The sequence below is a fragment of the Mizuhopecten yessoensis genome, unplaced genomic scaffold, assembly GCF_002113885.1.
Source record: "Mizuhopecten yessoensis strain PY_sf001 unplaced genomic scaffold, ASM211388v2 scaffold11173, whole genome shotgun sequence".
NCBI classification, from domain to species: domain Eukaryota; kingdom Metazoa; phylum Mollusca; class Bivalvia; order Pectinida; family Pectinidae; genus Mizuhopecten; species Mizuhopecten yessoensis.
In genome coordinates, this window is record NW_018408916.1 from 1,049,743 (window position 1) to 1,193,921 (window position 144,179).

Consider the following 144,179-nt stretch of genomic DNA (forward strand, 5'->3'; position numbering starts at 1 on the left):
ATTTCAGTTTAAAATGCGCATAATATCTGAGTTTTCCTGTTCCGTAGAGGTTATACCACCATGACAAAATGTTGAAGATACTGGTATCATGTTGTTGGTCTGAAATGTAGATAAAGAATAAATTAGAATAATGTTCGTGTATATACATATACATATTTTATATAAGGAGACCAAGGTCACATATTGGTTAATAAAACAAATGACAAGGTTCATAAAGCATAAAAACCAAGAAGGTTCATTAAGGTACAAGTATGAGGCTTCATTCAGGCTTAAAAACCAAGAAGGTTCATTAAGGTACAAGTATGAGGCTTCATTCAGGCTTAACAACCTAGGTTCATTCAGGCATTAAAATAGGGAATAAAAAATTGTCCTAAAGTGTAACTTAATGAGATTTTTAGCCAAGAAAACACTGGAAATTAAAAGCGCTTAAATCTGTGTCACCTCCAGATCCAAGTCCCTAACAACCCTGAAACTAAGTAAGAAGTATCCTTACCAATAGTTCAGTAATGGAAACTCTGATGTTGTTTCAATTTGATTTTGTTTTTTTCACAGTAGAGAATATCAAAAGAAATGACATTATACTTATTGTGTTACAGGAACATTCCAGAACATTGAACATGTGTTTGTAGTGGGTATTGCTGGCGGGGTGCCTCACTACACAGACTACTACAAACACGTGCGCCTGGGCGACATCGTTGTCTCCGCGTGTGACAGTGGGGACTCCCTCTACTATTACTGTGAAAAAGTTTTGCGCAACAAAGAAGGTGATATTCAGTTCAAGTTCAAGACTTTCACCCCGAAAGAGAAGGACCTGCAAAATGTGCTGGAGAAGCTCAAGGACCGATCACGGAGGAAACCGGAGAAAGCACCCTGGGAAAAATATATCACAGAGGGACTTGAAACACTCAAGAACCAGGAGGCTGATTTCAACCGCCCGCCTCCAGAGAGTGACCGACTCTACATGGGCATTGGTGACGATAATGTTATCGAGGTACAACATCCCGAGTCTCCAGACTCTGTAATGAATCTCCACCAGGGTTCACCCAACATCCACTTCAGCCCCATCGGCTCTGGCCGCTTCTACAAGTCGGAGCAGTTGAGGATGGACTTTGCTCAACGTCACGGTGTGATGTGTTTTGACACCGAGTTCGATCAGGTGTTGGAGTCCATTGTTGGGAATAGGAAGGACAGTTTCCTGTTCATCAGAGGTATAGCCGACTACGGGGATGGCACCAGGAACAAGGAGTGGGGACCTTATGCCTCCCTAGTTGCTGCTTCCATGATGAAGGCCATTATCAAAATGATCTCTAACCCATGCCTCAGTGAGGATGAGGACTGAGGTACACTCTAACCCATGCCTCAGTGAGGATGAGGACTGAGGTACCAGGAAGAATGTTCGCCACCGGGAAAAATACAATCTAAACCAAAATATTCTAAAAAACCGTCTCAAGACTGAAAACATCTGAAAGATGACATTGTGATGAAGTGGAAATTAACTTTTAAAAACAATAACACTTATTATCCCATTGGTGATAAATTAAGTGCCCTTTCTCCGTACTGAGGGAAAACATTGAATGAAACACTCGATTTCAACTATTATTGCGTTTTTAAGCACGTTGGAAAATATTTCAATATGTTACCATAATGAAAACGAGGGGCATACAGTGATATTTCTAATGATTCTACATGTACATTGGCAGTAGGCCGAGTTCTCTTTTATCATCACTGCATGGAAATAGAGAAGGTGTGTACTGTATGAATCTGTGCAGCATAATTCTATCTCTCATTTTGGCAATCATTTTGCACCAATGACAAAATCCTACATTAGTTACGGTCTACTCATGTCCCGCAAAAAGTGAGAATGTGTTTTGAGAAACCAACGTTAATAACTTCAGTGTAAGTAATAGTTTCATAAACCAAAACAATTACACTGAAAGGAGTAGGAAAAAAGGAAATCTGAATATTTGTTATGAAAAACATTTATTAAAAAATAATTAGATTCAGTATTATTCAAATTTTAATAATTTTGAAATGTATGATGAATCTAATATATTCAATGGTGGTATCTAATGAAAACGGGAATATGGAAGTGAAAGGACATGAAAGACTTGATCACATGTTTAAGCGGCCAACCAGATATTTTTTTAAATCATGTCCTATTCATCTAAGCAGCTGTACTAAATGTTACGTTGTGTGCGAATCTGTTAGGTTGTTGAAGCACTTCATGGACACAATTGTCACTACATCCAGTTAAAAGGGAATCGCAGTGAAATTAAGATTTAAAGAACTCTGCTAGTGTGTTATTCCTATTGACGTATATATATATAATTAAGATATTGTTTACCTGTTTGTAGTAAATATTTTATCTGTACAAAAAGTGCTATCGAAATGATTTGAGATTATCTGAAATTTGCTCTCGGCTCAACATTTTTTTTTCCACAAAATTATGAAAGTGTTGTACAACTTATTTACGTTAAAGATTGATAAGCCTAATTGTACCTAATTGATTATGTCCAAGACACATGATATAAAACAATTTTGCACCCGATTAAGAGCTAAGATGATACATTACAATTGTAAACTTGTTTGTATGAGCCTCAATATTATCTGTCGCGGGAGATGAGAGGTGAGTGTCAATGAGGACGCTGGGCTCATGACTGAAGGGTTGCGGGTTTGAGTCACGGCACTGTGTTGTATCTTTGAGCAAGATACTTTACTCCGCTTGTTCTGGTCTACTCAGCTGTAAATGAGTACATGGTTGGGCAGTGCTAGAATTGTTGAATGCTATCTGTTGGCGCCGCAAATGGCAGCACCGGCTGTATGCTCCCAATTGAAAGGGAGTTGAGAAAGATATTGGCTGGTTTCAAAGGCCTTATAACCATGGATAATAATTTGTGAACCGCTTTGAGACGAGCTACAAACTGGGTTGTAATAAAGCGGTTTATGAGAACCTCCAATTATTATTATAACAGATCTGCAATGATACACTGAAGGGTGACTTTTATGTATGTGGAAGTTTTAATGTGATTCACTACAATCAAATTTAAAAATATTTCCGTGTTGACGCCACATCTTGATGGTTATGCAGAATAAGATATATATATATATTGTGGACTGTTGAAGCTGAGAACTGTTTGTTTGCTAAATCGTTAAAAATCATAGTTATTTTACAAGGTTTGTGTTATCTATTTGTTTCCATATCGATCGGTTGTTAATTGTTTCCTTTTTTGTTGTGAAAGCAACACACAGAAAGGTGATCTGTAATATTGTTGTGCGTTTCATATTTTGAGCTTTGCCAGAAGATCCAGATATACATAAATGGCGAACATGTATTTGTAGATAACGAGCTTGTACATTAAAATGTCCAGCTTTGTAAGGTTTAATTTACATTGGGTGAAATAAAATAAAAAAAAGTAAAGTTTAATTTAGATTAAAACATACTTGCTGTTGTAATAACGGTAATGACGTTTGTAGATAGCTATATAGTTTAAACAAACAAGTTGGAACTATATAACTACATCAGTTTTTCACTGTACATGTCTATCTTCCAAATTAAAGTACTGATTTGGCTATGATTTTTGTAACAGCCATACTAGGTACGGGTGATTCATGACTTGTCTCAGCTTTTTTTTATCTAGTTCACAGAGAAACAAGGAGTTGTTATAGTTTCTGTCAATATATGTAAAGGTTTACAAAGCAAGTTTTGCAGATTATCAATTTATGATGAGTTAAACCAGGTGACATTTTGTATTGGAGGTGGTTGTAAATGTAGGTTGTTTTTATTAGTGAAATTATGAATATTTGAAAGTAAGAGGTTGTAGGTTATTTTAAACACCATTGTATATTTGTTTTTTGTTTATAATTTTCATTTCTCCTATATACCGGTAATTGTAAATATATTGTAATGAAATTGTAGACTGATGTAAAAAAAAAAAATACGATTCATGTTTACAGCACTGGTGCATTTACACTAATGTACTTCGTACAGGTTGTCAGTACATTTATCTACAGTTAGTGATTAGTTTCAGAAACACAGCTTATTTATTATCTAAATATTTAATGTAATATCTTGCCATCAGGCTCCAGACGTGTAATGCTTCTTGGCAGAGCTGCAGAAGTCAAATTCAAACATAAATGGACTGTACATGCTTGAAAAGGTTCTTTCATATCCAGCTGAACCATACATTCTTATTTAAAGTTGTACTGTCTGTGACCTGTAGGATCAGAAAGAGGGGCTTCAAGCTTGACCTATTTGCAAATATTATTAGTAAGCTTTGAAAATGTTATATACATGAATAATATAAGCTTCATTTCATAACATTCTTCAAGAAAAATAGGGAAAGACTGATTATAAATATATCTGAATAAATTGAGAAAGAATTATATTACTGTTAAAATAATAAACAGATGTAATAATAGAAAATCATTATGATCATCATGGTTTTGTAGATGGATACTTTTTTTTTTTGTCATCTAATTTATCCGTCTTCTAGATCAAAATATGTGCCTGGTGTATTGTTTCCTCAGGGTTTCCGGTTAAAAAATGAAAGTTTACAGATCTGTAATCAGAAAATATATTAATTGGAAGAGTTTTTCTCTGCAGCTGAGATTTAAACTAGTCAAATTAATACCACTGATGAATATTTAAATTTGAACGTTGTTGCCAGACTTTTGCATCATATTATTTATTTTCAAACTGTTCTTGATGAAAGTTTGAAATGTCCAAATTCTTCTTTAAACCAATGAATTTGAACACGATTTGCATCCATGCCTGTGCAATATTTCACCTCATTGCCATTATATAATCATTTGGTTTTGCATTTGATATAGATAAATATAAGGTTATTTAAGTATTTATAGTTTATCATTTCTACGTATATTCCTTAAATCTAAGTTCAGCATCAGAAATTGGAACCATTACTTGATTTAATATAATAATTGAAATACACAAAATTTAATTTCTTGATGTAATGAAGTCTGCTGTAACTGTGTTCTTAAAATGTCATGAAATAAACGAGGAATGTAAAAAGAATATAATTTCTAGTGTACATAATGTATAGGGCTGAATTAGTTTAAATAATACTTTGTGTAATTGGTAATAAGGCATTATTTCATGAAGTTAGAATAATCATGAAATGAAAAATAGTCTAGTATTATACATTAAAAATTGTAGTGTTTTGAATCATTGAGGTGATTTTAGTCAATTGGATATCAGCTTTGTCACAATTATAATTGTTCTAAAATGTTGGTCTAAAGACTTCAACACAGTTCTACTTTATGCCACGGCTCAGTAGTTTGAAATACTTGTATATGAATGGGAAACTTATTGATTTGCAATTTCAAATTTTTACATACTTTTTGAAATTTATATCGATAATGCACGATCGATGTGTTGGTGTCAGAATTTCCACTCATGTGTCAGAATATTAAAATGAAATTTGAAGACAAGAAATTGAAAACACTTTTACAATTTCAGACGGTGAAATAATATTACATGTAGTATTTTTTGAAAGAGTTGGCTAGCAATGGCGCATCAAGTTAAAGGTGTTTTTCAACAAATGGGCATAGTAAAATGTATGTTATGTAGCTTCTTTGTAGTCGTAGTTTCAAGGCTTGTGGAAATTCAAGTTTCGTATTCCACCGTAGTATGGAGAAATAGAAACTAGTGGTAGCTAGAAGATGACTTATGTACTGTATTATAGCATTCTTTCCTAGCGTTTTCCCCAGCAGTATTGGGACTTGGCCTCACAACTACACACCTGCAATTATAACAATATAAAAATACAGTCCGTCAGTGACACCTATTACACCTAATCTTTTTCAATTTCCATGGAAATTTGATATTTATAATCTATTTTAGCTGTATAATCGGCCTTGCTTCGAGTTGCACAAGTTTTCATGTCGTGTAAAAATCTGCTGAGTTCTATCCTTTGACTTTCACTGAATCTACTTTTCATGGAAATTTGGGTTATTCAATGGAAAAAGAGAAATTTTATAAAATGTAAGTAATTTATATTTACATGAAATTACTAAGGAACAATCATTGATAAATTGTCAATAGACATTCGGCAGAAGTGTAGGTATTGCAAAGACTGACAGTTTTTGCGTTATTCTTTTAGCGTGAGGTTTTTGTATGGCCTTTGTGATATCCAGCTGATCCTTGACTCTGTAAAGATTTAATGTCGTACTCCTAGCATTCCACTTGTTATAGCCTGTGTTATTTTCTCTATTATTGTCAGGCTGTACTTTTCTTGCTCAATTGTCCACCTGAAAGACCTAGCACCACACTACTTTGTGCAAATTCTTTTTTTTCTTTCCAATTTCCACACCAACACACCCAGTCTCAAAATCTGTTCAAAAGCATTTGCTTATTTAGTCATGCAAGGTCATGGATACAATTTATATCATAAACTGCTGATATTGTACTGTGCAGTCAAGATGGTTGAATTCAAAATGTAGTTTTGGGCAATTTTGCAAATTTGGAACTGTTAAATTATTTCATGTGAAATATCCTAGTATACAAGTACAGTTAATTTGTATCATTAATTCCTCTCAGTACTTCTATGTATTAATACCGATGATTATTAATACACAACGAATGCTTAATTTTATGCAGTTTTTATAATAAAAAAATAAAAAAATGGACTGTTGTTTGTTTATCCCCTATGAATATATATTTCCTTTTCCTGTCCGTTTGATGTAACTGCCGTTGTAGACGGTAGTATACCGTTTAACATGTGTACGTTTTGTGGTGGATTAGCCCTGTTATCTAATTGTTGGAATGAAGATTGTAACGATGTATTAATTAAACATAATCGTTGTGCATTGACCTCATTAATCAAAACTGATATATTTCTATTTTTAGAGAGACACTATGTGAATTGAGATAACATTTATACAATGTTTGTGTGAAGTTGGGTAACTAAGATGTGTGTTGGCTATATAATATATATACACAAGATATATTCTTAGTAATATTTAATAGATCATGTTAAACTTTTTTTAATATGTTGGGTTTTCCTTGTAATTTCAGATAAAGCTGTCGTTACGTATTTGTTCTGTTAGGACTCCACTATAACCAGTCTGCTGACGAGACTTTTTGCTGTTTTGTTAACACTTTAACTTAATTTGTATTGTTATGTCCTTATAGATTGTCTTTTGTAGTCACAAGCGAGTAGTTAGAAACACCACACAAGCATATTACTGGACAAAAATTGGTGCAGTTACCATATTAAGAAAAATCCACGCTGAACCACATCTGATTTACAACTTTTTATAGTGAGTCCCGCACCATTTTTAATATGCAAGTCCGAGGCTCCTCCAAGCCTGAATGTGATATTTAACCGTATTATACTATTTAAAAATCTTGCACCTGAATGAATTAATGGCATAAAACGACACCAATGTCTGTAAGATTTGAAAACAAATGATCTCTCTATAGTCCAACAAGAAATTTCAAATTGGCTAATATCTCATACTATTCTCTCGTGTGGTTCATGTCAAACTTCAGCTGTGCCATTTCCTTTCATTCAATTTACCAAAAATTTAAATTGTTTAAGATTGATACATTACTTTGGAAGAGTAGTTTATGGTATGTACACATCCAGATGTACAATAAGAGTATCCCATCATGTTTATTCAGCTTTTTACATGGAGACTTTGACACAAATTTCAAATCATTATTTTTTTGCCATAAAGGAATACCTGTAATTTGTTCGGGTTGATTTCTATGTAAAGAAAGTCAAAACATGAAATTACTTGATGGAAGTGATATATTCCAAAGTCCTATGCCATTTTTGAGAATATCTCCACTGTGTTGTTACTTTTCCAAGTGGACAAGTACATCAATATCAACTTGTAACAATGCTTATATGTACAATCCTTATGGATAAATCAAGAACTCCATTGTGTGACTTTATTATCTTATAGGGGAGTGATTGATACCATTGATCAATGGCCAAACACTGTACAACTTGTTGCTGTTGTACTATCCTAGACATCTGGTTTTGTGTATTACTGTTGCAAGGACTCTATTGCTGAACAAAAAGTATTAAGCTGTTAATTTTTTTATTTGTGGAGGATGTTATCGATTGTTTGAATCTAATTCTACTCAAGCTTTTAATGCAATAAACTGTAGCTTATTTTAATTGTTCTTTGTTTTCTGTGATCTGCTTTTCTTCCAAACAGTTCTGTTTAACTCATTCACCCTTGAAGACACTTTTGAACTCTTCCCATTCGAAGGTTGGAATAGTTCATTATGAAACATCAGGGGTGAATGAGTTAAGCCCACCATCATCAGAAGTTCTCCATGGATCTTTTCTCAAAGTTCAAATGAAGACCCCATTGGTCTGTAGAAAGACATACTTCATCTTGAGTGTGATTGAGAAAACAAGATGGCTGCCAGAGAGTCATCTTGAATTTTGACAGTCAAGTTTGTTATTGTTATTTCCAACAGGTAAGGAAGATCACTTTATATGAAGGCAAGCAGGAAATCATGTGACAACATGACTCCCATGAGGTATTTCCTGATTCAACCATCATGAATTTATTTTGGGCAGTGTTTTGTACAGTTTGGAGGGACATGATTTTACTTCAAAAGTTTAAAATCAGTTGATGTAAATATATACCTTTCCCTTTACCGTGGCCTTTTCTGGGCAGTGATGTAGTAATCATCTTGAAGCATCTGTGAGACTTGGTCATTCATACCATGTACGATAGCTTATGTGCGACACTTGATTAAGCTATATTCACATCTTTTCATTTGGTATGTTCATTTATGGGAGCATATCTGCAACTGCTAGTTGCAATGCATGATACGTTTGCCTGACTACTTACTCGGAAAAAAACATAAATTAAAGAATTCCCCGGCACTTTTTAATCATTGGTAATTTACTATGATCATGTGATTTATTAAAAAAAGTATCTGTTATTCTGAACACAAAAAAATAATTAATAGATATGATTGTTTCGATTTTGCAAGGGAAACCATGCGTGACATCAGCTGCATGTTCCTCAGTTGCTGTTATAGGTATTGAACCGCCTCGCTGATAACAATGGGGGATTTTTAATTGTAGGGGAAAGACCAATCTTAATTGCATAATTTTATGTATTTTTTAGCTCACCTGGCCCATAAGGCCAAGTGAGCTTTTGCCGTGGTTCGGAGTCAGGTGTCAATATTTTACTTTAAACAACTTCGTGATAACCAAAAGGCCTAGGGTGATGATATTTGGCCAGAAGCAAAGCTGAAATGAAGGGCTACCAAGTTTGTTCAAATAAATTACCTTCACCTATTTTCAAGGTCACAGGGGTCAAATATGTTTAAAACTTTAAACAACTTCTTCTGAATAACCAAAATTAACAGGGTGGTGGTATTTGACAAGTAGCATGCTTGGATGAAGGGCTACCAAGATTGTTCAAATGAATGACCTTCACTTATATTCAAGGTCACAGGGGTCAAATATGTATAAAACCTCTTCTGAATAACCAAGAAGCTTTGGATAATGATATTTGGCCAATAGCATGCTGTGATGAAGGGCTACTAAGTCTGTTCAAATGAATTACCTTTACTTATATTCAAGGTTACAGGGGTCAAATATGTTTAAATCCTTTTAACAACTTCTGAATAACCAAGAAGCCTAGGATAATGATATTTGGCTAGTAATATGCTGGGATAAAGGGCTACCAAGTTTGTTCAAACGAATAACATTGACGTATATTCAAGGTCACAGGGGTCAAATATGTTTAAAACCTTTAAACAACTTCTCTAATAACCAAGAGGCCTATGGTAATGATATTTGGCCAGTGACATGATGGTATGAAGGGCTACCAAGTTTGTTCAAATAAATGACCTTTACTTATATTCAAGGTCACATGTGTCAAATATGTTTAAACAACTTCTTCTGAATAACCACGAGGCCTGGGATAATGCTATTTGGCCAGTAACATGCTGGGATGAAGGGCTACCAATTTTGTTCAAATGAATATTCTTTACTCATATTCAAGGTCACTGTGGTCAAATATCTTTTGTACTTAACAAATTCCTATGAATAATCAAGAGGCCTAGGATAATGATATTTGTCCAGTTACATGCTGGGATGAAGGGCTACCAACTTTGTTCAAATGAATTACCTTCACCAATATGCAAGGTCACAGTGGTTAATATATGTTTAAATCTTTAAATGATGTGTTCTGTATAACCAAGGGTAATGATATTTTGCCAGAAGCATGCTGGGTTGGAAGGCAATAAACTCGATCTGTTCAACTAAATGTCCTTGTTCGACATTCAAGGTCACAGGCGTCATATGTTTAAATCTTTTAATATGTTCTTATGAATCAAACACTGATATTCTGCCTGTAGCTGTATTTAAGTCCGCCTTTAAGATTACAAGTGTGAGATTAATACCAGGTGAGCGATTCGGGCCCAATGGGCCTCTTGTTTTATATAACGGAACGAACATATTACCAATAAACTGCATAGATGTTGAAACCTACTGTAAAAACAGTCACATATAACGCAGACAAACGCATGGTGCGCCATCGCCTACCACTAGGTCTGTCTAACACATGTGGCAGCTATACCGGTAAGTCTGTAACAGCTATGCAGTTCATTGCCTAATTGTTAGTATCGGTAGTTTGATAGTTATCTTAAGTTTTGACGCCAAACTGTCTTGGCTTATGTCAATGACGACTGACAAAAGGGTATGACCTAAAAGGCGTTTATGAACAGAGAAAGCATTGTCAATAATAATGGAAAACTACGTATAGATGTTTGTAAATAATTTGTGGAATTCTTTAATCAAGAATATGGTAGATGATGTCGCGAAACAGTGAACAAAGAAACGACAAGATAATTGAAATTTGAGATGTATTTTACAAACAGTAACAACCGTATCGCGGTAGATTTGGATTTACTCTTCTTCTAGATTCAATCGATCACATTCGCAAGATTCCGTGACCTCCTCCTGAAACAACAAACACAGAATAACGTTAAGACATGATAAAATATTTGGAGAAGTTGTGATACTTGAAGAAAGGTTCATAATATTATCTAAACATTTAAAATAATGTTGGAAGCATTTTCATCAGATTAAAAAATTATTAAATCCGGCCAGCATTCATCAAGATTAAACAGGATTCAAAAAAATAAACAAAAAAAAATAAAAAAAACTTACAACACTAACAACGTCATAGTCTGCAGTAGCTTGATAATGGTGGAATGAAATTCCCTTGCATTATTATAAAAAGTTGGCTTCATTGCAGTTATTCATGTGATGAACCCTGGCTAAGTTAAAGAACGATATAAAGACCCTCCTCTTCACGTCTGCATTTTAGACTGTTTGTACAGGCGTCATGTACTCGCCATCCTACATAAATTGTCTTGTCAGCTTATGTATATTGCTGATTTGTATGCCTTTTTAGGAGTACGCATTGTACTGATTTGTTTTGGACTGGATTTTAAATTGTGCTCTACTATGACAAACGTTTATAGTCAACATACGTCTTGATAGTTTACCAACATTTTAAATCGTCTGAGTTCGTGAGATCTTTTCAATATTTCATAGTTATGGTTGAAACAAATATATTTCTGTCAAGCTTTGCAAGAGACACACAATGACAAAATATTTCATAATGTCATCAAAACAAAGGCCACATCGGAACTTTATAGGAAACAACAACAGATTCCGAAAGAAGAACTATATATTTACCGTTACTGGATGTGGATCGTTCTCTCCGCAATCAAGTACGAATGTCGTCTTCTTGGTGTTGATCTTATTACAGCAGAAGTTAGAGAAGGGCCCACAACCACCGGAACACTTGGACTTATTTATTCTAAGATTGGTACAGCCAGGATGTCTCAAAACCTTAAAATCTGGCATCAGAGTACAATTCAACGGAGTACCTGTAATACAACGGTAAATAGTTAGTTACCAACTCAGTGGTGTACCGCCTTTAAAGTATCAAAATCAATAAATCGTGGAGAATCATGTATTACATTCTTGAAATCAATTATGAAGTCTGATTCTTAATAGAGGTGCCGTATAGAGGTGCCGTGTTAGAGACTGTGGTTTTCTGGCATTTACAATGTGCCATGTCACCGTTTAGGAAAGGGTTGGTGAAAAGGGTGTTATGATCGGGGCGGATGTTCTCAGAGATGTTTCAATTCAGGGCTCCTAATTTGGGATGCATGGCATAAGGAATATGGGTATGGATATTCTACTCGAGGTTGCTGAATGTGAGTCAGGACCAAGGCATTGCAGACATAATGATTGACTCTTTTTTCTCCCTAATCCAACTAAAATTACGGTCCAAATATAGGCGACTATAAAACAGTCAAATTTCTAGACAACGAGCACACAAACTAAGTTCATATTTGGGAAGAGCAGAAAAAAGATACGGTATACCTTAGGTATATGTCTAATTTGAAGCTCCACACAAGACCTTCAGGGCGTATTTGTACAACAATGCTTATGTTGTTGGGTAGGTGTGATTTGCCGACGGCATAATATCCTGTCAGTCAAACGACCCTCAATTGTAACGTCACAATAATACAAACGACGTCATCTGCTTGGGACGTCATCACATGTACAGTAAAAGTCACCGAGTGCAACCATGTGGACACCTGTATCTCACATGGGTGAGTTCCACAAGGGTGTTCAACACGGTTATTCCAAATGGGACAAGTGTATCTTTTAGATGCAGAGGTGGGAGAAATAAATACCATTTGTCAATCTTAACGCCAAATGGTCTATTCGTAGTGATATCGGGGCCTGAGTAGGTGGATATGAGGGGAAGGGGTGCAGTTTCTCGTGTAGGTTTACCACCCTCACACTTCGTGTTGATTATATGGTGTCGGGGCAGTTAAAAACTTACTTCCACAACGCCCTTCGTTGAGAATGGTGATTGGTTCTCCACTTTCACAAGCCTCCTTTTGAGCATCACATGGGTTACGGAAGCTGTGATGTTTCCCGCCAAGACTGGCACACACTGGTTCGTAACCTTCATACATACAGTCTGGACATTCACAGGTGGCGGCGCCAAACGCATCGATGAGGCATACTTCTGTACTGTTACACGCTTCAGTAAAGCAGGGGGCTACATACAAAAGAACGACGTACATTACCATTAATAACTATACAGTTAACACACAAAAAGTTGAAAATGTTTACCGACAGGAGGGTGCGCGTGGTACAGAATGATTAAATATATATTTAGCATTATACTGGTTTTGGTTAAGTTTTATTAAGGTCACTTCCAAACGTACAGTTGTGATAAATTGGTCCCCAAACAAATTTATTCGGAGCATATTGTATTCATTAGTTTTGTATGATATTTTGTCCAGGGAAAATGCCATTAATTGATTCTACATGTCATGGATATTGCATCTGTATGGCATATTTGTCCGATGAACATTGTATTCATTAGGTCTTTGTGTTATGAATATTTTATCTGTATTGGGTATTTTGACCGATGAAAATTGTACTCATTGATTCTTCATGCTACGGAACGATTATCTGTAGGGTATTTAGGACGTTAAATTATCAATATATATGTATGCTGTAGTCATCTAAACTGCCACGTTATTGTGATTGTCAGTTTCTTCCTCTTAGAGTTATGTAAATCAAGCAGGAAATCCAGTGTATGGTATGTAAATACATATTCCGTCTTTGCGTATTGCAGAGTTATCTTCTCTTGGGAGCAGGTATTGATTGTTACGTCACTTGTTTGTGAGAGTAACGTCATCAATTTTTGAGAAAACGACGTAATTTTCTCACACAAACCAATGAGGTAACAATCAATCCCTGCTCCCAAGAGAAGATAACTCTTCAATACGCAAAGACGGAATATGCTACTACGTTGTAAATATCATAATTGTGATTGTTAAATATTTGTTACAATGTAAATTTCTTAGCCGTGAATGACATTTGGTAAGTTGCAAATATCGAAACTTAAAATTAAATTGCAGCTTTACATATCCTTTCTTTGTACATATTTGTGTCAATACATTTTTGTTTCAAGGAAGTCGTTACTTAGATAATATGAACTCATTCTTTTGTCAAAACTGGACTTAAATGAAATTTAGTCAAAACAGTATTTAAAGGCGACAGGTTTTTTTTTTTTTATATAAAATCGGGATGCTTACAGTCTGTGCACGGGTCATTGTAACATTTAGCGGTTACTTCCAGGTCAAAGTTGAAGGAACTGTAAAATTGGCCGTCCAATCTTTCTCTCGTGCGGCTCTTCTCTCCAACACCACACGTGACAGAGCATGGGCTCCAGGGGCTCCACTCCGACAGCGGTATAGAACCTGTGTTTTAATTAATTAATTAATGAAAAATGTCTACAAATCATAAATCAGATAATAAAATTGATATTTGTGTTGCAGATGGATACCAATTGAATTTTGATATACATAAATTCACGTTTTAATCAGCCTCACAAAAAAAAACCAATTTCGTTTGTTCTAATAATGTTAAACAAGACTTTAAAAAAGAGCAAAATACTAGAAATAAAAGATTAAATTGCTTAATATGTGTACAGCTACCATAAATTATCATTTGATGGCGTTTTATTATTTCGGTATTAGGTCGGTACTTGCATTTGCTAGTTCAATATCGATTTTTATTATTTTTGAAAATAATATTGGCGGAAGATTTAAATTTGCAAATGATTCTCCTCGCGCTTAAAACGCGAAATATAATCCCTCGCAAATTAAAGCGATTTACGTGAATCCCACTGAAAGTGAGGCGCAATAAATTAGAAATTTAATTTGTATACGCCAGAGATAAATTGATGTCAATAAGTTACTTATGCTTACCACGCCCCTCCTCACAAGGCGAGGTATCAAAGCTGGGTTCAGAATCGGTGTCACCGTTGCACATAGACTCGATAAAAGCACACATACTAGGATACAGTCGTAACGTGTCTGTACACACGGGTTCTGTGGGGTGTACAAATATATGTGAACACATGTTATTTATCTACAAATTCACAAATACACGGTGAATTCAACATGAAGGAAATATTACGTTTCATTTAAACATTGATTACCAGGCTACAATATCTAAACAGAAGTTTAAATGTGTCTTATTTTTTTCAATTAATCGACAGAATAGGACTGTGCAAACTCTATATCTTATTTTATAAATACATATCATACAACTTATTACAATAAGTAATGTAGTTGAAATGTTTCATAATTACTCTAATTACTTTTTATCTGTTAGATAACTACTTATTGTCATTATTTTACATACATGTATCTACTTGATGTTGCTACACTACATTACTTAGTGTTGCTTTGTTACATACCTACGTGTTGTCACTACGGTACATAACTGTTTATTGTTGTCACGTTACATAGCTAACTATTGCCACTAAGCTACATACATGTAACTACTTGTTGTTGCTACGCTACATTACTTAGTGTTGTTTTGTTACATACCTACGTGTTGTCACTACGGTACATAACTGTTTATTGTTGTCACGTTACAAAGCTAACTATTGCCACTAAGCTACATACATGTAACTACTTGTTGTTGCTACGCTACATTACTTAGTGTTGCTTTGTTACATACCTACGTGTTGCCACTATGGTACATAGCTGTTTATTGTTGTCACGTTAGATAACTAACTATTGCCATTAGTTTACATACATGTATCTACTGATTGTTGCCATCTTACATAACCACTTTTCGTCATATGTCAGATAGCTACTTATTGTTAGTATGTTACACAATAACTTGTCATTGAGTTACTTCGCTACTTATTTCCTACATTACACATAATCAATCACTGTTGTGTTTTTTTTATTTATAATGACTTTATCTTGTTATGGTATAATTATACTGTCGCTGTGATTTATGGTTATTTACCACCGACATGTAAAATACTGACTTACTCTCTGTATTTTCTGGTTTAGTTTTATCACAGGGGTCACATACACATACGGGTTTCTGCGGTGATTCCTCTACGCAGGTTTGCCTTGGTGGACACTCTGTGTTGTTACAAGAAGCTGGAACAAAAAAAGTAAAATGATATTATATAATATAATGGGATACATGTTTTAAATTTTACAAATCAACACTTCATTTATCACTTTCCCAAATTTCCAACCTTAGTCTAGTAAAATTATAAATCCATCTCAAGTCAAAGGTAATAAATTGGAACCAACAATATTAAAGGATGCTATGAACAATTCATCTTTCACCCCTACAAAAATTTCAATATCTCAACTAAAATGATGTAAAATATATTTTTTAACTCAGGTCTAGTGGAATAATAATATCCAACTAAAGTCTACTCTAGTAAATATTGTAATCCAACATACGAATATTTCATTTCAATTCAAATCTGGTTGAATATTATATTTCAGGTCAGGTCTAGCAGGGTATAGTAAGCAATGCATCTGAATAATTACAAAACCATTGTGAACTGGTCGATTAAATATATTTAAGATATTGGCGTGTTACATTCACTGGATTGGAATTTCAAAATAATTGAGGATAATTTATCTATTTCTGTACATTTCCTTACTTATCAGCCTCAAATCGAATTGTTTTCTTCTGGTTAATTCTATTTCAAAATTGCAAAATATCAAACTCTATCAAATCCCAAGGTAATCAAAATTAGAAGCAATAAGAGGACGCCAAAGTGTGAATAAAACTATAATTCAAATCCATGCATTTACAGTAGAATATGAATAAAAGAAAGATGTACATGGATATCATTAAAAAAATACTGGGAGACTTTTTTGAAGAGCGAGCGCTTCACCGTTGACACCCATAACAATAATCAAAGTCAGTTGTAGTGTGGTGTACCTATGGTGTAATCATTGACCTTTATACCAAACAAGGCAAATGAAAAGATGATAGCGATAATAAAACTTAACAACAAATCTCGAAACACTGTCTCGCAAGTTTGACTGTCAGCAGTGGACATCTATCACAGAAAACATGAATGTCAGATAAAGCTCTAGAAAAACTGAATCATCTGTACAAAACAGAGATGTTACCATCCAGAAAGGGAAAATTTACGATCGATATATCAAGATTGTCACGTTTATCATACAGCTTAGTTTAAAGCCGTTCCTATTGATCGTGTTGTCGATCATTTAAGATCAAGGAAATTGGCCATTGCGGTGAGTTTGTAGTGTCCTTGATTTCAATTTCAAAAGGGTATATACGATCACATTATTTCTCATTATCTAACGAAGGTCTATCATCGATACATCTTAAAGTGAAATCGAATGACTTGGCAAAATCTCTGTTACCAGCCCTGATAATCTCAATAATTATTTCGGCATCACGTGAAAACAAAAAACAGCCGTCCAGAAAGGGACACAGTTTGTTCCCATAGGAATGCCTACAGCCTGCTGGAAAATCCTGATAGTGAACTCAACAAACCTTAAGGGGTATACAAATATTTCAACATAATTTTTTAAGAATATTGATATTTCAACACAGGGCTATGAATATGGAGATGCTTGTAACATTCAGACCAGGGTAAAAATACGCAAATATCTTACTCTTGCAATGCCCGAAGTAGTTGACCAGGAGTTCGTGCCACTTGAGGTTCTGTTCACATCTGGCAACGATGATAGCTTTCTCCGAGGGATAGGTAATACCATCTGTTCCGCATACCTGTGATTGAATGCAATGTACACAGACGTCATCGTCATACGTATGTATGCTTCTCTACTAAGAAAATTATCTATTTTCGAAAGGGATTCACAATAAGAAATATACGAAATCTCATTTCATGTACAGTAATGTGATTTTGTCAATAAACAAATGTCAAATATCGTGTTATTTATCTAAATTATTTGATAAAAGAAATAATGATAACATGATGAAACAGTAAACACTAGGCATACCGAAGGATACATGCATTAACAACAATGCAGAAATTCTTATTGGCGGTAAAAGCGATAACTCTTACGCAAGTCATAGCTGATTGTGTTTTGCATCATATATGTAAAGAGGAAGGTCTAGATCAGCATTAAATTTAGCAAAGCATGTATCGAAACGATTTAAATAAATTGGAATTTGTCAGGGTATACATTTTAACGGTTAATTATTTATAACTTACTTCGCCATTCTCCTTACATCGTGACCCTTTACAGTAGCAGCATTTCTTTCCCGGCGAGTTATCTGTAATATCACAAACATCATTAGTATGCTTACAGATCGTTTAATTTCAGCAAATACATTTTTTTGTACTTTATCCCGAGGACTCGCAAAAATGCCTCAATAAATATTCGTGAGATCTTCTTTGCTTTTCTATACAATGAAAATATAACTCTCCCAAATTAAAATTGATTTACTGAATGCGTAGAGTCGAAAAATATATTTAAAAATTGGCATGTGGAATGTGCCTTGCTTCAAACAAATGTTAATATTGTTTTTCGTTTATAGGGTCTAACTTTGTACCGGTCAATCCGGAGTGTTCAATTGATTTTGAAATGAAAAGCATTTGCGATTAGTTTTGTGATAAAGTCACTATCTTTAGGGTGGATGTATCTATACTTTATATAGTATCGCTGTATTCACTGTTTCTGTAGAAACCAAAATCGTGCTTTTGAACATTTTATTTTAGCTTTAGAAAGGTATTTCATATCTCCGAGTTCAGATACACGACTCTGGTGTAACAAGTTGTTAACAGATCAACGAGTAAACCTTAAAGTAAACATTCATAGCAAAACGCATTTTCATGACAGACCAACAGATACTCTGAGTATTCGAGACATTTTATTCGGCAACAACAAGGTTTGACTGTATATTTTTTGTTTTTCTATGTAAAATAAATGAATGCCTACAAAGTGGTATAGTTCTGCATGCCGGGACAATTTCGCCACGTCAGATATTCGTCCTTTGCCTAAAAAAGCAAGTTTCGCCTAGTGTAAATTTCTCCCTTAAATGTAATTACTATGTAAAAGGTAAACTGCAGCGAAATTGTCCCGTATACAGTATTATTAAAACAACAAAATAACTGTCAATTATATATACAGAAAATATAGTCATTAAGCTTGTTTTATTTACCGCTGCATGGTTCGCATAAGAATCCACCAATAGTGTTATAGCATTTTGTTCCTGCTGGGCACTTGTGTACATTTTCATCATTACATTCATTGATATCTAAAGAAAAAGAATAAAAAAGAAAATAATCACTTACGAATGCACCTAAAATGATACTCTAATTTGCATTACATATATATGGACATTTGATGAGGTGAAGATTTCGTTTTTCACAGGAAATAATTTTGCCTTATATCGATAGAAAAAAACAACTTTTACCTTCCACAATTTCTTTATTAAATATGTGACGTCATCTTGCTAGTAATCAATAGCATGTAATAACAAAATACATTTTTTTTTAAACCTGAACACATCCTAAAATCAATATCTATCATTTCAATACTTCAATATGAATCTCAGTTGAAACTCTCACCATTTAATGAAAGTTAACAGGTTCGCTTGATTTATTACAAAACCTATTTAAATTATTTATTAACGATTTTTATAAAAGGATTCAAAGTCATTATCTACAGTTGGAAATAACAACTGTTTCTTTATAAATTCATGAATAACTTTCAAAAATACATATTTGGTATTTAAAGGAAAAAAAGTGATATACAGCATATTTCATTATTTCGAGTGTCAAAATGTATTTTTACGAATTTATAAAACGCCTTATAAATGCATGGAACCTACCGTGACATTTGTCTCCAATCTTCTTGTACCCGTTACGACATGTACAGGTAAATGAGCCAGGTATGTTCTTGCACTCAGCGTACCTGGTACAGTTGTCCGTCCTCGTCTTGCATTCATCAATGTCTTAAAGATCATAATAAGAAATCTATGATTGAACCAATAGTAAACAATAAAACACTATTACTCAAGTGATGAATTATGTGTTAAAAGTAGCTTAGTTTTCCAACCGGTATGTTCAGTATTTTATCATTAAAATGAAATCCAAGATTTAAGACACACTGCATAATTCTGTGAATGTTAGGTAAATAATCTTAGATTTTGTTTCACTGAATCATTAAATATTTATATAAAATACTACATCAAAACCTAACATTTGTATACATATTTGCAATTTAAAGCATACGTTGCAGCAATATGTTTTGTTGGATTTTCTTGGGGTAAGAATATCAATTATGACTACCTGCCGAGTACTTTGATAAAGTTGTGGCATGATGATATTGTATTTATAACAATGATAATTGAAAGGACTTGATAGTGCGTGACAAACTCTACCTTCACAGTTCTTGCAGTCTCCCTGGAAACCCATCTTACATTGACATACATAGCTCTTCCCAACCATCTTACACTCGGCGTCTGGCATATCTTTACATGGCTCCGAACCACAGGGGTCAACTATACACAATGACAAAAATAATGGATTAATATTTCACCTTGTATAGTTTAGTTCAAGATTCAAACAATTTATGCACAATGATTTGAATTCGTGCAATTATATAAATGTTTGTTTGTTTGGGGTTTAACGCCCTCGCGACAGTTAGTCGATATAAGGACGATTGTTTAGGAGGGAAATAACGCCGAAAAGAAAGCGTAGACAAGAGAAAGAGAAGAACATGGATATCCAAAGTGTAGCGGTTTGCAGCAGATCAATTTTGATGTCTTAAATGTCCTTTAATCAGAAAGTAAGGAGAAAAGATAACGGATTTGCAAGGGAGTGGGGCACATCAGTCGAATCGTACGACATGCAGTACTATACAGCAGATCTATTCGTTCCACGAACAGTCATAAAATTAACCGTCCGTGATAAATAAATTATTATGTGTACATGGTTAAATATGCACCAAACATTTGAATTCGTGACCAGATCATTGATAATATATATATATATATATATATATAAATGTGTCTAACAAAATGTCATTTGTTAACTGTATAGTAAGAAAAGCTATGCACGTCATGTGTTTTACGCAATACATCAAATCAAATCATAACTAGTGACTCTGTAACTTACATATGCATACTCCATTCACCATGATATAGCCGGTGTTACAGTGACACCCGTATATTCCTCCTTGCAGTTTACATTCAGATAATTCAGGACACTTCAGCTTGGACTTAGAGAACTTATGTGTGTCTTGACATTCCCACGTCTCTTCACAGTTTGCGGTAACAAATTGTTCTCCAACCTATTAAAAAGACATATCATGATAAACTTTAGCTTTAATATTGCTGAAATGTCAACACATTGATGTTAAATTGTGTTCCAAACTAATAGAAAGTAATTCAACAATATGTGTTTGTGTATAGATACTGATTTTATGTCCACATACCGAGGTCAAATTGTTTCTGCAATCTTGTTTAAGTAAAAAAATGAGATGTTTTATAAATATTGATATAATATCCATACCTTGCGGCCTATACACAATTCTTCCTTTGTTATAGATATGTATATATGTCATAATTTTTGACGTCTTAAGTATGTGTACCCCATTTATTACGTCAGAAATAAATTTAAATCGCCTGAAGAGCCCCAAGATGGGCGAAAGCGCTAGCAGATTATACTAGTCTTCGTGTTTTGTTTTATTTATATTTTACCGTCACATGGACATTTAAAGCTATTTATCTGTATATATGAATATATATACGTCAACTTTATAGGACATTTTTCATTTGCATCCATATTTCATACTTTTATCTTAAGTTTTAAATCAGAAACGGACAGGAGAAATATTCCATTAAATTAATGTAGGACAAGCCGGTATGTTACTTCTGAGGAATGTAACGTCTATTATCATAGACAGAATAGATTGGATGAAGGTTGATATCAATACCGATAAAGTTTTAATGTTTCTGAATACCGTTCTGGGATCGACATAAAAGTTGTATAACCTTGTAACTAGTTTTTTGTTATAATAATATAAATATCTTTACCGTTTTCTTTTCACAGTTTTGCTCTAAAAACTCCAGAGACTTTGTTTTGAATTAACTACACGTCTGTTTGCACGGTACCTAAATTATATAATTTCTTCATGTAGCTAAATTGAATGGTAGAGAAACATGCCTTAGTTTTAATATCAAACTTTTACAAACTAGAAAAAGTGTGACCGAGCTCAAAAGTTAAAGAAATATCTATTACACGGTTTCAGAAGGATTTGTCCTTAAAAGGGTCATGGACATTCCTATATACCCCCAAATTTCGTTTTGCGGGGAATGTTTTAAAGGTTCTGCTAAACTAATCGAACGTTTTTACTTTAAACTGAGGCAGAGTTGCATACTTGTAATGTGTAAAACTAACCTGGTAGTATCGTCCTTTGTATATACAGCCGCAGTCTTCCTTGGGAACGCATTCATTACCGGATGAATCCATGACGAAGCTGTCCCTGCAGAAACAACCTTCTCGACAGGTATCGTTAAAAGCTGGAAGTGGTGCAGTACTTTCTACGTCGAAACAAGTTCCCTCAACTGGTGGATATCCGCAGTATGAATATTCCATATTCAGTCCACATTGCGGTTCTAAAACAATAATCGTAATACATGTATATATATATATATATTTTATTATTATTTTTATGCTTTATGTATATTTTGTTTCGGGACTGGGGCATTTGGATTCATGCATTGAAATTTGGAATTTTATACATTGTATCAAACTGATATTCTTTCTGTTCAAATGTCACTTTAAAGAATAGAAATCTTTTTAACTTATTGACATTTAATGGTACAGACATCAAAATCAAAATCAGTTTTTATGGCAAGAAAATACAAACCTATATTTTCAAAAGGCTTGTAACCAAAGTCGCACTTAATTTTGAGCTATTTTCCTCAAAGGTTAATTTGTGAACACCTTAAGTCGCGATTGAAATGATATCGTTCAATAAGGATAATAATGATTACTGAAATTAATAGTAGGAAAAGTTAGAATTTTCGAAAGGGCCTTTTCACGCATATATACGAAAAGTAATCTCTCGCGAAAAACAGCGATTTACAGTAATTTTATCCATGCATCTGCAAATGTAAAAATCTACTTACCACAGAAGTCGACTGTCCGCCAATCAGTGACGACAACGCCGTAATTGTCTGAACACTCCTTCACCATACCTTTAGCATGGTTACAAACTATCACGTCAAAATTGTCTTTAACCAAACACAAGTCATCCACACAAGATAATATATAACCGTCCAGTGCACTTTTAGGAATTCCTTCCATGCATTCCTATGAATCAAAAACAATGTTTCAAAATCAAAATACTGATATATAAAGAAAATGCGGTCAAAGAGTTAATTTGAAATTTCAAGTGTGTGCTATACCAATTTGTGTTACACGTTGTTCGTTAAGTTTAGATAATTAGAAAATTACTTCAGAGCTGATCGAATCTTTGTTATATGTATTACCATAATGCAACATCAGCACAAATAAGCTGATATCCATAGACAAATACACCGTACAATGTACTTACACATTGTACCAAAAAATGGGCAAGTCAGACATTGAACGAATTTATTATCTATAATAAACTATTGTAAGAAAAACAAGTATAAACATATGAATTCTTTCGGCTTCGGACCCGGAGATTTTATAATTAGTGTAACCAATGGTACAACTAATCGTTAGTCATTAGAATTTTCTGTACGCAAGAAAAGTCACAGAAAGATCTATGGCATGTATCTGCTTTATTTCCGTGTGCAAATAAACTAAACCGAATCTTTCTATATTGGTCGCAATGCAACGTTAACTGCTAAATCACCATGCAATACTGAAAAATGGAACTCCCAGAAGGTTGTGTATTTATAGATATTTCGTTTGATCCGTAGAATACCAACAGTACGCGATACAGATACCCACTATTACCTTGAATTGCTCGTTTAGGAAAAGTTTATTGCAGTATGCGGCAGCCTCCGCTTTCTCCGCGGCTGTACAAGCTTTAGGCGGTTCTGGAGCATTGCAATCAGCTTCACAGTGGGGGAACTTCTCCTTGTACCCGGGCACCACGTACGAGTTACCGAAGATATTAGCGTTGTTTGTCTGCAGATAATAAAATACCATTTTAAATGGGAATCACTATCATAATAACAATACAAGTCTGTTTTTGTTTCAACGGTGGAACCGGTCGGACCACAGTTGTTCGTTTATTAAATAAGGTCGAACCTAGTAATCCGAAGTTGCTTTCAGGCGAGCCTTGGCAAAGCCTTGCAAGGCCCGCATACACATTTGTAGGTCCACCAGGATTTATAACCAAAATTGTCACTTTTAAATATGGACAAACCGGTTGTCCGCATAAACGAACAGACCCCAAGAGTCGGAACATAAGGCATACGTCACATTATTATTGTGATTTAAAACGTTTAAATAGGACACTTTTAATGCATCATTCATACACAATATTTAAATCAATGTAATGAAATCAAGTTAGAGTGGTTCAAACATTTGAGTTTGGTCTTCGTTTAAACACGTTAAAGCCTGAAATACTAGTACAATAATCTGTAAAACATTAAACGTGAAGTGTAAATATCAAAATTTGAATAAAATTAACAAGAGGTCCTAAAAGGGTCTTTTCTCCAATCATCAAAGGATATTTATCAGATCTACAAAACATTATCTTTTACCTTCTTTGCTATTCATTTTCCTTATATGTACTACTACCCTGAACCATAATGGAAATCCTAAACGAGAATCTTGTATGGACTTTTAACCTGGTACTGTAATATTTAATTTGATTGTGTGGGAAATGCTTTTGTATAAGAATGGCATTAGAAATTGCAGTTCTGACATAATTAGAAGTGCTGTTAATGAGGCACAAAATCTCATTATGATCAGTGGTTGTTTTAACAAGGGACCAAGGAGAACGTATATATATAATTTGAGAAAGATCCCTCAAGTACTTTCTGAGAAATAGAGATAGCAAAAACTGCAAAATCCAAGATGGCCACCCTCAGCAATCTTGGATTTCCAATCAGTCTTAAAGTAAAAATACACAACTAGAGACATATGGAACCTACATATTTCATTTGAGAAAGATCCCTCTAATGCTTTCTGAGAAGAAGCACTAAACATATTTTAACTCTCAAAATTCAAGAAGGCTACCTGTAAGCAATTTTTGTTTCCCAAAATATGATGTACATGATAAGAAACCACGAAAAACGTTCATGTGAAATTTGAGTACCATCCCTTTAGTGATTTCTGAGAAATAGAGATAGCAAAATTTATCTCACAAGAAAACAAAACATGCACAACTAGAAACCAAGAGAACTTACATATTACATTTTAGAGAGACCCCCCCACCCCCACCCCCACCCCACCCCCCGTACGTTCTGAGAATAAAAAATAACAAATTTTAACTCTGAAATTTCGAGAGGCTGCTCGTCATTGATTATTTTATCATATTCTGAACCATGATAAGTATAACTAGACACCATTGGAAAACTTCATTGGAATTTTCGAAATATCCTTCCAGTGCTTCCTGAAAAAAAAGCGCTAACAAGAACGGACGGACAGAGTGACGGACGGAATTACGGACCACAGTCCCCGGACGAAGAGCAGTTTGAAAAGCCTGCCTTCTGATGATGCAAATGACAAATACTTATAAAAGTTATCCAAATTGGTTTTGAGTGTGATATACGGTAATAATGTTATATTTCTAGTTTTGCTATGACCTCATGTGTACTTGTCCAATGACAATAGGCTATCTCCAGTCTGTAAAATTAACATTATTCACAGTGTCACAGTACTTACTATACTCCCCGGTGTTGGGCAATACTCTCCAATTTTCCAGTCATCATGCGGGTTCAAGTTGTAGTTACCACAGAGACCACATGTGGTGTCCAGAAAGCTTTGAGGAACCAGTACTTCAACTGCCTGGTATCCGTCCCAGTTCACACGTACACCGACACTGGTATAGACTTGCTACACGTAATTTAACAAAGATGTATACATTACTATTTGAACATAATACTATAAGCATAAGTTCGTTTAAGCCGCACACCGAACGGATGTCACAGTTTTTGACCAATCGAAAGCTTAGCTGTCCTTACTCATATGCATTGTTTGGAAGACACCTCTTCTTAAATTATATATAAAAAAAAACATTCAATTTCTTTAAAGGACCATAGTTAAGCAATTATCGCTGAATTTTTTAATACTTTAAAACAATACTGTTTATATTTTGATAGTAAAATCTAGATAAATATCATTTCAAAACATTCCTTAGATAGTAGGAGAAGGAAATCATAAATTAATTCCATTCTGACAGTTGCATGTTGTTGTCTGTCTCCAATATTTTTATATCAATTTGTGCTTTAATTTGGTGCATATAAATAATGGTATGCAAATCTAGCAGTACACACTTAAAAGAAACGGCAAATATCTACACTATAAAACAGCCTGAACATTTATTTAAACCTGTTCATGGATAAGGTTTTGCAAAGACAAGTTCTAGTGCATGTGATTGGTCGCAATAATTATCGAGCAAATTGAAATTTACTGATAAAAATATATTGTAATATAATAGTACTCGGTAATATGTCTAAGTTTTTTTACGAAGTAGATTTTTTCGTCTTTAACTATGGCACAAGCACAAAGGCCTTAATGATTATACAGGTTAACATTTTTAATGAAAAATTAAAGTCAAGAAAATGGCAAGAGCCAAGGCTCTCATGTTTCTTATCTATAAATAAGAAATGTCAATCGCGTGGCAGTTGTTGGCTAACCTCCAACTATCTGAGTATGAGAAAAATAGCGTTGTAAAATAAAACTGTCTTCCTAGCCGAGGCGAAGAGGCAAATTCCCACATTTGTCAATTCATTTTCATTACAATTTCTACTTACGATCCAGCTACCAAATCTTCGGAAGTCAATATGTTCATCTGGTGTACCTGGGACAGGATACAATTCCCTATTGTACCAAACCTTACTACCCTGCTTGAGCGTCACCGTCTGAAATAGAAATCAATCGTGTATACATGTCCCAACCTATATTGTATATGATCCTATCAAAAGAAAAAGAGTTGTGTGTTATAACCATAACAATTAACGGTTGTCATTTGATTGTTTTTTAAGAAGATCATTTGTGAAACTGACTTGTAACGCAACTAGTAAAAATATCAGTCTCAAAAACATTTTGAAATAAGATTTTGATAAATGAATATGTTAGGTACATTCATTAAATAGCCTAATATAGAATACATTTTACTTTTCACGCTCACACTCACGTGCTATGAAATAAATCAACTGTTTCATGAATTGAAATATCCTGACGATATCAGGAACTCAAACACTTACAGGTCAACAAGGGCCCGACATGTGCCTAGCCTTGTCCACCTTTATCTATTTTTAGTAATATTTTTTACCTTGAGTTTAAAAATAATATTTAAACCTTCACTGCACATCTACACTTTCACAGTGTTACACCATGTCAAATTTCTAAAAGATAAGTCATTGGAATTCCGAGAGAAGGGCTTTACCCCCACCCATGGATCTATTTAGTAACATTGACCTTGAGCTTAGAAACGTTTTGAGTCTCCATTGTACAAATGGATATCACATTATATTACCATGACAAATGTAAAAATAAAAGACGAGACTATTGGATTCCGAGATAAGGAGTTTACACCACACAATCCATTTTTAGTAAAAGTGACCTTAACTTTGACCCTAGAGACTTTCTAAACCCTTATTGGACATATATCATGATAGCAATAGGGCACTCGCATCGCAATAGCGGGGAAACAATTATAATGTAAATGATCATTGTATTACAGTATCTATTTAATACTTGGCCAAACATTACAAAAATTGCAACTGATGGAAAATTGAAGACATTTTAGTTCATATTAGTGTAACACTTTGTATTTATATCCTTATATACAGCACAAATTGACCCATAGAGATTAGATTTTGGTTTAGCGGTGTCGATAATTACCAGAAAAATTATAAAAAATGCATTATACCGTGTTTTGTCCTCCATGATAGAGGATGAGTTCTACTTCTTCAATCCATGTGGCGCCTTTAAGTCCGCGAATGTTCTGATTCCAATGTTTAGATCTGACTTCGAATGTAGGTGGTTGTCCTTTACAGCCATCGGTTGCCATCGTATACTGACAGTCGCCTTGGAAATGGAGCCACTTTCCGTCAAAGGAGAGACAGTGGGGATCTCCGAAACACGAACAGATTCCGATTGCTGTGAAAATACACACACACTAAAGTCATGAATATCAATGTGGGATGCAAAATGTTACAACGAGACATGTGATAGGATTGCAATGTATATATCAAATATACTCCACGTTATCTACATTCAACCCTATGTAGCCATCATATTTTGCCTAAAAGGTTAAGTATCAACCAAATAGCAATTTGAACTTACGGTGTTTTAAAAACTAAGGGATTATTTGAATTTTGTAACAACCACAATAATCTGTTCTTACATATATTTTTTATTCAAATTAGTAAAAGTGTAAATGTGTGCATTTCCGTTATCAGTTCTGTTCCATACTGTTGTAGATTTCATAAAGAAATGCAACAGAAGCACAAGAAAGATTATTTGAAGCATCCTTACTGATCGTCTTGTTGTACTAACCGGTACTTGTATTTGTATGTAATTAAGAATAAACTGAACATATATCGCCTTAACTGTGGTTATCAATATCATTTCAACTTCGAAATGCCTGCTTGCCTCAACATAAACTATATGTAAAAGGATGATTCCTGTCGATATTCACAAGTTGTACAATAAAATTTATACCATAAAAAGTCTTGCCTGAACAAACGGCATAACCACCTAATACGCATGGATGGAAGCTTCCCAGAACTTTCAATAGATAGAACAGGTTACTTACACGTGCAATTAAAACCGTCGCCCCTGAAGCCACGCTTGCACCTGCAGACGTAATTCCCGGGTCTGTTGAAGCAATCGGCATGCGGAGAACAAGCATCAGGGTTGGCACACTCATTGATGTCTGTTTGACAGAAACATATTGTGAATTGTGTGCATCAGAATGGCTATTTGTTATTAAGGGTATTAAGGGTACACCGACACTGTTGTATACTTGCTACACGTAATTCAACAAACATGTATACATTCATATTTGTACATAATACTATCACCATAAGTTCGTTTCAGCCGCACACCGAATGGATGTAACAGTTTTTGACCAATCGAAAGCAAAGTTGTCTTTACTCAAAAACGTTGTTCTGAATGCACTTCTTTGTAATTTATATACAACCCCTCTTTTGTCAGTTTCTTCAATGTATCTTGTTTTATCATCGCTGAATGTACCCCGGTCATGTAAATCATTTGATGTTTCAAACCGCTTTAATATAACTGCTTGTGAAGGCATTGAATGAGAGTACACAATTGTCATTTGGGCACTATTCATATATTCATAAAACATCTGGACAAGATTCTAAGTATATAGATATGGAGTTGCTCAAATATTAAAATATCGTATCGTAAGTGCAATAAAATACTATCAAATACAACAGGATGAACATATTCATATATTTAGTTTAGTAACGCCAAAACATAAATTATTTGTGTTTCATGGATCATACCAGAAAAAAATAGGGTAGGTTGGTAGGCAAATATATATATATTTTTATCCTTTTATTTTTATTTATTTTTTCATTTTATTTTACTTATGGGATTCAATAATATGCTTTGTATTAAAAAAAAATGCATTTTCACACATAACAGTAGCTAGTAAGCTGTCAAAGAACGGGCCAGTGTCTTGAACAGGAAGAAAGCACATTCTAATAAGTGAATGTGAGCTTTGCTTGTATAAGAAATTAATTTTGATTCAAGTAAGTGATTAAATGTTCTAGGGTCGGAAGGCAAGTCTAGTATAGGTCGGGATATCTGAAACACACATATTTCTTTTGACCTTAGCGAATATATCCATACCATTGCAGACTGTTTCGGATCCCGCCGCCATTACGTAACCATCGTGGCATGTACAAGTAAATGACCCAAATGTGTTAGTACAGTCTGCACGGTCAGGCTGACAAACTCCGGTAGCGCATTCATCATCGTCTGAAAGTAAAGTGAGTGTAAAATTTTATATATATATACAATTACTTATAATTAAGTATTGAACTATTTTCTGTTGACATCTTCATTGCTTTATTAAAAGGATATCGCTGATTTTTGATACGAATTCAGTGTTACTATTTTAAGAAATATCAGGTCAATATTAACTTTATGGCATCAGTTCAATTATTATGTCACACCGCTCCCTCCTACTTTCCTATGTACAATTTCCTTACGTTTTATCTTGTTTAATAATAAAACATTATGTAGCATCTTATATAACAATTAAAGATTTTTATTTCATAAAGAAGTGGTTATATGAACTTACGGAAGTGATATTTCGTCTCCGTTAATATAACTTACGCAGGTCCATACATGTTCATTTCAATAAAAGTCCATAATTGATCAATAGTTGCTAAATTAGCAAATGCAACCACAACATATGACAGAAATATATGTATGTACTTGAATCATTCATTTTACAATTAGACATTTGTTTGTCGATCGCCGATTGCAAACAGAGTTCATCTGGTCATGTTATTATTTTGATTGTATATGGCACTCATAGTCCTTAACATAATGTGGAAAAAAAACATGAAAACCTGCGACGTTGTATACCGTACCGTTTAAGATCCACACATAATTTAAAATTAAATTCCTTGGTGGTGTTGACATTTTTGCTAATATCATATGTATATACTTTTATCTAAATTAGAACACTTTGGTATAAGTGACTACAAACAGGATTAAAAGTTTGAACAGTTCAAACCCACAAATCGCTACTTTCGTACATTTGTATACAAAATATAGTTGTCTACGTATTATGCGCAGACGCTTCAATAAATAAATCACAATGACACCGTTTCCACGATAAAAGCTCATGGTTTCTGTAGTTTAAACCACAGTGTTTGTTCCTGTGTAATATATTTATGACAACCTATGGTTTTAACGTCTCACCATAACAATTTCGACCGTTCGCCACAAGTGGGTCTCGTTTGATGCCTTGTAATCCCACCGGGCAGTGGCATTCAAAACCACCATTTGTATTTTCACAGTTAGCAAGGTTGTGACAGTCATGAATGTCCAATTCACATTCATTTGGATCTGTGAAAAATAAGATAAAAATAGCAAAACATCTTGATAAACATATATACACATTACCGAAATGAAAGTGTAGAAATCTCAAAATTAAAAACAATGTCACACAACATATTAGCTGCTGAATTGCTTGCATAATTATTAGCGTAAGTGTAACTGCCTCGTTACTAGTAGGATAACGTGCCAAACATATCATAATGTAGGGAAATGAATTGGAGACTCATACTTTCGCCCATGTTGGTTGTCTGATGGCAATTTGAATGGCTTTCAATTTTGAAGTCAATTTGAAGCACGCATACTTTTTATGTAAAACAATAATGATGTTCGAAACAAAAACCGCATACATGTAACACGGGCATGTGCAAATGATGACGTCGTAATAATGTTATTGAACGCACTGTTTATAAATGCGCCAGCAAAATACACGGGAGAAAACACGAATCTCGATCAATTTGTTCAAACGGATACATTATTTCAGATTTAACGTCAAAGTTGTCTTATCATAAATCTATATCAAAGTATATCAGATAGTGCAACACAGGTTTTAAACAACAATTCCCTGCTCTTAGTTAAGGGTTTACCTCAACAGAGTTATAATATATATAACAATGTTAATTCTTTTTATGGAAGCTGTTAAGAGCTACGTGAAGCATATTTATGACATTATTACGACACAGATGTTTTTTACTTCCTTATTTCTTGTATCATATGATGTTTATTCATGTTAAAAACAATCTATCTATCCACTGGACAGAATACTTACTGTACTCTACTTGTGAACAGTACAGTTTGCCAAGTGTAATTTTTCCCTGTGCACCGGCGATGTCATTTTTAAGGAAGGTCATAGACCTGAGAGGAAGATCGTCCTTTATTGAGAGCACTCCTCCGTCTTTTCTCCATTCACCCTCCGTCGAATCACAGCTACATTTCCTGTAATGAGAAAACAAATGCAACACGTTAACTAAAATATCATACTTCATCTTTATAATTTGATTGGATTATATATTGATCACATGACGTGAAAATTTTAAAACAAAGTCGTGTTGGTTTCAAGCGCTCGAGTTCCTTTTCATAATTCTTTTATTTAAAGCCTGTCTGGAAGAGTCGGCAAAAGCCGCCAAAAAACCTGAGTTTCGAGTGACTGTAGCAGATGACAACAACGGCGCGCCAACCCGGCCATCTTTACTATTGTATCATGGTTTTGGTGCGTAAAAATAAATATATATTACCCTTGTGGTTGGGCAGCACGACTTGTTGTTTCTCTGGAATTATTCATGTTTCACGATAAGTAATCTCACAGAAACTCAAGGAATCTTTACAACAAGCGCAATAACTGTATTAATTTGCAAATAATTTCAAGAGTAACCATCATACAAAATGCCAGTCGCTTATGTTCTCATTTAATGATATTTGATTTCAAATCTACTTTATTTGCAGTTCAAGTCTTGCAAATTTATCAAGCTGTTATAAAATGAATACATTTATATATCAATACCCGTATGTGACTTTTCCATACCTTTGTAATAGTATTGGTTCTGATTGATTGCCTCCGCAGTGGTTGTCTGTCCCGCACGAGCACTCCTGTCGTATATTATCACTGTTTCCAAAGTAACGGAACTCCTTGTTATCTTTTCCATTCCAGTAAAATTTGTTAAGTCCCAGAAACTACACAAAAGAATATATTACATTAACATATGTAAATTAATACACCGACTTTGGATAGATGCATTGCTTCTCTGGCATATAATTTGTTTATAATCAATAAATGAAAGATGCAATTTCATTGCAGGTATCCAGCAAAAAATGCATAACATTTTGTTTTTACCTAAGTGAGAATATGTGAAATTGTGTCAGCTTGGACTTTTCTGACATGAGTTAAATAGAAATTTAAAATATTCAAATCAGACCCAATTACAGAAGAAGCAGGCTGGTACTGATCTGCAGATGGAATACAGAACATTTAAAAGTTTTGAAGTACACTGAATTAGTAGTCCAGTGATTTTAGTATAAAGCCTGGATTTGTTTTCTATGTTTACACTTATGTGATATGATATCAAGACATTTGCTTTAGCTCTTTCAATAGATAGAAACTGTTATTAGTTAACCTAAACAGTCATATTTTTTTTTTGTAATCAATAGATTGAAACTTGAAATCTGAATTAAAGTAATAAATGTTGAATTTTCAGAAGAAACATAAAGATGACCGTACTTGGGTTCCGAAGCAGTCGTATTTGGCTGGTATAAAACAATATTTGGAAAACTCTGTCAAAGCCTCGACTTGAGGGATAGTAACACTGTTGTAAGTGACGTTGATTGTCGTGTCGTTGGTGAGGTCAAGTTCGATTGGTACATCATCTTTGTCATTTCCAATGACGGTCACACCTACAGTGTAATACAAACTTTAAATTTTGTACCAACGTATGGTTATTCAAACCTGGACTTATGTGTTGAGCATTAAGAGTTTTGCTTATGACGTTATGCCATCGTTCTACATTATGTTCGTCACTGTTATACTGGTAATCAAATGCCGACTATGTCATATCAAAATCAAGAACAGAAACATGGACAGATTATATTTCTACAAGGCATTATAATCGATCAATAACAATCTCCCGTGAGGGCAAATGACCATAAAATGGGATCTCTAAGACGTAATTCAGTTCATTAATGATTCCTCTTACAAAATATTTATTAATTTTAATTGCCGAAGGTAAAATTGCTTTGACAAAAATACGCTTATGATGATTAATTCAATAACAAAGAAACATTCAGCTCTATCTTTTGTGTACACCCATGGTACTTTAAATAATTACACTAAAAAAACCTCAGTCTTTTTCAAAATTTATAGGCATATCATAGCATGCAATTTATATTGCATGTTTTGTGAAACACAAACCTCGATGCCGTGTGCATCAAAATAAGCTTTTCCTGTTTTCTTATTTCCTCAAACCCAGCAATCATCAACATATTGATGCATCGAATGAAACGTTTTATACGAGAAATCGAAGTTAGTGAATGAAAAGACATTTGTGGTACGTTTATGGTCAACGATGACAGGGCGTGTATACTTACCATGACCAGGTACAATGTCCATATCACAGTAAACAAAGAACGGCGTGACATTTTCTGAGGGCATGATCATAATATCGCCTGTCTTGAACCCCTTGGAATAAGCATCTTCACAGTCCATCGGTATGTCTGACAAATGTATTCATTCAAATAAATCAATAGTTGAATATTGGTTTAGATCTACACATCAATTTATATAACTTATATCAATTGATAATTACTGTTAACTCTTTTGCATACTTACTTTTTTGCCTTTCTATTACCAAACAAGTGTTTGAAATAACAATACGAACGCTCAAATACATGAGTCTACTGTAAGTAAACATTATTTGCTTTTCTTGTTTTCACTAATTACCAATTTTAAGATTGAAATCTTCTTTTCAATAATATTGTGTGCACGAATGAAACCATGTTTGATACGGGGAATACTACAACTTAAATATAATATGATATCCATTGCAAGTGTAGAGGGCAAATTATTCTTGACTAAATGGCCGTCGTCGTGTGAACCCTAGGTAGCATGCATTAGAACAATACGCAAATTCAGAATTCACATATTATGAAACATGATTTGAATAATAATAAAAATAATAATTCGAAGTCCTTATAAACTACTTTATCGCAACCTAGTTCGTAGGACGTCTCAAAGCATTTCACAAGTTATTATCCGTGGTTATAGGGCCTTTGCAAGCAGCCAACATCTTTGCTGTCATTTCGGCGCTCACAGCTAGCATTCAACGATTCTAGCACTGCCCAACCACGTACTCATTTACAGCTGGGTAGGCTGGAACAAGTGGAGTACAGAATCTTGCTTAAAGATACAGCACAGCGCCGTGCCGTGACTCGAACCCGCAACCCTTCAGTCACGATCCCGGCATCCTGCCACTAAACTACCGTGCCTTAAAGTTGAGCATACGTTAAACAACGTCAGCCATGCACTAATCCGAACAAAAAAAGTTACCACTTTCGTTAACGAGAAACGTATATATTAGATTAAAAATAATATACTTCAGTTTTTATGCTTATATAACCAATAGCACATTTGATCATGAATTTTGTGCATGCTTAGTCTGTTATGAACTTAAAGCGACTGATATTTTCAAACAGTTTTTCAATATTGCTTAAGATGAAAACAAATCAAGGCATAAATTTGCCTAAAAACACCGGTGAATTTTGCTATAATTTCTTTCAAACGACGCCTTTTAACAAAACTAAAATTAGTAGTAGCCAAAAGATTGGTTCAGTAATAATAGATCATCGCCACGTCAACCAATATAATGTTTGGGTTTTTTCGCCTGGCTTTTAAACATCTTGCAAAATCAGGAAAAGTATCCATTTGTCGAGATAGGTTAGGGTGAATTGAGAAAACGTTCTTTTTCTGTCAAGGACCGGATTTATATACATTACGCCTCATCACACAGTCTCATCCATAATGCTATATCTGAGTACCATTAATGTTATCATTTCTTAAAGCTCCCCAGAAAGAAAGAAATGTTTACTTAAGTAATATCCGATTTGATTTAATCAAAATACAATTCTTTTCGTCAGACACATAAAAAATCGTCTTTGATTGATTGAAAAGTGATTTGTTTACACAGTGACTTACCGAACGGCTTGGGTCCACACCTGACACCGCTGATCGTGGCGATACCTTGTTCTTTGTCCGACTGTGGGGGACCGAACCTCGCTTTCTCAATTGGCAACAAGTCGTTGTCGAGTACCCAGCCATAGTCGTATGTTACCATTGGACCTAGTAACAATCACAATATTTGCTTCAGCAAAATATTTGAATTTGTTCTATCTTTAGTTGATTGACACACTAAATATCAAAGTGACTGACAAATATCATGTGGTTACTGAGTTTGCATAAAACTGATGCCGGCGTATCCCTAGCGCCATGCACCTAGTTGATGCTCCAACTTTAGTGTCAAAGTAAAATGACTTATTGTTGTTGTTATCGTGTCTTGGGTAACGCATTCGTCGCCCCATGCTACGTTTCAAAGTTTCTTATATCGATTATCGTCATTTCCTCAATGTCGATGTTATATAAAGCTATAATTAAAATCCCCGCTGTTATTTGCCTTCCTACTGTCAAAGTTACAGGTAGTTGTCACCAATTTCAAAGTTTTAAAACTTTAAAATCTGGAACCAGCTGTTCTTAGGGTGATTGGCTCAATCAGTGATTAGCGCAAAAACAACCATTAACTTGGTATTTTCTTTCCAAGTAGCAGTACAGTAAAATTGTGTACATAGTTACGAGTCTTTCCCTTGTACATTCACAAAATTATAAGAGGTTCGAAAATATTGATAAACAGTGATAACGCTTATCACCTCCTGCACATCTTGGCCCTGGTTGTTGATAGCGTCAACTCTTAGCAGCATTAATTAGTTCAGCATCAAAACATAATTGTCATATATCAAATCGTCATCCTACCTTTAGCGTCACATTGACAGACTTGGTTTTTGGGACACTCCCCTGTGAGCGTACAGGGACACCCGTCCGTGCTGCCAAAGCCAGTCCCCACGCTCTGACTCTGCTCCCCATCATACATGGTTAAACGCATAGCCGGTATATTGCTGCACTGGTACTGGATACCCTGTGGAAAAACAAAATATATTTCACTTGCTTTGGTGTTGTTCAAACAGGGGAGACTACTAACATTCTTTCGTTATCTGTCACAAAACCACCAAAATAAGATTTTTTGTTTAAAATACCAAAATGGCAATAATATTACAATTTGCATTTTGCTGTTAAATAGGACGATGACAGAAAAGGTATTAACAAGATTGCTTATGGTTTAAATTGTAAATAATATGAAGTGATTCATGCAGCAGATTTGGTTTAGAACAAAAGACTTTACAACGAACCTGGTAGCAGAAGTTGGAAATATTGGCAAGAACGTGAATCTGTTCCGGCGATGCATCTGGGTATTCAATGGGAACCGTATATTCAGTCGATGTTCGTTGTCCACTCACACTAATCTGGCCATCAATGGAATTATCCACCTAAAATAGACCACGATACGATTCAGCAAGCACAAAAAAACAACATTGGTTGAACTTACCATATGTACATATGCACGTAACACACACATACAGATGGTAATAGATACACTATGTCAAGCCAAATTAATTACACTGCATCACACAGCTGTCGTCTCGTCTTTCTAGGACTCATCCGCGATGCTAGGGCCAAAAGGTTGAAATACAAATTGTCTTAATTACAATACAAACAAAGGGGCAGTTGCCCCCTTAATTTATGAATTTCAAAATATGGAGGAGTATAAATCTGTTGTTCGATTCTTTTGAATCAATTGATCAATAAAATATGATTTTTTTTTTAAACTTAACTTTGTATACTCATCGAACCTTTTATTAAGAAATGGTCTAGAAGCGTATATGTTTTAGTGTTCAAATTATCACTTTTCATTGACGTTTTAAAGGGGAGTTGGGACCCACCAGATGAACTGTTTCCCTTGGCCTGCGGCCTCGGGAAACAGTTCATCTGGTGGGTCCCAACTCATCGGGGAAAATAGTTTTGACTGTTGACTTATAAGGCATGAAACAACTGTACATTATGATCCGCATTCAAAGCCGAAGTATTAAGTCGAGATTAAGATGAAGCAACTGTAGCATAAGTGATTGCTTTGGTAAAGGTTTGCTCTATGCAATGTACAACATATCCTGCTATAGACAATCGCTGTATTTTAGAGGAAGCAAATCTTACCAGATGATAAAAGAAAACGGAAGAATTGTGTCAAACTGACATGCAGTCATGTTGTCAAGCGTGAAATCATTAGAATATGGGGTCAAACATTACACTATTAATTCCCGTACTTTTTCTATTTTCATCATTGTACTTTAACAGTGTAATAATGAAAAAAATGGGTTTTCTCGTTGAACACCATATATATTTAACTCATGCGGCATAATATGCAAAACGCTCATCGCTATATATAGAATAATACATGGGTTGATACTGGGTGTGATATGGAAAAAGGCGTGTTTTATTCTGTTTGTTACATACTTACTAAAAAAAAAAATACTATCTTATGATTTATTTTTATTTTTGGAATATTGAAAAACGGAAAAAATCCAAAAGGGGTGTGATATGGGTTTGCGGGCTGACACGGCTTTTGGGGTGTGATACGGTGGGTGCTGATACGGGTTTTGGGGTGTGATACGGCGAGAGCTGATATGTGTTAGAGCAATTGTGTCGTATCGCATATACAAAAACCCCGTATTTATTAGTAAGTATGTAATGAATCGTTATTCTGTCATATCCGTGAAATATATTTGGTATTATACGGGAAACCATTGAAGATCCAGCAACAATTTAACTTATCTTCAATTTGTTTTCAAAATAAATTGATTATTAGATATTTTCCTATTTTAAAGAAAATTCGATGAAAGTGGTTCCAAATGTCATGGACCGTCCTGTACTTAATAGTCTGTAATAGTAAAGGTGTTGTCCACTGTATTTCTGCAAACCATGCTGGTGACCGTTTACTAACCTGGGTAATGCCGATTGATTTGTCTGTCGTAAAGTCACAGGTAACAGCAAATAGCGGCACTCCACCTGCACCATCAGGGTCTATAGCATACTCGCTTTCAGGGTTGATTCTCGCGGGAAGGATAGCACCCTTTACTTTAATTTCATGGCAGTCCTTATAAACATCTACATGAAGGATGGTGTTCCATTCACAAGATTAATAAGTTGTACAAAGTAATGTTCTGTTACAATAAATAATTCTATCTTAGGAACAATGCTATTATTGCGATTAAGTAAACGTGATAAAGAGCATTTATAACCAGGGATTCTTTACATATATAACTTTTTCAAAACTTAAAATTCAGCAGTTTTGTTTGTTTATTTATTTATGTATACATGAAAATTAAACTAGGCGATATGAAATAGTATACCTTGTATACCTTATTCATAGATAATTAATTGAGTCATTGGAATCATCAATATATATCCGATTATTATCTAAATTTACAAAACACTTTCGATATACACCCAATGAGGACAATCATGCAATAAAGTGTTAACGATACACACAGTACATAGGATTTAACTCTATCATTAATTAGCTTATATAAAATAAACTTTCGGATTTCAATTGTTACACAAAACTAAAAAACAAATTTGTGGGCTCATATGCTCTCTTTTAAACTGATTCTATTCACAACATTCCGGTGCAGCTGATTATGTTTCGTTTAACAAACGGGTGGTTAAATACTTAGATATAAATGTTTCAAACAAGGCTCAGATTTTGGCTTTGCATGATATATACTTACTGTAGCATTCCATAGGCTTGACATATATAGTGCCCTGTACGCCCTTTGGGAGCTGGACAAACTGTGCGGGCAGGGATCCTTTCACTATTACGAAACCTCCGTAAGTCTCGTCGCCTTTGCACTCACACTTACCAGCCTTACACGAAAGCGTCCCTACAACATGTTACATGAATCCAACAATAACTGAAATGTGTATATTTCTGTAAAGTGAATTTTTGAGGTGTGAAAATCGTCGATGTTTTTACCTATATTAGCGCAAAAAGTTTTGTGCACGAGCGAACACATTGATAAATCTTGAAAAACACACTGCAGTCGGATCGCTCACGTGAACAATTTGTCACTGTCCTTTATAGTTTGAAAAGTCCAAGAAGGGAAAAAAAGCGTTATTTTCAGGGACTAATTGACATTTCAATCTTTGTTAATTATCTAATCGTTAATTAATTTTTCCATTCAAATTAAGATTAGAGCAAATATAAACATACGACGATATGATTCGGGGAAAACAGTTAAAAGGCGTGATTTAATTCTTGGCGATCAAATAACGTATATAAATGAATTGACCCAAAGCGAACAGTTTAAAAGATGAACTGATCTATGATGAACTCCAAAAAGAATGAACAGATGCAATGTCTAATTTGTAAAAGGTGAACAGGCCAAATGTGAACAAGTACATAGTCGAATGGGCATAGGGCGAAATGTCAAATGACGAAGTATTCTGGAGGGGTTTAACAGGTTAAAGCCTGGATGAATCTACAGCGTAATTGTAATAAAGGAAGTATGTGCGTGTGTACGGTACCGTTAGGTCCTTGTTCCCAGTCATCCATATCCCTTCCATCCGCCGGTACCTGGGCATCCCCACACAACAAGTATATAGCCTGCTCACAGTACACGGATTCTTCTACCAGTTCATAAACGTAAGATATATCAAAAACGAAGTAGAGTATGACGACTGTCCCGTTAGTAGGCACTGGGTACTCCGGTTCGCGTGGACGAATCTCCTGTATAAACATGATATAATACACCATAGTATGACATAACATTTTGCATTTTTTCAAATATTTTTGATACATGTACTATTTCGAGTTTTGTTGAAATTATTAGTTTTGGCCTATTGTATCTTCGACACACATATATATTCTTGACAAAAATAATCTTATAACATAACCTATAAGAAGCATAATCCTTATAACTAGCTGATGTGCGTACGAAACATGAAGATGAAAGTTGTATCTTAATCGGACATTGTATTATAAATTTCCAGACAAATTAAAGGTGCAATCTTAACGTAGACGTTAGACAGAGTCTTTATACTTTATACAAAATCTGTTTTACTTTTTAAGAGACTTTAAACAAGTACTACCATATTTTAGATGATAGACTGTTTAAGATTAACCAAAACTCCAGCTCATTTAGTATTTAGCCATTAGACTGCCCTGATGCCAACTGGAATCTAAGCGTATACCAAGTCTAAATTTGGTTCAACAAGTTATGGATATTTCCAGACATGTTCGTCCGTTATCCGTTTACAGTCTGTTTGGAATACTGCATACTCACCGCAGTACCAGTACGTGGTGATGCTTCAAGACGGCAGAAGACAGGGAAAGGAGGATTGCCCACACCAGGCCCGTCCGAGTCCACAAAGATAGTTGCTGATTCAACGATGTCTGCATCACGACGATCCTGACACGACCCAACCAGACCTGAGCGACAATTTTTTTTGTATTTGACCTCTTTTACTCAAGTGCAATATATTGATGTATACATTAATTCATTTAATGCTTAATATTGCTCCGTCTGTTCTTTTAGCTTTACTAGCAACACACACATATATATATATGTTAATATATATGTCGATATCAATTGCTCCTTGTTGCTCCAGATTAATTTAAGCTAAACCAAGTACTGATAAGGACATTGATAATGACCGCTTATTGGTATTGAAAATGTAAAACCATCTTTATCATTGAATTGATAGTGATAACGATGTTTCATCATATCATCAAACAACTGTAGTAAATGATACTGCGATATGAAGTCGGTGTTTCACAACACTGGTACCATTTACATGCTTTTGTAGCCCTACACACTTCAATTTTGACTTTCTCTATCAGATCGTTCTTGTTTCAATGTTTACACTCATTCCCCCAGAGCAATGCCTTGGATAATTTGAGACACCGATAAGCGCCAAGAAAAGTCATTTATCTAACGCAGACGATACTGTTGTATAGGTATTCAGTACCTATTAGACCCTAAGGACAAGACAATAGTCATATGCTCCCGTTGTCTTTTTGCCTCTTACTCAAAATAGCGTTTTAACAACGTTATGTAAGTTTCCCACAAATATATTTATGAACATTTTGCATATGTTTAATAGAAAAAAAAGCAGACTTTGAAAATGACGAAATATTCATAATGAATACGAACCAATAGGACCGGAGTTACATATCAGGTCTGTCACCTTGTAGGAAGCAGAGCGAGATGTCGATGTATCAGTTACTGGATCAAGTGTTATGCAAACTTCACAGGCAGGAAGTCTCGTTTTGTTGTGTATCCAACCCTCATCTGTATGGATGTCCCCGTCCTCATTGTCACAGTTACACAGAGCATCAGCACCTTCACTGCACGTGCCTGTCACTCCACACGCGCATTTCGGCTGTCCGTTTGAACCGCCCCAGCCTACATAACATCAACCACAATAGCTGAATTGATAATATTGTCGTTTCCCGAAATTCCAAAAGATGAATGATCAATCAATATCATCCTTTCTTGGATTTACTAATTTCTAGCATGCTTCGACCTGAAAGCGGTACGTGTCATATCGTCTAGAAGTAATGAGAGAAAAAAAGCATATTTTGACATGGTCCACCCATTCCCATTACATGAGCACATGCTATATTTGACTGATATATACTAATGTTAAGAAAACACCGATCAATTTATCCGAAACATAAAAAGCGTATGCATTCCACTCATCTCATTCCTAGCCTGAGCACTGCTTTTAAAAATAAAAAGCATTTGTCTGAATTCTATCAATATGCAAGAAGTTCAATGTTCGAATACATCGATCTATAAGAATTGGAGAAATTATCAAAAAGCTCAGTGCGACATGGCCATGACTTATACATTTGTCAAGTGTGTCTCAATTTTATAAATGTGTATTGACTTGATTTTCCGGAAAACAATGTGGGACAAACAGACGGACGGAATCTCAAACAGTATCTTCTGCATTTCGCAAAGAACAGGAAAAGAAATTAATTGAACACTTTTCGTACCTGGTTGCGTTTCTCCACTGCAGCTCTTGTAAAAGACGTGGTCAGTTTTTGGTGCGTTTCGACAGTCGTAACTGAGATGTTGTGTACAGTAATTGGACCTTTCTATGAGTGCCTGTTGGAAATATATAAATTTACCGTCTTCATTTAAGTATTACTAGTTTTTGATGATATAAAAAACTAATTTAAAAAAAAAATGGAACGAGATTTAAATACAGCTAAATAAATAACTGCTTCAATCAAAAATACATAAACAACAGATTGTACAATGTTTTGCCCAATATTGTATTGTTGTCATATTTAAAGCCAATTTATTGTTTTCTCGTAAACGAAGACGGTAACATTTGCTATATTAGTTTCTTACATGATTCTAGTATTATGAAAACACTTAGCATTCTTTTGTTGTTAAATTCTGTCACCTGAGATTTACATTCAGAATGTGACAATTCCTCAAATACCCAATGGAAACTACATCTATATTGATCTCAAATTTGACACGTTTTTGAAATACTGTTTCTTTTAATTACAAGGCAGTTGAACTGATTTGTGTGTGTTGAAAGAAAGGTACCTTACCTCTATCTGTGCAGGAGACACGCCGTTGTTGTAAGTAATTGTGAAGCATTTATTTACACCTTCACCTGGTGAATTTCCTGTTGAATTTGTGCCGTCTACAAACACGAAGGGTTAGTGTTTATTAATAAATGAATTGCTTAAGCTAATCGGATAATAAGAATGACATTTTTATCTAATACACCATGATTTTAAAAACAGTTAAATGTAAAGCAAAGATTACACACGAAAAAACCGAAATTAAACACCCCACAAAAATGTGTGAACACACAGTATTTATCTTAAAAAAGTAATCAAAATGATTTGCAAAAAATATATTAATATAAAGGTCATTATCTAATCAATTAACTGCAAAGATATTTTAGACAAACTAAATGGTGCGCGAGGTTGCAGTTACACCAGTTGTTCTTAAACAATTACGTAGTTTATTGCTTATGTTTTGGTTTTTCATACGGAAAATGCACTAAAGAGGTATGCTTCCTCTACAGTTCAAAATGTGTAGTTGTTATCGACGAGACCAGGTTATTATCTAGAACAGCAAATGAAAAACACCTGAAACGAATACAATTCTTTTTTAATAGCGTCAATGGGAACGTTTAGATTATGGTTTTAAGGTACTATATTTCGAACGCGTAGTGACGCGATCATAGCAGTGATGATTAGGCTATGTACCGCAAATAGCAGCTGCAGCTATACTTTCTTAGATAAACCTCCTTACAGCACTTATATAAAAAAAAGCTATTGATACACCAAATGAAAACATTTTAAAGTATTTGTTCAGCTTTTTTTCAAAAATAATATATATTCTACAAAAAGCATAATTGCGATGAACTGAACAGTATTATAGATGTTTGAACTTGAATGAAATCAGTAACAAAAAAAAGGAACTATAAACTTGCAACTTCGTCAATGTTGCTATCCAGGTCTTCTACATGAACAAAATGAAAATCCGATTCAGCATTGAGAGACGCTTACAAGACTAGTAAACACTGAGCCAAAAATGAAACGTTTGTTTTGTTTCATCTTCTATATATAAGAGAGATCACTAAATGCAAAATAGAACTCTTCTTTGTGATTATTACTGATGCAGTGGTACCCCTTTAGCCTAAATGATAAACCCAATATTAAAGGAAGTGCTGATTTATAGAACAAGAAAGCTGCTACTTAATCCTTTTTTGAAGTAGTTTTATATTACAAGTTAGCAAAATAAGTATAAAAATAATAATAAAGAAATCATTCTGACCTGGAGATATAGATATGATGGTTTGGGGGAACTTGCAGAAGACGACAAATGGTCCTTCCCCGTCGGCACCATCAGGGTCGATGGTGTATGGCGTATTTGTCGGTATAAATACCTCGCTTGACAGTCGGTTGTTCCTGGCCTCAAGAAGGTCACTGCACGTTGGACGTAAATCTGTAACATTATTAGTTATTCAATAAGAGCACAAATGTATCATTTCCAGAAGAAGAAAAAACCTTGTCAGTAACAGTAGCTTTGGTTTACAGAGAAGTGTCATACATGTACACACTTCATTGTGGTTCATTGTTTTGGTAATCCATCCTGGTTCATTCTTAAAAATTCTTAAAATCTAAATTCCTCAACCTCGTGTACCTTTGAAATTCCAGGAACCTCAGTGGAGTGGTCTGATGTTGAGGTTATTGTTCCTGAAAGCTTCAATATAAATGGTGTACATACCGAAACACATAAGTGGTCCAAGGTTAAGGTCATTGCTGCTTTTCGGGTCAGCAAAGGTGAAATTCATCGCCGGCAAATGTAATTTGTTGAATAATTTGCCAGAATCTGACCTGAAAATATATATAAAAAAAACATTCTGTTCATTCAAACCAAGAAGGATTGACTCGAGGATGGTATTTCATAGTTTATTCTCAGATTGTTTCTTTTTCGAACAACCAAGCAGTTTTATGTATACTCTTTCATAAATCAGTGAAATGTGTATGTGTGACTTTTGACGGCCACATATAGCTCAGTATGTAATCGGCCTCGTTTATCATCATCTTTATCACCTTCGTCATCATGCTGATAAATGTGAAATAGTACATATCGTCCTAGCGATCGAAACGTCATACATAAGAATCTCACTGAATGTGCTATATAGACTGGTATACATATTAACTAACTTACCTTATTTCTATCTTGCAAAAGATATGAATAGTTGCAGTTAGACATCCAATATTAAAAGAAATCTTCTACATTATATCAAAATTTAAAAAAACACATTATCTGAATTATTCTTTTAACAATTGTTGTTTTTGTGCGCAATAGATAACATTTGTTTGTTAAACCAGGACAACAATAATAAGGAATGAAGATAACAACAACACATTAACTCCTACCTTTGATTATAAGCTTGACAATAACTTTTTTAATTAGTAAAAGATCATTATGATAAACAGACAGGAAAAATAGTGACAGAGATAGACAGAAGGAGACAAAGATCCACACAAATTTTTGCAAACATGGATAAAAATACGAACATACAACTTTGAATAAGAGAACGTACGTTGAGGAGGTGCCGTCACAGTTACACACACCCGGTCCTTGACATGTGTTAATCAAGCCACACTGACAACTGCCTCCATTCTGACCATGAAGGTATTCATGTTTGTTACCGTCCAGTCCGATCCAGGATATAATTGAATCTCCAGCTGAAACAATAAGATAAATTAGTTGTGTAAGCTGCACTAATCTAATATTTGACTCATACAAAATGCAGTCTTTACAAAACTAATCCTCACTAGTAGACGTTTAAATAATTTCTCCGCTGGACACTTAAATATCTGCCTGAATGAGGAGATGTTTTTTAGTAAAGCAGATCGTTGAAAAATCATAAAATGAAAATAATATAAAGAAAATATTTCAATTGTTAGGAATAAACTTAAAAATAATCAAACTCAAACTAACGCGAGTTTGCACTTACATGCGTCGTGCATGGGCCCCAGAACATTGCACGTGTAGGTAACAGACTGGGTACAGTAAACAGCTCTTGCAATCAACTTCTGTAACTGCAGGGTGTCAACCATGCGATACACGTATGCCAAGACACCAGCCACTTGTCTCTGTATGAAAAAGAACAAATATCTACCTTATGTTTTACGCTTTCATAATACATATACATGTACCTTCAATCAAGTTTACGCTTAATATACAAAGATTTATTGTGATACTTTAAGAAAACTGGTATCACATTATTAGATATAACTGCAAGAAAGGGTTCCGCTCAGAGTTTGTTTGATTGTTTTTTTTATATTATTTCATGAAAATATTTTTCTATTTCAGAGTATTCTTACTTCTATATCGAAGACGAAACAACCAAAAGGATATTTTTTCGCACTTAGAGTCACTTCCCATGTCAAGTTTGCATAGGCTTTGCGGACAATACATTGGACACTCATTTTAAAGATATGCTTTTATAACTCCTAAATGGAAACATTTGCAAAGGTTTGAAATGTGCAGGTCTCGAGCTTGACCCCTGCAGTTGTTCATTATTTGTATTTCTTTTTTTCGAATAAGATAGATAACGAACAACTATAATTCTATAAAATGCATTGCAACTTGTATTGTTTTAGTTTTGAAATTCTTATTTTGAAAAGAAATTAAACCATTATTTCACAATAGTGACAATGGTTTTTACCTTTGCCTTAATAAAGTGTATCACATAAGAAGGTATCAAATTCTACTCGAGAGTTTAAAATGTTGGCCAGAAAAGAGGCTCACTGAGGTTATGTGATGCCTCAATTCAACATCCGAGACTAGAATTTTCATTTCCTCAGTACCTACATACAGACCCGTACACGTTCGCTGTTCCACTTTCAGCGTACCGTTTGCGTAGCATTTCCGTACCGTTTGAGTAGTACTTGCGTATCACATGCGTAGCATTTTCGCAGCGCTTCCGTGCCATTATCGTACCATTTCCGTAGCACTTCCGTATCGTTTCCGTAGAAGCACTTGCGTCTACATCTTTCCATTCAAAAAGCGTTTGTGAAACGTTCGGTCGAAAATTTTACGGAATATTATTTGTCGAAAAATCATTATCAACCGCATTACGTGAAAATTATTCCGATTATCATAAGAGTCTGAAGAAAAAACCCCACATATGTCGATTTTTTAATGAGACTAATATTGTGAATTTACATATTCATGGACATAAATAGCCATCCGCCCATGTGTGCTCCCAAAACCAACAGCTGAGGGGTAATCTTAGTAACAGGCATATAGCTGGTCATGTGGTAATGACCTGTCCCTTGTTAAAGGTACAAACAACTTCAGTGGCAGTTATAAAGGTTTTTGGGGCAACATGACCACTCGCTGACAGATACTTTTCTTTTAATATGATATCTATACCTGAGAATATAGGCAGTGATTACACATTGACCATTCACCTGTAGTCTACATTGGATTCTGATAGGCCGTACCTGATCAAGGTCACCTTGTTTGAATTCAAGGCAATTAAGTCCATGTCAATCAATCCAGTTTATTGTCTGTCCACCACGTACAGCTGTATGCAGGTAAATCAGTTCAAAGTAAAAACCTACAGGTAAGATAATAGGTCCCTTGGTCAGGAAATGATAGCCCCAGACACAAGTTCATTACACAACAGTGTCTTTACCAAGGTAAACTAATATTGGAATTTAATGGGAAAAAATGTATGTCCCTTATTAGGATATTTAACTTCTCACTTAGATGATTTTGTTTTGATAATCTATCGTGAGTTCAGTTATCAGCGACGAAGGTTGAATATCAACCTTAATACGTAACAAACTTCTAAATATTAGATTGTTGAGAATGAAAATGAAAAAAAAAGTTACAAAGTGGACAGTATCAGAATATGATATTAACGACAAAAATTTCTATCCATTAATTAAAGAAAGATTAATTGATATTTTTAGATAAGAATGTGCAGAAAAAAAATGAATATCCTGAAAAGCAAATGTTTAAATTTATCTTTACGGTCATTTTGATCCTCAAAACTGTCAGCGTAAACCCATACAACAAGAATATCTAAAAGAAATTGCACAAATTAGACTATCTTTTCATAACTTAAAACTAGAAAAAGGCGATATCAAAGAATTGAGCGGCATCGTCGACTGTGTAATGTATGTAAAGATGGTGTTGATGGCGTTTCATTTTATTCTAAAATGCTCTTGTTATTCTGATTTGCGAGCAAACTTTTTCAAAACTTATTACATTTGAAAGCCAAACATGTTCGAATTGAAAGGACTACTGAATTTTAAAAAATGCAAAAGAAAAAATGAACTTAGGGAAATATGTAAAATTTTCAAATACGAGAACCCAATTATTATAAATATATATAATTGCACTCTTCAAACATATGATACTGTTTCTATTTGTACCTGTGTTGTGAGTGTTTGCAATGTTGTGTAATGTTATTTTTTATTTTGCACTGTAAATGTCACAAATGTTTTTACTTTGTAACTGGTGAGTGGAACGACTGAAAGAAATACAGAACTTGAACCTGGCGATGAGGCACCGTACATGTATGAAAAAATATGAGATGTTGTAGCATTTACCTGTATTGAGCACTGATTAACAAAATTTCATGTAGTTTTGCCACTCAATCTTATTGTGGTGTTGTCTATATAAAGCTTGACAACGGTTAGAGACGTATACTTTACAGCCATATATATACGTCTCTGCACCGGTGTAATATTTTCTCTTGCTGTGTGTGCGAAACCATTCTCCATCACCAGTTTCACGTAAAAGTCCTTAATTAAGGAGACTTGAAATTTGAGGAAAACGATATCAACTTCAATAACGCCAAAAACGTTTTAATGTGGAACTAGAGAAAAGCGAAACTGTGAGCATCCTTACATAGATATATATCACACAGCCCCACCCCCGCGAACGAAAACAAAATGAAATGAAAATTGGAATATTTAGATTGTACTGACATGTACCAAAACAACTTATGGTAATGATGAATCATAGCTGAAAGTAAACACAAAAATCAAAAGAAAAAAGAAAATGAAACCTTATACAAAGAGAATGTATGAAGTATACTAATTTGCTTGCCCCCAAAAAAACTCTGATGCGCTAAAATATGCCCTTAAAAAACATGTGGCGCGCTTAAAAGTGCCCTTTTTCTGGTCAGCGTCCTGCCTTTTTCAAATCCTGAATTGTAGTGTACATGCACTGCTAGAGTATCAAAATCTGGAATGGTAACAACCCCTTAAAAAATTATAGATCCGCCCCTGCTGTAGAAAAGTCAGCAAAGAAACACCTATATTCTTATTAATACCAAAGGTGCATATCATGAATGAAAAAGTACATATATTAAGTACATGTTATTTTTCTTCTTCACAACAGTTACCTACATGCACCGCTTGCCTTTCAAACTGAAAAATAATATACATTATCGTGTACTCAATCATATAATAAAACTTCCCAATCAATATACAATGTAGACTAAAACAAGAATCAACTATATTTTCATAATAAAATAAAATATGTATAACAAAAACCTGTTTATCTATAAATGAAATTTGATAAATAGGCCTATAAGACATGTTATTACATGTATACATTTCAAACTTCCGATTCATGTTTTTGCATGTACTAATAATTAAATAAGTTATCGGTCTTCATATTCCTACGAAAAATCTAGAAGTGTATATAAGTATTTAAGACGATAGAAAAAATGGATATAAAGGTAATAACAAAGGAGTCTAAAAATTCGTTCATTTTTTATTTTTTTATTAGGCTTATTAATTATTACATTTCTCGTTCAAAAGAGACGTGACCAATTTACTTCCTGTCAATAATTATTTGTCTCATTCGGTTAGCAGGTTGAAATACTTCTGATCATAACTTATAATTATCTGTGTGTCGCGTTGATCTGTTAGCGTACGTCAGTTCTTTCTGATGGAAATAATACCAATATTTGATCGACCTTTATCTTTATAAATCGCGAGACATTTCTGTTTGTATCACACTCACTCTATTATCCAAAAGAAAAGGAAACATTTAAAACATTCTTATGTGCCTCCTCGAAGCCTACAGTTTACTGACGTTTCTTCTTATGCATTGTGGGTATATTTGTTTCGTTTTTAGATATTTCATATGCTTCCGTTTTTTATGTAAAACCGTTCTTGTCACCACAAACAAATCAGTTTGTAAGCGTCATCCGTAGCACATGCGTACCGTTTGCGTAGCACTTGCGTACCGTTTGCGTAGCACTTCCGTACCGTTTCTGAAGCACTTGCGCAGCACTTCCGTACCGTTTCTGTAGCACTTCCGAACCGTTTCCGTACCGTTTGCGTAGCACTTGCGTACTGTTTCTGTAGCACTTGCGTAGCACTTCCGTACCGTTTGCGTCCAAGATGGAACATTGAACGTGTACGTGTTCCTGTAATAGTTGGTTCTTTTTGTCTTACATCTTCTTTCGTTAATAGGATAAAACTGACAAAGACATTGAGAATATAACAAGTAATGCAGCAGTATTTTTTCTAGATAACTTACAGTTAAGTCAAGATCATATTTATTGTTTACCATAGAATGATATAAATAAAGAGATGTACAAAAAGACTTAACAGTAGTTATTGCATATTTCCGTGAGGCGATGCCATTTTGTCTCATTTTTGTGTAAGATATGCCTCAGCTTGCCAAAATCACACTTAAATGACGTTACGTTTCACATTAAATGACGTCACATTTCAGAACGTCAGCTGATAATGTACTGAGTGCTTGTTGACAAAACGATATTTGTTTATGCACTTTAGGATTTAGATAAAACGAGTTCCAGGACTGAAGGTTACCGAGTCCATCTATGTCAAATGGTGCCCCACATCAGACATGTGTATCTTACATAAGATACATACAGTTACATATAGATCAACAATTTGACATCAGCTAGCTTCTTTTGTCTTTCCTCTTTGCTTTGATTTTTTATGTTGGAAAATCGTTACAAAATGTTAGTTCATGAGGAGGTTTTACGCCTAGGAACAAACGAATGACTTTATCTTGAGTATGGATAAAGTAATACGCGCATTTAAAATTTGATTGCTATGATATTTCATACTTGTGATCATTATTTTTTTTAACAATGTAGAGATGTGGCCGGCGGTGTTGTCGACAGCACTGGAACGCACAATAGCTGTCGGAAGTTGCAATAAGCACTAAGTCGATGTTGCACGCCATTCTGAATGATCGAGTACGATTTGCTTACAGAACATTATCAACAATGTAGTTTTGTAAACAACTTAGAGTATGTACAAAACAATTTCTTATTCCACCCTAGCTTTATCTGGAGCTGAACAGAATACCTGCGCTTTGATGGCAGTTAATAGAAAACACCGTTATGATTGGTCAATATATAATCGACCTTGTACAATTACATGTAAAGATTCAACATTTCTTTTATAAACACAGCTGTTAAGATATAAGGTTTCACTAAGTCAATACTTTCTTATATTTTACCGGTAAAATGTAACGAGGTGGAATATCCTTTTAAATTACTCTGACCACTCTCCTGATTAGATTATCTTTCAAGTCCCTGCCCAGTATATCGGATTGTTGTTCAATGGGCTGAGAGCCAAGATTTAAACGCACGAACGGTTGCATGGAAAATAATAATTGACTGTTTCTTATCTTCGTAAACATGTTTTGAACTAGAATTGTACATACCGATCCTTCTGACTCGTGGCGGATAACTGTCACTGCGTGTGGAGGATTTTCGTGCATTTGACATTCCACAGGGAAAGGTGAAACATTATCTGTTGATTTTAAAGCAAACACAAAATAAACATTTTATTTTAAGTAAATAAATGTATATTTGGAAAAAATGGGTTACATATTACGATGAGAAATTAGTTTTTGCTGATTTAGCAAAATAAGTAATCACTTTGACTAATATTGAAGACATACAATTGGTATATCACACACGCAATAGGAACGTTGTAGAAATATAGGAATAATTTGATTTTGGCTATTTCTCTAAGGTGCTATTTTTATGGTTTGTCGTATAACGTTAAACAAGACAGCACAAAAAAGTGATTACGTCATATACCGCAATGTTAGGCGCGTTATTTGTAATTCCAACTTCAGATGTGTTGAAGCGGTTCGGTAATGAAATTACAGCGGAAATAAATAAATAGTCTTTAATTAAAAAAACACTGTTTTCTGTCCTTTTAGATTTTATTAATAAAGACTAATCATGATTATTTTGGGAGTTATACTATGCATACCCGAANTCTATATTAAAACTCGTCCTAAAATGTTACCTTTTACCCGGATTTGAAATAGAAAAATGGAATATTATTATAAGACGTACAGTATGTAAAATCTAGTATTTAGTTCAGAAACTGGCTATCATTCACTGCTGTAAAATTACTTAAATGAATAATATTATAGTCGCAAATTTATGGTGAAGGCACCAAGAGTAGTTTCCTTGGGTCTGGAGAAAAAAGCTAAATTTGTTTTATCATAATGAAAAATAAATCACTGTACATGAAGGTGATTCTTAGTGTTAAGAGACGAAAGGTACGGACCAATAATGCAATATGTAAAACGTTCGTTCAACAAACGATGAAAGGATAAATAGTTTTTTTTCATTTTTTTTTTCTTCATATTTTTCTTTTCAAAACTTAGGGGAAAAAAAGAGAAGGATAAGATTGTAAATCTCTATTATAAATAAACGATTTTGTTGTTACTTTGGTCTCCATCTCTTGGCTCCGGACCGTCGGGGTCCAACATGTAGGTATAGCTGTAAGTCCTCCCTCGATCCCTCAGATACGACTCGCAACTCGCCTCAAATGCTGCGAAAAGTCAGTTCAATGACGACAATAATAAGTTAATATAATCATAACCAATACATACATTTTACTAACAATATGACAGGAAAGTTGCAATATAATAATGAAATAATGTTAGATAATCTCATACTATAATTCCTTTGAAATAGATAATTGAGAATATTTTTTATGAAAGAATTGTGTTGAAGTTTGTGTCCTTAAAACAATTTTCACATTGTTATATTATAATATGATAGGTTTAACAATCACACTTATCATAATCAATGTTTATACAATTATAAATTTTAACCACTTCAAATACTCACAGAAAGATTGCTGACTGCACCTCAGTGATGACAGAGTATATGAAGCATTCTGATTATCTGATGTTCCTATGTCATTAAAAAACATAGCAGTAATTGGTAAATTTTCTTTGTTGAATTCCACACCAAAATCCATCCTTGTTTCGCCATCTTTCACATTACAATTACACGATTCGGCTGGATCAGAACATGATCCTGTTAAACCACAAGGACACATCCCCGTCTGACTCAAACCTCCAGGGAAGAACTCCCTCATCTGACTTTTCATATTGGTGAAATAAAAGCCTTTTAAATCAGAATTCTGCAAATAAAAATAGGAAAAATATATATCTAATATTTGGTTTATGTACCTCTAGTGTGTTTGTGCTTGCCTAGGTCAACAAGATGATGAGATGAAAAGTACCCCATCAAAGAAATGTGGTTAAACATATTCAATATTTCCAAAATTGATACATTTATAAAGAAAGCCAATACTATTTAATTAAAAATAAAACAACCTCAAGTATTCTTTTATTTCATTTTTTAATTATTGGTATTTAAAACATCAGTTGAGAGATTTTCAATTTAAATTAATTAGTGATTTTTTAATGAAAATTCTCTTTTGTCAATGAATTCAAATCGTCTTCAATATTCATTGTTGTTGTTTTTTTGTATTTATTTGTTTATTTATTTTTAATGACATAAATATTTGAAACATCAACGGAGCAATTGTCGATAAAGATATGAAGAAAACATTGGAATAATTCACTTATGATAAAAACGTACCATACAAGATATGAAAGTTTTCCTTTCTACACGTATTAAACGTGTCGCGACGTTTCAAGACCGACTGGTCCCTTTGTCAAGCTTTGACTGAGTGAGCGATTTTTATTTTTTACCTTTACAACGATGTGACGAAATTGGAATTATTTTTATGTCACTCGACCCGAGACATAACAGGGGAGGGGGCTAGTCTACACCCTACATGTATCTTATCTGATGCAGTATCGATAGGCGAAACGTCTCGGGTCGAGTGACATGAACAAATATATAATTTCGTTACATCGTTGTACAGGTCAAAATAAAAATCACTCACTCAGTCATAGCTTGACAAAGGGACCAGTCGGTCTTGAAACACCGCGACACGTTAAATACGTACATTATTTTTATAGAAAGTAAAACTTTCATATCACATATTTCCAAACTGATGAATCTTACTGAACATACCTTACAAGTGTACGAAGCCTCTTGTACACAAAATTGTGAGAAGTCGACGATCTTCTGAACTACGTTGTTTTCAATTGTATACTCAATAGGGTTTAGTCCTGAACCGGTGGGGAGGGAGGCAACGAGTCTAAAGAAAAACACAAATAATCAGGTCGAACTGGCTATATCAGAATACACGCCGGATACACTTCATATTGTATATGTTGGTCTTACAACATTCATACAAGTTAGAGATTGTATTTAATCTTTTAATTTACCGAAACATCTACTATGGATATGTAGGAAAACGAAACCTTCCGAAATGTTTGCTATCACCAGGACTCCATGATGTGATCACATATTGTTACTCATGATGTCGATAAAGCGGTTTTTAAAGGCCGGGTACTCTTAATAAATAAATATTTTCCATCTGTTAACTATTTTCTAACGATGATTTTGAGAAAAACTCATATTCTCAGGAATTATTGATGTCAATGAAAATTATATGGTTTTTATGTTTATGATATTGCATTTGGGTATGGAATATCATTAAGTTTCGAATGCCTTTTATTTATCAAATATTCGTAGTCTTTAATATACTGTTGGATACAAGTTCGCCAAATTTTTAACCGAAGAAAATATGATTTTTTTTTTAAATTAGTTAAACATTATTTAAAACTTTGAATGCAAGTGGGGTTTTTTTACAGAATGTATAACAATCCCAAAGAAAAGAATGGAAATATATGTATGCCTTTTCTCGCGTTTTTATGTGCAAATAAAGTTAATTTCAAAAATTTACATTTTTCTTCTTCTAAGGTCAGTGGCAAAAGATTGCAAAGGTACATCAAATACAACCAAATAATATGAGAATAAATTTACTTATATGATTAAGAGATTTTCTAACTTGACGTCACCATTTCACCCCTCTAATTTTGACTAAAAATTGACTATCAATCCCAGACCTTCATACATATATCATCCCGAGTGACCAGAGGCTCGAGAGCTGATATCAGGCGAGGGTTGATAACGGGTAGAATATGGAAATGGTCATACCATGACATTGTTATCATAATTATTCTAAAAAATGTCAGTATTTCAATACAACATAAAAATCATAACACACAAGGAGTAATAGAGGCGTGAATGTCAATTGTGTTTAATCGGAAGTAATACGGACGGGTAGATCAGGCACGTAACGGGCAGGTATGGAGTGTTCCAGCGGACATGGGTCGGTCTGAGATACAGACTATGTTCAGCTAGCAGTATCACGAAGGCAAAACAACCTATACGACGGACAAGTACAGGATAGGTTGACTTATGTATTTAGGTATGTGATGTTTAGCAAACCAACGTGTCATTGACCAATGTGTGTGAGTTGGTGATGTGGAGTAAGAAAGTGATACATTGATCTGAATGAATGGGATGATAATGACGGTACTTACGGTACGACAGTGACTCCAACATGTGGGTAAGTCTCCATGTCACAATGTACTAATACAGGCTCCCCATCACCATCTGGACCGTCAATGTCTATAACGAGGGCACCGTCCTTCTTCTGGTTCAGTCTAAACTTAGCTTCATCACAGTCCTTTGGAATATCTTAAACAAGCAGCATCGGCATTGTTAGTTATTATAGTTAACAAATACCAATGTAATATATAACATCCCCGTATGCATGATATAATGAATATTACTAAAACACTTACATAGGATGTCAAATAACGTAATCATATATACAGCACTATACCATTATACGTGCCAGTGGTACACTAATCTGCAATATATTGTCGAGTCGTTTCCATAAAAATAAATAAATCACGCATTCTACATTGTCACGTCTGAGTTTTAAAGATTTACGACATCTATTGTGAATACAAATATAATTTGATAATATTTAAGTGATTTGCAAATACAAGCTAGGAAGAATCACTACACACACAGACATATAAAATATCAACCAAAAGATTATGAGAAGTTCTTTTTACACAACCAATAACATTTTCTATGTTCACCTTTGTGTGCTTACGCTTCATTGGTCATTTGTCTGATGAATGTGACAGTGAACATATCGTACGAGTCATCGAAACGACACATAGAAAATTTTATTGGTTGTAAAAGGTTTCGGACTACACACAAAGATATATAATACTTACCAAAAAGTTTCGTACTACACACAGAGATATAAAATACTTACCAAAAGGTTTCGTACTACACACAGAGATATAAAATACTTACCAAAAGGTTTCGTACTACACACAGAGATATATAATACTTACCGAAAGGTTTCGGACTACACACAAAGATATATAATACTTACCAAAAGGTTTCGTACGTACTACACACTGAGATATAAAATACTTACCAAAAGGTTTTGTACTACACACAGAGATATTAAATACCTACCAAAAGGTTTCGTACTACACACAGAGATATTAAATACCTACTAAAAGGTTTCGGACTACACACAGATATATTAAATACCTACTAAAAGGTTTCGGACTACACACAGAGATATCAAATACTTACCAAAAGGTTTCGTACTACACACAGATATATAAAATACTAACCGAAAGGTTTCGGACTACACACCACCGGACCAATCTTTGTCCGGAACTTTTGACTTCCTGTTAATTTCATATGGACTGACTGTACCGGTAGTAAGTCCCGTCGTAATATTTTCCCGCCATCTTCCACCAAGCTGGCAGAGCCATCACAGTTACAGTTAGATCCCCGTACTTGACAGAATCCATCTAGCTGTCCGCAGGGGCACTATACACAGACAAACAAGTAACAAAGTGAATCGTTATTTTACTGGAATACCCTTGATTTCAGTACTGTATTCTAGCTATATTTCCACGTGTGATAGTGAAAACACGGCGTGGATCATTGAAGTCAAGTATGTTTTTAAGTACCATTGGATTGACACTTTCGTTATCGGTAGGAAAACATTTTGTAAATATCATCGTTCCGTGCTTTTCGTGTCGGATGTAACTTTATCATTCTATTAATAAATGACGACTCTCCCTAAAATCTTTCCAACTATAGACGAGCATCCCTTCGTAGAAAAGCATACCATCTTTAGACGACCTCCCTACGATGGCAAATTATCCAATCTTTAAAAACAAACTCCCTTCATGGGAAAGCATTCGATGAAGTGACGACTATCTATAGACTACCCTTCCTACGCAGAACACCTTTCAATCTATAGACGACCCTTCCTACGCAGAAAACAATTCCATCTATAGACGACCCTCCATACGCAGAAAACCTTTCCATCTATAGACGACACTCCCTACTCAGAAAACCAATCCAACTATAGACGACTCTCCCTACACAGAAAACAATTCCATCTATAGACGTCCCTCCATACGCAGAAAACCTTTCCATCTATAGACGACACTCCCTACTCAGAAAACCAATCTAACTATAGACGACTCTCCCTACACAGAAAACAATTCCATCTATAGAAGTCCCTCCTTGAAAACCATTCCATCTATAGATGACCCTCCCTACGCAGAAACCATTCCATCTATAGACGACCCTCCTTACGCAGAAAACCATTTCATCTATAGATGACCCTTACCACGCAGAAACCATTCCATCTTTAGACGACCCTCCCTACGCAGAAACCATTCCATCTGTAGACGACCCTCCCTACGCAAAAACCATTCCATCTATAGACTACCCTCCCTACGCAGAAAAATTCCATGTAATAATAGAAAGACAACTCTTTCCTTATATTGTTTTAAACTTTTATGGACGACTCTCTATGCATACTATAATTTTATTTATCTGCAACCCGAATCTGATGCTGTGCTTTTCGTTTCTAAAATCTATAGTTGACCCTCCCCGAGTCTTTTATGATGTCATTTACTATTTCATCTCACATTTTACTCAATCAGTCTGTATTCATGTTTCTTTCACTTCATCTGTGGGCGACCCTCCCTATGTATCTTGTATGACTTCCCATAATCCAACAGTGGACATTTTCGTGTGTGGAAATATTCGCATTATGACTCTTTAAAATAATCGCAGTGTGGAAATGTTCACACATCTTTGAAGCTTTTTAATCTATCATCTTTATAATTGATAAAAATATTCGTATGCGGAAATTTTCGCGCTAATTTACTAAATGGAAAAAAACTCGTGTATATCCACACCCGCGAAAGCATCTGCTTGTATAGTAGCCATGCTACCTAAAGACAAATTCCTTATATCATGGGTGATTTTCATTACCATGCCTTCTACAGACGACCCTCCCCATGTCAGTTGTTTATCTCCATTGCCGTCCACCCAGTAGGTATTCCCTCCCAACATCACTGCATTCCAACGACACTGTGCTCTGTAACGGTAAATATTGAACCAAGTTCATGCAATCGTGAAGACATGTGAATATCATCATATGAATCGAAATGAATGTCATATTGTAACTTTCCCAGTCTAAAAATATACGTTCATGCAGTATTTTATCTTATGTGTAGAATATAAAATGACAGTCAAAAACGTATTATTTTTATAAAGGAAATGAAACGACCGAAACTTGCTATTGTGAACAGCAATTTGTGGTCACATCACCAAGTGACCAATCAGAGAACTTGTAACTCAATATAAAATCAAATTTGAAATTCGAAATGAGGCATTTAACGACGTTCTGTCGTTCACTTTGTCTGTAATAATAAAAATGATAATAAGACAACACGGAAATTGCGTAACACAAAACAAAGATTTCCAAAGAATATTATTTTGTAACAATTATGATCTAAATGAGACTGGTTTTATATATGTAAGGTTAGCTCAATCACAACCTGTTCAGTAAAATTCTAGATACAAGATGACACATTTCTCAGATGTAATTCTGAATGTTTGAAATAAAATTCTTAAAAGTTTTCAAAAGAATATATCTGACAAGGTACATTGTATCGCCTGTAATATTTTTTTCACAAATTCTGTGAATATGCCTCGTTGCCAAAGCTTTGTATATAGCTTCACCATGACAAACGCACTGAACTCGACTGGGAAAAGAACATGGTAAGAAAGACCTAAAAAAAAGCATACGCCTCGACTCTGAACGTTGACGACACGTGCGCGTAGTATTGTTTTTATGTTAATCAAATTGATAAATACTTTAAATCTATTCAATTTTTGATTTATTTTTAATTATAAGCGAAAGTATTTTCGGATACCTTTTGTATGCTTAGAGGACCGAAAGTTTAAACACGTTGGCATCATTAAAGGAGCATCAGGGATAAATGTAAAACCGTAATGTTCAATATGCGTATTGTTGTACGTTAACAAATTTGAATGTTATGTTAGACGAAGTTTACTTACGCCACCTCCTGGTAACAATATTTAGAAACATTCGCTATCTTCTTTATTTGGTCCAAGGTTGCCAGGTATTCCAAATCAAAGTTGGGAGCCCACGGTGACACAAACTTGACACCGACCTTGACTTTTACTATGGTGACACCAATGTTGTCTGAGCGCATGTCACACTCAACCGTAACGGCGGGGATGGGTCCTGTGCCGTCAGGGTCGATAAGGTATTGACCGGACTGGGACTTTGAATTTTTCTGTAGAATCGCATCGCACGTTTGTGGCACCACTGTAGAAAGCAATAGAGTGTTAATGACTTTTAAAACTATCACTGTTAGNTTTTTTTGGGGGGGGGGGGGGGGGGATAAAGAAAGGAAAATGAAAACGCAAAATTTGCGTTCATGGAAACTTCAAGAAGTAGAAGTAATATGCTCACTGAAGATTTCAGGAACCTCGGTGAAAGAAAGCTTGAAAGGGGAACATCACAACGTTCATAAAGATCATTCAATCTCGGGGGGAAAATAAAAAGCATCTGTAGTTCTATCTATACGCCAGCCTAAAAACACTACGTATATAGAGTGTCTATAACTTTTTTTAATTGTGTACACGTTAATGTGTGGCCATACCTGTACAAGTTAATCCGTTGCCTTCGTAGCCAGGTTTACAGCTACAATCGAACGAGCCTTCGTTGTTAATACACTCAGAGTTGATGTGACAGTTGTCATCCCCTGTCTCACATTCATTTATATCTGGGGAAAAACAGACGGTTGGCAATTTACCGTGGCGTCTATACCATTTTTAGCATGAGTTGTTATGTGATTAATATATATATATCATGATATTATGATTCTGATAAGTGAGTGTATTTATTGTAGAAGTTATGGATGCTAAGGTAAACGTTTATACCTATGTTTATCTATGAAAAACATATTACAATCGTAATTCACATACATGTATATATTTTGTCGCCGAATATATCTGGTATGAATACTTTGGCTGTTTTAAAAGGATTACAGAGGATTTTTGTTGATGTTTTTTTTAGCATATTTCCAACAATACCCATTGAAATAATGTATACCTGATCTTGTACATAAACAAAGCCGAATGGGGTTTAAATCTTAAAAGTTCTTTAATTTAAGTACATGGTACCACCGCAACAGCTACGATCACACAGAGGGGTTTCCATATCAGCGGGTTTTACGGCTCAAAGTAGTATCCCTTGTATATAAAAGATAAGCATCAGAAAAGTATTTTTATTCAGGTTTAGAGATACTTACGTTTGAGATGTAATCATTTTTCACATTGATACAGTGTAATTACAATTCTTGAATTGAAACATAGGTAAAGTGTAGGATTGGAAGTAGATTTAACTTTTAATTCTACACTTTACCTTTCATAACACTGCATAATAATGACTTGTCAATTCATCGTTCATGTAGTAGTTACCTATACAGTTGATGCCGTCACCACTGTAGCCGTCGTCACACACACATTGCTTCAGGATACACTTAGCGTGGACGTGGCAGTTTGAGTCCACCCGACATATTTCTGACGATAGTGAATACAAAATAAAATTAGACTTGTAAAAAAGCAATGCATTTCCCTATGAATATCTGCAATACTTATTTCAATAATATTGAAACCAGATTTTAATTTACCGGATTACATTGATTACATGGACGTGACAAAATGACTAACTTCCGCTAAATAGATATATTATACAAGTTAGAATTAATTAATTAATTAAGAAATAAACCCCGAATTTGTGTTGGAGGAGGAGGAGGCGGAGGATTTATTATTTGTTCTAAAATTGTTAAGATAGACATTTAGATATGCTATTGCGATTTTGAAATTGTTTCAACGACAAATAACGTTCCTAACAAATACAATACTAAGTATAAGGAAAGGAGAACCAAGGTGAACCAACTGATATTAATGATCTTCAGTCTATTTCAGTGTTTTCTTCCTGACAGGTCGTATTTTTGTCATTTGTATACTTACGCTTGCAGTAGAATCCGTCTCCCTCAAAAAAAGCCTTACAGGTACAGGCAAAGGAACCAGGAATATTGTTACAATTAGCGTTTTCATCACAGCGATTCTGCTTACACTCATCGATATCTACGAAACAAAGTTAAAATATTCATCTTTTTTATTTTCAGTTCCTTTTGAAAAAGTCAAATAATCATGACAATATCTTTGGCACAGAAAATGACACTGAACGTAACGACATAAGGCAATTCGTATGTTCATGTTCTGAATCGTACCGTTACTAAGACTTAGTTTGGTATTACATTGATTTTTATATACTTCTGATCTGAATAAGTGTTATCACTTGCGAGTAATAAAGGATTCAAATATGATTCAAGTCAACAAAAAAGAAAAAGAAAGACCAAAATATTTGCCACATAACATTATTCAAAGGTATGTATTTCATGATTTTATAAATTATATAGAAATGATTCTCGGAAAACCTCCCTTCACTGTTTTCCAAAAATCTCGTTGTGAAAATATTAATTAATAATTTTAAATAATTGAAACATTTATCCTATATAAACGTTATTTTTTTGGCAATTGAAATTCGTTAATCAACTGAAGAAGTATTGGAAAGTGTAAATACAAACACAAAATTCGTTACACACAATATGAATATTTTGATGTAACGGTTAAAAAAAATTAAAAAAATACTTTGTTACATAAATTTTTTAATGATAAAACTATTCATTTAACGTCCTATGCTAATTGCGAGTTGCATGGGTGAGACAGTAGCATATACTTTATATACCAGCACAAGATCGTGTGGATAGAACCAGTTATGTATTCAATTGTGAATGAAAACAGTGTCAATACATAAACGTTAGTCTAATAAACACTGTCAAATATACTTCAAAAGAACGTTAGACAGTTTTATTTGTATATTAAATTTGGTTGAAAGTCTATCTTCTTAAAATGAGGATATGACGGTTTCCGTCAACAGGTCAAAATATAAAAAGTTGACTTGATTGTATTGCAGGTATAATGGTCAACAAGAAGTAAACCAGTCGATGATAGTTACCCAAGGGGATTTATATTTCACCGTACTTAACTATGGCTTTGATGTCATACTGTAATTGAAGACAATGTTTCGGGAAGCTTTCTCGTGTTATTTTTAGGAATTTTGTTGTCTTCTCCAATACTAACCTTTGCATGCTCCCGTCGAGTCATTCTGCGCATATCCAGATCTGCACTGACAGATGTTATCAATGCAATCGGCATCATATTCTAGGCAGTCGTCGTTTCCAGAACACGAGATATTTTTAGATCCAATTACTACAAGAGAAACATGAAACATTTCCTATTTTAAAAACGAAAAACTGTTTTTAATGGTTTGTAGTAATCATAGTTTAATTTATTTCTAATAAAAATGTTAACGAAAGTCGTTATATCATTAAATATATATATATATGGATAAACTATCCTGTAGTACATTTTACGATCGTCATTGTAATAATATGGAATTAGAGTACCTGGTTGTGCTTACACTCAGGGAGCGTACTTGAGTATCGTAGTGTTTCAGGACCTAGACTCGCGAGCATCAAGTTTTGCCATTGGATATCATAGCTGGATATTTCTACAAACTTACGAAATGTCCTAAAAAAATTATGATGCCTCCAAAGGAAAATACAGAAGATGACATTTAATTTTATGATAATTAAGGAACTTTCGTGAAACAAAGCCAGCAATTTTAAGAAAATGTTTGGCCCAATCGTTAACGATCCGGCTTTTCAGAGATGGCTGTGGTGAGATCACCGAGATCATAGAATCATGAATTTTGAAAAAAAAAATCTCCTTCCGCATTTTCTTCTATTGCTTTATTTCAGTCGGGTTTACGTACTTAAGCAGCCGGTGTGATATTCCCCTTGAAATCCGTCCCCGTCAAATCCGCTCTTACATTTACAGGTCTCAAACACACCCTGTCTATCAATACAGTCAGCGTTTGGGTCACAAGTAAAGTACTCGTGAAACGAGCACGTGTCATTTTCTGCCGCCTCTGCAAATATAAAAGATATTCTGTGTTAGATCATTCATTGAGAAACTCTCAAATAAATCAACACCTATTTCTCTCCCATGTCTGTTCAATTGACCATTATAGTTGATAAGGAATTTTACAAAGTTTGTAGATGGTTTTGTTTCGGATAATCGCCGTCGATGCGACGGTTTGGAATTTAGAACAAAAAAAACTATGCATAGGCACTTCACAATGTCTTTTCCTTCGACATATACGTAAATCGTACCCGATTAGGAATTGAACAAAACTGTTATGAACTATTTTTATTAGTCGTTTCTGAGGCGTTTTGAATTAACAAAAATCAAATATAATATTTATATAGACTCTCTACATTTGTTACTTGACTATCAAATTGTGCTGCAAGAAATGTAGAGCATTTGTGCATGTAGATATTCGACAGAAACCAAGAAAACTAATACATTAACAAAATAGCGGCCGGAAAACCTAGAGAGTAGTATGAACGTGTTTGGCCTGGTATGCATGTCTTCTGTTGTTCACCTGTTTTAAGGTTCAATATACAAGAAGTGGATTTGGGGATACTTCGTTAGTGTTATGTTTTTAATTAATACAGTTTAGTTGGATATCTATTTGGACAATTATGAATGGCAAATTTCAATATTTAATTGAATTTTTGTAAATTGTGAATATCCAATGTCTGAGCAAAACTGAATCTGGTTATGCCATAAATCTACGTATAATGGTATCTCGAGAGTTCAAGTTCTCCTTTGCATTTTACCAGAGCATGTAATACTCTAGACAATCAAGTATTTGTATATCTTTGATAATCAAAATGACATGTTGTTTATACTAATGGTTCACGTACCGGTCACAGTTGCCATGGCTACCAGCAGTAGGACGGAGACAAAGGTAACACTGGACGTCCGCATCTCCATCATCTTGACGCCCGATCAACAGTCTAGAAACGCAAGAAAACCGCTATAGTTTGTAACATATCATACATTTTGAATTACTTGACAACACAATTGTTTTTAGTTCATTGTTTCATCAAGCTAACCACATCACATTAATATCGCTCAGGCTTTTGCAAAGTATCAAGATCTGTCACCCATAGATCATGTTTGGTGTCCAAGGGAAATGAGTTCGACACCGCCAAAATCAAACGTTCGAGCGTTGATGTATTTGTGGAAAAAACACTCCCGTTGACATCACTAGCCGCCAAACTCTTCTACCTATTCGATTTACTCAAGGTATATGTTGATACCATTAGGCCTCTACAATTTATATGTAATTGGTTCCAAGCTCATCAACCTCGTTTATACAGTGCATTATATACATAACAAAGATATTTAGACATAAATGAACATTTATTGGACTTATTATAAGAGTTTCTTAAAGTTGTAAATTGAAATTTTACACGGATCTGAAGAACCATTAATAATTTTGTTACCTTAGTTATATTTCTGTGTTGATATTATGTTCAATTGAAAGTTATTTAAGAGCAGGCAAATTTGAAATCCTGTCTTTCTTAAGTTTAAATAGTATAATTAACATATCACATTTGTTGTCGATGGATTTATAGCTAATTTGTATGTAGGGTATATGAACCAATTACGAAATATTTAAATCTATTTCACAAATATGAACAAAATAATGATTATCATAAGAACCTAAAACACATTAATAATTGTACATGTCCTGGTTTTTGGATAACATATGCAAGAACAAAAAGGTAAATAAATCGACGTCGCAGGTATCATTTGCTGTTTAAGGTCGTGTTATCATACAATAGGAGATAGGTCATTGCGATAAATATGTATTTTTCTTACAATTTTTGAAGGTCTTTGCAGTACCAGCTGTGAATCTAGAGCAAAACGTCTAGAATATGTCGTGACATTTGGCATTTGTGCGTAGTTGGTATTGACGTTTCATGTATGTGGTTCTTTCTTGTGAACGTTAATGGCTTGTTAACAAATAGCTTATTTCATATTTACTGGCAATAAGTCATAAATAAGAAAAGCCGTCTAGTGGCTTTCAGGTAATAATGTAGTTTATTGTAATGTCATACGGACACAATGACAGTCTGCCGTAAGATGTCAAGGACGTGAATGTAAATGGCCAGAAATAAAAAAGGATGACGATGATTCCAAATCATCATTATAGTAATATGGAATTAGAGATGAAAGGTATAAAGAAGTTTAGGCGATAATGGAAGCATCTGTCGAATAAAACGTTTGATTGTGAATACATTTTATCACTTTTTGTATATGTTACTATATTTGAATCCTTTCTAAGCTCTTAGTATTTACATGCAGCAATCGAGAAAACAAATATTTCGTCAAAAATTAATGGTCTCTTAGGTCGATTTTAAAATCGCATAACACAGCTATGGCCAACAAAAATAACGACTGGCTTTCTCCCTGTCTCCTGTTGCAGTTTAATTATTTTTTCAGCTCTTTTCATAAATGTGGATTTCCTGTCATGTATTACTAGTTCAAAATATGATGCTCGTAATTTTCCGATGCAATGTTTATATGTATAGCATAATTTTATCTCTACACAAATGTGTGACAATTCATACATGTATGTGTTTCGTTTTTTTCATTAAATATAACTAAGTAGGTTTATTACAGATAAACGCATATTTTGAGTAGCTGCTTGGTTCGCCTTCCCGATCGGACATGAATGGTATGGGTCACCTGTCCGAACACATGGGTTTTCTGCGGGTATTCCAGTGTCCTTCCACATCAAGACCCCCTTTACGCGCTTCCATCTGGGTCAGCAGGAGTGATTAATTTAATTTGTTTCTTTATTGTAGTAAAACAAATTAAGTTTATATAAAATATGCATACTTAACTACCTGTTTAATTTCGAAATTAACCAGTTCTCTTTTTATTTTTTTTAAATTCAACAAAAAAAACTATTTTTTATACCTTTTGCTGTTATCACATGATCTTTTGAATATAATTTTATTCTATATATCGTACTCGTTTCGTCTTCCATAGGAGCAATGCGCTTTAAAAAATATCTACATTGTATGATATCAGTGAAATACATAATATAATATTTGTCACGCAACTTGACTTTCAGTATACAGGAAGTTAAAGGACCCTAGTACCACTGTTAACAACTATAACAACGCATTTAAAACTGGGTTTTTTTCGGCAAGACTATAGCTTTGATCAATAATTTCAAAAAAGAAAAATATTCATTGTTGGATTTAAATGAGAAATAGCAAAGTTAAAAAAAACAATATACAATCAACAACAGTGTTCTGTGAGTACAACTTCACGGGGCTAGACCGTGGTTCGAACACTGGATTGTTATATTATCGTTCTAACCGACTAAGCTACCCGAGCATCGAAAATACCTAAGACAAATTATTCTACTGATATATCCAAAACGGAACTAAGAGGAGGTAACTTTATAAACGAAAAAGAAGATGACAGTGGGACAGGGATCTTTAAACAACAATCTAAGTAGTTAAACAAAGTGATTGACGTCGCCAGCCTATTCTCTCCCCACACGAGTCTACGGTTACAAGGATGTCGATAATGTAATGTCATCCACCTTTATGTTAACAGGATGTCTATTTATTGGATTAATAACTGTTAAATAAATCACCGTGTTAGCTCGTGGTAGGTGAGCAAAGGTGTATAAATAATAGAGTGTAACAATAGCACACAGATCTGGGTAACAGCGGTAGCGCCATATGTCGCCATTTGCCAATGACAAGAGATGACATCGATAAGTACATTCAGGTGTGGTATGGAAAATCGGGACTGATCCAACGGCTTCGTGGTCCCTGCATCTATGTCGGGTCATTCTGTGATCTATATCACCAACAGCAGTTAAATCATATTAAATTTGGACCAATTTAAAAAAGATATATAAATAAATATAAACTCAATAAATGTCAACTGTACGGAAGTGTTTATTAGGGGAAACAAAAAAGATGTCATGACGAGAGACCAACTAGCAATTTATTTCATTGCTTAGACAAAATCGTTATACTGATACTGCATATAAAAACGATTTCATGCTCTAAATCGAGTAAACGCTAGGTAAATCAGACGTCGATCAATAAGCTTATTTTGTAGTCACTTTTTTGTCAGAGTTGACAAGGGAAGTTTTTACGGATTAAATGTATAGGGACTAAATTATTTTTCTTCTTTTAAAGGTCAAGTTTAGCAAATGATCCATTGCATGTTACCAGGAGGTTGCAATAGTAAAGGGGGGGAAATCGGAGTTCTCGTAGATGATTCATACATTTGTCGGTTTTAATTACCTGTGTCTAAGAATCAGTCTGTCGCATGTGCTGTTTTTTCAATTTTTTATTCAATAGTATATAAAGTGATGTTGTTGATTTACGCTAGAAGGGATAAAACGCTACCTAACGGTTACCTAACACAGTATCCCTGCGAGTTTTAATGGAGTAATCTCTCCAAAAAATGGTAAATTTTTAAATTATTGTTTAGCAATACTATATCTGTCGATGGATAAATACAATGATCGAAAGCTACATTCCACTGTTTTATATATATTTGGCGTTTGATGTGCTCAAACGCATCCAACAATCGTATGTTCTTTAGTAGGCAAGATAATTGAAAATGAAATAGCTTTAAAATCCTTAAAGAGTATAGGGTATATTTTAAAGTGATTATGAGTTAATCATAGCATTAATTTGAGGTTTTTGAAGTAAAACCAATTTTCATGATGTAATACTTACCATAACTTTAGTATGTTTATACAATACCTACACCCATCTTTGTAGCCCTAAAACAAAAGATTCAAATACCCCTACCTCCCTACCGTGACGTAACCAATATTTCGATGACAGAGCCATGGAGTGGTCTCCCTTCCTCAAACCCCTTTTATGGAGCTTAAAGGCAGCCAGGATGAGGAGTTAAGGGAAGGAATACAGGGTGGGACTCCATAAATTTATGGTAAGTATGACATCATGAAAATGTGTTTTACTTAAAAAACCTCAATTTCATTTCAGAAATAATTGCAATAACTTTAGTATGCGAATTCATCTTACCGTATTGGAGGCTTCGAATCCAGGCAGACCAGGCTGACGGAACAAACTCGAGACATGCTCAAGGTAGGGAAAAGGTTCAAGGACACCCCCTAATAAAGCCCCGAAAGTAATTAAAAAATGGAAAACCTCCCCCTAAAACGAGCAGGTGTACCACCGTGGTGCCTGATAGCATACTATTTAAAAACACTGAATTACTGTGGAGGAACAGCCACAGACTGTGCAACCATCACAGGTCCAAGGGTATACAATCCATCAAAATGAGAAGCCAAGGACCGGAGATAAAATTCCGTAAAGGTAACCAGAAAGCCGCGGACATGACCTCCTGACAGGGGGACCCATTGAGGAGGGCCCATGATGCAGCAAGGGCCCTGATCTCATGAGCTCTCACCTTATAAAACGCCCGAACCGCCGGACCCTAGGCCTGTCCAACCCAAACCCCCTATTCAAGGCAGAAAGAGAGGAGGACGAGCCTACCTCCGGCCTACCATGAACAGAGAGAACACTAGCAATGGCCGTGCGATAACCAGTGATAGTGCCAGGGGCAAGATTGCGGTCCCTAAACAGCCAAAGAATGAAGTCCGCAATCACCTGGACAGTAGCCTTGATCGGATCACCCTTCCTGCCGACACACCAATCACAGTAAATCTTCCATCGTGACTGGTAGACGGCAGATGAGGAAGACCTAATTGATCGAGTGATGCGATCTGACACTTCCCTAGAAAAGCCCGCCTGATCGAGGCCTCCTGAGATAGCTTCCACTCGTGAAGGTGGAGGATCTCCGGACGAGAGTGCATCGTCCTAGACCAAGGCTGGCGAAGGAGGTTCGCTCTGAGAGGAAGAGCCAGTGGCTCTTCCACCAGAAGCGACAAAAGCTCCGGAAACCAAGGCTGCCTCGGCCACAGGGGCGCTATCAGGAGGAGGGAACACTGATGCTCCCGAAACTTCTGCGGCACCCTGCCCACCAGGTTGAAGGGCGGGAATGCATATAACCTTGGATCTGGAACCGGAGAGACAAACGTTGGCAACTGATTGTTCAGTGAAGTAGCGAACAGGTCTATGTCCCACACCTGACAAATTCCCTCGATAATCGAGGGATTCAGTTGCCACTCTGTCAAAACCGGCTGGCGGCGCCTGGAAAGAGTATCCACCAGCACATTCAACCCGCCTGGTAGATGCTTGACACAAATTGTCAACTGCATTTCCTGACAAAGAAGAAGAATGCGGATAGCGAGGGCACACAGTGTGTGAGACCTGGTTCCTCCTGTCTCTCCAGATACGCGACAACTGTAAGTGTTGTCCGTAGCCATACAAACCACCTTGGAATGCAGGATCTCCCGAAGAGACTGTAGAGCCAACAGAACAGCCCTCATCTCGAGCACATTGCTGTGCTCCGAGAGCTGTTCCCCAGACCACTCCCCCGACCGGCAATGCCCGTCGAGATAAGTTCCCCACCATGCCATGGATGCATCCGTGTACAGGGTCATAGTGGGAACCGGCTTGGACAACGGAACCCCTCGGAGAACATTGTCCTGATGAGTCCACGAGCGTGCGAACTCCTTCACCGACTGGTTCAGAGGAAGCCGGGCTTCCCAATCCCTTGAAGAAGGGACCCAGTTGGCAAGGAGAAACATCTGGAGGGGCCTGATGTGATGTCTCCTTAAGGGGACCACATCGGCTAGGGCGTTGAGATATCCCAGAAAACTGAGAAACCAACGTACCTGGACTTGAGACCGGCCGATAAAGGTCTGAGCAGGAGCCCTGGCCTTCTCAAACTTTTCCATCGGTGGAAGGGGGATGCCCTAAGCCGTATTGAAACAGTTCCCCAGAAAAACCAAATCCTGAGATGGGGAAACCTCCGACTTTTCTCTGGAAGGAATGAAGCCGACCTTGAGTGAGACTTTCAGAATCAACCGGGTGCCCTGCACCAGAGACTCTCTCACTAGGTAGAGCATGAGGGAATCGTCGAAATAGATGTGAACATCTATTCCTCGAGAGTGCAGGAATCCCACGACCTTCTGCAGCAGCTTGGTGAAAACCAAAGTTGAAGTCGCGAGCCCGAACGGCATGGCCCGGAACTGGAAGACCTTTCCGTTGCAAGTAAAACGGACTTCTTCCGAACCAGAAACATCCTGGAGCAGAACCCGGGAGTGCATACCGACATAGAAACCTCCTCGTCCGTGCCCTTGGTAAGCATGGTCCCTACTTCCTCCTGAAACGCCAGAGCCTTTTCCGGCGTTTTTCGGATTCCCCGGTGGAGGAAAAAAGATTGGCTCTGACGCTAAGGGCGGATCCCGCACTAGCGGAATGCCTAGCCCCTCCTTGACCACAGACAAGGCCCATGTGTCTTCCGTAATTTCCTTCCACTCTGGAAGGAAAGCGGAAAGACGACCCCCACAGGAAGATCTGGTCGAAAGCGGAAAGACGACCCCCACAGGAAGATCTGGTCGAGGCAGATCGAGACCTTGCCAGGCAAGAGAACCGTTTGCTGACCCGAAGCCTAATCCTGCGGGAAAAGGACCCGACCGAGACATACCATCCAAAGCAAAAGTAAACAAAGTTTACAAGCAGACAAACACGGAAAAAATAATAAAATACGATAGTACAAAGTATGTAACGTAGAAAGAATTTCACCCGTAATATAAATCCGAAACGGTGAAATAAATCACGTTTGCCGAAACAAACAACCGTCACTGAAATAAACAGAAGTCGGAAATTTTACACACAATAATGGCGGACCGCGTTTGCACACCAACGGCACGCGTGGAATAAAATAACCGGTCGAAAAAGGCACAAAAATAATTTTCAACAACAAATGATTGTAGTAATAAGGGGAGATGGGTATAAAGCACACAAACTGGGCAATAAATTGAGTTGACACTCAAACCAAACCGATCCATAGCAAGCTCCGGGCCGTCAGCAGGCAGCAGGCGCCAAAAAAGGAAGAGGAAGGGAGACCACTCCGTGGCTCTGCCGTCGAGATATGGGTTACGTCACGGTAGGGAGGTAGGGGTATTTGAATATTTTGTTTTGGGGTACAAAGATGGGTGTAGGTATTGTATATGCATACTAAAGTTATGGTAATTATTACTGAAATGAAAATACAGTATCACCTTGTTGTACTTCATCATATTTAACCTTTATCCCTTTAACATCATTCATGGTTCAAGACTGATTTGCAAACACAATGTATAGGCCTCCTTCTAACTACCTCTACCGACATACTTGTCAGAAGTTACAATTCTGAAGTCATCCTCAGTAACTGATAGAGCCATACCAACCGATGAACAGTGAAAACGAGTAGTGCCAGTGACTATCGCAAAATATGTCTAAATTGTTTTCCATTTCCGTGTTTCATATTTCTCGGAATGCGTCGACTGTTTTTGATTTCCTCCATTCTAGGTGTATTGATTATTTATAACGTATGTCGTCAGTCAGGTAAGCTGACATATTGTTGATATGTTAGTAGCAGTGTTTGTGCCCTGTTCATCATAAGAAATATCGAGGTTTGTTGATAATTTTACGATCTGTATGTATGTTCAGTTATACATATTTGGCTTCCACAATTGTAAATTTTGACTTTTATTAATGTATTTAACTTTTCTCATAAATTCAAAAGAAAAATGTTGATTATATAAGTACATGTAACGTATGTTTCTTTTCAGTTAAACCATTAAAATAATTTAGAAAGAAAAAAGGAATATGACGCTAAAAGAGGGTAGCTTGGTATTTTTTCCAAATTCCCCGTTATATAAAAACGGATTCTTGCACACAAAATACATAATCACACATATTTTCGAATCTAAAACTTCAGAGGGGAAATACCCGAAGTATTGCCTAAGAAGTAAATTTGTGACGTCATCATTTTTTTCTTTCAATAATCAAAATGTACGAAATTAATCAAGTTACATATCAAATTTAATATTGCAACGCGTTTGCCATCCATGTAGCACTCTGTTGGGCTCTTCGCTTTCATTTCATTTTAAAACACCAATCTTGACATCAATCTTGCATAGTCGTCAGAAATAATCAAATGTTTTATTTTCATCCCTGTTCATGCTACATATCAATTCAATTAAAATGGCTTTATATTCGTTTTCTTCCGAAGATGATGAATGCTGTTCGATTGATCTCTGCAAAATAGATAGAAATATCTTGAAAATATTTATCTTAACACAATTAAACTGGCAACATATAGCACGTCTTCCTCTATTCACATATTCAAATCCTCGCGAAAATTCCCTATACAAACAACCGCAAAAATAACCACTCTCTTAAATTTAGGTGACTTTTGGTATAATTTGCTCCATTAACAGTCAATGGTCAACAAAAGGAAAACGCTAGGTGTGTTATAGTGCTGAAATCGATCAAATATCCTATTCTGCGTTTTATAGATATATACAATAACTTAATTATCAAGTAAAACACGTTCAACACTCCTGATGATATTTATATGAAAAGTACGTTTTCAATATCATGATTTAAAAATAACCTTCTTTGCTATTTCATATTGGATCTTGTATAGATTATGATGCAAACATACTTTTCTTTCTGATGTAAATGTGAAGATGCGCGTGCTGTACATAGGATATGAATCAGATACATATGTTATCAACACCATTGTGTAGTAGCGATAAAGATCATCGATAATCCATGTATATACGCCATACGTATCGCATTACCGATATTTATAAACCTATATGGTCTCGTTGTGTACAAACAACACATGAACGTGAAAAACAAACATCCCAGTTTATTTTCTTTTAAATAGCGATCATATTAATATTGTAGATGTCTCAGCCATCTTACAATAACATACTTGTAGAGCTAAAAAAAAATGTAAAATACTATCCAGCATGTTTCTTCATATTCCCCGGCGGTGCGCCTATTGTGTCCGATGGATCCGGTTCAGCTGATATCAATTGAGATTTGTATGGATTATTCGTGGCAAAATTAACCCCTCACCCAGTGTTTGTTCCGAGTTAAACGTAAAAATATATCGGAACAACAACAGCTGGCATGTCCTTGTCCTATCATCTTAAGTTACATAGTTTAAACTTCCTTTTTCAGCGTTTTATCTGCGTGGAGCGTGTCAGCCTGCTTGTTTACAATTCCATTTCGCCTCCTTCCTATACGGCGGCGTCGTTAAAAAAACATTAATCTACGAGAATTGACATTTCGAAGCTATGAAATAGTTTTAGGAGAAAGAAAGTGATATTAACTCTATTGAATACCTACTATATCAGAGACAGCCATGCTCTTTTACGTTATCATGAACGAGTGTTACTTGTCCATTTAGATAAAACGAGGATAGGACATTAAGCTGCATGTTCTTTTAATTTATTTTACTCTCAGTGATTACAAGGCCTCAAACCTTTGCGGGGGGTTATAGTATACCCAGCTGGAGAGCTGGCATAACAGTCTTGATAACTTTCAACTCATTTTCGTTTTGTTTAGTTTAAACAGAGAGAGAATGTTCGTTGCAAGTGTCAACAGTTTTTAAATAATAGTATTATCAATACCTTGAACTTGGACAGAAAAATGTTTTGTGGATTTTTATTTCTATTTACCTATATTTTTTGTTAATGATTAAGATGTTCATGGTAATATGAATTTAGATATTACCCCCTGTGTTGATATATCAATATATAGGCCATGGCACCAGTCTGCACTTAACCACATGTAGTGTAACTTGACAATCGACCACAATGCCTACATGCATAGCCGAATGCATCACAATGTGATGTCATTAAGAACTATAATTCTGCTTAAACTACTTACAGTGGAAATATACCTGCCTGCTTTCCTATCGTGATCTATCGCGGTATTTGGCCCAGAGGGTGGAGGTGTCACATCTGGTTAACAATTAAAATTTATAATAATATGCATCGATCTCGGGTGAGCAGTCTACGTCAATTACACTGATAAGAACGAGAATCTATATCATGCGTTTACAAATTTCATGAGAAGAATAAATGGAACACTAACCACGTTTATGTCTTTCTTTCAGCATCTTATCCTGAACAAATCACACCTGCCTTTAGAATATACCATTGTTTGTTTGTTTTTGTTTATGTTTTTGTTTTATAAGCAGAAGGTATTTATTTATTTTTTCAATTTTCAAAATATTTTCGTTTTCCAGCCTTTTTCCTTTAATATGTGTACATTTCTTTGTTGTTGGACAGGTCTTTCTTTAACGTTAAGGTTCAAATTTCTGTTCAATTGAATGTGATTTTCCAACATCGATAGTGGAAAATGGAAATGTAATCTGTCCCCACCATTCCCTTACGTTGGACAGCTGTACCCTACGATAGCATCTGGTTTCCTCAATTCCAGTTCACGTGCAATATTTGATTTTATCCCATAATGTATTGTGTTATCAAGTGAATATACCCATGTCATATTTTCTAGCGTATTAACCTATGTAATATGACCTATCAGCCCTGTGATTGGTTGTAAGTTTCAATTGTTTCAATTGTGACGTCACGCTAGAACAAGTACGTACATGGCGTCACAGACTTACGCACTGGAGTCAAAAAATTTTACATTTCAAGGTTGCGTGGAAATTGTCGTTCTACACGAATAAATGCCACAAATCTTGATTATGTGATAGAATGGATCTCAACTTCGTTTTTATTTCATATGGAATTTATGAAACTCATCACGAATTTTCATTTTAGCACGCCATAGTCTCGCTAAATTGAAAAATTCCTAGAATCATTTCAAAAATCTCATATGTAATTGAAACTAATGTCAGAACCTAAATGTATGCATGAAACAATGAAATAATTCACTGGGAATAAAGTCACAAATATTTGTAACATCCAACTACTTTTGTGATGGGCTCTTCTGTCCGAATCGGAAACACTTTTCTGCTTTGGGGATACTGAAGAAGATGCTATATAAGTGATCTTATCAATGTACCACTGGTTTATATTTTACTTTCTACCTATCCCTCTGTTCGACATGTCCCTATTAAACTTGCATTAAAAATAATTTAGGTTTAGCTAATTGATTAGTTAGTTGATGACCCTTTTTGAAAGCTATTGCGCACTTAGTAATAACAACCAAAGTCTGTTGCGCCAAGCTACGCTATAAACAACAATAACCAATATAGATCTCGTACAATACAAGCAAACAGAATTAATTGCATCTGTCCATACCTTAACAACACGTATTCAATGACGAAATCATGACTCTTCATTCATTTCAATGACGATGTTTACTATAAATCAATATTTTGTATAGATGCACACATAAAGGTCGAGCGATATTGTTGTCGTGTCAAGGATGGCGACACGAAATAAAAGAAAATAAATGTATTGAACTACATCTTGTAAAAGTCAACAGTTTCGTGCGTGTGTACGAGGAAAATATACACAATACATGCATCTGATATTTTAACGAGTAAACTTTTAAGACAGCGACAGTTTACAATATACAATATTGACACACCGAACAAAAAAGGGGAAACACCACTAGCCCAAGTACTGTAAATCGTTGAATATTGCCACGTTGCGACTTTAGCTATGAGTTGTAGCCGGAATTCGTGTTGCCATGGTTTACTTGCAACATTAGTATAAGAATAAATCGTAATTGGCAGATTAAAGTTGTAAATTTATCAAAAACATTAAAGGTAACTTTTCCTTTTGCTGTATTCAACAAATGATTTGGAACACTTTAATTATGGATTGTCGTTGTTTGGACATTCAGTAACACTGATGAGTCCGAAATGGATGTTACTTTGTTTGGCTTTTTGAATTTACAAGAATAATGTTCAAATAGGTGATATCTATTTCGTGTTTAAGTGATCACAAAAGCATTATGTCACCATGCATATGTTTTCTTATGTTAATGGCGAAATAAACATGCCGAAAAGAGATGTGACCAGGGTAGGCGATTATTTCTTTTGGCAACAGAATGCATGCAAAAGTAAACTAGAATATAACATAAACAGGATCTCATGTAGCTACATTAAAATCTTAAATATATAAATCCTTATTAACTGACGGCTGATGAGTTTGACTATGGTCATTAGTGCCCCAGTTCTCGCTGTGAGAACCTGACATTACTCATATTTGACCTAGATTGATCAACTTTATATATTTTACAACAATTATGAAACAAGTTATTTTAACTTATACTAATCACTCTTGTTGGCCCGGATGTTAGCGAGTGGGGGGTCTTAGTTTGGGAGGAAACCGGAGAGCCCGAAGAAAACCCACGTGATCGGGAAGGTGACCCCAACCTTTTCTCGTCCGATCGGGGAATCGAATCCCGGCCGCCTTGGTTAAAGGCAAGTGCACTGAACCACCCGACCACCCTAGATTTACATTGCGGGTGACGGCGATGTAGCAGAAGACGCTAACCCTTCCCGAACACATGGTCTTATTGTTATTCTTATTGTCCATGTGGATCTCTTCCTTGTTATGTTGTGGCATACTGTTATCGGTGGTTCGAATTAAGGTTTTGTTGACACTTCGGTACTCTCTTTTTACTTGCATGAAGCTTTACCATATTGCTAAATATTCAATAAAACGATATTTGCTTTATTTTTCACATAATAAAATTCAAAGATGCCTTTTAAGCGGCACTTTCAGAAGGATCCATATTTAGCACTAAGTAAAACATTATACAGAACTGTCTTCAACATTTTATAGATATTATTGCGATAATTTCAGTGCGAACTATGTAACATTAAGAGGTCGTCGATTTCGGTGCTTTATGACATAAACGTTTACTTTGTTAATGTAATTTTAGAATTATCGCTCGATAAAATGGTTTTACGAGTGTTCGTTGTCAAAACTTTAGATTTGATTGACTGAATCATAAAATTGCTGAAACATAAAATGTTCACGGTATCTAACATCGTCACATGGTTTGACTACTGCCCAATATATGGACCGGTCGTTGCGCTTGCGCCAGACCAACTGCCCACACGCCGGCTCATGTGGGTATAGTATGTCCCGTCAAAAGACGGTACTGTGAAAATCAGCTGAAAAGAAGCAGCGTTTTGAACTTAGTTAATCAATGCAAAAAGCCAAACAAAGCATATTATGTACCAAATGGTCATTCTGTACATATTTTTCATCAGTTGTACTGAAAGTAAAATGGAATGAAAATATGTGTCTGAAGAAGGCATGTGTAGAAATATATCTAAATGGATAGAAGTTCATAGATCCCGTCATAACGTTAATAATTTTACAAATTTTGGTTACAAAAGTTTATTTTAAATTAATATTTCATGTCGACTGTGCTACAATAACCCCAGCTACACAAATAAGACAAACCTCGGGACTGATAGCCCAGCAGAGTCAACCAGCAAATGCCGTTAAATTAGCACATACAATTTGAAATCTGTGAACAGAAAAGCAAAATCAAATTGCATAACCCTATGGCCATTTCGTAAAATAAGGACACAATCAATGGCACTAGTTAATCAAATATCAAGCAGTATCGATTAAATATAGGATTCCTAGCCCTGCAGGTCCAAAGAGAACCACATAAAACTATAAACAGTATTTACAAGTAGATTATGCCCCCTATTAGAAACCTGTTCCTTTATCTGTAAGGAAACACGTCAAACAGCAAATTGGCTACCAGTAACTTGCTATGTGATCTCATCATTGAAATTTATAATTGATGACCCATTCTCATTTTACATATGTAATATGAATATTTATATATATATATCGAGCAAGAAGCCGTTCTGACATTTAAAACCCACGCAAAGTCAATAAACTAGGAAACCTGCGTCACAGCAGCTTGTTAATATATACAGTATAAATACAGATTTTTAATATCTTTAAACAATTAGTACTAAGAAGTATCGTATTACAATATACGTGTTCAGTGATCATAAAGAGGTAAACCTATACACATTATTGAACGTTAGGGGACATTTGTACAGATGTTCACGATATGTACATAAGCGTGTCACATTTCTTGGAATGAAGACATTCCCTCTAAGAAAGACATGTTTGGCTATTTGTACATTAAAGATCACCATCAAGTAAAAACAGGATTATTAATTTATTTTTTTAATCCAACAGGTTTAGTACTTGTTAATGGACAACAGAGACAAACATACTTGCTCTCGTATACATCCACGTCATTACACAATGACGGTAAGGCGGTCAGCTGTCAAACTATTTTGAAATAAGCAATGCAAAACCACTTAACAAACCTTGACTGGACATTTAACTGAAGTCTATAAAAATCTGTAAATAACTTTTTAGACTTCCGAATGAATTTTTATGAATATCTCCTCACAGTATTTCCCTTTCCATATATTTCAAATCATTTTAGTCAAAGAAATATAGAATCCCTATAATTGTACCCTTAGTTGTTGTATATAAAATGATCTCATCACGTGTTAATCGTATGATGATCAAAAGCTGTCGGTAAATGCCGTAGCGTTTGCTGTCTGTTTGGAATTTTCTTTTTTTCAAAGATTGCTCAATAAAAAGAAATCTTGGTTTTTGAAGTTATGTTAGTAAGAATACTAAAAGACCATTTTGCAATTGTTTTTTATCATTAACGTCTGTTCGCGTGAAATTCTCTTTCGTAATATCACGTACTTCTTATATTTGTATGATATCGCATAAAACTGCCTGGGTTTTTTAAGAATACTATATACCGTAAGCATATCTAGCATATCATGAGCATATAATATTTCAGTAGGGAAAAAACCTAGGAATTTTCTTGAACTCGATCATTTCATCGTAATGTTAAACTTAAATGTTGCGTTCTCTAGAACCAATCAGAACAGAGACAATAGTCATCTTATCATCAGTACACAAGTACCGAAGTCGCAATCGATCGTATCGCTGATAAATAAACTAGCAAAAAATGAGCAATTTCAGTAGCAGTTAGATAATGAGCAGAAAACAAAGCATGTATCGACTCGAAAAACAATGGCCAGACAAATTGTCCTTCTTTTTGTTTTTCCCTCGACATGTAAGAATGCATATGTTGTGCAATCAATGCACCTCTAAGTTTGCGTGTAGTCTAGTTAGCCTGACGGAAACAAAATGCAAAAACTTTCGAATTGAATATATATTTGATAATATTTAAATTTTAAAATGACATAACAAGTATCGACTTTTAAAAAAAGTCATCAAATGACAAAAAAAAAGCTGAATCTTATGAATGTTTTTGGCATTTCTCCATACCTTGCATTTTGCTAACGATTTTATTAAGTTAACAGGCCTTTGACTACTGATACCTAGATAACGTGATGAAATTGTATATAATTAGATGTGCAGACATGCCACATAATTAGTCTCAACAAATATATCGACCAAGACGTGCATATAACAGTAGACAGGACTATGAAAAAGAGCTTTTCATAAGGTGAGGTATTATGTCATAAGCATTTGTTCGTTTTCCTGATCGATATGTAAGTTAGTAGCAAATTAACAAGATATAGTCAATCATGAGCTTGGTTGGTAGTGTCAACTTTGTAATTATTTCCCTTTGCTGATGTTTTGGAAATCACTGAAGGTTTCCTTTGATTAACCTTCCGTGTTGAAATATTTTAATAATAATAATAATAATAATAATAATAAGAGATTATAACTCGACCAACATGTTGTCTATATATATATAAATATATATATTAATCTTCCGGAAATTCCTCTAAAATTTTATAACAAACACGTTCAAAACAAAAAGATTTCCACGGAAGAATTTCCTGTCGTGGCTAACGATCATGTTGATTTTCAGATTTTGGGTTAAGATAAAACTTAAGCGAGTAAATGATATCATAGGTATGTGTACAAAGTTTCATAAAAATCAGTGCGTTTGGTTGTTTTAACGACGATGCCGATGATACTAACGCCGACGAATGGTGTCTTTAGGTCGGAATTGAGTAACGACACAAGTCATCATACGGTTGACATGACGTCAACAGTGAGGAATGAAACAGTACCTCAATACTTTTACCATAATGATACTAGTATCTGGTGCTAACACAGAACTAGACTTCGCACTATCCTCATGACATCAACGTCATGTAACAAAACAGGATTTTCAGTTGACTGTTATCATCATCAAATAGGCTGACTTTAAACATTCTGTCAACAACTCTTGTAAGCAAAATTCTCATTCTTTTTAATTAAAAAACATCAAATATATTTTAATTGACTTATTTCAATTTTGCTTTTTGTAACTTAAACATTTATGTTTTTCATTTGCTTTACCGGGGTGAGTTATGCATTGTTAAATTCGTTCAACTCACGATGATCTATATGAGTCATGCGCTATTATTATTCAAAATGTCTATGCGTTGTTTTGTTTCACAACTTATCTGCAAAGACTAAGATGGTGTGGGCCTTCTTTGGTTTTAGCTAAACATTAAAATGATTGTTCCTTGAATTTTAGATACTTCCCAAATACTGACATGTTTTCAAATTATCTGTGTATTAATCTTGGTCATAAGTTCGCATAAATAATTAATATTAAAAACAAAATCACGAATGTTTAGTCAATTTTGTAGTTGTTCGTTTGATTTTTTAAACTATTGAGCACATATTTGAACATTCTTATTATCAAGAAAACTATGTGTCGACACTGATAATAAATAATTAACATGTACAATGCTGAATATCCAATTTTTTTTAAAGTATGCGGGGAGAGGGGGGACACGGTAGTCTAGTTGTAGGACGCCGGGCTCATGACCGAAGGGTTGCGAGCGAGTTCGACTCAAGTCACCGCACTGTGTTGTATCTTTGAGCAAGATACTTGACTCCGCTTGTTCCAGTCTACTCAGCTGTAAATGAGTACGTGGTTGGGTAGTGCTAGACCTGTAGTATGCTAGATGTGAGCGCCGAAATGGCAGCACCGGCGGTATGCTCAGTTGAGAAAGGTATTGGCGCGTTGCAAAGGCCCTATAACCACAGATAATAGTTTGTGAACCGATTTGAGAGACCTACGAACTAGGTTGTGATAAAGCGGTATATAAGAACCTCGAATTACTATTAGTATTATAATTGTTTGGAGGGGGGAAGGGTGTAGGAAAGGTGAGCGGAGGACAAAGCAGGCCAAAATTATGCTTTATCATTTAGATTTGTCACGTTACGAAATGAAAGTAAAGAAAAGGGTAGGGGTATCATGTTTGCATATTTGTATATTTCGAAATAAAATACAGAAAGACAGTATAGCATAGCGACAGCAATTCTGTCATTGTTTACTTATTCGTCAATAATTTATACAATTCAAAACTGTACTTTATTTATATGTTCCTCATACCATTTACTTTATCAAAATAAAAACAAAATTATATGTGGTTAACGTTCGCAATACACAGATGTACGATAAAACATTGTCACGAAATAGTTATCGACAAACTGAACAACGTGGAATAGAAGTACATGTGAACTACATTATCCAATGTAAATAAAGATATCCAATATGTATTCGGTTACTCGTAAGTAAACGCTCTTTGTCAGTCCACGCAAGCAAACAAACATTAATCGAACTTCTTTGATTACCAAACAAGTAGTCAATTAAACATTCAGTTCTTCAGTTCTGTTTCATTCCCGTTTTATTTATATCCATTTATTGTAGCGTAATTATAGTATAATTAAACCTTGTTTTTCATTTTAGAACGATTGCGAAACAGATCCTATCAACTTATATCAATTACTCTTGTGGCCCCGGATGGTAGCGTGTATTGGGAATCAATGTAGGAGGAAACCGGAGTACCCGAAGAAAACCCAGGTAGTCGGGCAGGTGACCCAATATACCTTATCACGTCTGATCGGAGAATCCAACCCCGTCCTTTTAGTGAAAGGAGGGAGCGCTAACCACTTCGCCACCCGATCATTACAAATAGTTAACATTAGACTACCTACATTTATCTTAATATGATAAGTACTTTAGTGTTATTATAGTATTGAATATATGTTCATAATTAACAAAATTTTATCAAATACAGAACTTACGGAGAAGGTAACATGAGAACAACAAATAACGACACAAAGCAAGGATACATCAATCTTAACCAAAAATAGGCATGTCAAGCAAAGCTTAATATATATAAGTTTAAAATTATTTTAAGAGATGTATTCAAATGTTGTTGTCTCTGATATTATCAAATCAGATTTTTTTCAATTTTTATAACATATATATTATATGATTGTTAATGAGTTCCTGAGTTTAAACATGTCAAAAGAAGCAATACTATTCTATTGAACTTGACTGATGTAATTTTTTGTTTTCTAGCAATTTATTACATCAAATATAATTTGTTAATATGTACGATTGGTATAACACCTTGAGCCGTTTTGTGGTTTCCCAATGTAAAATACTGTAAGAACACTTTGTTAAGTCTTTACACATTTATTTTCAGTTGTTGGAAGCAGTTGTGTCCAGTTCCGGTTTTCTAGTCTCGGATTCGAGTTTTGAATATTTCCGGTATTCACAACGTGGTAACATACTTCATCGTCTATATTCTATATTATATCATCTACCGGTAGCATGATCAATGTATTATCATGGGTTGTCATTATTAGAATACTCAATGAGAAGTTGCGAATGCCTTGAAAACGACTTGACAATGGATTTTTCCATTTAGGAATGCAATTTCTCAAACAAAGAACGTCTGCTCGCACCAGGTGATGTCCGGAACCGCAAATATTATCCACACAAAGGTGTTCAGTGTAAGAAAATATGAAAAGGCATTATAAAATTATGAAAAACATATTGTGAGGATAACATCAGTTTAAGTGTAAATGTTCATATGGAGAAGGCAGTGACAATGGAATTGTTTCAAAATATCCATAGTTTAAAGGTCCATGTTGTTCCTCCGCGTAAATTTTTTATTCATTTTCGTTTGCCACAGATCGAGGTTCTCCATGATCATATCAAGTCTAGAAGTCAGTTGGACGATATCTTATTTATTTCACATTTTATCAATGGAGAAAAAGACAAACAGTTTATCACACAATGTTTGTCGTTCAAAATATTTTCTCAACGTGGAGTACGTGGATGAAACACTCTCGTGTCGACTGGCGGTGGCCTCTCGATTTTATTCGCTCGCGTGCTCGCGATGAGAAAACACAGAGCGATAATCCATTTTTTTTTTTTTTAATTCCATCAAAAGACGCAAGAATTTACTTATGATTATAAATAAGATACAAAACGCTGCATGACTTGGATTCATCACTTATCCGCTTTGACCATTTAAACTCCGTTAGCGACACGTCTTCCATATTACTGTGTGATGAATGATGGTTGTCATCGTTTTGTCTTAAAATACATTCATTAGAAAAAAATACTACGTTCTTTTGTAGATTATTTTTTAGGTTATTAACAACCACGCATTGCACCGCAGGTGGGAATGACAATATTTATAACCGTTCAATCCAGTATTACAAATCTTTACGACTGCGTATTCTGACGTGGTCGTATCTGCGGGGCACGTTTTGTCAATTTTTACATATATATAGACACGACACTGATGAATATGAAGAAGAGGGTGTCTTACCCCGGGGCTGTATAGCAAAGACAGAGGGAGTGCATATCTAACGTAGTAAAATGCATTGATTTTGGAAGCTATTTAAGTGCATCTGTCAAACGCATTCAAACTCGTTAAAATAAAATCAGAAAAATGATATCACACCCCTTTAAATCGAACAACTCGCTGCTTAGTTCCAAGTGAAACACGATTAATATTTTACAATTTTTTTTTGTCGACTTGTTTTACCGCAAAAATTCAAGAAATATCACTGGTTTTATATCAAAATTGAAATACATATCTCAATACGATTGATTATTTTCTAACATTTCATGTGTAACTAAATAAGATAAATTAAGCGATGATGCTAGCTTTGCTGTAAAAGAAAAACATTATTAAATAAATATATACATATAATTCTGATCATGGCCATCGAATTGACAAAATTTAACATTGATCCTAGGAAGGACTTCATTAGAATATTTGCGATAACTGACATGTCACGTGTTTTACAATTCCCTATGTCCTCCGCTTCCTTATATTGCCCGCACACCTCAAAATACCATGTCTAGGAAACAGATTACCTGCGGCTTATCTGCTACATAAGAAATCATCATACGCAAAGAGTACCAGGTTCGTTACTATCGGCAGATAAATGAAGTTTACACCTGTGCTTATCTGGATAATTCAATCTTTATATAATTTTGATTTATTTACTTCATTAGTCGGACGTAAACAACTATGGCGACTCCCAGTACTCCACTTGGTACTACGTATAAACGATACCATACAGTGACAGTAAAATGAACCAACATTTCCTGCATAAGTTCAATGATGAACCCCGAGATTATCTGTCATTTTGTTTATGATTTAACATGTACACGATTTCGGACTTGAAAAATATCACATAGCCGACAAGTTTTATGGTGCCTTTGGAATTATTTCGTAACATTGCCCGCTTTATCAGATAGCCCACAGTCGGCATTTTTCACCGAAACCAAAAGCTGCATAACCGACGGGCAATACGCAAGAAATTACAGGAATAGTTATTTTGGAATTCTGTTGTATTTCATCTTCCGATCAGTAATAGTTCGAAACGCTTATGCATCTATACCTTTGGGGAGTCAAACTACCGCCGGCTTGGTGAAAGGCGGGTGCGCTCTCCGCTACACTACCCGACCATGCTATATATCTATTTGAATAATGCTATGAACGTTCACCCAGTAGTTCGAATGATCTGGACGCGTTATACTTGTATAACGTGTAGCAATTCTAATTTGCATTTAAACATTGTCATAATATTGTTTAGGACACTTGTGCTCTTAATTTATTAATTTTTAAAGCAGAATTTTGTTCTTCTTCCAATAATTACAAACAACACAATTAAAAAGTATGTATTTTTCATTCCACACAGAAAGAGCAATTTTCAATTATTTGGTATTGTTTTCTTACACGTTAATACTGTTTCGTGTAAGTATACAGAAATAAAATGCAAATAATTCGCACTAGTACAGCAATCGTATCATATCTGGGCGTTCATGATACATATTATAATTATATCATATTAAAATTGACCGCATATTCTTCAATTAATATTTTTAGTAACGGTCAAATACTATTGCAATTTCATATATGTATGCAATTTACCTGAAATACGAAACCTTCTCAAATCAGCAATTATAAGTTATAAGCATCCTTGATTATTTAACGTTTTCTAAATTATACAAAAAACTAATAGAAGTATTTTGAACAATTAAATTAATTTGTTAATTGCAATTTCTGTCAATAAAATGATTAATATAATAAATTGTAGGATCTAACCAAACCTGTATTTCGACGTAACAGTTGTTCGGTGAAATATATTTTTTATATACTTGTATTAAGAGGATTATACATTGTGCAATGTAATATGATTTTGACCAAGGTAGATTAAAAGAGACAACATACTTACGAGCACGACCTATGTATGATATATTTATTTGATTTATTAACATAAGTATATCAGATTATAAGTTGAACACTTTTACTTACCTGTATACTCGTCAGGCTTCGGTCTATCTTCGTGGTCAGTGGCTTATGATATGGCAGCACTTACTGACAAACCACGTACATAAGTAGCCGCAAATTGACAATTTTCTTCATAGAAAAAAACTGCGGGCATATTTTAATCAATTTATTGAAGCATAAGTAAAGCACAGCTGGCGTCGAAAAGAGCCTCACAAAAGCACTACGTCACTACAAAATCTTCTCTCATTCTTCTTAACAAGACTTGAATCACAGATGGGATGCTTCAGGAATTCCTGTTCTGTCCTTTAGCTGCCCTTAAAACAGATCCAAGGTCTGTAACAGTTTGTCCCAAAATTCATGTAATGGCCATACCGGCATATTTCTAATAAAAAAAGGACATAAAAAATTATTACAAAACGCGCCAAAGAAAAACTACTAAAGCATGGTGTTATAATGCTTATAAGTCTGCACTCAGATGCCTGTATAACACATGGCGTGTCTTTTCTTTTCCCAGATTATATCATGTTTAAATATTAATCACAGAAACGTGCCTTAAGGACATAAAAATATAAACTCGAAATAAATTGGTTCGACATTTACAAAGTCAATTCACCATAGATCAAAATAATTATATTCATATTGAAATGGCAATAAAGCATGTAAGCTTCCTGACTTAGTTTAATGGTTCTTACATGTTTGCCTCATATGTTTCACTGACTTACATAAGCATTATACTGCTTAGTGAAAATAAAACCGGGATGAAAGTGTGTTACAACATAAACCATGGTAGACCAACCAGCCTCTGATGTGTTGTTGTCTAGGTGCATTTTCAATTGTGGCAAGTAAGCTTCGGCATTTTTTTTGTGTGATGTTGAAACCACCTTTTATGTTTTATCCACGTTTTGAATTTGTTATTGTTAAAAGTTAATTCGCTACGGTGAAGGTTGTAATAGAGCCGAATCGATTAAAATTCACAGTAGATTCTCGCGCATCGACAAAATCAGAGCTCAAATTTGATACAAAAGACAACAACAGGAATCAAGGAGACACCAAAACAAATGAGAAGACAAATACAGGACAAACAAAAACAGAAAGAAAGACAGCAACAGGAATCGGGGACAAACCAAAACAAAAGGAAAGACAACTACAGGAACCGAAAACCATAAACCCACAAATGTAGTCTTAACCAGATGTTACCTGATTGTTGTAGATTTCTTGCACCACAAGTGGCCCACGCCCATCATGTTGTTATCCGTCAAATCCAGGAAAGTCAACCGGTAATCAAATATCTAAGATACAGTAATATTTAAAATATCGGAATAGAAGCACAAAAGGATCAAATTGGAATTGAAAGCCAATACAAAACTACAAAAAAAAACGGAACAGGAAAAGACACGAACAATGAGGTAATCCCCAATTATGTGGTAGACACTAATCTATGATAGGTGGTTATCCCACCATGATTAACGTACATCTGTTTCATTGAAGGTTGATGCCTAGAGGTTAGAACACCCTAAGTACGTAATGTATCGGTCACTATGAAGTGTATATGCAATATCAGTATTGTGGAAAGGAAAACCAATGGTCATGATATTGAAGTCGTAACACTTGCAGTAGTATGATAGTGAGAAAATGATCATTCAGTTTGATATACAAAAAATATGATTAATAAATATACTTTCTGTTATATTTGATATATATTACACTTGGTCATTATGTAATTGACGAGCACTTAAATATTGAACTGCTTCTGTATATGAATACGAACTGGGCAGGAGCAATTCACTGAAAAGTGCTAGATTTACATTTGGATTTACCTTTGAATTTACCATTTCGTAATCTGTTTAGTTCATAGACAATTCAATTTCACTTGGTATAATTCAGCATTTAGTTGAAATAATGTATCTATCGTATATGCTTGTTCAATTAACAGAACGGCCAATTGTACAAGGAGTATCAGTAATAACCAACGTAACAATTATGACTTCAAAATAATGATGACGTCAACAATCAGCTCATGGCATTCATAGGTAACAAAACGCCATCTGAATGTGGTAGGTTTATATGGTGGCAATGCCATACTATATTAAATATAATGTATAATGTTCGGTTTTATTATTACTACTTACGACAATTTGTTGTTTATTTTTGCATTATGAACAAATCGTTTTAAACATTTCCATTCTAATAAACTACACAGCTTATTCTGTACAATATTCTCTTCCTTCCCTCCTTTTCATTTTTTTCTACTTTGATTAAGTATAACTAGATTGTTGACGATACACAGACATGATCCGATAGATTGCACTACTCTAACGGATGTTCAAACATACTTAACGTCAAAGTAATCCTGGACAGGTTGTCCGGTACAGATTGATGTGTATTGGAATCATTGGGATTGATTTCAGACATGCGTTTTGAACGTTTGATACAGTATCTTGCATGGATAATCAGCTGTTACTTGATTAAATTACATTACAATGCCAGCATATGTATGTATATACATAATGTATGCACATCAGGCCGGTACAAATGTAGTCACATAATATAACTGCAACAGGCAAAATGTTACTCCGGTAGTAGGTACATAAAAGGATCAATCTTACGCTGATGCAAATATCATATTTGTTAATATGAACAGTAGTTTACTTTTTTATTTTATTGATTGATGTATTTTTATTTTGTTAAAAGATGCACAATCCTCGTTGTGTATATTATGTAAGAATGTAGATACCTTCTTTCAAATACTCACGATATTAAGTTATACAAACTATCAGAGAGAAAGATTAGCGTCGTCGACAGTTTTTGATCATAGTCAGATATTACCAAGTCAAGAAATTTTACCGGTACACATGTATCCAATAGTCAAGAAGCTAAAGTTAAAATATAAATTAAAATGCTGTAGTTAATTAAAGGGCAAGGTCACATAAAATACTTCATTTCAATTGTAGTCAACACAATTGGTTATTTTCTTTCTTTGACATTCAAACAAAATATTACATTTTATTTGATTGTATTAGTGAATTAATTATTATTTAAATTATATCAAACGTCATTGCAAGATATTAATATAATGTTCTCTTTTAATTGGAGCGTGGCCAGTACGTTAGATCCATGCAAGATTGAATTTTACGAAACTGATAAAACTATCTAAGATAAACTAATAAAACTACATTAGATGAAGTTATCAAACTAAATTAAATGAAATAATAAAACTACCTTAGATGAACTGATAAAACTACCTTAGATGAACTGAAAAAACTACCTTAGATAAACTGATAAAACTACCTTAGATGATCTGATAAAACTACCTTAGATGAACTGAAAAAACTACCTTAGATAAACTGATAAAACTACCTTAGATGATCTGATAAAACTACCTTAGATGAACTGAAAAAACTACCTTAGATAAACTGATAAAACTACCTTAGATGATCTGATAAAACTACCTTAGATGAACTGAAAAAACTACCTTAGATAAACTGATAAAACTACCTTAGATGATCTGATAAAACTACCTTAGATGATCTGATAAAACTACCTTAGATAAACTGATAAAACTACCTTAGATGAACTGATAAAACTATCTAAGGTGAAGTGATAAAACTATCTCAGATGAAATGATAAAACTATCTCAGATGAAATGATAACACAATCTTAGATGAACTGATAAAACAATCTCAAAAGAACTGATAAAACAATCTAAGGTGAAGTGATAAAACTATCTCAGATAAACTGATAAAACTATCTCAGATGAACTGATAAAACTATCTAAGGTGAAGTGATAAAACTATCTCAGATGAACTGATAAAACTATCTCAGATGAAATGATAACACAATCTTAGATGAACTGATAAAACAATCTCAAAAGAACTGATAAAACAATCTTGGATAAACTGATAAAACTATCTTAGATGGACTGATCAAAATATCTTAGATGAACTGATAAAACTATCTCAGATGAACTGATAAAACTATCTTCGACGAATTGCTAAACTACCTTCGATGAACTGATGAAACTATCATACATGAACTGATAAAACTACCTTCGACGAACTGATAAAACTATCTTCGATGAATTGATAATACTATCTTCGATGAACTGATAAAACAATCTTCCATGACCTGATAAAACTATCTCAGATGAACTGATAAAACTATCTTAAATGAACTGATAAAACTATCTTAGATGAACTGGTAAAACTACTAGTATATTAGATAAACTGATAAAACTACCTTAGATGAACTGATAAAACTATCTTCAACGAATTGATAAAACTACCTTCAACGAACTGATCAAACTATCTTAGATGAACTGATTAAACTATCTTCGATGAACTGATTAAACTATCTTACATGAACTGATAAAACTACCTTCGACGAACTGATAAAACTATCTTGAATGATCTGAGAAAACTACCTTCGACGAACTGATAAAACTACCTTAGATGAACTGATAAAACCATCTCAGAAGAACTGATAAATATATCTTAAACAAACTGATAAAATCATCTCAGATGAACTGATCAAACTATCTTAGATGAACTGATAAAACCATCTTCGACGAATTGATAAAAATACCTTCAACCACAGGGGCATGGATCGCTTTACTTGTAATATTAAAAAATAAGGGTCTCCTATATTAATAAATACATTTATATGTATAGGAGACCCCTATTTTGTAATATTACAAGTAAAGCTATCCATGCCCCTGTGCCTTCAACGAACTGTTAAAACTATCTTAGATGAACTGATAAAACTATCTTCGATGAACTGATAAAACTATCTTACATAAACTAAACAAACCATCTTCGACGAACTGATCAAACGATTCATCTGACCCATTTATACATCCATCCTTTTTCTGGTTAATATCATATTGTAATCATAAAGCAATGGTTAAAAAGTACATGTAACGACTTCGTGTGGATTACTGCCAATCTCAAACAAACAAGTGAATTAATATAGTAAACGTTTAAGGAAGAAGGAGAAGAAACTCGCGTATTTGATAGTGTTACGGTAGAAAGTCCCAGCAGTATATATATTGTGTCTCTAACGAAGAGATTCCATCAGTTCGGTATTTCCTTATTAGGCTGTTACATTGTACATGTAGCACATCCACATCACGGCCGGACCTATATAGTGTGTTAATTGTTTTCTGAAACATAGATGTGAATGGTTCCAAAATACTCAAACTCCCTTAAAACCCCGAAACTATCAATAAATCTGTAAAAATAAAGAGGAAATTTAAAAGAAAAAAAATCAATACCTTTAACAGCAGCAAATTTAAATTGTGGTACATTCTACCTTAAACGTGAATTCCGCCTTTGAGCAGGAACACATGCAGCAGGTGTCATGTGGTGTTTCATCAATACCATGTCTCTATTGACTCAGCCGGTCAGAACATTGCACATCAAAATCGTTAAGACACGTTAGACATATTTAGTAGAAGATTGTTTACACCATCAATATTGAAAGAACAATAAAGTAAATACGACAGAATATTTAAATCCTGATAATATAGACCAATGATCTAGAGTCGTGATAAATAATCCCTTTTGCTCAAAGTCGTGTTATCAATATGCAACGTGTGGCGTTTTGCATATTTCAGATGAAAGTTAAAACCTATTCATCATGCATTTCAGTCCTTGTAATATAATACGGTGTGTCAGACAGAACATGAGATAAAGCAATGTGATATAAAGCAATGTGATATTAAGCAAAACTTGTATTAACATAATTTATTCTAAGAAATTTAAGGTTATTAGTAGTAAGTTAGATGTATGTATATTACGAGTAAACTGACCAAGTTAAATGTTATACATAGAGCGATAATGTGATTCAGGAAAACAGTTACATTAACCGAAATGTGACATTATGCATTATGAATTGTACACTGTGCTACCGAAAACATGCATTCCTTATTCAAAAATGTAAATTTAATCAAACAATGTTCATTTATTTCGGAATAATACAACGATTCATTGCCCAGATGACCATTTCTCTATAAGGTTGATTCACATTGAAAAACTATTACTTACATTCTAATCTTTGCATCGTAAAAATCAATTTTATATGCATTGCAATTTATCTTATTTTGTTTAAATCTTTTTAAGAGGAGTTAATAATAGTAACAATTCGAGGTTCTTATATACCGCTTTATCACAACCTAGTTCGTAGGTCTCTCAAAGCGGTTCACAAATTAGTATCCGTGGTTATAGGGCCTTTGCAAGCATCCAATATCTTTTTTAACTCCCTGGGGAGCATACAGCCGGTGCTGCTATTTCGGCGCTCACAGCTACATTATACAGCTAGCATTCAACAATTCTAGCACTACCTAACCACGTTCTCATTTACAGCTGTGTAGACTGGCACAAGCGGAGTAAAGTATATTGTTCAAAGATACAACGCAGTACCGTGCCGTGACTCGAACCCGCAACCGTTCGGTCACAAAGCCCGGCGTCCTACCACTAGACTATCGTGCCTCCTATTTAAGTTAATGTATTCATGTCGTATACGACGTCCAGTGTAAACGACAATTGTCGTATACGACGTCCAGTGTAAACGACAATTGTCGTATACGATGTCCAGTGTAAACGACAATTGTCGATGCGTTATCAAGTTTCGACAGTGCACTCAAGGCATACGATAGACTTAACAAAATTAAGCTACAAAAAATCTAAAAACACAAATGAAAAAGCCTCAATACTTTGTTCGGACACTTTCAATTTATTTCTCCTTTCAAGACATCGGTAAGGTTTGGGACCATGCACCAAACGTGGAAGAGACTGCTATTACGTGCAGAGGATTTCCTTTTTCTCTAATGCCCACACATTTGTTTTTGAGATAAACATTATATGACGAAGAAGAAGCACTGGACGAAGTTATGACCACAAAACCCTGTATACGAAGATCTTTGTTCTACAAAGGATTGGAAGGGTTCTCAGTAGGAGAGTTAGATATGTACATGGAGTTAACACTATCAAAGAGGAAGCTTTAGATTTACTGGACGAGACGTGTGATAGTGAACATGGTTGTTTTCCTATTTTAAAGGTTTTGTGTTTTGTTTGGACTTTAACGAAACAGCTGAGGTCGAATCAAGACGGTTACCCGGGGAGACGACTCCACTGAGTAAAAGATGAAAGTGGGTAGGAAAAACAAGAAAGGACAGAGGTGTTACCAAATGTTGCGATACGGCAGCACCATTGTGGTTTCCTAATATTCCCAAAGCAGTAGGGGGAAAACCGATCCCAAAGGGGGAGGTCTTGGTTAGCACATTAGTTGGAGGAAAAACTTTTTTTAAAACGACTCTGGACATGCAGTGTTTTATGAAGTCCTACAGTTTTTAATGAAGTCTGATTATTTCTGGATTCTAATGGATGAGACAGTGTTAAAGAAACACTGACGATTTGCAATGATGACATGTTCCTAATTAGCTTCTATGGTTTGTGTCTAGACATAATGCAAATATATGAGTAGCATAGCGTGATAGCTCATCCAGGAGCAGACGGCGACATCTTGACGAAGAAGGAGTTGCTGCAAAAAACATCAATCTTGATTCTGTATGTAGACATGGACTTGTGCAAGACCTAAGGTCATTTAAGGTACTTCCGAATGACAAAATGGCTACCACCACTCATTTCAAATAAAGTACTTGAACAAGCACACTGAAGCATAAAATTTGCAATTAAAGGGTATATTTTTGAACAATTCAACAATTGAAAACCACTGAACGCAATATTTCCAGGAAAAAAATGAAAATGGTGATTTTGGAGACGATTTATAGTGATTTTTTTCCGAGTATTTTTGTCGAACAAATAACAGTGCAAAAATCTAAAGTTCTAAAAATATTTAATATTGCACTAGTTGGAACTAGATCTATTTGTCGAGAAAAGTGTAAGAAAATGCTTCAAATCTCGAGAATGATGACATGTATTTTGAATGGATATTTTACAATAATTCATCAAGCTAACAAGACTTTTGATACAAGTCAAGCCATATTACCCGAGTGAGAACCTGTAGTGAATGATGTACAGGCAAAATCTTACTTGCTTTGCATGCTTTTTTCCAACCTCCCTCAGTCTTGTTCGCTTTGTGCTCAGTTGTGATTTATTCAGGAGAAATATATGTCATCATTCTGGAGATTTGACAAATTTTCTTACATTTTTCTCGACAGTTTAAATGGGTTTTTTTCCTGAATTGTGACTTATATTCAGCTTGGAAAATGAACACATAAAAAGTGATTTTTTTTCATTAGTTATTGAATATTATTTCTGAAATTTAGTGTGCATGTACCTCAATTATGTTTGAGAAATATTGGAGGAGGATTATTTTGTGACAGGGATTGTTTAATGCTAACGGAATGCATTATTGAATTTGATATACAGTTTGGTGTGGCAGCCATATTGGAACGCCCTTAAGAAATATGTAGAGCTTAGAGTATTTCGATCTGTGACACTCCCTCCTAAGATAGGCTGTTCCAGTTAATGCCTGGGCAGTTGAAGATAGGGGTCGATACAAGACTTGGGTAATGATTCTAACTTTTATCAAGCGTTTGTTAATTGACATGTTCTAATGCTGATACTGCATGTTGAATTCATGAACATTGATACAGGATATCAAAGTAATACCTATATGATCGGAATAAAGGGCCTATATTCAAGATATAGCATATATATACAGTCGTTCACAGTATATTTGTATAGGCTATCTCTACAACGTTGAAAGTTCCAACTATTTTACTGGTTTTAGGTTAAGAGAAGCTGTTTGCAGTTTTTGCTATATTTGACCCCTGTGACCTTGAAAGTAGGTTGAGGTAATTTTCAATAGCCAACTTTGTCGGGCCCTCTCTGTTACACTTACCAGCCAAATATTATTATTCTATGCCTTTAGATTATTCAGAAGAAGCAAATTGAAGTGTTTGACATATTTGGCGTTGTGACCTTGAAAGCAGGTTGAGGTCATTTTCGTTCTGAAATTTTGTTGGGCTTTTACCAACAACGTAACCAGCTACATATTAAGATTCTATACCTTGCAGTTCTTCAGAAGAAGTCGTTTCAAGTATTTGACACTTTTGACCCCTGTGACCTTAAAAGTAGGTCAAGGTCATTTTCGTTCTCAAAGTTTGTTCGACTTTTACCAACCACCCAAATATCATGACTCTAGGCATGTCCATTTTTCAGAAGAAGTCATTCAAAGAAAAAGTTGACAGATGACCGAGCTGTACGAACGACGGACAGAAGACGAAGCATGGCATAAGCTCCCTAGCACCTCGGGTAGGTGAGCTAATAATGAAAATACAATGTAGATGATCTTGTCCCGTTTACAACTTTTATTTATAAAATAACTGTATTAAGGTTGGTAACAGTCGAGATTTTGCACTGCCTCCCTCCCTGAAATATCCAGTAATTGAAGTAACATGTTTACCATGGCCTTCAGCTTTTAGAAAGAAAGACACAGATGAGAAATAATTCAATTCAATTTATTTTCTTAACAACAGTGGCGATTAACCCATACAAAAGCATGTACCTCCAGCTGTTGTGTTATTTCATTATAATTTAAAATAAAGATATAGAGCACTTCAGAATTAAGAAAAAACAACTTGAGTTTTCATACAAAAACACATTCCTTTTGCAAGTCGACTGAAAACATTCTAAACACTTCCTTGTTTTATCAAGTTTTTTTAAAAGTTTGCACAAAGTTGACATTAACGTCAATTAGAGTTGAATTAATGATCTGTCACAAAGTGATTCAACACTGCATCGAACATGTAGTGATGTCACTCATCTATTTATAGCAGATGGTCACAAGCCAATCATCTATTTATAGCATGGTGATACTCAATTTGGTCTAAACCTGAAATTGGACTCAAAAGATGAAACATTGAAATTATGAAGATATTTACTTTTGAGATGACCATAAAATAGCAGTGCTATTTTTTCAAACTAAATAAGTACCTTAATAAAATATCTGGTCAAAACATTCATATTACCTATCAGTGAAAGGTTTTAAAACTGCAAATAAACAATATTACTCTATTTTATTTTTTTTACTTATTTCAAGTACAATACGGGTTTCAATTTTCAAAAGTGAATATTCTATTCACAATTTTCAATAATTTAATCTTGCTTGTAACAAGCATTTTCATTGGCTTAAAAATTTATGTTATCAGCCCAAAAAGTAAAAAATGACGTGGCCGTTTGTAACGTCGCTTTTGATTGGCTGATACAGCAGCGCAATAATTTCTAATAGAAAAGAGTCCATCAATGAAAGTGGATTTCCACAGGGATTGTGTAAAGTAGATTAAATTATAAGGATTAACTTGAATCTATTTTTCATGTTATGGAGCTATGACAAAGAACCGGAGTGTACTCTCATCATAAACCGCTTCGCGGTTTTATTTAGAGTACAATCCGGTTTTTTGTGTTATATCTCCATAACATGAAAAATATATTCAAATTAATCCTTAAATATTGATAGTAATTATCTATGAAATTAATATAAATCTATGAAAAATAGACTTTGCATAATGATTCCCTTATGAATTCATGCAAATATCTCTTAACAAAAACAAAGTGACTTTAAATGCAAGAACCCTTTTTAGTTCACCCATTTATGCAACACTCACCTCCTTTTCAGCACTTTACACTTGAAATATTAAAACTAACACTATACATGTATCTTAAATTGAACAGAGCGCATCTAGGGAGTGCATCATTTCCTTGGTTCCAGGAGTCGAAAAATCTAAACAAAAATAGGCCATTCTAACGTCACAATGAATGAAATAGCCCCTTGTTGTTTTCTCATTTGTTGCTATTTTTGTCTTTCATGCTGAATATGTGTTCATTCTATTAATTGCCAGCTCTGTCAATTGCATTTGTTAGAATATCTTCAACCTGTTGAACCTTAAGCCTTCAGCATGACCACTTTTGTTCCTTACATGGTACAGGTATAACAGTATTGACTGTATAGTATACATATACCGGTACCTGTTGAAATCCTACAGGTGTCCTTAGCCCATTAAACGTACTGATTTTATCAAATTCAATCCCCTTTGGTCATGGTATGTTCCTGAATTCAGCAATTATACATATTGTATATTTATCTGCCAGACTTTATATAAAATATCAACATCCTAACAATTGCAGACCCGAGAAGATTGTTTGTACACAAAATTATAAATCATGCTAAGCATTTAACCCAGGTTACGACCATTTTCAGACCCCAGGGCCCCTATAACTAAACACTTTTACTCCAGTAGGTGCCTTAAATCTGAATAGATTTATGGTGGTTACATTTTTGCTTTCTAACATGTACAAATTGAAGGACTGTAACACATAAACCAAAATTATCTTGAACATTTAAAATGCCAGCTTACAATGAATGTGTTTACAAAAGCTGGCAAGGTCTTAGCCTGCAGTGAAACTCTAGAAGGGTCTATTGTTGTAGTGTAGGGTGGATTACCTCTAAAATTGTCAAGTCCTATTCACCAAAGGAGATTCTATTAGAAGGGGGGGGGGGGAGTCAGCATCAATATCTACTCATACTCGTGAGTGTACCTTTCTACCTTTTTTGAATTGCTTACAATAGAGTAGTCTGATGCTGGTGGAATATGTCATTTCATGACTAGTACGTTTTACAAATTTTAGACCGTGGGTCAACATGTCAATTTTACGGCAGTCATGTGTTTGTGTATAGTCCAAATATCGTAAAAAGGAGATCAGTAAAAATAAAAATAAAGTTATTTTCGAGAAATTTACCTTCGTAAAAATATCCAGATTTATGGCTTTACAAGATATAAAATAACTAACAATTAACCTATTCGTTTTTTAAACCCTGACAGCTACATTTCCTGTATTTAAGCTTAGGAATCGAAAGCCACTCTTTTGAACTAATTTTTGACTTAAAACACTCTCTTTCTAGAAGTATCTGTCTGTGTTTTGGACTGGACAGCTTCCTTTATTCTTTCATTAATGAAGACAAGCCGGGTTTCTGATGTGCTATGCTTCAACCACTCATAGTGTGGAATCTGAAAAAAATAAAATTGTGATATTAATTTTCTATTAAAACCGTAAAATAAATCATTCAGGATGTCAGGCTTTTTTTTAACCTTTATAATCATTTTGATAAGTCTTTAAAATTAAAAAATTAATATACTAAACAGATCATCAAATTAATTTTCAAGATCTACACTTACAACCCATTCAAATAACAAGAGACCCAGAGGGCCCGTATCACTCAACAGGTCATAAGATATCATGGCAAAAAATCTTCAATGACAGTATGGCAGAAACAAATTTTAAGGATAGGGCAAGCCCCCTGTGCCAATCCTGCCAACACATGTGTACTTAAAGGGTTAAGGGCTAGAGATTATGACCCATTGACATAAGTCCCAAAGGATGTGGCCAGACCACAGATTCAATTCTTATATCATGACTGTATTCATCTCTTTATGCCCAGCAACTACATATATATGGCTAAAGAATGGGAATCTCAACAGTTTCAAAGTTATGACTAAGAACCAAGTCCCTAGGGGTGTTGCTCGACCCCAGAGTCAATTCTAATATCATTTATTACATGTCGCTTTGTGCTTTGCAGTTGTATGTATGGTTATTGGGGTGGGGATCTCAATAATTTTAAGAGGATGTTAAGCAAAATTAAACAAACCATAGACAGGGGTAAAAGAGCTTTGAGAAAAAAAATCTCTCATAGAGGAAGGATATTTCTTTTTAGATAGGTTCAGGAAGTGTGTGATTATGGGATTCTTATATATATGCAGCTCATACAGGGGTTGGCAGGTCCAATATTTCACTAGTGCAAATGTAACAGATGAAGACCTTGACCGCTTTACCTCTAATAATGTGTAGCCTTCTTTGACAAGGTTTCTGTTCTCCATCATTACCCAGCCTAAGGGAAGGTTGTTCGGCTTGGACATAGTAAAATATCCCCTTGTTTTCAGTGCAATCCTGTAAAGTCATACAAATGTATATGATGCTGGTATCATGATAGTATTAGAAAGCTTATATTAAACATCCAACTCGGCCATATGGAGAATAAGGTTTATAATATCAATACAATGTACTTACAAATTTGTTGAATACAGGTTCATTTTTAGAATTTACAAGAATGAATATCAAACAAAGAGTACTGCAGGACGGAACAATATATGCCCATCCCATCCCGTGCCAATTTAACATGCTTAAAATCCTTTTGAGACATTACTGTATCTAAATGTATGGAGAAAATATGGAAACGTAGGAGAAGAAACAATATCTGTACTGTATTACTCCGAAACGTTGGAAACTATCTCCAGAAGGTGGTGAAAGGAGAAAACAAACTGAATTTCATTTGAGTTGTCTCCCTTTGTATATTGCTTCAATATTGAGTTGTCTCCCTTTGTATAAGCATTACTAGTTGCTCAAATGGTGACCAACTTATCTTTTAAAACTAAATACTTTGATCATTAATGCTCGTGTTTCATCATTCTGCTTTGTTTTCGGGATATTCACATGTAAATCCCTATGAAGGTTTAACAGTAATGAGCTTAGGCTACATTCGCGTATCCCGGTTGAAATAATGTATCCCGAATAGTATGTCCTTTTATGCGTCGACTGGATTACATTACGTATCTTAACAAGAGGCCCATGGGCCTTAACGGTCACCTGAGTCTATAGTATTTATTTTTGTTGTTGAAATATGTACCAATTTGAGTAAAAAATAGTATAATGTTAACTTAACTTTGTCAGGACCATGAGCTGATCATTCCTAGACCAATTTTAAGTGAGATCGGCCTATTAGAACTTAGTAGCAAAATAGCGGCCATGGCAGCCAAATTGTATTTCTGATTGACCCGAAAAATAACAACACTTTGTCAGGACCATGAGGCGATCATTCCTACCAACTTTCAGTTCAATCGGTCCAGCAGAACTTGACTTTAAGTTTGAAATAGGTTTTCAAAATGGCGGCCGTGGCGGCCATATTGGATTTCTGATCGACCCGAAAAATAACAACACTTTGTCAGGACCATGAGGCGATCATTCCTATCAACTTTCAGTTCAATCGGCCCAGCAGAACTTGACTTTAAGTTTGAAATGTAAAATGTTAACGGACGACGGACGACGGACGACGTACGACGGACGACGACGGACGAAAACGGATAGCAATAGGTCACTTGAGCTAAAGCTCAGGTGACCTAAAAACTACATGTGGCTTGACATTGTTTTAGAAAGAAATAATGCAAACTAGCAATCGTCAGCATTTTAGTTTCGGTCAGGTACGTCTGTACCCCTTAATCTACACGTGCCAAAATTTTCCTGCGGTCAGCCTCGGAAGGAACAGATCTGTACCTGTCGTTTACTTTGCAGGTTCAACCGTTTCAACCGGATATGTGAATGTGCCCCTATAAAGTGTGGGAGAAATAACATTGATGTGCTGCGAAAATATAGTTAACCCTTTACCTTGCTGATCTTGACATTGAAGCTTGGATCTTATAACTACTATTGGCACATAGCCTAATGATGGTCCAAGTACCTGTACTTATGGGCTGAACTTTGACCTCAATTTGTGACCTTAAACTTGAAGTGAAAGTTCCTTAGGTACCACCATGTATTGTTTATGTTTTTTCCCCCCATTTAATTAAAAAAAATATGCTGTAGACATGACAAAAATCTCTTTGAAATCTGATTTCAGTTTTATTACCTTGACATTAGATTGAGTAACTCTATTATATTTACACAATGTGAATGCTTATTTGCTATCAATCACTTTTTTGAAACATTCACGTAGGGCCTTGGAAAATCTGAATAGGTGTGTGTTTCTTAATATTCAGATAGGCTTACAACTAAAACCCAACTTATATCCAACAAGTAGTATGTATTGTTTGTTGGTAATGTACCTGTGTATGCCGGTCGTCTGGTCTTTCATTGCTACAGCTTCACCCCTGTCATTTACATACAGTTCAATATCTAAAACAGCAAAAGAAATACTGTACGTAAAATAAAAAGTCACATTTTCCACTTAAGGTCATTGGAGTGTATCGATAAACGGAAACAGGAAGTACATTCCTAGTTGAAATCCAATGTAGGGAGACAGTATCACAATTTCTGCAGATTCTAATGTTTAATATTAAACTGATGAATATTGTATGTTTATTATTGACTGAACAGTGTGTTCTCTCAATATTAAAGTATTTCAAAGCAATCCAGGCATTAATCAGGTTTTTTTTTTATTATCAATGAGTCACATGTGTCCATTTTTCTGTACTTCAGGAAACCGGCTACCTATTTCACTACTGTGAAGTTTTTCAAGAACGATAACTCTTACCTGCAATTACTATGTGTATATGGTTTTATTATAAAATGTCAATTTTTATATCGTGTATAGAGAATTAATTTTACACAATTTCAGCATTTATTAAATTGATATACATTAATGCAATACTAATATATGTCAGTATCATTTTTATTGACATTATTTTCTAAAAATATTGTGTCTTTCATTTTTTTTTCAAAATTCACTCCTTTCTACATAAATTTCCATTTAAAATCCTTAAAATTCTGACAACCTATATGTCTTTTGCGGCAGAAAAATTTCTTTACTTTAAAGCAATATAACTACAAAATTTGAAGAAATTCTACTGAGAAATGGTGACACAATCCTATTACCTTAATAACATTTTACCATTAATTCTTGTTACCCTCAGAGTCTCTAGGATTCAAATTATCAACACCAATCGTTGTTTAAAATCTTGTATTAGTCCGCAAGGGTTACCTTATAGACGTGTGCCTATATAGCTAGCTCAAAGGACTGATCTGAGACAGACGCGTTAAACTAATTATCATGTGCAGCTAGGCAAGAAATACAGTTCAGCATCTCCAACCCCGATAGGTCTGCACTTAATCTTACCCGATATAAGCCTATTCTTTCTAGGGCCGGTGCACAGACAGCAATTACATTTATATCTCTAAACTAACGGTAAAACCTGAACAATATCTCTATTACTCTTGGTCATTTATTTGATCCCAACAGTCCTTATTTATGGAATCACCAGAAGAGTCCTAATGAACATCTAGAATAGCACCAAAAGTATTAAAGTCTGTTTCCTATGGAATATCTACAAGAAAGCAGCTGAACTTTTTTATCCTTTTTTTGTGCCACTGGATCAAAGTTTTAAATAAATTTTAAGGCAACATTTGCAATGGCCATTGGAAATCATTTTTTCTAAATTATCTTTCTTTTTCAATTTGTAATTTTTATTATCTAAATCAAAAGAGCATTCTACAAAATATGATGCATTCGTATATCTCCTAATCTGTATACATAACATTTATTATAACTAGATTTATAGCAAACAGACAAGACATGAAACAATAAACGCAAAAAGGATTTTACACAAACCAATTGTATAAATCCTGAAATTTTACAAATTCCACATCACATGTGACCTGTATCCTACTGCTGATGATATTTGCCAAAGGGAGATAATTTATATATATTAATATCTATAATCAACACACAAGTGTAAAGAAATGACAAACCTATTTTGTGTCCTGCTGGGGTTATAACATTTTTGCAGTAAGAACCCTCTGGAAGGTTGTTTTCAATAATATGATAGACACCATTCTCAAAATTGCTACTTTTCTGAAAAATAGAAAAACAACTTTTTTACTAGCAGCACATTGATCCTAATCCATTACCTGGTTTTAATTTAAATAAATATAAACTTCATTTATTTTATAACAATTATGAAACAAGCCCTGTGATTGGTTGTAAGTTTCAATTGGTTCAATTGTGATGTCAAGCCTAGGACAAGTACATCACAGACTTACGCACTGGAGTCAAAATGGTGGCATTTTACATTTCAAGGCTTCATGAAATTTGTCGTTTTATACAAATAAATGCCACAAATCTTGACTATGTGATCAAAAGGATCTTACACTCATTTCATTTCATATAAAATTGATGAAACTAATCACAATTTTTTCATTTTAGCTAAAGAGAGGCCCGTTCATTTTTTTATGCTTTTTTTAACGTAACAAATAGTTAATACACTCCTTCAATTCATAGCCAGTGCCGACTGCTTTTCAATTTTAAACACTAACCATACTAGCAAATCCACATCATGTATTTATGGTTCAAAACAGCTAGGAGGCAATTCATAATTTTCATAATACACGTGTACAATTGGCAAATTAACACATGCTCTGTATAAAACAAAATTGAATCCCCTAATCCCTTTATTGGTAAAAAAGGAAAATGATTTTTATTTTTTTCCTCTCTTTCCCCTTATGGGCCTCAGATGCACCCTTCTGCCGAAAAGGGGGGCCACAGCCTCAATTTATACAAATTGCGTCTTTTTACTCTACGCATGCTTCAGACCACATTTGGATTAAATCCCTCAATTTGTACAAAAGGGGAAATGTTTTTTTCTATTTCCCCTATTGGGCCCGGCCCCTCTGCCCCAAGCGGGGCCACACCCTCTGTTATACAAACTTCAGGCTCCTTTGTTCAAAGATGCTCTAGAACAAATTTGGTCGAAATACTTCTATTGGTTAAAATGGGGAGGATTTTTCAATATTTACCTATTTTCGCCCTATTTAGCCCTGCCCCTCTGCCCCTCAGGGGGACCACATCCTCTAGTAATACAAATTAAATTCCCTTTTGCCAAAGATGATCTAGAACAAGTTTGGTTAATATCCCTTCATCAGTACAAAAGGAGAACAATCTTTAATCGTTTCCTCTATTTCCCTTTATGGGTCCCTACCTTCTGCACCAAAAAAAGAAGGCACACACATGTAGACCTCAATTAATTCCAAATCAATTCTTTTTATGTATACCCTAAGCATGCTTCCGGCGCCCTGTGTCCGTTGTCCATTGTCCGTTTACTTTTTCCTTCAAAATGCTACTAGTCCTTTAACGGCTCAAAAGATTTTGACCAAATTTGGTCTGGAGCATCATTGGCCAATTAAGGGTTCTCAATTTTGTATAAACAAATTAAAGGTAATGGCCCCCCTGGGGACAGAGGGGCAGAGCCAAATAAGGGGAAAATAGATAAATCTTCAAAAACCTTCTCAACCAATAGAAAGATTTTGACCAAATTTGTTCTAGAGCATCTTTGGACAAAGGTGCCTAAGTTTGTATAAACGGAGGGTGTAGCCCCCCTGGGGGCAGAGGGACAGGGCCCAATAGAGGAAATAGAGAAAAAATGTTCTCCTTCTGTACAATATGAAGGGATTCATACCAAATGTGGTCTGTGGCCTCTCCATACAACACTACTGCATAATTATTGTGGTAGAATTTTCCTGTATCATGAAACCATTAGCAACAGCAAATATTTACCCTTTGTTTTTCCAATCTCTTTAATTCACACAAGAACGTGAGGGAGCCCAATGGCTTGTCCACTGTCATGGCTATGTCACGCAGATTTTTCAAGAGCTTCAAAACCTTCAAAGGTTTATCCTCTGAAATGGAACATACTGTACAGTACTGGAAAATTGGAAATGCATCTTCTAGTCTTTTCTCAAAGGATATTGCATCATGTTTAATATTTAATAATGCTCTTAAAACTTTTCTTTAGGTTATGAATTTTCCCCATCATCAGAGGTGTAAAAATTCACTTAGGCAAGCGGACCTCTGAGATTGACAGTCCTTTTTTAGATTGTATATATATATCTATCATTGCATTACTGCTATATACATATATATATATTGGGTATAAACACATCATTTAAAACACCCTTGTCCAAACCGATGAAAGAATACCTTTAAAAAGTTTTTATATTAGCATCTGAAGTTGTTAAATTTTGAATATTTTGTCCATTCAAGTGTATTTATAAACAATTCTTTTCTTTCTGTACTTGAGCAAAGTCTACATACATACTGTTGGCATGTGGGCTACATTTCAAAATACAAAAATGCTCTCAAGTCTCTTTTTCCTCCCCCTCCTCTCGACCCCAATTTGGAATGAAAGGTAAAAAGTCAAGAACACATCACAAGTTACTTTTTTTAAATGTTTGCTAGCTAGGAAGCATGCATAATTACCTTCAACAGACTTTAGCAAGTTAGGATTGAACAAGTCCTCTATTTCTTTAGAAACCATACCCTGCTTGCCCATAACAGAGAAGGCCCAAAGCAAATGAACGCGTTCATATACATCCTTGACCTTTTTCTTTGAAGTTATATGCCTTTTGATAAGTTGTTGGCTTTCAGCGAGACGAATGTTGAGATTTGCAGCATTAATCAAAACCAGTCTGACAGGGTCAACCAATTGTGCAGAGTGCAAGTTCAGTAACCTGGCAACAACCAAATCAAACACATCTTTTTGGGCCCATTGAAATCTGTCCAGGTTACTCAATAGGTAACACAACTTCAATGTGTCGTTCCCTGATTTATCATTGTTTCTTCTCGATTTCGTCTGCATGATTTTTTCGCACAATTTTTGCAGTACCCCTGCATCAGGCACGCCAACTTTCTTCATGGTCCACGTAATGAATGAAAGGTGACGGACTTGGAGGGATGGCGCCTCATGTTCAAGAACCTGACTGATTAGCTTAGAATGAAGTTGTCTACTAGCCTTACTGGGAGACTTTCTATTGACCAGAGAATGTAGACAAGATGTTAGCTGCTGAATGGACATCTTATCTGAGAACAGACTGACACGATTTTCAACAGATTCCCACAGCTGTTTTTGGTCACTGTCATTCACCAATTCACACAATGAAATAAGTTCATCTAGTTGTGTTACTTTGGGTACCCTTTCTCTTAGTAACTTCTCACAAGCATAGAAGATAACAGTTTGTGGGTGCCTCAGCCGGCATTCAAAAAATGTGTTATAAAGCATCACCAGATGCTGCAAGGATGTGGAATCCAAGTTATCTTTTACCTGCACCTCAAACTTGCAGTATTCCTCGAGGTTGAGACAATCGTTCCTCTCTGCCTCATTATTACAACACACAGCCAAAGAAAGCTGGACGTATGCTGCGACACATTCGATTACATTCTGAGCGGACAGGTGATTTGCATCTGATTTTATTGATCTGAACAGCTGCTGAACTTGTTTTGCATGGATACCATTAGCGGATATTTTATCCTCTCTGTTGGACTTGAGCAGTTTTTGTAGTTGTTCACATATGAAGTGGGCCCGTGCGTTTTGCTTTTCACTTTTGTCCTCATCAGAAGCTTCTATAGTGTTTAAATCCTCTTTTATTGATTTTAGAGTTACGAGGATCCTTGCCTGGCTACTTAATTCATCTGGGGAGGACACTGTCGTAGCTGGAGAACCAGAGTAATTCAAAAGTTGTACACAAGGATATGCTGTTCTCAATCGATATACAGGCACAGCACCAATTCTTCTGAAGGCCTGGAAAGATCTACGGAGAATGTGAAGTGACTGCATCTTTACAGCATTCAAACATCAGGCTCTGCAACAACAATTAAACAAAATTAGGCAATTTAGTTTTATTGAGATTCTGCAGTCATCTAGTGCCAGTATTAAAAGAGTAATTAGTAAGTTGTAGCACAAATTTTCAAAATGTCATCAAGAAATATCAAATATCTGAACATGTACTCTACCTTCCAATTTTTCAACACTATTTTGAAAATATATAAGAAAAAGCATTGGTGCTAATTTAATTTTGTCTTAAAGCTTATCAGTCTTTTAAAAACTTCATTACCTAACAATCTGCAAGGGTAACTTTTAACGTATGATAAAAGATATCTCTACGCTCAATAAATTGTCTCAGGTGGATATAAAAAAAAGAATAACATTTAAAACATATGTTGAACTGAAACCAATTGCAAAAAATGTTTCACCTACTACAAGTTGAAATTGTTGACTATCCAGCGGTCTAACACATTTCACCTCTACATACTTTAAAAAAAATAACATTTGGATTTCTCTTGGGTTACTGAAAATTGTTTGATCAATAAATGTTTGATTATTTGTTTTCAGGCATAATTCATGTTCAAAGTTTATAACCATTGAAAAAATTGAACAAAGACATCTTTACACAAGAAAATGTTCAACTAACAGTTGTTTATAACAAATAGCTGATCTAGACATTTTAAATTAAAGTGAAATACTTCATAACATTTCACATAGGATACATATTGTTCGGCAATGGCCGCAGGCATAGAAATTCCTGATGTCCTGATCATATTACCGTAACAACCAAATATACTGAATGATTAAAAGTCACTTCCATTGGTGATTTTGTAGTTTATCAAGTGATTAAAAGTTCTACATTAGTCCAATGACATGATCATGATGACTGTCATAGCTCTCCGATACCAAACGGTGTCCAAGAATTCCACATTATCTGTTAAAATGTCTTAAGTCTGGTGTCGGGGCCAGAGGAAACTCGCCTACTCGGGCTAGGGCAAAATATAAACCCAAGGAGAAGATGGGCAATCAAAAAAAATCTCTCGTTCACCTGTCACATTTCATATTTGCACTGGCTAACCACAAGGACTACACACTGCAAACAATGGAAACAAAATCAGTGATATGGTTTGTCAATTTAACCAAAAGTTACGACATCAGATCAAAATCGATAACTTTTTGTGTACAAAAATGTACAGTTGTGGGATCGCACAACATTACACAATGTGCGCGCGATGGGCAAACGATACAAATCTGGATTATTGCTTGCACAGATTTGTGCGGACGATGGACGAACGTTGTGCAATGACAATCGTGGTTGGTGTAAATTGAAAAATGGCTTAACAATTTACCGTAAATTTGCGCGTATAGTGCACACTTTTCTAGGTAAATATTGTCATGTCAAAAAGGGGGTGCACACTATACGCAGGAACAAGTCATTCTTGGGTTATCGTTCTTGAGTTTCTGGTCCGCCATATTGGATTATCTCCCTTCAAATAGTTTTATTTTGAGTCGTCGGCCATATATGATAAGACTGAAGTTTAAAATAACAACAAAGAATGAAATTCTTTGGCGACACAATTTTTACCTTCTCTAAAATGATTAAAATGGTTTCGTGTTTAAATATATAAACTTGATTTTTTAAATATGTTTCTATATTCTAGCTACATATATTAACTGATATTTCTATTTTTTTCTTAAATTTAGAAATGGTGTTTCTGTGTTTTTTAAACTACCCAAATCGACACTTGTAAAAAAAAAACACATATGGACTCGGTTTCATATACAGGTAAGACCGTAGTTTTTCACACCCGGGGCACTTACATAACTCGTCAAGGTGTGAAAAAACATTTGAAGGGGAGCTATAGACCAAAAATGTCAGGCACAGGGCACCAGGTAAAACTCTGGTCACTCATCAAAATGTTATTTACCTGTTCTGTCACCCGGGAGCAAAACACATTCTTGACGGTCTAGCAGTCACTGTACTACTGTGTAACACGCATTGTAAAATTGAGCATAATGATGAGAAATTTAAACATTTATGTATACAGTGTTCCTTATTCCAAATGAGCTTCCAGATTTTTTCATTCCATAATATTGATCGACCAATTGTACCAAATCGCACATTTGTGCGGAGAGAAGCGCACAACGGGGCGAATGACTGTTTAATCGCACAGTTGTGCATATACCATGTGTGGACGATGTGCAGACGGTGTGCGCACGGTATGTATGGATGCTATTTCTGATGCGTTGTGCAGTCACACAACTGTACCTCATTGTATCCTCGTGTGACCGTTTCCGCACACTTAGGAAGCAACCGCGATTTCGTACTCATATCGGCAGAAAACTGTTGAAATTACGGATGACTGTCATAAACATGTATACAATCTACTAATGGAAACAAAAAACTAACAACATAAAACTGTATTTAAAAACAAGAGGCCCAATGGGCCTGCACCGCTCACCTGGTATAAATCTCACACTTGTAACCTTAAAAGTGATCCAAAATAAAGCTACAGGCAAAATATCAGTATTTATGATTAAAATTCATTCAAAAGAACCTGTTATTTTTTTTTAAAACATTTCACCCCTGTGATTGAAAGTCGAACAAAGTCATTATGTTGAACAAATTTTATAGCCTTTCATCTCAGGATGCAACTTGCAAAGTATCAACATCCTGGGACCCATAGTTATTCAGAAGAGGTTGTTTAAAGATTTTAAACAAATTTGACCCCTGTGACCTTGAATATAAGTCAAAGTCATTCACTTTAACAAACATAGTTAGTCCTTGATCCCAGCATGCTATGGACTAAATATCAACATCCTGAGCCTTTTGGTTATTCAGAACAATTTCTTTAAATATTTTGAACATATTTGCTCCGTGTGACCTTGAATATGATTCAAGGTCATCCATTTAAACAAAACTTGGTAGCCCTTGATCCTAGTATGCTACTGACTAAATATCATCTACCTGGGCATTTTGGTTATTCAGAAGAAGTTGTTTAAAGTTTTAACATATCTGACCCCTGTGACCTTGAATATGGGTGAAGGTCATTCATTTGAACAAAATTAGTAGCCCTTCATCTCAGCATGCTACTGGCCAAATATCATCACCCTGGGCATTTTGGTTATCGAGAAGTTGTTTAAAAAATTAACATATTTGACCCCTGTGACCTTGAATATGGGTACAGGTCATTCATTTGAACAAACTTTGTAGCCCTTCATCTCAGCATGCTACTGGCCAAATATCATCACCCAGCTGGACATTTTGGTTATTCAGAAGTTGTTAAAAAGGTTTTTTAAGACAATTGACCCCTGTGACCTTGAATATAATTGAAGGTCATTCATTTGAACAAACTTGATAGCCCTTCACCCAAGCATGCTACTGGCCAAATATCATCTCCCTGGGCAGTTTGGTTATCGAGAAGAAGATGTTTAAAGTGTTTAACATAGTTGACCCCAGTGACCTTGAAAATGGGTGAAGGTCATTAATTTTAACAAAGTTTGTAGCCATTCATCCCAGTTTGCTTCTGGCCAAATATCATCACCCTAGGCCTTTCAGTTATTAAGAAGAAGTCGTTTAAAGTAAAATATCGACGCCGGACGGACGCCACGCCACAGCATAAGCTCACTTGGCACTTAGTGCCAGGTGAGCTAAAAATCAGAAAAAACAATTTTTAATAAATTTCTCCCGTCAGAAGTAGCAGTCCTATGTTTCTGTGTAACTATTTTGATTTAGTGTTCAAAGAAAGATAACTTGAACACACTAAAAATATATTCCCCCTAGTGGCCTGTCGGAAGAAAAGCTTAGTTTGGTATGAAAAAAATATCTATGATTGTCAAATTTTATTATCAAAACAGATTTTTAAGAATTTCACATTTTTCAATGTCAACTTGAACGAATACATGTAGTTTTATAAATTTGTTTATTTTACTTATTTAGTTATGATAGAATCTGTAATTGGTGTTTTTTGTGAAGTCCTATATCAGTTTTGGTTGATGGCGAGTTATTTCTCATTTTATTTTGTTTAAAATTGGTGAAAATTGGAATTTCATTGCAGCCGAGGTTAACGTTTTAATGCAAACAGTGTTCACGATATAAGAATATCTCCTTGGCTCTTCGGAAGTGGTAAAAAATCGATGAGGAGATGTGGCCTCATTTGCATACATCATTTTCGTATTTTTGTCAGACTACAAAAAGGACCAGTTCATGAATGAAATATATCACTGTTTTTCCAGGTATGGGCTCATTTTGAGCAAGATAAAAAGTGCATTAATCAAACTGCATATTTATGTTTTCCGGACAAACTTCTGGTATTTTTTGTGTCATTTTACAGACGATGGCCAAACGTCTGAAATGTCCTTGTGAAGTGTCCAGCATGTCACATAGTTACGAGATATAGCTTGATAAAATGTCTGCGCGGAAATACATAACACGCGGAAACATACATGATCAGACGTTAGTCAAATACAGTATTTATAGGATTATGTAGAACGAAATATGACGCCCTTTCTTGCTGCTCCGTGTCTGTTTATTTCACCTCATCAGGTCGGGGAAAACCACCATCTTATGTATAATACGCAAACTCACCTATTATACGCCAATTGGGGTATGGATTTGTTACTAAAATGACATTAAGCTTAACTTTTTCAAATTGTTTGTCCAAGTCACATTTATTTAGTCATGAAACATCATACAAATGCAAAAATAAACTTTATTTGCATGTAGGAAAATACCAAAACTAACTACAATACTTCCGGTAGAGTTACATCAAGTTTCTAAGTAGCCAACGCTCTCAGTAAACATCTTTTAGCAAAATATTATTAACCTTGTCGTAACCTAATGCGATTTTTAATAATAAATTGCAAAAGTTACTGTTAAAGCTGCTTTGAGGTCATGGAGGTTAGCTTGGGTCGGCCAGTTGGTTTCGAGATTGAATTTCCGTTTTTGTTTATTTACGGAATACGCAGAACTTAACTTCTAAAACAAGTTATGCTAGGCAAACCGGTGTTCACAACTTCACACGCGTACGCGTACGCCATCCCTCCCAAAAAAGGCGAGTCCATTTTGTTGACGAGCGTTTCGGTTAAAATCGTGATGTTGAACCTGATACATTACTCAAGACTCTTGAGTGTCTAACTGTTTAGAATAAATCAGAAAGAAGGTGGGTTACAATTATGGAGAAACAGAATCGCTATCTTCAATATAGGTTGCTTACCTAGTTTCAATCACTTTCGGCGAATTTTTCGACATACAAGCGCTTGACAGACCCAGCTGAAGCCTGGCGGAGATCAGAAAACTACGGCAGACAATCTTGGTAATATATAATATATAGCCCGGGGACTTGCCGGTGAAATCCCGGAAATAGTCGAACAAGACTCCTACCACTGGGTTTTGAATTTCGGTATTATCAAAGACTGATGTTACGGTTATTTCTGATGTGATAGGCCTATTATCCGGTTTAAATTGATCTCTGATCCTTTTTTCCTCCCTCAGCAGTAGATTTTTATTTTGTCTAACAGTTTTACACGGAATTGGATTGCTATTTTTAAAGTCCATGGTACATATTACAACTCTGCCTGGATAATTTTATGGGGTGTTCTGCCGATCCCAAGCCTGGGTAAAGGACTGGAGGAGGGTTGAAACGTCAATAAATGCAAATTGAAACAGATGGGCTTTCATGGGGCGAGGTACAACACGCTACCAACGACAGACACAAATGGAGACGCATTGTTGGTGCCTTATGTCCCATACGGGACGAAGAGGATTAAGAGAGCATATTACAAGAAATTAACTTACATTCATAAAAGAAAATGTAATCTTAGTGCATCCACGGAATTATATTAGATTGTTATATAAATCAAATATTGACAGATGCTCAACATGGATTCCGGAGAGGGCGGTCATGCGAGGCACACTTGATAGCCACAGTACAAGACCTGGCAAGAGGGCTTTCTGAAGGCAAACAAATAGATGTCATCCTCCTTGACTTCGCAAAAGCCTTCGACAAAGTCCCCCACCAAAGGCTTCTTGCAAAGCTTCACTACTACGGGATCCATGTATCCACACAGGCTTCCTAAACAACAGAAAGCAGTTTGAACTATACTTCTTAGATATATAGCGCATATCATCTAGGGTTAGGTGAATGAGGAAATGTTTGATAAATAAATGTGCAGAATATGATAGTTGTATAATGTATACCTGTGCATGTGTAGATTATTTAGATATCTCGTGCTAGCATGTATATATTCTCTGTAAGTTTGAGTATGTGTGTGTGTGTGTGTTTCTTTTCATGATTATATGTATTATGAAAAAATCGTCGAAAAATAAACAATGACACAAAAAAAAACAGAAAGCAGTATGTCTTGGTAGAAGGGTGTAAGTCAACAGAGGCAGACGTAACATCCGGGGTGTCCCGAGTCACTGTCATGGGCCCACTCCTATTCTTGGCCTTTATTAATTACCTCCCAAGCACCGTGTCTTCACAAGTGAAGCTCTTTGCAGACGATTGCGTAATATACCGCACAATCGGAAACAGTAATGACTCAGTAGTACTACAACACGATCTGGTAGCTCTTAAGAAACGGGGAAATGACTGGCAAATGTCATTCCATCCTCAGAAGTGTGTCACCATCAGAATCACACGAAAGCGGAAAACAGTCAAAGCCACACACCACCTAAATGGCCATGACTTAGAAATTGTCTAAGGCAGCAAATACCTAGCTAGGCGAACACATTAATCACGACCCCTCAAGGCGAGAGCATGTAAGCCTAACATCAGCTAAAGTTGCAAGATATGTTGGATTCCTAAGGAGGAATCTAAGGAGATGCCAACAGGAAGTCAATACACAGGCCTATACAACACTTGTGAGGCCTATCCTTAAGTAATGTCTGGGACCCTTATCAAGCACAACAGATACAACAACTCGAGAGCGTACAACGCCAGGCTGCCAGATTCACTACTACGAATTATTACACCAGAGATCCTGGATGTGTCACAAACATGCTACAGCAGCTGAATTGGGAACCACTGGAACATAGGAGAGTTAGGAACAGAGTGATCATGTTCTACACAATTATCAACAACATTGTAGAAGTCCATGTCCGCCATCTCTTGACGGTCAAGTTGGTCAACACCAGCCGTACACGGGGACCCCATGCCAATAACATCCAGCAAACCAGCACCAGGGTCGATGCCTCCAAGTTATCCGTCATCCCAGCAACAATACGAGCATGGAATTCAATCCCTCCACCTGTTGGTGAGTCACCATCCAGCGACAGCTTCAGACATGTCATCCTTTTGCAGGACGTGTCTGGACTCATCCACCACTTCTAAATATCTTATAAGATTTTAACTTTTTAAATTGTACATAAATCTTAGCTGTTCGCCCACCCAGCGCTGGAGTCTTTAACACTCTACTGTGAGTTCACTCCACTCGGGAGGAAGAAGAAGCTAGAAGAATTCGGTGGTGGGGTGTCCGACGATTCGCCCAAAACTCAACAAGCTGTTACGCCCCATCATTCGATTCATATCGCCCAACCAGTTCGCCCCAAAAAAAAACATAACGCCACAACTATTTCGTCCCAAAAAACTGCAATTCACTTTAAAATGTCTTCCATGAACGTCATTCATTTGACAAATTTTAAAGTGAAATATCTGCCTTTTGTGCATTGTCGGAAACCCACGTTCGATTGTACTAGCGTTTATCGACCATGAGCGAAGTTGTTGCAATTTCCTCGTTTTTCGCAAAGCAATCTGATTGGTTCCGTCTCCAACGCTAGTACAATCGAACGTGGGTTTCCGACGATGCCTTTTATGCAATATTCTTAAAAGTCTTAGATTCTTAGAAATTAAAAAGAAAAAAAAAAGGAAAAAAAGATCTGTTGCAGTTCGTTTGATGTTTGGGACACAATTTGAGTGCCGTATACGTAGATCGACAACTCACCATATATATATATATATATATATATATATATAGTATACACACTGTATAAGATATAATTAGTTTATATATACACGAATGCCGAAGATCGAGAGAAAAAAAACAAGACCCATTATTTTATGTGTGTTGCAAAAGTGAGTGTACGTGTACATACTACGGAGCCCACGAAGGGACATGGTAAAACATTTACTTATCCGTGAGTACGAGTTGTCAAACCGTGCACACGAGTTACCAAACAGTGCGTACGATTTACTAATCCGTGCGCACGATATACTAATCCGTGAGCACGATTTACTAATCCGTGAGCACGATTTACTAATCCGTGCGCACGATTTACTAATCCGTGCGTACGATTTACTAATCCGCGCGCACGATTTACTAATCCGTGCGATATAAACTTTTTCAGTGAGACAAAACTGTCTGTGTCAAATCTAACTGAGTCTTTAGGAGCTAATCCGGATAGGTTTTTTTCTCTGCAAACGGAAAACGTATAACATCGGGAGTTATAGGCTGTTATAGGCCCCATAGTGTTTTTCATCTATATAAATGATCGATACGGTATGCATGATTCGGAGTCATATTTGTTAACGAATGATACAAAATGTTCAAAGTAAGTACTTAAGAATTTAACTAAATCCTGCGGCAATATAACATCCGACGACTGGAGCTACGTTGCGTTACGTAGTTGTTGAAACCACATACAGAAAGCTGTGTGCGTTTGCGCGTAGGAAGTAACACTGGAAATCATTTTTGTACATACAGTGTATATCACGCGTCATGATCTGTGTGAAACAGTCCTTAAACATCAGGAATGATATACATTTAAGAGTAATAATTAATGATATCTTGGTGATATTTTATTTTCACGCAAATTTCAAAGGAGAACATTTCAAAAGGACCACGGATCAATTTCCCTTGAATCGGTCTATACGCCTCATTGCCACCTTCATAATTTATTTTTAACCCCACATATGCGTCATATTTGCTGTCATATTTATAGTACAGGTGAATTCCAAGACATACCTGACATGATATACACCATCTATGTTCCCAGATACTGTTAAGTTGGATTTTTTTCGCGTGTGAAAATGTTCACGTATAGACTCCAGGGGTCGACACTAGTCCGCTAGTCCTGGACTAATAGATTTCAGTAAGGACTACTGAATCACCTTACCTAACTGGTCCTTTGGACTTGTGATAAAATATGATTACAAAATAAGAATATCATTCCTTTTTAGAATTCAGAAAACTGCTCAAAATAAGATATATTGCATGATAATTGGCAAAATTTTCCTAAAACTTCACCATGATTAATTTTAAGTCCCCTACAGTCGATTTGTTTTGATGTTTAGTGGTGTAGATCGCAATATTTCCTTATCAGGACTAGTTACATTGACGAAGGACTAATAAATAATATATTCAACTAGCCATGTGGACAATCAAGCAAAAATAGTTAGTGTCCAACCCTAAACTAAGGTGTTCAGAGTAATTTTACATGTTTTAGGGGTTTAGATCAACTTTCGGTAAAAATGACACCCCAATAACGTGCCAAGACCCCTGGTGTGATTGGCTGGAAGCGCAGCCATTTTTTCACTAAATCAACCAACACTGCATGTTTCGGCACGCGCTGACCTCAACCTCATTGACTGCGAAAAACTTTGAAACTCTGAAATGGCGTGTTTTTCGAGGAAACGGACATCGCGGAAGGAAAATACGTGCATATAAAAGAAAAATTAGCCATCTTTCCAACGGTACTAAGCGTTTCCCGTAGATCAACTAGAAATGTTGCTTTTGATGCAAGAAATTTAGGTGGGGTCGACTTTTCGACATCGAGAGTTTTCCGCTCTTCTCGTATATATGATCATTGGGGTGTCTTTTTTTTTACCGAAAGTCGATCTAAATCCCTAAAACATGTAAAATTACTCTGAACACCTTAGTTTAGGTCCTAATATAGTTATAACAAATTATCAGGTCCCTGTGGTCACGAGGCCAATTCATGTGACATATACTATATATAATGAACAGTGTTCCGTCTTCACAATATATCATCATCATCGGACCGGTGTGCCGTATATAAGCAGCACCACTTGCACGTAATACATTGGATCCATACCTCGTTTATCTTACTGTTCGCATACGACTCGAGACAAACCAAGCAGAAATAATCGCCATCGTCGAGGTCCTCTTCTATCATGGTAATGTCTTTCTTTTCCTTGTGTACCTTTTTCTTTAGTCCTTTCATACTTTTCTTTTCATGTTGTTGTCTTTCCCTCTTTTTCTTTTTAATTGATTCCTCCTCAAAGCTTTTAAGTTCAGGAGGGTACTCCTCCTCTTTCTTCGGCCCTTGTAAACACCTTTGCTTGGGCCAGTTGGGATGGCTTTCGCGAACGGACGGACTGATTGCGGGTCACAATTTTGACGACAAACATCTGGCAATCAGCTTCAGGTAGAGCTTGTTGATTACCATTAACATTAGAAACAGCCTTGCTGTAGTGTGCATTACCATTTAGGAAAACAATGTTGTGTTAGCCTAACAAATCCTGTAAACAAGTTATGTGAGATGTAATGCATAGAATATGATGTGATATAATTTCCCTATCCTACACCCCTGAGCATGAAAGAGCCTTACATACAAAGCCCTTATGAGAATGACTTACCAAATTGAACCATTGTTTCGTATCTAAAACTGTGCTTGCATTTTGCAGAAATTGTTGTGAACCAAATTAAAAACAGTAAAGTATTCATTCTTTGGGGTATGAGTGAAATATCCTTAAAAGAAATTTTGCAATTTTCTATTTTCAACATTTTATTGATTACGCACCAATTTTGGTATCGTCATGCTAAATGTGGATTTGATTTAAGTTTGAAAACTGTGTTCTTTCAAATATATCTAATTGAGCAATCTAATTTTTGACTAGAGAAAAAGTCGAGAGTTTATTACATTGGTGGCAGACGGATTGTAAGATATTTTTCTTCATCGACCGAATCATATTTAACCTGAGAAAGGCGGCCTCTCGTTACTTCACCGGAATGAATTTTAAGAATGTTACAGCAACATTACGAAGTAAGAGGAGCGTCCGTATATCGCCGGTTAATTAGGAATTCATTAAGTTTAGGCAATGTATGTCCTTTCTAAATGTCAATGATGCTAGTGTGAAATAAAAGTGCCAATAAATGGTTTTACATGTATTACAACAAGCCGAAAAGAGACCCGATACTACAGGTGTATGTTAGAACGTTAAATTGACATGACGTTGCCTATAGTAAAGGGAGATCATACTGAAATTTGTGTGAAACGTCAGTTAACTATGACGTCACCAACAACTGAACGTCAAATGAAAGTGAGGCTTATGAGAAAACAAACGTCAATGCTTTGAAGGTAGCTCAACTGGATTTATCAAGATGCAGACTTTTGTAGTTTTAGGTGTCATCGGAACGACACTCTCCGTCATAATGAAAGAAACGTCAGCAGTTTTACTCAAACTCGGAAGTTTATGGGAATTTTGCATATTTCTGTGGTCGATGATCTTTATCGTATTTCGGAAAGAGGCCAACGTGCTGATGACTGGATATGCAGCTTCTGTTGCATTCATGTTGGCGGTTGGTTATTTGCTACTCCATAACTTTGTTTTACCGAAGTATCTTCCACGATTGAGATCGAAAGTTCTCAAACAACTTGCCAAGATAGTGCTTTCTTCAACGGCTCCAGTTGTGGCACTGTTATACATGTGGTTCCCTTGTCAAAAGAAGATGTCATGTCTTTTCGGTTTCCTGTTTCCCATTGACTACGACGCTAGCAAAGAAACCTGTCCTTATGGAACTGTGATCTTGGCCACAGTAATGACTTTGTTAGTCATTATCAGACAACAGGATATCGTAAAAGGGACAAAAAAAGTTTCAGTGGAAAAAACAGTAAAGGTGGAAAACTCAGAGGATTTGTACCGCGTGTCACCCGGCCCACGTCGAAGTTCGAGATTACTAAAAATGTGGTAACTTGCATTTGTCAATTATGATCAGTATTGGGTCCAGCCCTGTTATCTAATGAATTTAGAGATCTATGAATCAATATGTATATATATATATTTTTTGATTTGGCTTTTGTGTTTGAATTTTATTTTTAAATATTCAATATATTCTTTGTTCCACCTTGATTTTTTTTTTCTCCTTTTTATTAATAGAACGTCTTTAAAAGTAAAAGTTTATTACGNGGGGGGGCGGGGATGAATTACAGTTGGTTGAGGGCAGTCCTTGGGTCTAACTGCGACATGATGGTGTCTAATTTTGACAACAAAAATACTAAAAATTTCAGAAAAGTGGCAACACATTGAAATACCTAAAAAAAGTCGAAAATCATATATTTTCTTGCCAAATGTTTGAACAATATGTCAAAAAAGAAATAAAATAGGACTAATAGTTTAGCTTTCTTAGAAAAATTGATATAGGTATTTCGAAAAGTATTGACCCACCTAAATTTAGTGAAAGCTACTGTCATGCGTTATGTTTGAGCTGTTTCTGTCTTTTATCTTTTCAGATGAGTCAACCGATGACAAGATGAAAATATGGCAAAGCAATTTCCTATGATGATCTAGACGAACGGAGCTGTATTGAAGAACTTAGTCAAATGTAATATTAAAACCGTAAAGCTAATCCAACTAATAAATCTTCATTATAACAATGCTGTCGTTTGGCCTTTGTTAACTTAAGAATAGCATTACAATATCTTAATATCATTGACCAATCAGAGATTGGTACATTACTGGCGCCGAACTATTTGAATAGCATACATTAAATCGTAAGATGAGTGTCGTCAGCTAAAACGTCCGATTCATCTCTACTAGCACAAGAGAGACCGATTCGTGAGAGTAGACAGATATTTGATATTTATTCAATTGTTGAGGGATTTAGCAAAACATCTATGAACGACTGTGATGGAGAGATTGAACTTAGGCTAGGGTGAGGGTACCGAAAATGGAGCACTTTTTAAAGAAAAATATTATTTTTTCCTATAACATTTCTGAAAGACCATGTTTTTTTTACTGTAATGAAACAATGCATGCCTTTAGCCTTCATCTCATGTATTTCTTGGGTATAACAGCAATTGTGTTATAGAGCTCATTAAAGTGTATCAGATTCACTTGGAATTTTTAGCTGGTAGAGTACCCAAAATGGAACACTTCATCAAATAAGTCAGTTTATGAAAATGACTGACAGCATTTAAATAATTTTCTTCATTTAAAAAAAAGATTTGACAATTTCTGACAAATTTTACACGTTCATATAGTTTTCAATGTTTAGAAATATGATAATGTATTTATATTTTCGCATCGTACTGTTTCCCTGGATTTTTTTCCATATCATTTTTTTCAATTTAGTTTATGAGCAATGTTTAAGATGTAGGCATATGATTACATCTTAATCATATGCCTACATCTTAAACATTGCAGCTGCAAAATTGGGAAAATTGAGGAAAATGGTGAAAATACATGATTTTTAAAGTAAATTCTCAGGGTGGGGGGTTTCCTGAAGCCCAAAAAACCCCTCTGGATCCGCCACTGAGATGAAGGCATATGATATTTGTTCAAAATGCAGAAACCTATCTAAATTGTGATTGCGAAATAAAAATTGTTGCGTCATATATATCAAGTGTTCCATTTTGGGCTCCTCTTCTGGTTGTCTAAGTGCAGATACATTACACTGTAGAATGATTCTACCAACATCCATCACTATCGCCTATTTTAATGGAAATGTTGAGTAAATATAGCTAACGTAACGTCTCTTTTCCCGATAAACCGAACTTGTTAACATATGCAAAGGGGAAGCACTCTCGAAAAGTGTATTGCATTCGAACGCACCCATTCACCAAAACGTGAATGCCCGTGATGAGTTTGCGAAGCAGGAATGTCTGAAAACGTGGCTCCGTCCTCTCAAATAAAGGTAATGTATATTTGTACATCAAGTACTATGAGTGAAGATCACGTTTCTTATAACGTTTCACTCTTCTTAATACAACTGTCACGCTACAAAACTATTATTGGCACATGTAGGAATCGGCCCGGCACTGCGGGTCAAATAACAGGGGCACGGTTCAATTTATCAATTTATATATGAGGCATCTAGGAGGCCTCGGATATAAATTGATAAATTGAACCGTGCCCCTGTGGTCAAATCGATACATCGACGGGATCGGGTCATAAATTGGTCAATTATTATGTTTGATATGCAAAACTGTTAGTGCAAGTAACGCGAGAAAAACGTGATGTTGATAACATTTCAGTAACGGTGTTTTTTTTTGACAACGTTTTAGCTTGGCTGACGAATTCTTCATGTATGGTTTAAATTCATTGTTTGAACTTTTTGCAGTATTTAAATTAAAAATAGCAAATGTCTTTGGAAAGGACAGATAGATCGTAGCCGGTCTTTATTATGCCATGAAATGGTAAAATACTGCAACATCCTATAAAAAAAAAATCTGTTAAAAGACTGCGTTAGCCTACATCAGTACCGGGTTTACAAGATTGAGGTATTATTGCTTCACTAATCTCAGCACTGTTAAGATATCCGCAAGAATCTAATAACAATAAAAAAAACCCATGACAGACTTTGGTAGCGCCTTAAAAGAAAAGACATGGACACAAAATCGGACATAGAGGTAATAGATGTTGGTGTCTCGTAGACAAAGTAACCTAGTGAAGCAAAAATCGAATTATACAGTGATTTATAATGAAATGACCGGGGAACCATTGTAAACCTCCACACATCCAGTTTGGATATATGCATACGATTCTAACAATTTAAACCTTCTGTAATTCAGCCTCTGAAATGGAGATAGCACAATGAGTTGAAACGATCATTAGTCTTTTAAAAATGGCTTTTCGGCTTAACTTCCTTCCTGATCACCAAGACTGGTAAGATAGTCAAACCTTGTTGTTAAATAAAACGTTAAGACCCCTGTAAACTATTAATCTTCTAAAAGGAAAAATCGTGTAGGAACCAAATGTTTGTGTCCATAACTAAGTACATGTGCACCCCGGTAGGCCCCTGTAGCGACAACGCGGAGGTTTAAATGAGTAGGATGGCTGGATGAGGAAATATAAATAGCTTGCATATGTATGCGTTGAACTACTTTTCTGTTAGTCCATTGTGCCAAACGAATTATGGAGGCATTTTGACTCCGTTGATTGTTTGGAACACGTAAGTTTTTTTAATTTGTTAAGAAAATCATCAAAAAATCTATCTACTTTTATCCATAATTTTGATAATTTTTAAAGAAATCTTTGGTTTCTTAGATTGTCTTCACTTGTGTGGAATGTTGAAGGAAATAATGATACAAGTAATTAACAGCGTAAGGTTTTCGACATGACAATAGGTACCAAAGGCAAACTAGTTTAAAAGCAATTGGTAACACAAGCGATCGTTACCACAATAAAGTGTAATATGGATTTGCTCATCAACGAAGGCATTTTAGAGATACTTATAAATATATGCAAGCGGTGTTTTAAAATGTTTGAACACACACCGGTGATTTGACATTTCCTAGAAATGTTCCTAAATATGACCCAATTTAAGATTAATGTAACATAATGACTGTGTACTTATTTCTGACATTACCATCATTGGGTCAGGAAATATAAATATATATTTTATAAAAACTCAATATCGTCAGCATTCACGACACAATGCAAAATACTTCGGAAAAATTTGGTCGGAAAGACAAGACACCAGCAAAATGGAAACACCCCGAACCTTTATGAAATTGAAGTAAGCAAATAAATTGCAAAAATTTGACACTAAAATGTTAAAATATCTCGCATAGCATTCTTTATATCACCCCTCCCCTTGTGCGAACTAGAAATGAACTATTAATTAAACTAACGAGTTTAACGGTGAAAACACATGATTATGGTAAATTTTTTGCTGACCACTCCCTTGCAATGGCTTCTCGCCCTCCGCGTTGACGATATAGAGAGTTTACCGGGACTGTGTGGGATTTGTCAGATTTAATGTACCGTAATCATTCTAACTTTTTGATATTGTTTTTTGTTTTCTTTTACAGAAAAATGTGCTGTTGGTTGGTCATTCCTTCGCACGACGCGCAGGTAGATTGTGTCCCTTTAAATTAGGAAGTGTCATTATAAACGCTAGTGGCGTGTCTGGGGGAGGGGTCAAGAACCTGAGTCATACATGGGACGAAGTTAGTGAGGAAATGAAACCGGATATAGTGTTTATCCAATCAGGAGAGAACGACATCGGGTCAATGCCCTGGAAAGACGTTGCCGACACCCTCTTCCGGTTCGCAGAGGCCATCAGCAGCGACAAGGTCAAAGTTGTTATTGGCAGCAAGTTCAAACGGTACAAGTTTAGAAATCCTAAGATGAACTTGGCGAGGTATAACATGTGCCGTAAACAGATAAACACGTATCTAAAAGTGAAGTGCCGTGAAACCAATTGAACGGCTAAACGCATAAGGTTCTGTAGAATGTTCAAACCATACCAGTCAAAGGATCGCTTCTTAGAAGATGGCGTCCACCTGACTCCAGCGACAGAATTGCTATGGGTCAAAATGATCGCGACGTATTGTAATAAGAAATTGATATGAACGTGTAGACGTGAACAACGTCGTTTTCACTGTGCTCAATTTCAATTATTTGTTGTCAAATGTTTATAAGGTTTGAAATAAATTTGTTGAACATTAGTTCGTTTACTTTGATTCTTTAACAAAAACACAGAACGGAAAGGAATTGAAAATAATACATCACTTAATATTAATTTCTCCTAACATCCATAGATGAAAAGCAGGATTTTGTAGAATCTCGAGTCAGTACTTGACTTTATGTTTAGGGTCTCCTATAAACCCTAAGAGACCACGAAGGGAAACATTGAATTCTATTCGCAAGGTCCTTGGATAGGATTATCATACAAAGTGGGCATCTGCTCCGCGCTATCACAAGGATACACACACATCAACATACCCCGTCTTCGGCACGCATACTTGCACCAAACACACAGAGGCACGTCCTTAAATGACGTTAACAGTTATTAATAGACACGAGCAAACCTCTTGCTTCCATATTTGTCATTCTTCTACCATGTCAAACCACCGGGACCTGAGAATTTGTTACAACAATATTTGGACCTAAACTAAGGTGTACGAGTATAATGTGGAATTTTATCTATTCCCCTAAAACATGTAAAATTACCATGAACAGTCTTACCAATATATATCGCTGCTTCCCGTCTTATCCCGACACCTGGTAAATTATGTATAAATACATTTGTCAAAGGGCTTTTCCCATCAGTATCAAAGATGAATCTCTAGTACGAAAGCTTATTCGCACCATTGTTTAGGGAGAAACAAATAATATAAAGTCGTACGTACTAGTTAAAAAGTCGTACGAACGAGAGATAAAGTCGTACGAACGAGAGAAAAAGTCGTACGAACGAGAGATAAAGTCGTACGAATGAGAGAAAAAGTCGTACGAATGAGAGAAAAAGTCGTACGAACGAGAGATAAAGTCGTACGGAATTAGCTTAAGTTAGCCAAAGTATGTTTTCTGCTTTCACCATATTCCAAAAATAGCTTTCAACTTATAATGCCAGTAATAAAGTACAAATGTTGTTTCTATTCCTCTAGTGTTAATTGATCGGATGACTGATCTGAATCACAGGGACCTGATAATTTGTTACACCGATATATTGACCTAAACTAAAGTGTTCAGAGGCACGATGACTGTGAAAAACTTTGAAACTCTGAAATGGCGTGTTTTTGGAGGAAACGGAGATCTTGTTCGCGGAAGGAGGATATATTTTACGTGCATATAGGAGGTTTTTAAAAGAAAAAATATCCATCTTTCAAACGGAACTAAGCATGTTCCCGTAGATCAACTAGAAATGTTGCTTTTGATGCAAGAAAGTTAGGTGAGGTCGACTTTTCGACATCGCGACCCTTCCGCCCTTCTCGTGTATATGATCATTGGGGTGTCATTTATAACGAAAGTCGATCTAAACCCCCAAAACATGTAAAATTACTCTGAACGACTTAGTTTAGGTCCAAATGTAGATGTAACTAATTCTCAGGTCCCTGTGATCCGAATATAATTATCGACTGGCCATGGTACCAGGCCAAATCAAAGTAGTATCTGAAATCTTGAGAAACTTCTCTCTCAAATGATGCATGACCACATACAGATACACGTTATGAAATAATTTCACATTCTGTCTTGAACAGTCATTGCAACGTTTTAGAAAAAACATGGTCTGTGTATGGATGATACGAAGAACTCGTGGTGTAAGTGTACAGTTTGATTGTCATTGAAAATGTAAAACATGATTAAATGTCTGTGCTATTATTATTGTAACATTTGGCCTTGACAACTCCTGACATAATTCACGTATCAAACGAACATGAAAACGAAGTCTTAAACATTGGGAGCTTGGTATAAGACGTTGAAACAAGGTAAGCATGGGTACTAAAAACATATTTAATTAACTGTTATGCAAGAACGAATTTCCTACCGACAGTATTACTTACCTAGATACTATTTCTGGACGTTTTGGGCACAGGGTCTTGATCATTTGGTACAGCTATATTTTGGTCTAAACGTAAGGTCTAAAGTTTCGCTGTATCAATTTGCATATCATGATCATCGAAGCATTTTTCTCTCTCCTTCCTAACAACCGTTCCGTTTCCAAGCGCCTTTTCTTGGCAACACCTAACGTTTACCCAACGTTTTCCCTAAAGATTCCGGAAGGCAATGGGTTATGTCCCCCCATCACCAGGATGCAATGCAAATCGTAGTTACTATCCTTGCTAAACGTTCAGAATTCAGGATGATCACAATAACTGTTTAACCCATTGTCACTATATGTTACCGGGTGGAATGCTAGGTATTTCAGTGAGGTAGCACTATAAAGTCTGGTCGATTCGCGCTATCACAAGGAGGCAAATGCGCAAAATATGGCAATATTGAAACTACTAGCAATGGGTAAACCAGTTGTTTTGGCCTGATAATGTACCTGGCCCCTGTGTATTATCGAGGAAAACTAGTTCTAAAAACAAATAAAGACAAAATCATTGTGTTTTTCCGACTTTTTACTGGAATTTTAATAACTAGATTTCAACAATTCTGAAGCAACATAAACAATCTAATTTTTTCCCCATGATCGAAATATCTGTAACTTGCAGTGAAAGTACAACCTTAATTAATATCACAGACAGTGGTGAAGGTGTCTAGGAAACATGATAATGTTCAAACCTTATCAAAAGGTGACATTGGGCCAGGACGTACACCAGACTTGTATCCATGCCTGGTGAGCAGGAAAGTTCTGATGTTAAATTCAGTTTTCAACATAAAGATAGACAATAAAATCAGAATTATTAAGAAATTGATATAAACATATAACAAAATATTAAAAACATATTTTTTGTCATCTATAAACTATAATACGTTATGCTGATGTCTTTCCTTTCTTGTATCCCACATACTCATCCCATCCTTTGCGACATTTTTTGATAATCCAACTGTGTTCATCATCATCTGTAAAAAAGAAATAATTAAGAATCAGTTCTGATCTGATTTTGAATTATGCGAGGAAAATCATCTTTTTACTACATCTTATAAAAAAATCAGATTGTAGCAACCTAATTCTACATGCACAAATTTGGCACAGCATCAAACATGATGATGTACGAAAAAATCTTATATCAAACGAAACAATTAACACATGTAGTAATTAGTCTCATTACATGACACTTCAGAAAATTGTATTCATTATTTTATCAAGTTTCTCTTATACAACATAGAACCTAAATTTATCTGTACAAGTGAAAATGTTAAGCTTCATACTGTATGCAAGGAAACATTTCTTCGTAGTTTCAGGAGTGATCAAGATGGTAATTTCCAATTTATTGTTGACATTTCTGTTAATTTACAGATATAGGGATATAGTATGCTGAGAACTTCACATACAGATACACGTATTTTGTATTTTACTCACCTGCATTCCTGAGGAATTTGTGGTTATAGTCGACCACCACCCTAGATTTGGGGTTGTAGAATCCGTCACCACAGTCGTAACAGCCTTCAGGTATATCTCTGGGCGGTATTCTGTTGGTCAGCTGGGAGAGACCTGGACAGAGTCAGAAAACAGATCAGAAAGGATCCCACCATACACCTGACAGTATATGTCCCCAATAATCGCCAAGCACAAGATGTTTTTGATTTTTAAATATTACTAGTAAAGCATTATACATGTATGTGATCGGACAAATGTGATCGGACAACTACCACTGGCCACCAAGTACGGACAACATCAGACCAGCTGAACATCATCACCCTAGGTAATTAGAACTGAAAATTTGATCCCTGTGACCTAGATTTTAGGTCAAGGTCATTCATTTGAACAAACTTGACAGCCATCTATTCAAGCATGCAGTTTGGCAAATATCATCACCCTAGGGTTTTCATTGTTCAAATGTTTCATTAACCAATATGTGATCAAGGTAGGTCAAGGTCATTCATAACAATTAACAATTTCAAACCACATATTGTACATCTACATTTTACAGTGTGTAGCCATGTAAAGTTCAGAAATGTTTGTCTTTTGGTTTGTGAGAAAATCTCCGGAAACAAATGCTTCAATGACATATAACCCCCATTATTGTAAAAATAAGAATCCTACCTGCTGGTTTCAAGCCATTACATGTTTCTGTATAGAATCGCCTATCGTAGCCATCGCAATATTCCCAATTCTCCTCTTCATATGGAAGACCATCAGAAAATGTGTATTTTCCCTGCAAGGAAAAGAATATTTTTTGTACAGTATAAACAGAGGTACTAATCTACGTTACAGGCAGAGATCACTTTCAACATCATCCGGTTATATTGTAACCCTTTTGCATAAATGTTGATTTTTCTCAAAAGTTTTTTTTTTTAAATTCATGTATATGATAGCTTGATACATGACTGTACATTATTTTTTACTTCATCATTTAACATGTAAATGTTACAATTCTATGTGCTCTCAATATACATGTAAATTAACCTTCCAAAATGTTATGAAATTTGAAGAGTGTGTGACCATGATGTTCTATGCATAAAAAATCAAAACACTTAAGTATTCAGCAAAACTATTTGTCAATATACATATACTTTATGTATCGCATCAAGAAGGTTTTCTGCCTCCTGTGCACTTAGTGGTAAGTTCAGTAAAATACCTCAATACAGTTTTGTTTTTTTACAGAAATCTTACCCCTAAAGCAGCAAAAATGGCGAATAAAAGTGTGTCCATTTTATGTATAGGTTAATACCCATGTTATAGGACATTCATAAGAACCAACATTTTTGGGGTATTTTTTTTTAATGAAACGTGTCGCAACGTTGCAAGACCAACTGCATGGTCCCTTTGTCAAGCTATGACTGAGTGCATCATGAATCTGGATTAATTCCGTTACCTTAATTTATTTAAAACACAAACCTCCTTGAGTTATAGATGAATAACCTCTGGATCTTTTAATATATTCTGATACAAACTGACAGCTTGTACACTTACTTCCAAAGCAGATCCTTCTTCCCATGTGGCCACATATTTGCTTCCATTTGGGAAAAAGAGAGTTCCTTTGCCATGAAACATTCCATCCTTCAGCTCCCCTTCATACCGAGTCTCTGTGGGGAAGTCATATGTGCCTGTACCTTCCATCCTAAAAAAATAATAATATTAGTATTGGCTTGATTAATTCATATCTGCAAAAGGTCTAATTCAATGTGTACATGTATGATATATACAAAAATAGCTTCCTTGCTTAATGTTATACATTCCACTTTACATTCTTCCCTCCTTAATTATTCGCATCGGAAGACACAATTAACTATTTACAACCGATCAAGGTTCAGGTATCCCCTTGCCAAGTGTACACCCAGTTAACCGAAGACAGACCGATATGAAAAAAGTTGATAAAACGTCAGAATAATTCGGACTAACCCAGTGCTTGAAACAAGGGTTGGTCAAAGGCACCACTGTAACAGGAGAGGAAAAATGCATAGCCAGACCGGGGTTCCAACCCGGTACCCTCCGAACTCTAGATGCACACTTTACCATTACCATGCAGGTAGCTATTTAATTAGTGGCCGACGATCGAGCCAGTCCAGATACAGTTGTTGCAGATATTAATTTTCGTCAATTTTAAAACATTTTCAGTTTGAACCATAGGTAGCCTAGACCACTACTGTAGCCTCATCCGTCAATACACCCATAATATTATGGGTGTGTTGACAGACGAGGCCAGTACCAGTGATTGAACATCAGTTGATTCAGTCAGGGAAATTAAGAATTTCACAACTGTGGAACATTTTCCATTTGGTAACATGACTGCAAGAAATCCACATCCGGTAGGCCTACAGTACAGTACAGTATGTTGACTTGAGCAACACTTCTTTGATTGTCACTGTTTCATTATGTCACTTAATATGACTTTCAATTAAAACAGACTTGCTTATATACATTTTTATAAAATCATTATCCCAGTGATGACTGAGGGATCAAATGCTTCACAAAAAATAGATTAAAAAACGTATTTACCGTCCATTTTTGTAGTCCCCTTTGTAGTTGCTTCCAGTGTACTCCATTTTCCCGTTTGTTGTCATAGAGATTCATAACACGTCAATGAAACGTTTGACAGAAAGGTAAAATCAAGCGTCTTAATGATACGATATTATAAAATCGGAATTTTGTCGTGATTATATTTCCGGATCAATGAGAAAAGCACACCCTCGTTTTCATGGCTTGAACGATTCATTCACCATTATTACCATATATTTTTAACTTTTTAAAATTTATGAACAATTATATTCCTGATACGCAATGTAACACGTCAATTCCAAATGACCAAGGCAGTATAAGGCACACATTAGTAAATTTCATTTCATGTACTTGCTGGAATCCAATTAGTTTCTTCTTTACATATATGCATTTTTAAAACAAAAATTAGAATACTTAATTAAGCTACTTTTTTTTTAGTACGTACTGAACAAAATACAATTCTTGCCATTTCAGAGATAACTTTGTTAAGCCATCAAGGTACAGAGATAACTTTGTTTATACATCAAGGTTGGCATTAAAGCTCTATTCACACTTCCATGGTTTCGTCACCTCATGACACTTGTGAGCCCATCCAGAAGACCGAGTGCCACCATTGAGGTCTAGACTTGGTAGCATTGTCATGACACAAATGCTTATACCTGTTTACTGTAGTGTATCTTTGAATTTAAACCTTACTCTCCCATCACTGGTCTTCAATATTTTCCATATCATCTTCATTAAACATTTTCAGTTTCTAGTTTTTACATGGCTCGATCGATCCTTGTTAAAAAAACAAGATTGATTTTTTTCAGTCTTACAGGCCGATGGTTTCTTCTCCATAATTTTTATAAGTAATTTGTCATCTTCACTATAAACAGCTGTTTTGAGTAATGCCTTCTTGGTAAAAGAAGAGAGCAGCCTTTTTTAATGCCACTTGTTAACTGGTGTAGGCACTTATCTTTATTAGTTTAAAGTACCTGTACTTTGTATGAGAGTGGTACTTTCTCACGTCATGTTTGTCTAAAGTCAATCCACCAGTTCAGTTTTGTGTGATAATTGAACTTCAAAACATTTAATAAGTACAAATCTTCTTCAAATGTTTTAATTCCATGTTGAACTTCTACAAAAAACTTTACGACCTATGTTGAACTTTGACCTCCTAACCAGCCTAAAGGGTTAATTTTTATCACTTGGGAGTTCTCCCAATGGTATAAATTGGAATATAAATAGATACATGCATGTCAGAGGTATTTTCGAAACATAAGAAGACTAGAACACTGATTTTACAACAGTTATGAAACAAAATATTTCAACTTATATTAATAATTCTTGTTGGCCCGGATGTTAGCGCGTGAGGCTGTCTTAATGTGGGAGGAAACCCAAATGGTCGGTCATGATCAGGTGACCCCAAACTTTGTCATGTCCGATCGGGGAATGGAACCTCTGCCACCTTTGTGAAAGGCAAGTGCCCTATCCACTGCACCACCCAACCACCCATATCATACACATTTCCTTCCCTCCCGCCACGTCTGTTTTTTAAGTAACAATGACTTAGACCCTAGATATTTTTAAACTCCTGTTGCTCATCTACATACGTTGTATCACAGTGCATCACCATGTCAAGTAAAATAAAGATGAGTCTTTTGGATTCCGAGGTAATTACGTAATAACCATAACCCACCTACCCCATGTAGAAACTTTTTAAATCCCTATTGCACATCTAAATATCAAAGTGTATCACTGTATCCGATTTGGGGCCCTAAATAGATTTTAGTAAATTTATTCAACACAGTGACGAAGTCTTGACATGGCTAGTCAAAGGGCAACCAACCCTTTTTTTCCAGTAAATCTCTAAATTTCCTGTCTGCTCATTCAAACTTTATTTTTACCAAGGAGATCGTGTATTATGTCTGGAAAAATAAAAACTTTGATGTTTTATGCAGAGACATGCCATAAACCTGTTTTGCGCAATGAAAGGTAATAAAAAAAGAGCACAAACAAAAAATAAAAATCACAAATCAATTTTGTTTTCTAAAACATTTATTAAAAATCTTACATATATCTAAACATTGGAAGAGCAATCAAAATATATCACAACAACTCAACATAATTAATGTCAAGATGGAATGGAAATAAAGGCCAATGATACAATCTCAACTAAACACAAATACACTCCTCAAATAACAGTTGTATAATAATTGAAAACAGTGTTTAACACGGACAATGATAAAGAATTGGAGATATTTCTGTGTTGGAAAAATCTGTTCACTCAATATCCCTACTATTCCATTGGCCTGTTGGTAAACTCAACCTCCTTTCCTCGCCTGTTTTGGTACTCTAAAACTTTGCACACTGTTGCTAACTTAGAACTTCACCTTCATTGAGTTCACCTCACAATGGGATTCTGTAGTTTATCAGAGGTGCAATGCTACCATCTAATTTTTAGTTGTTAAAATGGTTACTACATGTGCTTTGTAAATTTAGCCACTGTGACTTCCAAGCTTATTTCACTGAATGTTACTCTCACTTCAACCCCTTGACGTGGACCCTCACTTCAACCCGTTGACGTGAACCCTCACTTTAACGCCTTGACATGAACCCTCACTTTAACCCCTTGACGTGAACCCTCACTTTAACCCCTTGACATGAACCCTCACTTTAACCCCTTGACTTGAACCCTCACTTTAACCCGTTGACGTGAACCTTCACTTTAACGCCTTGACATGAACCCTCACTTTAACCCCTTGATGTGAACCCTCACTTTAATCCCTTGACGTGGACCCTCACTTTAACCCCTTGACGTGAACCCTCTCTTTAACCCCTTGACGTGGACCCTCACTTTAACCTGTTGAAGTGAACCCTCAGTAAGTTCCCTGCTCTCTGAATATCCTCTGACATTGCTGACCTCTCTCTAGTTTATGTAGGACGCCTACACAAACTAATTAATAGAACTACATCTGATAAGTTCCATCCTGTTCAATAGAGTACTGCGAGCACAAGTCTATCATCTAAATACATTGAGGTGCAACATGCTATTCCCTACATAAAGAAAAGTCTGGAGAAAAATGAATTAAATCACATTCAGCTCTTTTTTAAATGTCACCTATTCATTTTTATACTTTCCTTCCCCAGACATTTTATCACTTGATATTTGTAAATTATCTTCATCTACTGCGCTACATTTCAAACCAAGATTATTAACATCCTGAATAACACTATACACCAATCATTAAGATTTTCCCACAAAGATCAATCTTTAGGTTGTCAATAAACATAATATAACAGATGAGAAATGACTGATGAATGACATAGGATATATAACAATAGATGATAAATTTTATTTACCAGATGGCTATTCAACTACTTTATTAATACAGCAAAAGACAGGCAAAACAAAGATTGAAATACATGTCATTTGATCTTGTACACTTTATATGGCAATAAGAAAATGACAAAAACATTGTTTTCATGTATAAATGAAAACAAACTCACTGAAACGAACAAAAACAGTTTAATGAACAATAATCTAATCTGTTAAATTATCTGATATTGTAAAGGATAATCCAGCATCAAGAAAATTTAATGTACCGGTAGTTTTTTCTATGATTTCTCTTCGCAACAGTCATCATTTCTGAAGTAACATACATGTACTAATTAATAAACTTTTGCCTTTGTAGACATTTGCAGTCATGTATACATGTTGGCCCAGTACTGTACCAGCTCCTAACTTAATCATGTACAATGGAAACAAATACACAATGTACTACTTCTAATGCCTTTTCTATATGAAACTCGAAACTACCAGAAACACCGAGATGTAAATGTGATGGAAAACTTAACAATTAATATGATCCACGTCACAAATGTTGATTTGATTTTGAAAAATGGTTTAATCATGGACTCCCCTGAGTTAAAAAATGCATTTCCCTTAAGGATATATGCTACCTTTATGCACAGATACTATGTACCTATGATTACTGTGACATAAACCTCCATTTCAAAAGAGTTTCATTCTAAGAAATCCCAGTAAAATATCTTTTATGAATGTTAATTGGGCTTTGTAAATCAACCGACAGCTCATTTGAAAGTTACATGAGATGGCACATTGATAATGCTTCAAATATTTCAGGTTAATATATAGATGATGCCGATAAGATTGAAGGGAGATAATTCAGGTTAATATATAGGTGAGGCCAATAAGATTGAAGGGAGAAAATTCAGGTTAATATATAGACAATAACAATGAGATTGAAGGGAGATAATTCAGGTTGATATATAGATGATGCCAATAAGGTTGAAGGGAGATAATTCAGGGTAATATATAGATGATGGCAATAAGATTGAAGGGAGAAAATTCAGGTTAATATATAGGTGAGGCCAATAAGATTGAAGGGAGAGAATTCAGGTTAATATATAGATGATGCCAAAGAGATTGAAGGGAGATAATTCAGGTTAATATATAGATGATGCCAATGAGATTGAAGGGAGATAATTCAGGTTAATATGATGCCAATAAGATTGAAGGGAGATAACTGTAACTTAAACCACAGGTAGAAACGTAAGGTAGCACATATCCTTAAAACAGAGTTTATTGCTAAAACTAATCCATCTAGGATTTAGAAAATCTCTGCCAGTACAAACAAGATTAATTTCATGGGTATGTAATTTTGGTATGTATTATACATGTTTTGATGCAATGGACATAACATGTTAATATTTATGACAATGATACATTCTACGAGTTAAAACTATTAAGGATCCCTGTCCCACTGAGAGAGTTCCGCCGTAGATTTTGTCCATGCAGTAACCTCCCATTAATTTTCCTTTGGAATATCACTGCAGAAACGACAGTATAATAATCAGATGTCCTGGCCCTGTAGCACTTTGTCATTTTTTCATTTTTTTTTTTTTTTCTCCATAAAGGTTCTACAACGTTGTTTTTTTTCTTCATAAATGATTTATCAAAGGTATATAGTAATGATGTGAAAAAAAAGGTTCCGATTCATAATTGCAGTTCTTGGCAGCCGTACAGGGAGTCTTAACCATATTTGAACTAGCTTGATGGGTGAGAAGGAGTACACATTTTATTTTAATCAAAACATTTCCATTTTTACATGATGACTCCAGGTGGACCAGTAGATAACTGTGCTTTGAAAACATGAATGCACATTAAAAATTATGATGTTGTTCATTTGAAATAACTGTAAGTCCAGCTCCTGCCTTCACCTTCTTTGAATTACAGAGTTCTTACTCTGTACTTGTAAAACCAATCAACCTTACACCATATAAACAACATGAAAATTATTACTGAAGCATTATTTACTGTATAAACCTACCCACCTGTCTGTATATTAGAAAAGCAAGCATGACAATAATGCTCCAAATCAAAATGATGATTTCATCTCAACATCTATTTGTCATACAGGCTAATATTTTGATGCTCAAGTCTCTACTGTTCAAAAAACCATACATAGCCATATATATTTTTTGACATTATAGTTTCTTTTTCTTTTCTTTTCCAATTTTTGGACAATGTGTTAAAAAAAAACATGTCATAAAAATTGTCTTCAATGTGACGTTTTTGCCAAATAATATAAACTAGACACCATTAAACTCTTTAAACATAACCTTAACTGTTTATTTGTTTGTACCAAACAGATCTTGAAGCCGTTTCCATGGTAATCCAATAACACACCAATCCCGGAGAGTGTCATTTTGTGGTAGGATGAGACACGATCATGTTACAAACAATTCCAGCAAACTTTTGATAAAAACCTCAAATGTCTTGCGAATACATCTTTACAGCATTTACGAGGGAGGACAATGCCCGCCAACACATATGCTTCTACTGGGAATAGTTCCAGTACATAGGTGAAGCACTCACTGGGAGGTTGAACACCACACTCCTATTTTTCCATGGCATCTGATATTCAATGTACTGATATCATACTGGTACTGGATAGACTTTTCAATAATGTCACCATGTTCTTAGTTTCTTTTAAATGCCTCCGAATTTAAGTTTTGTTAAATTCTAAAATTTCTGAAATTTGAAAACATGTTTTTATATTTCTGTTTTAGATGGTCATATATATGAGTTGGTTCCATATCCTTGAATAGTTGTTTTCTTCTTCCTAAAAACTCCCGTCTTATGGATTTCTTTGAATCACACATACTTCTTTAATTCCAGTTCCTATTTGTTCAATTTCACTCGCGAGGAGTTTTCTGACTAGCCTCCCACTCCTTCTGTTTTTTCTTCTCTCTCTCTTGAAGCTTTTGAGCATCCTGCAACAGACATACAATATATGTGGTAAACATCTTATTTAACTTTCTAAAACTAAATGAATTATACACCTGTTTTAACCAGATATATAGTTTAATGATGTCATTAAAACTTACAGTCTTCCACTAATGTAGAAATACGCCGTAAAATCTAGAATAAGTACTTCCTTGCATTGGTAAATTGTTGCACAACTTCAACAGACTAGTTGTAGATGCTACATACACTACATGACAGCAGCAATGTATTATGTATGTATGGTATTGTATTGTGAGTATGTATTACATTGTATATATTGTAAGATCCCCTACCTGGCATTACACAGTGCTATAAAACACGTTTGATCATTACACTTACATCTTCTCGGATCTTTGAGGCCATGAACTCGACCAGCATCATTTCACTGGAGAGTTTTGCATCTAGTGCCCTGATAGATAACTGCAGTTGTTCTATCATTTCATCTGTGTCATACTTGTCACTCTGCAGGCAAAGAGCTCTGTTCAGGGGGAAGAACTCAAAGCGATTCAGGTCCAGCTAAAAACAATGAAGTTGAGAACAATGAACATACCTTACGTCAGTTCACAAGTTGAGAATGGGAAACTTAACTTTAAATCTGGCTAAAGAAAACAAGTAAGCTACCACTACCAGGGGCAGCATATACCCTGAGCAACATTTCTTCTTGACGCATGTAAAATAATGTTTAATAGAAAGGAGCTGTGGCTGGGAAATCATATAAAGTGACCCTCACCATCAACAAATTACACCAAAATGATTAGGATTCTTCCTCTAGAGAAACCCGATATAAGATGTGTGAGCTTTGTGAAATAATTTGTTCTGAAGTCAGGACAGAACAAAAATCTTTTTTAAGTAAAAATGACCTTGACCTTTGATGAACCATGCCCAAAATTGTTTGGGTTCTTCCTGTGTCTTAGGGCAATGTAATAAGTTCGAGTTTTGTGTGATTAGAAGAAGTTATGACATATAATTAGTTCCGAGAACTTATATTTTTTTTAGTACCAGTGACCTTGACATTTGATGAATTATGCCCAAAATCAATACGGGTTTTCCTCTTTCATTTGGGGGGGGGGGGGGGGGGGGGGGTTCCTTGACTATAGACCACATAAAAATGTTTGAGCTTTGTGCAATCATTACTTCTGAAGTTAGCATCTGGACACAATATGTAAATAGACAGATATCATGCATGATGGCTGTATCAGGTTACTGCCGTGAATTTCATGTTCTCAAAACTACGGTTTCTGAAAAGGACCAATATATATATAATAAGTGGCCATTTACAATCATGGAGAGGGAGACAGCAGGATTACTTCTTTAGAAGGTTCCCAAGGTTCCTAACCCTGTAGGGGACACGTGTTCTATAAGGACGAACTAAGACAGACACACATGCATTGTAAAACAACTTTAATTCTCCTTTAACCCTTTCACCCCTATGTAACTATAGTAGACTCTACCATGCACTGGTATGGATAAGTCCATTATGGTCTACAGCGGTGAAAGGGTTAACGGTAAAAAAAAAAAAAGACATGCTCACCATGTTAAAGACATGGAGTTCCAGAGCAGAGTAATCATTGGGCCGAGTCTCGTCCAGGTGGATGAAGAAGAATAGGTAGGCCCACTGGTTATGCTCTGCCTTCACATGCTTTGCAAAACCCTGTAAAAAACACATTAACATCGGTAAAAAAGTCCAAACCACTCGGAACATAATTGACTGAAGGGTTCCTACAGATCAAAACGTGCAAAACTATCCCACAACAAACCAACATGTACAATATATAAAGGCCCTTTTCATTTACTGTTCAATTTTTGAGATTGAGATTGAGGCTGTCCTTGAAAATTTGGCAGGAGCAGATCAAGGAAACCAGCAGTGCCTGGCAGAAACTAAAGTGATGATTATTAAATGTTTGTATCATTTTGCTGATTTCAATCCATTTTTTGTATTTATATATATATATTTATAGACATAAGTTTTACATTAAGTTTCTGTTAAGGGAATAACCCAGGTAGACTTTTTAATAACTGGGTCCAGACGGAAGAACATACCAAAGCTGTTAAATAAGCTGTAATAATATATCAAATACCTTTCCCTGTCGCTCAAAGTCATAGCTCTCTCTGCTGCAGATAAAACAGTTGTTCTGCATGTCTTTGTCAATCTCCCACTACAATACAAATCAATCTTCAGTCATTTTTCAATATAATCAATAAATTACGAAATGTATACTTACCGAAAAAGTACTACCTGGTGTTACAGGTTTTGGCTTCTAGTATAAAGCTTACTGAATTAACACAAATGTTTTCCATTTAGGATAGAAAATCAATTCCTACTGCTGTCAAATGCATGAAGGTAATAACCTTGGCAACCAAATATTCCAGTACCTGTACATGTGTAATATTAATGGGTCATAAAATCTTGTGTCCCTGTCAAATGTGTCATCAATTCTTGTGTACCACTAAATGGTGTCATCAATTCTTGTGTACCTCTAAAAGGTGTCATCAATTCTTGTGTACCGTTCAAATGTCTCATCAATCAATCAAGTCCGCTTTATCATTTATTAAATACATTTTTAAAATTGAAATATTAATAAACTTATTTCTTAGAGCTGAACCCTTTTGGAAAGAGGATTCGAATAGTATATGTATTTAGAGTGATCTTTGAACAAAGACCCTCTAACTTACTGTCTGGTCACTTGCAAACTACCCAGTCCTATGTCAGCGGAAAATGATATGGACATTACCTTGGAATCCCTAAGCTGGGAGAAGGTGTCGACGATGACACCAAAGATGATGTTCAGGCCAATGGTGGTGATGAGTATGAAGAAGGTCACATCTATTGCAGACAACATTAGCACATCGTTGATATCGCTGTCCATGGCACCCTCAAATGTCTGCAGGGAAATACACAAATATTTCTTCATTTGTATGCAAGACGAGGCAAATTTTGAATTAACTTGGCACAAGGGAAGGATTCCTTTTTAATACAATGCTGGAATTATGACAAGCCTCAAAATAGGTTTATATTGAAAAGAAAACTTAACAGACAAAGGTACTAGAGGGCGAAATAGTTAGCAATACTAAGTCCCCTACCTCAGAACAAACTTGATACAGTATATCAGTGTGCAATACTTTGCCAAACCAAGAGGTACTTGCTTACCTAAGTTGGCAACTGTAGGTGACATTAATAAGGATATACGAGGCACAGTGACAGTTGTACTGTATATCGTAGACATGAGACCCAATTTCAGTCCCTAAAACTCCAACATCCCAAGAGACACATACAATATTTGCCAAATACATTCGGTATATCAATCAGATATGCCGTAGACAAAAGGACAGACTGACCGACGAACAAAGTGCCAACAGAAAGTCTGGTATAGTACCAATGGGGTACTTGTTAGTGATGTAAAAACTGGCCTACTTTTAAATCCATGCTCAACTAAAGAAAACAGATTGCTACCACCAAGACGACTTGCCAGAAACACCAACATCAGATCCTTCCAACTTCTTACCTGCAGGACTGATTCAAGAAAGATGTCTTTCTTTCCTAGAACTGTACATGACTGGAACGCCCTACCACCAGACATCACGGATGCAACCACACTCTCGGCCTTCAAGGCCAGAGTGACGAAGCTCTGAAACCCTTAAAGCTTCTTTTATCCTGTTTTTAACTTACAAACTTTTTTTTAACCGTGTCAGTCCTGTCACATGCGAAACTGCCACATATTGCAGAAGCATCAACCTGTTGATGGAGGCAATTACTGGAAGAAAAAGAACTACTAAATACTAACGGCAGTACCCCAGAGTCTCCCTCCACTACACAGGTATCAGTCTAGAGGAATGTCAAAGGTTACTTACAGTGTAGGGCACGTCCACAAAGCCGTGATGAGTGATGGTGATGAAACATTGGGCCACCGTACGACAGTGCCGACCTTCGTCCTCCTTGAAGAATCTCTCTCGCAGGAAGGCAAAGCCGACCAGAGAGTAGATAAACATGATTGCCAGACCAAGCAAGGCGACCAACATCAGTGACATCCCTGTTGGAGTAAAAGTGGTATATTTTTGTCAAAACATGGTCGCTAAAATGTATCAAATGTGGTCCTTTAACATAATTTCGGGGCCAGCATTGGGTGGTCGCTGGTTGCGTTAGACAGATGGTCGCTTAATACAGTTAAATTACATAGTAAAATAGGTCGGGAGGAATGAAAAGTAATCGCATAAAACAGATGGTCGCTTGAGCAGATTCAATCCCCCCGATAGTTCAGTTCGTGTTGGGACTTACCATTGGTGGTGACGGCCTGGATGACTCGTTTCAGCAGCTGATTCAGCTCAGCGATGTGGAGCAGGTGGAAGGAGAAGAAGTATCCATAGTAAATCGTTCCCAGTATAGAACAGGCCACAAACACCTGAAACATATATATAGCTCACTGATTACCTGGCATCAGGCTACTGTAACCTTTATACACGCCATTTCTTATCTTTATTTCTGTACTTATATGTGTGAAGATGAAGAAAACAAATTTCACTTTATTAAGTAAAATTGATGTGCTACTTCAAAATATCAATCCAATTGACCATTGAATCTGTAAAATTGATGTGCTACTTCAAAATATCAATCCAATTGACCATTGAATCTGTAAAATTCCAGGATTAATTTATAAATAGTCTTAACTTAAGGGGAAGACATTTCTTCTAAAATTTCAAAATCCTGTGTGAAGAGATAGTATACCCTAGTTAGAGTCTGGAATATAATTTCCCCATAAGGCTACACCAATGTTTTGAACTTTTGACAGTTAACCCTGAAGTTCCTATTAAGAGACCTTAAACCATGGTATTCCATGTATCAATGAATATTATAAACTATTAAAAACAAGAGTACCACGGGGCGGAACAATATACGCACGACGAATGCCATATAGTGTTATATACCTTCTTACATTGAAACAAAATCTGCATCATTCTTAGAGTGGTTAGCTGACATGCTATAAACAAGAGGCCCAGAGGGCCTGTATCGCTCACCTGAATATAATTAAAGTAATTGGTATGAAGATAAGATATACAGTTGTGGGATCGCACAACGCACCAAAAATAGCGTCCGCACACCGTGTATACATCGTTCACACACCGTCCGCACATCGTTCATACATGGTGCGCACAACTGTGCGATATGGCAATCGTTCGCCCCGTTGTGCGCTTCTCTCCGCACAACTGTGCGGTTTGGTATCATTTGTAGATCAAAATTACGGAATGACAAAAATACGGAAGGCTTGTATGCGATAATGTACACTGTGTATATGTCTGTAATTTCTCATCTCAATAATCAAGATTATACAATTTCACAATGCGTGTTACACAGTATTACAGCGACCGTTAGGCTGTCAAGAATGGGTTTGGCTCCAAGTTAACAGAACAGGTAAATAACAATTTGATGAGTGTCCGGAGTTTTACCTGACCAGTGCCTGACACACAGAGCTGATATGCGATACCGTTTGACCGTAATGCATAGTATTTGTTATTTGCATTCGTTTGCCTATAGCTCCCCTTCACCTGGATTTTCACACCCCCAGCCTTGACCGACGAGTTACGTAAGTGCCCCAGGCGAGGAGAAAACTACAGTCCAGCAGGGATGTATATACTGTCCCTGGGTCCAGGTACATGTACAAAGTGGTTATGTTTACCTGTAGACGGGATTGTGTTGTAATTTTACATGTGTCGATTAAGTTTGTTTAAAAACACAGAAAACACAATTTCTAAATATAAGAATGTATAGACAGAAAGATAAGTTTATAGATGTTGCTAGAATATAGAAACATACGTAAACATCAAGTTTATATGATTAAACACGAAACCGTATAAATTGTTAAGGCATTCCTCAATTTACACCAACCACGATTGTTATCGCACAACGTCCGTCCATCGTGCGCACAGATGTGCGCCCATGGTGCACACACCGTTCACACACCGTGCACACATCGTGCACACACCGCACATCGTGTAACGTTGTGCGATCCCACAACTGTAGCACTCCATGGTAGGTGCTGTAAGTACATATGAAATTTCAGAAAGATCCATCCAGTACTTGAGATATAAGAAACAAACTTCAAAAAGAGCCCCAACCCTGTGCCCCTACGGAGATCATACCCACCAATTGTACAAAATTGAGTCACCGTCACCCAAGGATGCTCCACACTAAATAAGGATAAAATCCCTAAATCCCGATGGTCGGAGAAGGATTTTAAAGGTTTTACCTCTATTTTCCCTCTCTGCCTACAGGGGGTCAGACACACTGTTTATACAAAATTGGTTCCCCTTCACCAAAGAATGCTTTAGACCAAATATGGACAAAATCCTGTCATTCCTACCGAAGAAGAAAGATTTTTAAGATTTAAGTCTATTTCCCCTTTTGGGCCCCACCCCTCAGGTCCCAGGGGGGCCACACCCACCATTTATACAAAATTAGTTCCCCTTTACCCAAGGATGATCCACACCAAATATGGACCAAATCCTTTCATTCCTACCGAAGACGAAGGATTTTAAAGAATAATTTGCTATGTTTCCTCATTGGGCCCCGCCCCTCAGGCCCTTGGGGGGCCAGACCCTTGATTTATACAAAATTGGATCCCCTTCACCCAAGGATGCTTCAGACCAAATATGGACCAAATCCTTTCATTCCTACAGAAGAAGGAGGAGTTTGAAGAATAATTTGCTATGTTTCCCCTATTGGGCTCTGCCCATCAGGCCCCTGGGGAGCCAGACCCATGGGTTATACAAAATTGGTTCCCCACTACCCAAGGATGCTCCACACCAAATATGGACCAAATCCTTTCATTCGTACAGAAGAAGAAGGATTTTAAAGAATAATTTGCTATGTTTCCCCTATTGGGCCCCACTGCTCAGCCCCCAAGGGGCCCAGACCCACCATTTATACAAACTTTGTTTCCCTTCCCCCAGGGATGCTTCTGACCAAATATGGACCAAATCCTTTCATTCCTACAGAAGAAGGAGGATTTTGAAGAATAATTTGCTATGTTTCCCCTATTGGGCCCCGCCCTCAGGCCCCTGGTGAGCCAGACCCATGGTTTATAAAAAATTGGTTCTCCACTACCCAAGGATGCTCCACACCAAATCCTTTCATTCCTATAGAAGAAGAAGGATTTTAAAGAATAATTTGCTATGTTTCCCTTATTGGGCCCTGCCCCTCAGGCACCTGGGGGCCAGATCCAAGGTTTATACAAAATTGGTTCTCTTTCACCCAAGGATGCTTCAGACCAAATATGGAACAAATCCTTTCATTCCTACAGAAGGAGAAGGATTTTAAAGAATTTGCTACATTTCCCCTATTGGGCCCCGCCCCTCAGCCCCCAGGGGGGCAAGACCCACCATTTATACAAAATTTGTTCTTCTTCACCCAAGGATGCACCACACCAAATTTTGTTAAAATCGGCTCAGTGGTTCATGACTAGTAGTGTAAAGTTGACGGACGACGGACACTGCGGTATGGCATAAGCTCACCTTGGTCTTCGGACCAGGTGAGCTAAAAATGAAGGAGAAAATCTCCGGACAAAAAATCAAATACTGATATGAACAAAGGCAATAACTTTTGCAAAAATCGTTGAATCAAAATTCTTTTAAGGGAGACAACTTCAAATCATGATTATAATGTATACCAAGTTTCAAAGAGATCGGTTGAAAAATGAAGGAGGAGATTGCCATACAAACAAAAGTGTACGCTGGACAGCCGGCCGTACAACCCCATACCATTTTACTTCCGTCAAATTTGACGGGCATATAACAATGTGATATGAACCTGAAACATGACTTTTTCAGGTTCGTATCACACCTTGTTAACCATCACACAAGGTCCATAACTAATTAGACAAGTATTCCTTTCGTTACACAGTCATCAGTCCTGGTAATTTACATACCACATAGTACATGGCTTTTACACTGTATATGTTCAGTTCAAGGTTATTGGTGTCATACGGGTTTTTCCTCTCATTCCATGTTTTAAATGCTTCCTCCTTTTCATTGCTCTTTCCGCTGTAATACACAAAACAGTAGAATATTACCTTGGCACCATAAAAGTAGAAACAATATGCAGAAAGAGTCTAAGATCCTACAGGTATATTGGTCAGTGGTTTTTATGGTACAGAAATTGAAGGGTCATGGACACTTGAGTATCGGTAGAGCTTCTTCAAAGAGAAGTATTAATACAATGAAGGAAAGATTATATAATATTCTAATCAGAGGTTCCTTTAAATCCTTCTTCAGAATCCATGTCAATAGTGATATAATACATTTTTACAGGTGAAGTAGCAAGAGTTAAATAAGTTTAATGAAAACTATACCTGTTGCTATAGTGAAGTTAGGAAAATGTGAAATTTTCACTAGTGAGCACTGATATAAAGCTGACTCATTATGCAAAAGGTGACATGTGATTTTTAATACTAATTGGATTTCCCCGACATAAAACCATTTTCTTTACGGGTCATCAAATAACCTCCTGCAAGTTAGGGAATAAACAGAAAATCACACTGCTGAATCCATCGAAAAATCTTCTATCTCCTTGACTTACATCAGCCTGAGGA

At 35.5% G+C, this 144,179-nt stretch overlaps 6 protein-coding genes and 1 long non-coding RNA gene across 10 annotated transcripts in view; 3 read left to right on the plus strand and 4 right to left on the minus strand.

Moving 5' to 3' along the window:
• The window catches only part of LOC110467415, a 21,805-nt gene extending 19,077 nt beyond the window's left edge, over positions 1-2,728 (plus strand). For 3 of the 4 annotated variants that reach the window (XM_021524571.1, XM_021524572.1, XM_021524570.1), the window contains one exon: positions 597-2,728. In XM_021524571.1, the coding sequence (XP_021380246.1) occupies positions 597-1,339 (743 nt within the window). In that variant the 3' untranslated portion in view covers positions 1,340-2,728. The remainder of the gene's footprint in view (positions 1-596) is intronic. The other variant, XM_021524569.1, reaches the window with a different exon arrangement.
• An 8,035-nt stretch (positions 2,729-10,763) lies between these two features.
• LOC110467400 lies at positions 10,764-86,523 on the minus strand. The gene is made up of 54 exons (XM_021524539.1): positions 86,435-86,523; positions 64,771-64,863; positions 63,774-63,929; positions 63,080-63,208; positions 61,904-62,020; positions 61,349-61,450; positions 60,529-60,651; positions 59,918-60,191; positions 58,826-58,931; positions 57,157-57,358; positions 56,032-56,188; positions 54,611-54,737; positions 53,408-53,705; positions 53,001-53,105; positions 51,976-52,064; positions 46,253-46,391; positions 45,836-45,980; positions 45,010-45,119; positions 44,557-44,727; positions 43,317-43,411; positions 42,747-42,858; positions 41,899-42,150; positions 41,029-41,174; positions 40,271-40,472; positions 39,475-39,627; positions 38,688-38,851; positions 37,042-37,179; positions 36,608-36,770; positions 35,780-35,923; positions 34,177-34,302; positions 33,314-33,486; positions 32,621-32,769; positions 31,868-32,034; positions 30,964-31,110; positions 29,881-30,009; positions 28,817-28,936; positions 27,929-28,158; positions 26,808-26,915; positions 25,717-25,887; positions 23,836-24,009; positions 23,016-23,199; positions 22,282-22,499; positions 20,998-21,172; positions 20,262-20,381; positions 19,710-19,832; positions 19,038-19,133; positions 18,088-18,149; positions 17,525-17,639; positions 15,899-16,012; positions 14,816-14,938; positions 14,141-14,305; positions 12,871-13,092; positions 11,706-11,899; positions 10,764-10,961 (listed from the first exon to the last, which is right to left on the minus strand). Exons 2-54 carry the CDS (start codon positions 64,841-64,843, stop codon positions 10,908-10,910), a joined length of 7,851 nt encoding a protein of 2,616 aa, XP_021380214.1. The 5' UTR covers positions 64,844-64,863; positions 86,435-86,523; the 3' UTR covers positions 10,764-10,907.
• A 10,315-nt stretch (positions 86,524-96,838) lies between these two features.
• Positions 96,839-112,088, minus strand: LOC110467448 (protein TBRG4-like). Its single transcript, XM_021524618.1, has 7 exons — positions 112,007-112,088; positions 105,449-106,827; positions 104,747-104,868; positions 102,946-103,048; positions 101,304-101,373; positions 99,261-99,375; positions 96,839-98,438 (listed from the first exon to the last, which is right to left on the minus strand). The coding sequence occupies exons 2-7, from the start codon at positions 106,800-106,802 to the stop codon at positions 98,313-98,315; spliced, it is 1,890 nt and encodes a 629-aa protein (XP_021380293.1). The 5' UTR covers positions 106,803-106,827; positions 112,007-112,088; the 3' UTR covers positions 96,839-98,312.
• A 5,967-nt stretch (positions 112,089-118,055) lies between these two features.
• LOC110467481 lies at positions 118,056-119,406 on the plus strand. The gene is made up of 2 exons (XR_002464863.1): positions 118,056-118,720; positions 119,263-119,406. It is a non-coding gene; the product is annotated as an uncharacterized LOC110467481 (long non-coding RNA).
• Positions 119,407-120,575: 1,169 nt separating this feature from the next.
• Positions 120,576-123,414, plus strand: LOC110467476. The gene is made up of 2 exons (XM_021524681.1): positions 120,576-120,665; positions 122,785-123,414. The coding sequence occupies exons 1-2, from the start codon at positions 120,630-120,632 to the stop codon at positions 123,178-123,180; spliced, it is 432 nt and encodes a 143-aa protein (XP_021380356.1). The 5' UTR covers positions 120,576-120,629; the 3' UTR covers positions 123,181-123,414.
• A 2,388-nt stretch (positions 123,415-125,802) lies between these two features.
• LOC110467435 (MORN repeat-containing protein 5-like) lies at positions 125,803-129,393 on the minus strand. Its single transcript, XM_021524600.1, has 5 exons — positions 129,306-129,393; positions 128,280-128,427; positions 127,410-127,521; positions 126,726-126,857; positions 125,803-126,265 (listed from the first exon to the last, which is right to left on the minus strand). The coding sequence occupies exons 1-5, from the start codon at positions 129,368-129,370 to the stop codon at positions 126,177-126,179; spliced, it is 546 nt and encodes a 181-aa protein (XP_021380275.1). The 5' UTR covers positions 129,371-129,393; the 3' UTR covers positions 125,803-126,176.
• Positions 129,394-133,558: 4,165 nt separating this feature from the next.
• The window catches only part of LOC110467456, a 77,183-nt gene continuing 66,562 nt past the window's right edge, over positions 133,559-144,179 (minus strand). Inside the window, exons 61-69 of the mRNA XM_021524637.1 lie at positions 144,167-144,179; positions 143,517-143,631; positions 139,874-139,997; positions 139,450-139,628; positions 138,333-138,482; positions 137,679-137,756; positions 137,132-137,251; positions 135,940-136,116; positions 133,559-135,587 (exon numbers count right to left, since the gene is read on the minus strand). The exon at positions 144,167-144,179 is cut by the window's right edge and continues 143 nt beyond it. Coding sequence (XP_021380312.1) covers positions 135,510-135,587; positions 135,940-136,116; positions 137,132-137,251; positions 137,679-137,756; positions 138,333-138,482; positions 139,450-139,628; positions 139,874-139,997; positions 143,517-143,631; positions 144,167-144,179 — 1,034 coding nt within the window. The 3' untranslated portion in view covers positions 133,559-135,509. The remainder of the gene's footprint in view (positions 135,588-135,939; positions 136,117-137,131; positions 137,252-137,678; positions 137,757-138,332; positions 138,483-139,449; positions 139,629-139,873; positions 139,998-143,516; positions 143,632-144,166) is intronic.

Excerpts from the sequence above, each read along its gene's own strand:
- LOC110467400 (XM_021524539.1), bottom strand. The coding sequence starts at position 64,843 with ATGATGGAGATGCGGACGTCCAGTGTTACCTTTGTCTCCGTCCTACTG. Across the intron at positions 31,111-31,867 it reads CTGTTCACAAGTAGAGTACA|ATCCAAATGAATGTGAATTG; the intron begins GTAAGTATTCTG and ends TATTTTTCACAG. Across the intron at positions 10,962-11,705 it reads ACGATCCACATCCAGTAACG|GAGGAGGTCACGGAATCTTG; the intron begins GTAAATATATAG and ends TTGTTGTTTCAG.
- LOC110467448 (XM_021524618.1), bottom strand. The coding sequence starts at position 106,802 with ATGCAGTCACTTCACATTCTCCGTAGATCTTTCCAGGCCTTCAGAAGA. Across the intron at positions 104,869-105,448 it reads CTTGCTAAAGTCTGTTGAAG|AGGATAAACCTTTGAAGGTT; the intron begins GTAATTATGCAT and ends GTTCCATTTCAG. Across the intron at positions 103,049-104,746 it reads AGAGATTGGAAAAACAAAGG|AAAAGTAGCAATTTTGAGAA; the intron begins GTAAATATTTGC and ends TCTATTTTTCAG.
- LOC110467476 (XM_021524681.1), top strand. The coding sequence starts at position 120,630 with ATGTCTGAAAACGTGGCTCCGTCCTCTCAAATAAAG. Across the intron at positions 120,666-122,784 it reads CTCCGTCCTCTCAAATAAAG|AAAAATGTGCTGTTGGTTGG; the intron begins GTAATGTATATT and ends TTTCTTTTACAG.
- LOC110467435 (XM_021524600.1), bottom strand. The coding sequence starts at position 129,370 with ATGACAACAAACGGGAAAATGGAGTACACTGGAAGCAACTACAAAGGG. Across the intron at positions 128,428-129,305 it reads GGGGACTACAAAAATGGACG|GATGGAAGGTACAGGCACAT; the intron begins GTAAATACGTTT and ends TTATTTTTTTAG. Across the intron at positions 126,266-126,725 it reads CAAATTCCTCAGGAATGCAG|ATGATGATGAACACAGTTGG; the intron begins GTGAGTAAAATA and ends TCTTTTTTACAG.